The 144,179-nt window shown below is 43.9% G+C and overlaps 4 protein-coding genes and 1 long non-coding RNA gene across 11 annotated transcripts in view; 4 read left to right on the top strand and 1 right to left on the bottom strand.

Annotated features, from left to right (window-relative positions):
* Positions 1-36,088, bottom strand: part of LOC121272944 (acylphosphatase-2-like) — a 55,213-nt gene extending 19,125 nt beyond the window's left edge. The window contains exons 1-3 of one of the 4 annotated variants that reach the window (XM_041179840.1): positions 35,993-36,088; positions 16,195-16,352; positions 1,162-1,178 (exon numbers count right to left, since the gene is read on the bottom strand). In XM_041179840.1, coding sequence (XP_041035774.1) covers positions 1,162-1,178; positions 16,195-16,352; positions 35,993-36,036 — 219 coding nt within the window. In that variant the 5' untranslated portion in view covers positions 36,037-36,088. Of the gene's footprint in view, positions 1-1,161; positions 1,179-16,194; positions 16,353-20,382; positions 20,402-33,076; positions 33,107-35,992 lie in introns of those variants that run through there. The other 3 variants (XM_041179841.1, XM_041179842.1, XM_041179843.1) reach the window with 3 other exon arrangements.
* Positions 28,582-30,192, top strand: LOC121272949 (probable G-protein coupled receptor 75). The gene has a single exon (XM_041179849.1). It carries the CDS (start codon positions 28,582-28,584, stop codon positions 30,181-30,183), a length of 1,602 nt encoding a protein of 533 aa, XP_041035783.1. The 3' UTR covers positions 30,184-30,192.
* Positions 36,089-56,664: 20,576 nt separating the features above from the next.
* LOC121273019 lies at positions 56,665-69,304 on the top strand. The gene is made up of 3 exons (XR_005941939.1): positions 56,665-56,751; positions 62,795-63,171; positions 67,310-69,304. It is a non-coding gene; the product is annotated as an uncharacterized LOC121273019 (long non-coding RNA).
* A 4,771-nt stretch (positions 69,305-74,075) lies between these two features.
* Positions 74,076-93,852, top strand: rce1a (Ras converting CAAX endopeptidase 1a). Of its 4 annotated transcripts, none has more exons than XM_041179964.1 (8): positions 74,076-74,211; positions 79,108-79,210; positions 80,468-80,547; positions 81,113-81,191; positions 84,529-84,696; positions 86,513-86,584; positions 88,365-88,427; positions 90,065-93,852. In XM_041179964.1, exons 2-8 carry the CDS (start codon positions 79,174-79,176, stop codon positions 90,292-90,294), a joined length of 729 nt encoding a protein of 242 aa, XP_041035898.1. In that variant the 5' UTR covers positions 74,076-74,211; positions 79,108-79,173; the 3' UTR covers positions 90,295-93,852. The 4 variants fall into 4 exon arrangements, with proteins under 4 accessions (XP_041035898.1, XP_041035896.1, XP_041035899.1 ...); XM_041179962.1 differs by having other exon boundaries at positions 74,082-74,211; positions 80,464-80,547; XM_041179965.1 differs by lacking the exon at positions 79,108-79,210 and having other exon boundaries at positions 74,082-74,211; positions 80,464-80,547.
* A 12,816-nt stretch (positions 93,853-106,668) lies between these two features.
* LOC121273021 (tyrosine-protein kinase receptor TYRO3-like) lies at positions 106,669-140,225 on the top strand. Its single transcript, XM_041179959.1, has 14 exons — positions 106,669-106,783; positions 108,803-108,855; positions 109,334-109,988; positions 117,517-117,678; positions 120,392-120,554; positions 122,416-122,495; positions 123,921-124,016; positions 125,246-125,326; positions 126,890-126,982; positions 130,307-130,428; positions 132,475-132,584; positions 134,150-134,309; positions 135,545-135,681; positions 137,307-140,225. The coding sequence occupies exons 1-14, from the start codon at positions 106,693-106,695 to the stop codon at positions 137,632-137,634; spliced, it is 2,331 nt and encodes a 776-aa protein (XP_041035893.1). The 5' UTR covers positions 106,669-106,692; the 3' UTR covers positions 137,635-140,225.
* The last annotated feature ends 3,954 nt before the right edge of the window (positions 140,226-144,179 follow it).

Genomic DNA, 144,179 nt, shown 5'->3' with positions numbered 1-144,179 from the left:
CTTAGTACACATACATTGGAGTGTCAGCCTAGATTATGTCTGAACCATGAGAGGAGGTTTGAACTGGCAACCTCCCAGAGGCAAAATTCTCCCAAAGGATGCAAGTTGACACAGTTACTGGACTATTAATATTATTTTGGGGGAGAAGGGAAGTAACACCAATGAAATGACCATCAAGTTTGATCGGACAAATCTACACAAAATATGGTCTGATGATCTTATTTTCACGATGCCTTCAACTTTAACTATTACCTTCCAAAAGGGGAGCAAGTTGCCTTGTGAAATGAACGTGGAGATTCACAAGGATCTTTTTTAATTCTTTGAAAGGATGTGGGCATCTCTGGCTGGGCCAGCATTTATTTATTGCTCATCCATAATTGCCATTGAGAAGTTGCTCGTGAGGTGCCTTCTTGAACCGCTGCAGTCCATGTGGTGTAGGTATACCCACAGTGCTATTAGGGAGGGAGTTCTAGGGTTTTGACCAAGCGACAGTGAAGGAACAGCGATATACTTCCAAGTCAGGGTGGTGTTTGGCTTGGAGGGGAACTTGCAGGTGGTGGTGTTCCCATGCATCTGTTGCCCTTGTCGTCTAGGTGGTAGCGGTAGTGGGTTTGGAAAGTGCTGTCTAAGGAGCCTTGGTGAGTTGCTGCAGTGCATATTTCAGATATTACACACTGCTGCCACTGTGCATTGGTGGTGAAGGGATTAGATGTCTAAGGTGATGGATGGGGTGCCAATTAAATGGGCTGCTTTGTCCTGGATGATGTCAAGCTTCATAAGTGTTGTTGGAGCTGCATTCATACAGGCAAGTGGAGAGTATCCCATCACAATCCTGACTTGTGCCTTATAGATGGTGAACAGGCTTTGGACAGTCAGGAGGTGAGTTACTCTCTGCAGAATTTCCAGTCTCTGACCTGCTCTTGTAGCCACAGTATTTATATGGTTGGTCCAGTTCAGTTTCTGGTCAATGGTAACTCCTAGGATGTTGATAGTGGGGGTTGAATCTATCAGGTTGAAGCTCGTTCGGTCACTCATTCCTCTGAAAATGTAGGTATTAATTTCCCCCTTCAAGAAACCCATACTTACATTTGATACACTCTATCCAGGTAGACTTAGCTAGCTGTGGTAAGAAATGGATTGCTTTGGTTTCAGCATTCTTACCTTTCGAAAAAAGACACCTAGAAATGGAAGAGAATAAAAATAATCAATCATTCATGTTAACAAACAGAGCCCACAGTGCAATGCTTATACTTAGAAACTATTTCAAACACTAAGTAGTCCAGAGCAGTCGGAAGTTAAGGATTTGGATGCAAACAAAGATTCTGCTCAATCCCGGAGGTGAGCTGGCTCCTTGGGTGGTAAGGTCAGTACAAAGCTTTAGATACCCAGAATTTCTGGAGATTGCTGCCTCTTCTGTATCACATGAGTTGAGCACCCTGCGTGTGGAGTGGTGGGTGACTTGACCCCATTATGTTCAATAGTTTCTCAGTGTTCAGCATCACTAAAAAATGGTCGCATTCCCAAAATACTCCCTGAGATGTTTCTTTAAACATATTGCAGCGATTTTTGTTGTGTCTGTTGTATTGATTTGTTACTTCTATCATATCAATAAATAATTTCACAAATAAGTTAATTAAAAAATTCTGTCTCTGCCTCCAATTTCAATTTTATCCCCATCACGAGGCTTGCGTTGACTCATACACCAGATAGAAATCAAAGACCTTTGAAATTACACAATGCACAGTATTTGCCTACACATGTTGAACTGTCTCATGAACTTTCTTTTGTCCACCATTTTAACAGAGGTATGAACTAGTTTATTCTAGACAAATTAATACCCCTGCTAAGTTAATAGGGAATATAGGTTCAAATCCCACTGTGGCAGCCGGAGAAATTTAAATTCAATTAGTACATCTGGAATATAAAGCTAATCTCAGTAATGGTGAGATTATTACTGATGATTACATCAATGATGGTGACCATGAAACTATCATCTATTGTTGCAAAAACCTATCTGGCTCACTAATGTCCTTTAGGGAAATAAATCTGCCATCCTTACCCGGTCCGGTTTACATGTGGCTGCAGGCCGCACAACAATGTGGTTGACTCTTAAGTACCCTCTGAAATGGCTGAGCAAGCCCACTCAGTTCAAGGGCAATTAGGGATGGGCAACAAATGCTGGTCTTGCCTGTGTCGCCCACATCCCATGAAAGAGTAAAGAAAAAAAAACTTTAAATTAAACTCATGGAGTTGGAAGGGTAAACAAAATGTTACCATCTACCTGATATCTCTGCACAATGACTGCTCTTTTTAGTGGAATTAAATAGAATTTTACAGCAGAGGAAAAGGCCATTCAGTCCATCTGGTCTATGCTGGTGTTTATGCTCCAATGACCCACCTCTCAATTTGCTTAGTCTCACCTGATCAACATATCCTTCTATTCTTTTCTCCCTCATATGTTAATCCACTTTTCCCTCAAATGCATCCATATTATTTGCCTCAACCATTCCATTTGGTAATGAGTTCCACCACTCTGAGCAGAGGTTTCTCCTGAATCCCGTTATTGGGTTTATTAGTGACCATCCTGAGTTTATGACCTATAATTTTAGACTAATTTATCCACATAGTTTTGTTGCAATTACACTGGACTTAAGTTATGATGATGGTTCATCAGGAACAACACACAAAGGGGCAGCAATAGGTAACAAAGCAGCTGCTGAAGCACTAGCAAAAAGCACCAGAAATATCAGTGATGTTAAAGCACTCCAGCAGATTTTCCTGTGGCTTTGCCCAATGAAAATCAGGGTTAAAACAGATTTCCCTCGGAGTGCATCAATGATGTTGTGGGTATAGGGATGGGAATATGCAGTTTCTGGCTTTCTATATATGTCATCTGCTCCATATTTGGGCACAGAATGGTGATGACCAAATATAGATCATATGAAACCTTAATATAGCAAACCTTAATGTTAATTTGCTGTGATGCCTGGGCACAGCATCAACAAATCACAGATTTGCTCTTGACATTTAAAAATATATTGTTTATAAATATTTACCTTATCTTTAATTGACAGCACTTTTAGTGAACAGGTATTTATGTCCTACATGTTTTTTCCCTTTAATAAAACTGGAGGCACTGCTTCTGAATCTGCCACCATAATAAATTGCCCTCTTGTTCAAAAGATTTATGGAGTGTCATACTGCGTCTTTCAGAAATGTCTTAAAGTGCTGCAGATCCAGTAGCCCAGGTGTTAGTCTCCAATGAGGTGTGCGATTGAGATGATATAGAAAGAAAAGGTGGCTGGAGCTCAGTTGTGCTGGATCTTTCAGTGGTATGAATAGCACCAGTTCCCACTGGTCAAACGAATGGCTGCAGAAGCTCCTTCCAGATGTATGTTAATAGGATTGATGCTGGTTGTTGAAGCCGAAACCAAGCACAGAGCTTTTCTTTATTGACTTGTTCAGTCTCACAGCTCTCCTCCCACACAAACCAATGTCTCAACTATCCCCAATTTATACGTGCTCAAAGACAATTAATATCCATCACCTGTTTCTCTTAAACTTAACAACGTAATTGACATTAACAAACCTAACAATGTAATTTACAAAACATTAATATGCTAAAAGAATACTGAAGTTCCAAAGTGTTAATTAAGCAGGTAGTGGGTAAAGTGATCACACTGCCCAGCCGATAAAAGCTCATTGGAGGCCCAAACCATTTTTTGTGGCCAGGTCTCATATGAATAATATTGGCAAGCAGCTTGCACTGAACAGGCACCAGCTGCAGGGTGGAGAGGGAAATCTGGCAGCTCTCTCTAGAGTCGAGTAAGAGGTGGGTTGTCTAAGTGTGGGAGGCAATCCCAAGTAGGTCGTGGAGGGAGCAGCAACAGGAGAAAACATTTTTGTCAGATCAAAGGGAAGGGAAGATAAGGTAGATGAAGAAGTAGTGGCCAGGTAATGCTGACCATTCCTGCTTCCCCTTGACCCAACAAAAGTTATTGGCAAAGCTGGTTAGGAAAGTTTATTTGGGTGGCCTGCAAGCAGGGTTTCTTTAAAGGCAATTAGTTCTGCTGCTCAACACTCAGAGCCAAACGGAGTGCATTCTCTACCCAATGGGAGACCAAAATTACATAAGGGTCCTATACAGCATTTGACCCTGATTTCAATATTTAAGTGAGGTTCCTGCCCATTTCCAGTGGGAAAACTGGTTGCCTATTTCGAGGCCTGTTTAAAAATCGAGTCAGATTGGCTTCAGGTGGAAGATGGGTGATTTAAAAAAAATATATCTTTGCCTACCACCCCGTTTATACTGAAAAACACTGCAGTTAGAAAATGAAAATAGCCTCCTGTAATCTTTGATGAACTAATATGATACAGCACAATTTCAACATTTTTCTCACCTTACACTGTATTCCCTTTGAAACAAATGTAATTTTAAATCTGGGGAATTTATATTATTTTTATTTTTTTTTTATAGACTGACCTTTGCTCTCATCCCTTTGTTTTCTTATCTTTAGATTGCAATGTTTTCCCATTTATTTTACTGGAATTGAAAGTTTGCAGCAGGAACCAAAGACAAATTTATCTACTGTTAAATGGTTTGATGGCTATACTAAAATAGAGACGAAGGAAACAAATTGCAATTGTAATGCATAGTAATCTGGTTGAAACGAAGGTGTTTAGTTATGCAATTGAGCTGATTCTCCAATCAGCAGCTAGAACAAGGCAGATTAATGTTATATGCTATGAATCTGACTGCTCTGTGACTAGAATGGGAATGATTTGCTCAGATAATGGTGCTTGTTGGCTGAAGATGAGCAGCTTTTGAGGCGCTTTGTTGGCTCTGCTTGGATATACTTCATGGAGGAAGCTTTGATCTTGACTGGTAAGGGTAATATAATTGCTTACTACAGAAGACTTATAGACTTACCATAACTGGTAGCATGAAACATTGCCAGTCTCAATTCACAGGAATAATCCTGCAATTGTTATTGCAGAGGGTTAAGTTCAGTAGTGATAATTAAGAGGCCTGCTTTATATAGGTTACAGTGTTAGCAGTCTGCATTTCAGATATACAGCTTGTAGCACCATCTACAGGTTGAAACTTAAAAAGCCAGTGCATTGGATCCCAACCACAAATGGAAAACAGGAGAAAAGGCAGTTGAACAGATTGCAGAATCAGCAATATAAATCGAGTCCTTTTGTGCTGAGGCATACTGCGGCCTTTTTTCCTTTATTCCTTCATCTGAGCGGGGCGTTGCTGGGCAAGGCCAGTATTTGTTGCCCATCCCTAATTGCCCTTGAACTGAGTGGTTTGCTAGGCCATTTCAGAGGGCAGTTAAGAGTCAACCACATTGCTGTGGGTCTGGAGTCACATGTAGGCCAGAGCGGGTAAGGATGGCAGATTTTCTCCCCTAAAGGACATTAGTGAACGAGATGGGTTTTTAGGACAATTGATGGTAGCTGTCATGGTCACCATTACTGAGACTAGCTTTATATTCCATATTTATTAATTGAATTTAAATTCCACCAGCTGTCTCAGTGGTATTTGAATCCATTTCCCCAGAGTATTAGTCTGGTCCTCGGGATTACTAGTCCACTGACATTACCACTATACCACTGCCACCACCAACCCCCATGATTATTAAGAGACCTGACTAATTGAAAACAATTGAAATGAATGAGCAAATATTCTCCACAGTCAAATATGAAACTGCAGTACACAAGGCCATTCAAGCTATAACTGACCCATAGAAAACATCCCTACAACTTCCTCATCACAACGCCCAAACTGTTTGTTAAATGGTTATAAGTATTCTGCCTCCAGGATCCTAACGGAAGAACCTTGCACATTTCAACCCCATCCTGCGACGAATTTTCTGATATCCAAACAGCCTTTCCTGAATCGATCGCTTTTCAAAGTCATTAAAAAGCATTCATTTTCTTGAAATAAAAGCAAAATGTTGCAAATGCTGGAGATATGAAATTAAAGGAGAAAGCGCTGGAGAAGCTCAGCAACTGGCAGCATCTGTGTAGAGAGAAACAGAGTTAACGCTTCGAGTCCAATATGATTCTTCTTTGGAGCATTCAGTTCCGCAGAAGAGTCGTAGTGGGCTCAAAACATTAACTCTGTTTCTCTCTCTCTACAGATGCTGCCAGACCTGCTGAGTTTCTCCAGCACTTTCTCTTTTTATTTCATTTTCTTCAAACTCATTGTTACGGTTGGTTTTTGTGATCCAGTCCATTTCGGCAGTGCCCCACAGACGGAGAAACTCAGGTACAAATTCCCACTTGAGGTGACATTTCCATCTAGTCTACTCCCAAATAATAAATTCTCAATCTTGGCCGAATTATCAGGTGAAAGCACTCACTCTCGGCAAAGTGTTTTGCTGTAGGTGTAAGAGAAACATTCTGGGATGATCGCGTTTAAAATTTTGTTGAAATGTTGATTTATTTTTAATTCACTCTTGGAATGGGAGCATCACTGATAAGGCCGGCTTTTATTGTCCATTCTTAAACTTCCTTAGGAAAGTGGTGATGGGTCACCTCCTTGAACTGTTGCATGTGATGAGGTCAATGAAGTTGCAAGATTTTGATCCAGCGACAAAGAAGTGACATATGTCCTTGTCGGGAGGGGATCTTTACACTAGTGGTGTTCCCATGCACCTACTGCCCTTGTCCCTCTGTGGTGGAGGTCACAGGTTTGAAAGGTGCTGCCATGAGCTGCAGACTTGGAGCTATTGAGTGCAAGAGTGCTGAACCAGCATCAAATAAAGCCAACCATTAGTATATTATGAAGAATTTGAACTAATACCAAATGGAGGCATTCATTAACCAAGTATGCTTCAGCGATTGCGTCGATTCAAACAATGCACATTAATTCTGCTCTTTCACAATCACAAGAGTAATTACTTCTTCCAAGGCAGGTCCCAGGTTGTATCATCAACATTCATTATTTAAGTGAAATTGTCAGCAGAAAAGCACAACACAATACCATTTATTCATTCAACTGAAGGCACCAACTTTCATCAGGATAGTTTGACAGGTGACAGCAGCCTTTTGTGAACTTTCCTCTGTGATTATCTTCACAGGAGCCTAGAGTATTTGACCATAGGAAGAGTGATGTCACAGCTGAGTCTGATCCTACTATCACCTGGTAGGTGAGGAATGAAGGCTCACTTCACTATTTGCAGGGAAATTGTAAACGTGTTCTCTTTGAAAGCGTACATGATTATCCTGGTCAAACTCAATTGTAAATGATTTAGAACTGATGTGAAAAGGACAAGTACAAATCTTCTTCTTCTTGAGTTCTCTGCCTGAAGAGAGGTCTGATCCACATGACTCACCTCCACCATGGGTAAGGCAAAGAGGCAGGTCCCGAATCCACCCCAGCCCAAACTGGAATTGAACACCGCTTTGTTGGCACCAATCTGATTCAACCAGCCATTTAGCCAACTGAACCAACTGCCCTCCCCCTCCCAAGGAGTCAGAGTTGCTATAGCAACATACAACATAAAAAGAGTGCAACTGACTGAGTGAAGACTTGGAGTTTGGTGAGAGACGAGTTTTAAGTGTTAATTTTGCTCTTAGATTATCCTCTTAAATAATTAAATGAATGCAAAGCTCAAAGACTGGTGTGGGGGAAGTGGGTTCCAGTTTGTGGGGCACTGGCACAAGTATTGGGGAAAGTGGGATCTGTACTGTTGGGAAAGTCTATACCTGAACCGTGCTGGGGCTGGTGTTTTTGCAAGCGGCCTAAATAGGGAAGTAGAGAGGGTTTTAAAGTAAATAGGGCCAAGGGAACAAATTTGGGAAGCTGTAGTAAACCAGAGTAGAGACAAGACAAGAGAGACGGATATTAATATGGGAAATGATAAACAGACTGTGACAGGAAGAGATGTAGTACAAATCTAAGGGTAAATTAGCAGATAAGGCTAGATGCTATAAAAATAATAAAAAGGACAAAACTAAAGACTCTTTATCTAAACACATGTAGCATTTGAAACAAAACAGATGAACTGATAGCACAAATAGAAATAAATAATACGATCTGATAGCCAATACAGACAGATGACTACATGATGACATAGATTGGGACCTGAATATTGAAGGTACGTGACATTTAGGAAGGACAGGAAGTTAGGAAAAGGTGGAAGGGTGGCTTTGTTAATTATTGAGCATATTAGAGAGGGATGACCTAAATTCGGGAAACCAGGATGAAGAAGCGGTTTGGGTTGAGGTGAGAAATGATAAAGGCAAGAAATCACTTGTGGGAGAGGTGTACAGGCCCCCTAATTGTAACTGCATAGTAGGACAGATCATAAAAGAAGTGATAATGGGATCTTGCCAGAAAAGTACAGCAATAATCATGCAAGATTTTAATCTGCATATAGATTGGAAAAACCTGATGGGCAAAGGTCGCATTGATGAGGAGTTCATAGAATGTTTTTGGGATAGCTTCTTAGAAAAGCATGTTCTGGAGCCAACCAGTGAGCAGGCTATACCAGACCTGGTATTGAGCAACGAGATAGGATTAATTGATAACCTCCTAGTGAAGGCACCCCCAGGTAGCAGCGATCATGATATGATTGAATTTTACATTCATTTTGAGGGAGAAATGAGTGTGTCCAAGATTAGTATTTTAAACTTATAAATAAGGACAATTATGAGGGCATGAAAGCAGAGCTAGCTAAAATGAACTGGCAAATGAGGTTAAGGGATAGGTCAATAAAAGTTCAGTGGCAGACATTTAAAGGGATATTTCAGAATACACAGAATATATACATTCCAATGAGAAAGGAAAATTTCAAGGGGAGGATCCACCATCCATGGTTAACGAGAAAAGTTAACGACAGTATTAAACTTTAAGAAAAAGCATATAATTGTGCGAAGACAGGTGGCAGATCAGAAGACTGGAAAGAATATAAAGAACAGCAAGGAATTACAAAAAGATTAATAAGGAGGGGGAGAAAAAGAGTATGGGCTGAATTTTGCCGTTGGCGAGCAGGGGGTGGGGCCCGCTTGCTGACAGCAAAATGACGTGGGACGATGTCGGGCAGAACCCCCGATGTCATCCCGCCCCGTTTAAATCTTCAGGAAGGCGGGAGCACGGAAAATCAGCTGCGGGCCCGCCGACCCGTCAATGGCCAATTGAGGCCATTGACAGGATCATTAAAACAATTGAAGGACCTGCCTGTCCAACCTTAAGGTTGGTGAGCAGGCCAGGAACCCCGGCGGCAACTAGAAAAAACATGAAACCTCATCCACCGGCGGGATGAGGTTTCATGTAGGGATTTAAAAAGTTGAATAAAGTTTTAATGAAATTTATTAACCTGTCCCATCTCACGTGACATTGTCACATGAGGGGGACATGTTAAGGATTTTCTATTTTTAATGTTTATACAGCTGTCAGTGATCTCCCTGAGGCAGCACTTAGCCTCAGGGAGATGTGCGCTCTTTCGTGCGCATGTGTGAAAGAATGCACTCTCGCATTTGGGGAATCCCTCCCCTTGCCCGCATAGGAAGCGCACTGCGCTTCCCGCCGGACATCACGCTGGGCGGGCCTTAATTGGCCCGCCCACTTAAAATGGCGGCAGGGCCCGCTTCTCCGACAGGGATCAGATCCCCGCCCGCCGGAGATTGGGTTGGGCCCGCCCGCCTGCCAGGCAGAAAATTCTGCCCTATGAGAGAAAGCTAGCTAGTAACATAAAGACAGATAGTAAGAGTTTCTGTAGATATTTAAATAAGAAAAGAGTTAACAAAGTGACCATTGGTCCCATAGAGAGTGCATCTGGGGAATTGATAATGGAAAGTAGGGAGATGGCGGATGAACTAAACAGATATTTTGCTTCAATCTTCACTATCGAGGACACAAGAAACATGCTGGAAATAGCTGTAAATCAGGAAATGGAAGGGAGGGAGGAACTCAAGAAAATTACAATCACCGGGAAGTGGTGTTGAGAAAATTGTTGGGGTTGCTGGCTGACAATCCCCTGTCCAGATGGATTTCACTCTAAGGTCTTGAAAGAAGTGGCTGGTGAGATAGTTGATGCATTTTTCTAAATTTTCCAAAATTCCCTAGATTCGGGGAAGGTTTCATTCGATTGGAAAATAGCAAATGTGACTCCTTTATTCAAAAAGGGAGGGAGACAGAAAGCAGGAAACTACAGGCCAGTTAGCCTAACATCTGTCATAGGGAAAATGTTAGAAGCTATTATTAAAGATGTTATAGCAGGGCACTTAGAAAAATTCAAGGCAATCAGGTAGAGTCAACATGGTTTTGTAAAAGGGAAATCATGTTTAACCAATTTATTGGAGTTCTTTGGAGTCACATGTGTTGTGGATAAAGGGGAACCAGTAGATGTACTGTACTCAGATTTCCAGAAGGCATTTGATCAGGTGCCACATCAACGGTGTTGCAGAAAATAAAAGCTCATGGTGTAGGGGGTGACATATTGGCATGGATAGAAGATTGGCTAGCTAACAGGAAGCAGGGTAGCTAACAGGAAGCAGGGAATTGGCATAAATTAGTCTTTTTTCTGATTGGTAGAATGTGATGAATGGTGTGCTACAGGGATCAGTGCTGGGGCCTCAACTTTTTTCAATTTATATCAATGACTTGGATGAAGGGACCGAACAAATGGATGTTAAATTTGCTGATGACACAAAGATAGGTAGGAAAGTAAATTGTGAAGAGGACATCAGGAGACTATAAAGTGGCATAAACAGGTTAAGTGAGGGGGCAAAAATCTGGCAAATGGAGTATAATGTGCGCAAATGTGAAATCGTTCATTTTGGCAAGAAGAATAAAAAAGCTTCTTATCTAAATGGTGAGAGATTGCAGAGCTCTGCAATTCAGAGGGATCTGGGTGTCCTAGTTCATGAATCACAAAAGGTTAGTATGCAGGTACAGCAGGGAATTAGGAAAGTTAATAGAATGTAATCATTTATTGTGAGGGGAATTTATTACAAAAGTAGGGAGGTTATGCTTCAGTTGTACAGGGCAATGGTGACACCACATCTGGAGTATTGTGCACAGTATTGCTCTCCTAATTTAAAGAAAGAAGCAGTTCAGAGAAGGGTTACTGAACTAATACCAGGAATTGGCAGGTTGTCTTATGAGGAAAGGCTGGACAGGTTAGGTTTGTATCCACGAAGTTAGAAGAGTAAAAAGCAACTTAATTGAAACCTTTAAGATCCTGAGGGTCTTGACAGGGTGGATGTGGAGAGGATGTTTCCTCTTGTTGGGGTATCTAGAACTAGGGGTCACTGTTTAAAAATAAGGGGTCACTCATTTAAGACAGAGATGAGGAGAAATTTTTTCTCTGAGGGTTGAGTGTCTTTGGAACTCTCTTCCTCAAAAGGCAGTGGAAGCATTGTCTTTGAATATTTTTAATGCAGAGCTAGATAGATTCTTGATTAGAAAGGGTGAAAGGTTATCGGGGGTAGGCAGGAATATTTTTAAGGCAGAGCTAGATAGATTCTTGATTAACAAGGGGGTGAAAGGTTATCGGGGATAGGCAGGAATGTGGGGTTGAGGTTACACTCAGATCAACCATGATCTTACTGAATGACAGAGCTGGCTCGAGGGGCTGAGTGGCCTTCTCTTGCTCCTAATTCGTATGTTTTACATGTATGTTGTAGTCTGAAGCAACGGATAGTGATGGTAGAGATTCCAATTTCTTTTCATCACATGACTGATCAGGAATTTCTCCCACTCTTACCACTAGCCATTGGCATTTGTTAGAAGGATTGACAAGTTGATACTCAACCTGCTTGCCAACGCACCTTCCTTGGCTATCTTAGAGTGGGACTTGAATCCAGAGTTTCTGGTTCAGAGGCAAGGATGCTACCCACTGAGCCACAAGAGGGTAAGTGCTTATAACAGCTTTAACATAGAAGAATGCTCACAGGCACAAGGTGGAATCAAAAATTGTGCCCCAAATCAAAGCCGATAGCACGAGGTGTAACTGAAGCTTAGCAAAAGGTATGGGTTTGAAGGAGGCAGAGGGCTTTACGGAAGAATTCTGAGGCCTAGGAGGCAGCAGAGATAGTTATCATAAGAACACTTGGCTGAACCACTAGTGGGCCTTTTAAAGCCTTCCATTCTGTAAGATTTCCTGGGTATACAGGGAACATGGCATCCAGCACACTTACCATAGACAAAATGAAGTGGCGCGCTTCTCCGCCCCCTCATGACCATCCTAGTGAAGCTCCTGCCTGCCTAGGACACGAGTTCCCAAAACCCATTCCTGGCCTGACCATGAATTTGTATGAGGCCAAAATTAGAAAGCATGCAACAGAATTGTTGCACTAGTCGATTTCATTGAGCATACCAGCCAAGAAAACTAACCCCGATGCCACCACATACATTAACTACACTAATTTTCTCCCTTCACTCCACACTCCCACCTACCCATAATCCATAGTGGATGATTCTACCTCCCTGCTAATCCATGGATACTATGACCAATTGCAGCACCTTAATTGCTTCCCCAGCTTACATCCCTAAACTCAGCATAGACTGGATAAATATAGAACCTTCTTCTATTTGAATTTGATTCAATAAAGATCTGGAATTAAAAGTCTAATGATGACCATGCAATCATTGTTGTAAAAACCCATCCGGTTCACGAATGTCCTTTAGAGAAAGAAATCTGCCAACCTTATTTGGTCTGGCCTACACGTGACTCCAGACCCACAGCAATGTGGTTGACTCTTAAATGCCCTCTGAAATGGCCTGGCAAGCCACTCAGTTGTAACAAACCACTATAAAGTCACAAAAAAAAAAGGAATGAAACCGGACGGACGGACCATCCAGCATTGACCTAGGCACCGGCAACGACAACGGCAATCTCAGCCCTGTCGACCCTGCAAGTCCTCCTTACTAACATCTGGGGCCTAGTGCCAGAATTGGGAGAACCGTCTCACAGACTAGTCAAGCAATAGCCTAACATAGTCATCCTCACGGAATCATACCTTACAGATAATGTCCCTGACGCCACCATCACCATCCCTGGGTATGCCCTGTCCCACTGGCAGGACAGACCCAACAGAGGTGGCAGCACAGTGGTATACAATCGGAAGGGAGTTGCCTTGAGAGTCTTCAATATCGACTCTGGACCCCATGAAGTCTCATGGCATCAGGTCAAACATAGGCAAGAAAACCTCCTGCTGATTACGATGTCCTGCCCTCCCTCAGCTGATGAATCAGTGTTCATCCATGTTGAACACCACTTGGAGGAAGCACTGAGGGTGGCAAGAGCGCAGAATGTACTCTGGATGGGGAACTTCGATGTCCACCACCAAGAGTGGCTTGGTAGCACCACTACTGACCAAGCTGGCTGAGTCCTAAAGGACACAGCTGCTAGACTGGGTCTGCGGCAGGTGGTGAGGGAACCAACAAGAGGGAAAAGCATACTTGACCTCATCCTCACCAACCTACCTACCGCAGATACATCAGTCCATGAGAGTATCAGTAGGGCTGACCACCGCACAGTCATTGTGGAGACGAAGTCCCAGCTTCACATTGAAGATACCCTCAATCATGTTGTGTGGCACTACCACTGCTAAATGGGATAGATTTTGAACAGATCTAGCAACTCAAGACTGGGCATCCTTGAGGCGCTGTGGACCATCAGTAGCTGCAGAATTGTACTCGAACACAATCTGTAACCTCATGGCCCAAGATATCCCCCACTCTACTGTTACCATCAAGCCATGGATCTACCCTGGTTCAATGAAAAGTGCAAGAGGGCATGCCAGAAGCAGCACCAGGCATACGTAAAAATGAGGTGTCAACCTGATGAAGCTATAACACAGGATTACTTGTGTGCCAAACAGCATAAGCAGCAAGTGATAGACAGGGCTAAGCGATCCCACAACCAACGGATCAGATCTAAACTCTGCAGTCCTGCCACATCCAGTTGTGATTGGTGGCGGACAATTAAACAACTCACTGGAGGAGGAGGCTACACAAATATCCCCATCCTCAATGATGGAGGAGCCCAGCACATCAGTACTAAAGATAAGGCTGAAGCATTTGCTACAATCTTCAGCCAGAAGTGCCAAATGGATGATCCTTCTCGGCCTCCTCCGCAGGTCGCCAGCATCACAGATGCCAATCTTCAGCCAATTCAATTCACTCCACGTGATATCAAGACACGGCTGAAGGCATTTGATACCGCACAGGCTACGGTCTTGACAATATTTTAGCAACAGTACTGAAGACTTGTGCTCCAGAACTTGCCACGCCCCTAGCCAAGCTGTTCCAGTTCAGCTACAACACTGGCATCTACCCACCTATGTGGAAAATTGTCCAGGTATGTCCTGTACACAAAAAGCAGGACAAATCCAACCCGGCTAATTACCGCCCCATCAGTCTATTCTCCATCATCAGTAGACTAATGGAAAGGGTCATCAACAGTGCTGTTAAGCGGCACTTGCTTAGCAATAACCTGCTCACTGATGCCCAGTTTGGGTTCCGCCACTACCACTTGCCTCCTGACCTCATTACAGCCTTGGTTCGAACATGGACAAAAGAGCTGAACTGCCGAGGTGAGGTGAGAGTGACTGCCCTTGACATCAAGGCAGCATTTGACAGAGTGTCGCATCAAGGAGACCTAGCAAAACTGGAGTCAATGGGAATCAGGGGGAAAGCTCTCCACTAGTTGGAGTCATACCTAGCCTAAAGGAAGATGGTTGCGGTTGTTGGGGGTCAGTCAACTCAGCTCCAGGACACCACTGCATGAGTTTCTCAGGATAGTGTCCTTGGCCCAACCATCTTCAGCTGCTTCATCAATGACCTTCCTTCCATCATAAAGTCAGAAGTGGGGATGTTCGCTGATGATTACACAATGTTCAGCACCATTCACGACTTCTCAGATATGTCCAAATGCAGCACTGGATAATATCCAGGCTTGGGCTGAAAAGTGGCAAGTAACATTCGCACCACACAAGTGTCAGGCAATGACCATCTCCAACAAGAGAGAATCCAACCACCGCTCCTTGATATTCAATGGCATTACCATCACTGAATCCCCCACCATCAACATCCTGGGAGATACCATTGACCAGAAACTAAACTGGACTAGGCATATAAATACTGAGGCTTCATGTGCAGGTCAGAGGCTAGGAATAGTGCGATGAGTAACCCACCTCCTGATTCCCCAAAGCCTGTCCACCATCTACAAGGCACAAGTCATGAGTGTGATGGAATACTCACCACTTGCCTGGATGAGTGCAGCTTATAACACTCAAGAAACTTGACAGCATCCAGGACAAAGCAGCCCGCTTGATTGGCACCACATCCACAAACATTCACTCCCTCCACCATCAACGCACAGTAGCAGCAGTGTGTACCATCTACAAGATGCACTGCAGGAATTTACTAAGGCTCCCTCAACAGCACCTTCCAAACCCGCAATCACTAACATCTAGAAGGACAAGGACAGCAGATAGATGGGAACACCATCACCTGGAAGTTCCCCTCCAAGTCACTCACCATCCTGACTCGGAAATATATAGCCATTCCTTCACTGTCGCTTAGTCAAAATCCTGGAACTCCCTTCCTAACAGCACTGTGGGAGTACCCACACCATATGGACTGCAGCGGTTCAAGAAGGCAGCTCACCACCACCTTCTCAAGGACAACTAGGGATGGGCAATAAATGCTGGCCCAGCCAGCGAAGCCAATATCACATGAATGATTTTTTAAAAAACAGTTTAATGCTATACAGGTCCCTTTATCCACAAGGTCATCAGAGTGTCTGAGGGATCATTTCTAACCATTCAGTACAACTTATTTGGTAAAATAAATGATCAATGAGGGAACACTCCATGCAGTGAATTTAAATATTACAGCACAGCATAACAAAAAAATCTTTGAAATACAAATAACAATTGCACCTTTATTTTCACACACAAATTGTCAATCTTTAACTATAGAAGTTAGAAGTCATCAGTCACTCTCAGTGAAAAGTAAGAGATTCATAAAGCAGTTTGATTTTCTAAATTATCAGCATCTCTTTGACATTTGCTGCTTTTGACGGCAGCTGGCTTTTTGCAGATCGAGTCAGTTTTGCTGTGCTATTTTCAGCACATACAACGTCTTGGTCAAGCCAGAGAATTAAAATTAGATGAAATAAAATTGAAAAGAATTTGCAGGAAAGGAGGCCTGTCCTGCAATATACCAACCCTGCACTTCCCCGAAGATCTCATAATCCACGGATTTCAATCCTGTTGTGGAGGAACTCATTTCTAAAGCCGGCAAGCTGGAGAGTGCTGCAACCTGATAGCTGAGCCACTGCTTCTGGCTGAGATCTCTACAGGATCCCGATAGGAACAAAATCCTTCTGTCAGCAAGAGAGAGAGAAAAAGAGTAAGCAAATGACCAAACAAGAGAACAATTAAGATAGACTCAGTTCCTACCATCTTATATTGTGTGGTTTCGGCCTGCTTTACGTTGTGGTAGATGTATTTTATTACAGAAATTTGGATTGTTTATAATTCATTAGGGCTTTAATTTGCTCTTGTTTATGAGTTTGTGTAACATTTAATGCATTATTTTTAACAATTGGGGTGAAATACACAAAGGAATTTCATGCAAGTACATTGATCAGCAGGCTATCACAGGATATTGAACCTTTTTTCATGGTTTTTCATCTTCAGTTTTTAAAATTTTTTCTTAAGTGCTGAGATTTTGATATTGTAGTATTTTTAATCTTATTACATATGGATGTTCAGCCAAATTCTGCTTCACTATTCCCTGTTAGAATTAGACAGCTTTTGATCTCTTTCTCTTCTTTGCACCTACCTCCTATCTCTCACAACCTCTTTACATTTCATTTGGGAAATAAAGGTATTTAGGGATTTAATTATTTCTGAATGGTTTTGAATAATTAAAGGTTACAATCGTTAATTTTCTTTATCGAAGGTCCCATATGCAGAACAAAAATTCAGCATAAAATCAAAGCAGCATGCAAGTCAAGTAACATTTCAGACAGCAATTCCAGATTTGTAATCAAACCCTGTGGTTTAGGTAATTGTTGTAAATGACCATATGCACCCTTGATTAGAATACTGCTGTATAATTTCTTTCACATTGACAGCATTCTGCATAAGATGTTTAGCAAAGAAATAGTTAATCATTGGCAAAATTCACCCAGAAACACACCTTTTAAAGTTGTATCAATTTTTGCTTGGAGTGGGCTTTTGCCATACATCTTCCATTGCATTTGTTCAGATCATATACTTTGTATTGCAAACAATTTCTAAATATTTTTGCATATGAGCAGATGGATGCTTTTTCTGTTGAAGGGTCATGAGGACTCGAAACGTCAACTTTTTCTTCTCCACCGATGCTGCCAGACCTGCTGAGTTTTTCCAGGTAATTCTGTTTTTGTTTTGGATGCTTCTTATGCCTTTTCAGCTATCAGTTAGAAACTTTGCCAACCAGTCTGCTTCTAGCCTTCCATCAAACTCCGACCTAGACCACAATTGGGAGCTCAAGATTTTGGCAATTGCAAGCACATGTCCTACTGTTTTAAAGCTACATTAAGGGCCACTCAAAATGTACTTAAAGTTTTTTCCAAAGCTCCACACTCCAAAGAAGATCTCAGCATTTATTCCCTATATTGCCCACATCACAAACAAAACTTGTGAGAAAACCCAAATTTAGCTCTGTTGGCTAGCATGTGATTTACAATAATGCTTCCTCCTCACCCTGACCCTGAGAATGGAAAGTAATGGCATACCATCACTGACAAAAAAAACTGCCAAGAAAGACAGCTCAGGGTGAAGCATCAGCAGATAATGAGCAAGGACCTACCTTCAGGCACAGGGCTCATGCAACGGAGGAAAACCTGCTAGGCCAATGAAAATCCCAGGATAACCTTGAAGTGTACAGATCAGTGGAACTGTTGAAGACTTACCTTCTCTGTGTCAAAATTTTACCTTTGTAATAGTGAGGAGTTTGGCTAAGCTTTCCTGACCAAGTTCCAAGTGCAGTCTCAGAGTCATATGGTTGCTTCCAGCAACACAGTACTTGCATATTGCTCCATTCCCAAACATCGCATGGAATGGTGCATGGTCCTTGCATAAATAGTGCACAGATCTCAAACCTTAAGCGCGCCAGCCTTAAGTTCTACATGCTTTTGTAAGAAACAAATGCACTGCAGCACTTCAAGAAGGTGGCTCACCACCACCTTCTCAAGGGCAATTAGAGATGGGCAACAAATGCTGGTCTTGCCAGTGATGCTCACATCCCATGAAAGAATCAAAAATCCTAGAGTACACGCATAAATATGGGATTATGCAAAGCATGTAGACTCAAAACATTAATGAGCAAATAACTCATGCAGAGTCAGAGGTTGGGTTAAACATTATTTCATTTAATAAAGGGCCCCAAATGATAATCATATGTACATCTAATTGGATTTATCACATAAGTAAACTGTCTATGGACAGATTTATCAATCTGGACTGACCTACCTATAAAAACATCAGGGCAATGGCTCGGAAGCAAAACACATTTCTAATTCGTACGTACTTGCAGTTTCCATGGAAACACTCCTTAGAAACAGGAGATTGCTCCAGAGTGCTGCAGCAGATGAAACAAAAAAAGCTTGTTTAACAATGAGACTGCAATGTATGTCAGTGTATTGAGTGGATTAATTGATTTTTTTTTCTCAGGTCTGTATTTGGTTTTGCATTTTCTTTTTGGCAAGGTGGATGGGTTTCTAGCCATCATTTGATGCAACTTGGTACGTTTTTGTCGAGCCTGAGAATTTCTGATCTCCTCGGTCATCAATGTCAAAACCTGCAGTACCTAGTCTGAATGCCAAATTGCTTCTCTCATCTCACGGAGATTTAGCACACTATCCATCACAGCCAAGATGTGACCCTATGATCAAAATCAAACTGACTGGTATGTATTAAGCACTTAACTCATTCCTGAATAAATGATCATGTTGCTAAAAAGCTGTCATGTTATTGCAAAATCTAGTGAACTGCAAACATCTATTGAAGTACCGATAGTATATATTTTTCCTTAATTTACATACATCCATGCTAAAACTGTAGTGCTTCATTTTTTAAAAACCTTTGTTGTAAATGCCCTACTGAATGATTTTCCTTTAGTCCTGTTGTCACAAAAATGTTACAGGCTTACAATGCAGTACAATGTTGAATTGATCGTGGATGATGCTATTATGCCTAATTTTGTTGAAACTAAATACATGTGCTGCTGAAGCATTTAGATTAAATTTTTCCTCGTATTCATAACTGCATATATATGTATGTCAACCTGCGGTACACAACAGGAACATAGGGAGGGAAATGTACAAGGAGGATATTTAAAAACTACGGGAGATGTGTTGAGACAATGTAAACATCTTTTTGAAGCTTTTCTCTCTCCCATTTCTAGCAACATTAATAAATGTACCCTTTTAGAGCACAGCAGTATGTAAATGTTTACAGCACCTTCCCATGGAAAGGATTGAAGCGATGGTCTGGTGGGATCTTTCATACAGAATAACATCACAGAATGATATAGCTCCCTTTATTGAATGAAGACTACACTACAAGACAGGTCTTCTAACTCTTTTTCAAGTCTTACTGCATATTCAAGGTGAAACAGCTAGTCAGGACAGATATGTTGCACTATAATTTGATAGATCCAAGCACCAATATTTAGTATGGGCATAGGTGCAGCTTCCAGCAGCAGCCCTGTCGAGGTCTAAAGTGATTTTCTGTTTTAAGATTAGGTTACAAAGTAGATTCAGGTTGAAATATATTATCGTTAATCATGCTCAAAATGTTTCCTCACTCATTTGAAGGTGTGCACCTCACACTACTTTTAGCAGAAGTGAGGATTTTATGATATGGTGGACTGACAATTAATGCAGCTAATGGCAGGAGAAGGAAGAGGAACAAGAACATCAAGAGCCCAGAACTTCATATGCCAATTTGTCCATCTACAAGACCCTCAACCTCCTCCAGTCTCAGAATTTGGAGCGTTCCTTTCTCATAGGGAGCAAAAGGTTGACAGTTTGAGAATCTACTACCTATTATAAATCTCTCTCGCTGGTAATGGACCTTCTTTATCCCTGAAAAAGGGAAAAGGGCTATTAACTTGTGTCAGCAATGCACAGTTTTATCTATTTCTCAATGCGCAGATAATTATGGATGGGCTAACATATGCAAGCAGTAGGCAGCTACTTAACATGCAAGCTTTTTTTTATTGAGTTGACAGCAATTAAAGATGTGCATGAAGGAAGCCTTGCAGTGACGGCTGTGAAAATAAAAGACGTCACGTTCTAACTTGGACAACGATGGGTAGTTTAATATATTACACTCTAGAAAGGTGTGGCCAACTGCTCTTACCTTGGCTGACCCAATAAGGTTAGGAGGCTTTTTTTCCAGAATTGACAACTACTACCTTAGCCATCCATTTCCAGTGTCCCCCACGCAGCTCTCCTTGGTAAACCTGTGCCTGTTTATCTCCTGCAGAGGCCACTTCCATGGATCTATCTGACATAGGAACATAGGAATTAGGAGCAGGAGTAGGCCATTTGATAAGATCATGGCTGATCTGTTTGTGGTCTCAACTCCACTTTCTTGTCTGCCTCCCATAATCTTTGACTCCCTTGTCTATCAAAAATCAATTTGACTCAGCCTTGAATAAGTTCAATGACCCAGTCTCCACTGCTTTCTGCGGAAGAGAATTCCACACACTAATGCCCCTCAGAATTTCTTTTTCCTAATTTCCGTCTTAATCTCTTATTCTTAAATAGTGTCCCCTGCTTCTAGGCTCTCCCACAATAGGAAACATCCTCTCAGATCTACCCTATCAAATCCCCTCAGGATCTTATATGTTTCAATAAGATCACCTTTCATTCTTCTAAACTCCAGTGGGAATGGGTCCAACCTGTTTACTTTTCTTCATAGGATAAGCCCTTCATCCCCAGGATAAGTTGACCGAAGCTTCTCTGAACTACTTCTAATGCAATTACATCCTTGTTAAAATAAGGCCACCAAAACTGTACGCTGTACTTCAGATGTGGTCTCACCAAGACCCTGTGTTGCTGCAGTAAAACTTCCCTACTTTTATATTCCATTCCCTTTGCAATAAACACCATTATTCCATTTTTCCTAATAATTTGCTGTACCTGTATACTAACTTTTTGTGATTCACGTACCAGGACACAGATCCCTCCGTACCATTGAACTCTGCAATCTCTCACATTGAAATAGAGATGTCACTGCTTTTCTATGCAGTAACATCTCTGCCCTCGCAGATGTCATAAATATTCTTTGTCTAAGAACGTCCTTCGATGCTTGAAAACCAATGCTGATGATAATGCTTAGCCTTTTAACCTGTTAAAGGTCATTAAATCCTACAGTATAATGTTATTTCCTGACTCCCACTGCTAAGCTCTCAATCAGTTGCATTCCTCACACCTGGAGCTCATCTTAAATATTAAAAAGATGCTGATCCCAGAAACTGCAGTTTGGTCTGCATTTATGGCATCAAGTGGATGAGGTCTGCATTCCACCCCATTTCCAGTTGGCAAATTTGATTGGTCTGTGGACTGGCAGTGAGGGCAGTGGAGAATAGAAATCAGTGGAGAAAGATTGTTCATAGTGCGGCCAACCCTCAGAACAAGGAAGGATGGAAAACAAGACAAGACAATTGGACTAATCACAAAATTTGGCCTGACAAGGTAATACCAGGACAACTGGAAAACTGGGGAAAACAATGGTTAAACTTTCAGGGACTTTCCTGCATTTCCCTTTGTTATATACTAGCCCCCTCTGCCGCTAAATCTGATTGTTTCATTGAATACAAAATGGTTACAAGGTTGTTAATCTCCCATCCCATCCCAATTAATGGAATGGCTGTAGTTCCTTTTCCTGTCTATTCCAGTAGCCCTTCTTTCATCTCCTTCCTCATTTCACCAGTACTTTAGTCCCAACTCCCTTGCCTTTCTCCTTTATAGGGGAGTTACTCTTCAGCACTGTTCCTGGCTCCCATTTAATGCTGCTGCTGTCCCGACAGATGGTATTACACTCTCCTGATCTGGCATATCGATTGCAGTAGAATAGGCAGCATTATTTTTTTTAATTTAAAAATAATAATTGCAGTTGAATAGGCAGCATCCAAGAGCAGCAACAATGTTGAGTTGGGTAGCAGAGATCATTTTTTCTTGGGTGGTGGGAAGACATAATTTCTTACCAAGGTGGTGTGATACTAATAAATAAGATGATAAAAACAATCATTTTTTTAGTGGCTCTGGTCAAATCCTGCTTAAGATACACTTAATGGAATCCACAATCAATTCTGATTTGCCTCATCATTAAAAATGTTTAATAATAATTTCCTGCTGCAAATGAAATTTCAAAATCACCTTAAATAAGGAATTGAGCTGAAGTGCTAAGAACACACAAACATATTAATCAGGAGCAGGAGTAGGCCATTCGGCCCCAACAAGCCTGCTCTGCTATTTAATAAGATCATGGCTCATCTGATTGTAGCCTCAACTCCATGTTCCTGCCTACCCCCCGATACCCTTTGACTTCCTTGTTAGTCAACAGTTTATCTAACACTGTCTTAAAAATATTCAATCACCCTGCCTCCATCCACCCCTCTCTGCGGAAGGGAGTTCCAAAGACTCATAACCCTCTGAGAGAAAAAAATTCTCCTCATCTCTGTCTTAAGTGGGCGACCCCTGACTTCTAAACTGTGTCCCATGGTTCTAGTCTTTCCCATAAGGAAAAACATCCTTTTAGCATCCACCCTGTCAAGTCCCCTCAGGATCTTATATGTTTCAATAAGATCACCTCTCATTCTTCGAAACTCCATTGGATACAGGCCCAGCCTGTCCAACCTTTCTTCAAAGATAACCCCTCCCCCACCATCCCAGGTATCAATCGAGTGAACCTTCTTTGAACTGCCTCTAATACATTTAAATCCTTTCTTAAATAATGAGACCAAAGCTGCACACAGTACTCACGATGTGGTCTCACCAATACCCTATACAACTGTAGCAAACTATCCATACTTTTATATTCTATTCTATTCCCCTTGCAATAAATGACAAAATTCCATTTGCCCAGTCAGCACAACATAATCACATATATCTGTTTGAATACTCATGCCTAGGGCTTATTGACTCTTCAGTTGAAAGAGGAAATGCTACACTCATTTTCACTCCTTTTTAGGATATGACTCCATGGGTGGTGGGAATCTCTGGTACCTTGTTCAACTGGTCCCTATTATCCACTTGAGTCTTGAGAGAGAAGGTAGGTGAGCTACCCAGCTGGCAAGACATTAGAGTATTACTTGATTTGAGTACACTTACAGCATAGATGATAGCAATTGGGAGTGAGAATTTTAGCAGACTGTGTCTACACTAAGCCAAGGGCACTGAGACAAGGTGCAATGCCCCAAATGCTGCCCTAACTGAGATTAGTTTACTCAACCTTTAAAAATACCAAATATTGAGCCTGGATGAACTTGCTGAAATCTTACAAGAAGAGTAGGACTTTGTGGAGGACTTGTGGTGTAGGAGCAAACTGTGAGATGAGTAAAGGCCTGAATATATATTTAATGTATTTTTGTGAGGACAACATTGCTTTTGTGTAAGCAACCAAAGAAAATCTATCGTTCAGTGACTGTGGCACCACTGTGGTAACTTTGTACAGTTAAATTAATTCAGAATGAGATACTGTCCACAAGGAATACTGCTCATACTAACAGCTTTAATACTACAATTATTATTTGTTCAGCTACAAATCTTAATTTACATTAATAACTGTTCTAAAAGTTTCATTCAAGTGTAAACACATAACAGGACACTGGGGATATTCTACAGTTAGTTGCTTTACCTTATTAACCTAATGAATACTGAATGCGATGTATAGCACCAAATTAATGTAACATACATTACCTTCCTGTGCAATGAATACTTTCTCAGTAAAATGTCCTTGCCATCTAGATACCAAATTATACACTTCATATCTGCCTGAGTCCTTTCATTTCTTATTCGAGCTTTGTCACTCTTCTTGATGGTCCAGCTTTCACAGCCATACAGTGTCACCAGCCACATGGGCTTTCAGAAGACAAATTTTCATTATAATCGAGATGCTGTAGCTACTCCATACTCTTTTAAGTGAGTTCACAACGCCAATTATCAGTTAGCAAATTTACCTCTACATCTCTCCTAACAAATATATTTGACTAGCGGGCATCAATATAAGCTAAATGCAAGTTTGAGAACAGAATGCAGGAGAAATATTTTCAATAAACTTTTTAAAAAAGAGGATTGTGAAGTTGCTACCAGATTTAGTGATGAAATAAATAGGTTTGATACACACTTGTAAGAAAGGCAGGCAAAGGGATATGGGATAAAGGCAAAATACTGTGGATGCTGGAATTCTGAAAAAAAAACAAAAATGTTGGTAAAACTCAGCAGGTCTGACAGCATCTATGGAGAGAAAGAGAGAGTTAACATTTCGAGTCCATATGACTCTGAAGAAGAGTCATACGGATTTGAAATATTAACTCTGTCTTTCTCTCCACAGAAAAGGATATGGAATCTGGGTAAGCACAAAGGACAGCCATTCGTCTGGGAAACAAACATCAATGCAGTTTTTGTCTAATGGTCTGCTCCCATTTTGTATCTTCAACATGATGGAAAACAGGATATCAAGATAAAGAGAAATTACTCACTTTCGTTAGGATCTTATAGAAATGAATGTGCATCAAGTTACAGAGGAATTCCAATTTGCACTATCAATTAACAACATAGTAAATCTTTGCTCTCACCCATGCCACTTTGAGCAGAGGCTCTGGAGAGCACAGGGAAAGTAGAATGAAAAGCCAATCATCCTAGGAATGGTCATGCACAGTCAGGGATTCAGAGCAAAAATTAAAATAGATAATTCTGAAAATGCATAGCAGGTTGGCCAGCATCTTAAAATAAAGTTAACATTTCAGACATATACTTGCTGACAGGATTTTGTACACCAAAAATATTAACCCTATCTTTCTCTTTTAAAGTGATGACAGCCCTGCAATTTCCATTTTGATTTCATATCTGCAGCATTTTCAAATTTAAAATAAAACCCCCGGCAGGGACCCGAGAGCAAACTTCCACTCAATTCTTCAGTGACAAGGCTAAGGGGTGCAGGGAGCTGCTGGATGGGAACAGAAACAAAACTAATTGAAATGGTTTTTGTTAAAAAAAAATGCATAAAACTAAAGACAGGGTAACTGCCAGTATAGGTGATATGATGTGCAGCAATATCTAGAGCCATCATTTTTATTTATAGATTAGTTGTCATGGTTTTTACTGCGGGGATTGATTTTATTGGTGAGCTACGATTTTCTGTCCTCAGCACGTTGCTTGGCGATAGCGCAGTTTCTAAGGACTTATTCATGACTAGCTGCACAACATTTGGCAGTGGGTAGATGAAAAACAAAGCTGTTTTTAATTTAAAGTTATGACAATCTTCTGTTAGAACCAACAATGGAAGCTTGTATTGATAGACTGTATCTAACGTAGTAAAGTGTACCAACGCACTTCATGGAAGGGTTATCAGATAAAATTCAACACTGAACCGCATAAGGAGATATTAGGACAGGTGACCAAAAGTTTGGTCAAAAAGGTAGGCTTTAAGGTGTGTCATAAAAGAGAAAGGGGTGGAGAGCTTTAGGCATAGAATCCCAGAACTTAGGGCCTAGACAACTGAAGGATGGGTGAAGGATATCAGGGATGCACAAGAGGCCAAAGGAATAACAGACGCAGTTGCAGCCTTACCTCATCGCTGGGCCTATACCCATAGGAATTTAGAAGAATGAGAAATGATGTTATTGAAACATACAAGATCCTGAGGGGATTTGATTGGGCAGATACCAGGTGGATGTTTCTTCCACTTGTGGGAGAGACTAGAACCAGGGGACACAGTTAAGAATAAGAGATCTGCCGTTTAAGACAGAGATGAGGAGAAATGTTTTCTCTCAAAGTCAGTCTGTGGAATTCTCTTCCCCAGAAAGCAGTGGAGGCTGGAACATTGAATTTACTGAAGGCAGAGTTAGACAAATCTTTGATTTAAAAAAAAAGGGAGTCAAGAGTTATGGGGGGCAGACAGGAAAGTGGGATTGAGACCACAACCAGATCAGCCATGATCTTATTGAATGGCAGAGCAGACTTGAGGGGCTGAATGGCCTACTCCTGCTCCTAAGTTCACTGTCAAATTACATTTTGGGGTAAAAATGACAAGATGCACAAGTGTTTATTTTCTGAGCAGAAATGTATCAATGTAAAGACTTAGCACAGTCATACTAAATTCTTCTGTTTGCTCTTTTAGTGCAAATATATTAACCCCTTTACTTTAAACTGACTTGAGCAGACATCAAGAAGACTCTCACATGGGCCTGGAACAAATACCAGCACCTTATGCATTCACACAGAAACAATACTGGTCAGAAAGTATGAAGAGAGTCAGAATGTTCATCAAGAAATAAGCTAAATTAATTCCTGAAAAATTCAGTTGAACAAATGAAAATACAAACTATAAAATGCAAGATTACAATTCTTTAATTAATTAACACTGAATGAAAAATTGATTTGCAGTCCTAATTAGCATTCTAATTTTACTTTATATAGTTAGTATTGAATATGGACATAACTTTGTTCTTTGTTTCCTGATTAAATCTGTGCGTTAAAGTATTCAAAACAATAAAGGCAATTCTTCAAAATAGATTTCAAAGCTTCTACCTAAAGAGCATTTTCAATATGAAACTGACAAAATCTTCATTGCTTCCACTAATAATCAAGTGTGCCAATATGTTAACTACTACGGGTGTTCGTGGGGTTGTCTAATGAGGAAAGGTTGAGCAGGTTGGATCTAAACTCACTGGAGAACATATAAAATTCTGAGGGGCTGGACAGGGTAGTTGCTGAGAGGATCTTATGTTTTGGCTTGTGGGGGAATCGAGAACTAGGGGCATAGTTTGAAGATAAGGAGTCTCCCATTTAATACGGAGTTGACGAGGAATTTCTTCTCTCAGAGGGCCATTAGTCTGTGGAATTCTCTTCCACAGATAGCAGTGGAGGCTGGGTCATTGAATATATTCAAGACTGAGCTAGACAGATTTTTGAAGGACAAGGGAGTCAAGAGTTGAGGAGGACAGGCTGGAAAGTGGCGTTAAGGCCACCATCAGATCACCATGATCTTATTGAATGGCAGAGCAAGCTCAATGGGCCAAATGGCCCACCCCTGCTCCTATTTCTTCTGATCTTAACAACATGATGGCATAAATAGGTTAACAGATATATTTAAAAGAGAGTGGTCTGTGGGGGAGAAATGTGTTGTGAATAGGGTAACCAACATTTTATGATTGTTTCCAATGCAGCAATTTAGTTCCAACTCAGACCTGACACAGGCTTGATGGGCCGAATCATCTCCTTCCATGCTGTATCGTTCTATGATTCTATTTAGCAGTCCCACTCAGACCTAATTCAGAATGTTGGCCATGGATTAACTGCTGTGGGAAAATGTCAAAAAGCAACATAGGGACAGTGTTTAATCCCAACAGTGGGGTGCTGATTTTCTATGTGCTTCTAACGAAAATCTTGTTGACTAACTGAATGATCAGGAAGTCATGGGCAATGTGCATATGATTTCCTGATATGTGCATTTGACAGGCGGAGCTCCCCAATGACTGGAGGGATGGGTGGTGCAGTGGATAAAACACTAGTTTTTCACTTCAAGCACCCAGCCATGGAAAATCAGCCCTTAGGTGCCCAAGATTTGGAACATTCCATTGCGCACACACTACACCTTAACAGACTTGGGCTATTGCCTACGATTCACTGTGTAGTGAGTATCGTATGTTGTATGTTCAGTAGGTTTCATGAAGAGTTTCTGAGTCTTGTATGGTTGGACATTAAGTGTTTATTGATAACACATAACCAAGTACATATATATAGGGTAGATCCCAAGCTATGAGTTAACTTCATGCTTGCTTCTACATAGGATTCTGTCCAGTCCACATGCTAGTCTTGGGTCATGTGTTTCTTTACATCACAATGTGGGTGGTACTGTTTCCCAGTCCCACATTAACCCTTACTATGCCAGATAACCTTATATTAAAGTGAGCTCCTACCCCTTAAAACAGCTGAGGTGCCATAGATGTCAAGCAGGGGCATACTGCTTCTTTACAGAAAAGGATACAGGCTGCATCACCTTGTCCTGCCTTGGTTTGACACCCAGTAATTGTTCATTGAGCAGCAGTAGGAGAGCTCCCAGAACATGTTGCACTATCACCTCAGTATAAGAACAGCACATAGCATTTGGGAGAGGGGAAGTAAATTTATGCTGTAAGGTGCAAAAATATATTTATACAAAAAATGTATTTCAAGGCACTATTATTTACATCAAAATTTGTAGCTTTAAGGTATCCTCTATCCACATAATGTAAACTGCGTTATTCACCTTTCTAATTTCAGGTGCCATAATAAATCCATCAAAACACTTTCAGAAACCGTTACCATTACAAGTAAGCTATCTACATCAATGGATATCCAGCCATCTTTTGTAAAAGAAAAACTCCTCTCCAGTATGAACACAACTCCAGAATGTATTTTCCCTGTGCTCACGAACTGCTCACCAGGCAAGAACCAGACAGAAGTCCAAGCGGCAATCCACAAGGTTACGCTGGCCACCTGCATCTTGCTGCTCATGCTGGTCTTCTGTCTGGGATCCTATGGAAATCTAATTGTCTTTTCCTCCTTCTTCAATCCAGCTTTCAGGAAATTTAGGACGCATTTCGATTTCATGATCCTCAACCTGTCTTTCTGTGACCTCTTCATCTGCCTCATCGCCGCCCCCATGTTTGGTTTTGTGATGTTTTTCGATAACCAGGATAGCATGTCAGACACCTTCTGTTTCGCATTCCACCTCACCAGCACAGGGTTTGTCATAATGTCTTTGAAAACGGTAGCTGTGATTGCTGTCCATCGTCTGCGGATGGTGCTTGGGCAGCAATCGAACCACTCCTCCTCCTTTGTCTGTACACTCCTGCTCACTATCGTCCTGTGGATCATCAGCTTCACCCTGGCCACATTGTCGGCTATGACAAAGTACCACAGCTCCAAGATCTGTGTCCCGCTGCTTGGGCTCATCAATGAAGATGGCAAGGCCATTTTATATACATACGTAGTGGACTTCACCCTCTGTGTGGGCATCGTTGCAATTTCCTACGCCCTGATTGCTCAGACTCTGCACAAGAATGCACAGGTACGGCGTTGCCCCGTCATTACAGTGGTTGACCCCAAAAAGCCTAACTGCTTTGTCCCTCCAGATGGATCAGGGCCCTCTTTGTACAGAAAGCAGGAGCGCAACAAACAACCCCGTGTGCAGACACACCTATATACACACAGCGAAAGCAAAAATGCTACCTCTTCCAACAAGAAGCTGGAACAGACTGTGAACCTTTCAGCTGTGAAGGACTCCAAAGCAGTCGTGACCTGCGTTATGATACTGCTCTCGGTGGTCTGCTGCCTGCCGCTGGGTGTAGCTCTGGTGCACGATGTCTTAACCTCCGAGAGCAGTTTTATCATCTATCAGTTCGAGCTGTGTGGATTAACCTTGGTGTTCTTCAGGTCCGGCCTCAATCCATTTATCTATTCCCGCAATAACTCTGGCCTCCGCAAGAAGGTGGCTTGGTGCATGCAGCTGGTGGCCCTCCTGCTGTGCTGTAAGCAAAAAACGAGGTTGAAAGCAGTCGGGGATGGCAGCCTGGTCGTGAACAGGAACAAGTCTTCTCACCACGATACCAATTCGGCCTACATCCTCTCCCCCAAGTCACAGAAAAAACTCGTAGACCAGGCCTGCGGGCCAAGCAATTCAAAAGATATCTTCACGTCTGTTGAACATCAGCAAAAAGCACAGAGTGCCTCCACCCCAATCAACACCAGGATAGAGCCATACTACAGTATCTACAACAGCAGCATATCCCAGGAAGGGAGCACTCCTACAAGCTTGCAGCCCAGGAGATACACTTTCGGCTCTGCCCAGTCCTACACTGGAATGTACTACCACATCTCAAAAACATCAGACTTCATGCAGGACTGTGACAGCACTTCAGTAAAACATATTCCCATTCCATCTGTCTAGGCCAATCATATGAATATCGAAATGGTATAAGGCAAAACGTAGAACATGTTCACTAAAGTCAATGGTGGCAAGAATTTCTTGCTTGGAAGCAGGCATCTCTAAATATCAGTAACGTCAGGACAGTGTTAATTAGACGGCAATTTGCTGTATATTCTGTTAAAATATCAAATATAACAATGAACACTGGTTAATAGATAATGATCTGTAAAAATCTGATGCAGCATGGCTTATGTATGTGTCCCTTCGGAATCATGTATCCTGCAAATTGTATAATTGTTCACCCAGAACGTCAAATAACTTGGTATTTGAGAGCAGGGTGAGCTAAGTTGGTGGCAGAAAGATTGGTATTCATTAAACTGGAAACCAGGTACAAATCCACCTAAAAGGTTACCCCTCCCACTTAATAACTGTTCAATACTTGTTGTCAGCCTGGCTGTCACCAGGACAAGTAAAACTGGCATAGGTGGACTGTTCCCTCCACTGCTCAGTCGTATCTTCCAACAGGTCAAGCATAAAGCAGTGTCAATGATAATCACTGTTCGGATCAGTCCATGTCTCCTAACAGGGTAGAACCATGTGCACCCACTGACCATAATGAGCTGCAATGGTGCACTATACCTAGTGCTCTCCAGTTATGTCACCAAATAGGATATTATCCACAAAATTACATCTTCCAGACGGCAACTGTATGTAAAGTATAAAATAATTCAACTTACGTGACAGAGGTACCACAGGTCTTCTGTAATAATATTTAAGGAAGGAAACAACTTAGCCGACTGCGGGCTTAAAATGTAGCCCAAGTACTACAGTGTCAGGATCACTGTGTCTCAGGTGGTACATATGGGACAAGAGGCCCATGCAATTACAATTTTGTTTTCAGCACTCCTGTCACTTCATGGGCAGAGCAGAGATTGGGGTGGGGGGGTGGGGGGTTGGGTGGAGGAGAGGGGATTATTCATTTCAGCTGTTCTTGAATTTGCTACTTAAAGCCGCACTGCTGAAAATTAATCAAAAATGGATGAAGGCAGAATGGTCCCATTCAATTACAGCGGTGCTGTAGGAGGTCCTGCAGTGAAAAGGGGCTCTGTTCAAAGGAAGAGGCACCCTGCGACAAATTGCACTGCACAGCTGCATGGAGGTAACAAGAAGAATAAATGCTGTTTCAGCCATGACCTTCACATAGGAGCAGGTGAGGAGGAATTGGTGATTTGAACAAGTGTGATGATGTACACCATACTTTTAAAATATTTTACATATTTCAATTCAAAGTAAATTTGTTATTCTATCAGTGAGGAAAAATCCAGTGCACACAGTGTATCACATATATTCCAAAGCATTCCGTTGTTGAAACAGAACCTCTGTATCATGAAATCATCTCAGTTGTGTTTACACTGGGCACTATCATGTACTGAGACCAGAAGCTCCCTCAATGCTATTACGTTTACTAGGCCTGGGCACTTCCTTTTTTCTTTCATGGGTTGTGGGCGTTGCTGGCAAGGCCAGTGTCTGTTGCCCATCCCTAATTGCCTTTGAACTTAGTGGCTTGTGAGGCCACTTCAGAGGGCAGCTAAGAGTCAACCACATTGCTATGGGTCTGGTGTCACATGTAGGCCAGACGGGTAAGGATGACAGATTTCCTTCTCTAAAGGGCATTAAGTGAACCAGATGGGTTTTTACAACAATCAATAATGGTTTCATGCTCACCCTTACTGAGGCTAGCTTTATATTCCAGAATTTATGAATTGAATAAATTCCGCCAGCAGTTGTGGGATTTGAACATGTGTCCCCAGAGCATTAGCCTGGGCCTCAGGATTACTAATCCAGTAGCATTACCACTCCCACATAACTTGGTGGCACACATTATACTGCATATATATCTTTCCAACATTTGTATCTTTAACATTGCTGAAAAGAGCAACATGTGCTGAAGCTTTTCATCTTGCCCTTATCAGGACAAATACAAGAATGCAAAATTTCAAATGATCACAACAATTTATACTACAATAGAAAAGGGCGCTGATTGGTTGGCAAGCTGGCTTTGATTGGCTGAGACGTTGCCATGGAGAAAGCAACGGAAAGCTTGGCGAGCCTATAGTTCCCCCAATTTAAAAATTTTGTCAACATGTCTGCCTTTTCAGCAATATTCAAGTTCCGTACTACCAAGTGACTATATGTACCTTTCAGACGTGCTTGCAGGAGAAGACTGCAAATAACAGGAGGTAACACTTGCTGATAGGAAAACAGTTACAAAAGCTGCAATCATTACTCCTTATTGAAGGAGAGCTTTGGAGATTCTGGGCATGGAGGTACTAAAGAGTGGGAGAACAACAATTAGGGGACAATTAAGAGAACAACAATTTAAACTGGACTAGTAATCCAGAGACCCAGGCTCTGGGGACATGGGTTCAAATCCCACCATGACAGCTGGTCAATTAAATAAATCTGGAATACAAAGCTAGCCTCAGTAACGATGACCATGAAACTATCATCGATTGTCATAAAAACCCATCTGGTTCACTAATGCCCTTTAGGGAAGGCAATCTGCCATCATTACCTGGACTGCATGGCCTACATGTGACTCCAGATGCACAGCAATGTGGTTAACTGCTCTCTGAAATGGCTTAGTAAATCACTCAGTTCAAGAGCAATTAAGGATGGTAAACAAATGCTGGCCTTGTCAGTGACACTCACATCCTATGAAAGAATAAATAAATGAAGCAACAGGTTTCAACAACAACTCTTTCCCCCAACCTCTCAAAATTCATACCAGCATGTTCCATTTCTCACTTCCAGCGTTACTCATACACTCCCTCACACACTGACATACAACAGCATTCCAGCAGCAACCAAAGAAAATTAGTGTTACATGCATCTGTTTGTTAATATGTCTTACCATTTATATCAAAGATCGTCTGTTCTCCAGCTCACCACTGACCATTATCATTGTCCATTAACAAGAGAGAGACAGAGAAAGATAATTATTGAGGCAGAAACCATTTAAAAATATTTATGTAGGTGGTTAAAGAAAGGGGATAAAGTGATTTGGGAATAAGGCACAGGCACATAACATCAGGACCACTTCTGGGGAGGATTAGCTGCAACTGGACTGTTCCACATTGTAATTTGATAATTGGCAAATGAGCAACGGGGAAAATAAGATTTTTTTTTAAACACAGCAAGTTGTTGTAATCTGGAAAGCACTGCATAAAAGGGCAAACTGAAGACTATCTTTCAACAGGAAGTTGGAAAATACTTGAAAAGGAAAAATGTGTAGGGTTATAAAGAAAGGGGAGAACAGAACCAATTGGATAGCTTTCAAAGGGCCAGCATAGGCATGATGGGTCAAATGGTCTCCTTCTGTACTGTATCATTCTATAATTCTACATAACCTATAGGATGCACAAATGCATCCCTTGTGACTTTTGAGCATTTATCTCCATTCCTTTGTCACCACTGTATCAACAGCCTGACATTTCGAACCCAAAACCATTAAAGAAAGAAAGACTTGTATTTATCCAAACCATCAGACATCTCAAAGCACTTTACAGCCAATTAAGTGCTTTCTGAAATGTAGGCCCTGTCGTAATGTAGGAAATGCCACAGTCAATATGTGCACAGCAAGCTCCCACAATCAGCAATGTGATAATGACTAGGTAATGTTTTTCTAATGGTGATTCATTTTGTCAGGAAGAACGCAGATAGACAATATAAAGGGTACGATTCTAGAGGGGCTGTAGGACCAGAGGGATCTGAGTATATACATGCAGAAGTAATTGAAGGTGGCAGGACAGGTTGAGAGAGCAGTTAATAAAGCATACAGCATCCTAGGCTTTATTAATAGGAGCACAGAGAACAGAAGCAGGGAAGTTACGCTGAACTTGTATAGAACACTGGTCCAGTTCTGGGCACCACACTTTCAGAATGATGTGAAGGCATTAGAGGCAGAGCAGAAAAGATTCATGAGAATGGTTCCAGGGATGGGGCACTTCAGTTCTGTAGTTAGATTGGAGAAGTTGGGACAGTTTTCCTTGAAAAAAAGGTTAAGAGGAGGTTTGACAGAAGTATTCAAAATCATGAGGGGTCTTGGACAGACTAGATAGGGCAACGCTGAAGGATCCAGAACAAATGGACAGATTTAAGGTAATTGGTAAAAGAAGCAATGGTGACAGGAGGAAAATCTTTTTCACGCAGTGAGTGGTTGGGATCTGGAATGCGCGTCCTGAGAGTGTGGTAGAGGAAAATTCAATCGAGGCATTCAAAAGGGAATTGGATTATTGTCTGAAAAGAAAAAAATGCAGAGGGCTACAAGGCGGCAGCGGAGTGGTACTAGTTGAATTGGTTCTTCAGAGAGCCAGCACAGACACAACAGGCTGAATGGCCTCCTTATGTACTGTAACTTTCCTGTAATAAATATTGGAAAGGACCTCTGGGGTTAACTCCCCCCACTCTTCTTCCTATTGTGGCCATGGGACATTTTACATTCACCCAAGCAAGCAGAGCCTCAGTTTGACAACTCATCCAAAAGACAGCACCTCCAACAGTGCAGCACTCCCTCAGTACTGAACTGTCAGCTTTTTTTTTTTATTTTTGCACGCAAGCCCTGGAGTGGGACTTTAACCAGGAAGCTTGTGACTCAGAGACAGCATTGCTACCAACTAGGGTTGCCAACTGTGATTAAATATATTCCTGGAGGTTTCATCATGACTTGCTGCAGCCATTAGTCGGTCAACACATTCATTCCTTGTGACGTACTGCTTTCCTACGCCAACTGGAAAAGCAAAAAGACTCATTATCCAATTGGATGATGTTTGACTGTCAACCAAACAGCCTTTTGTCCCCACCATTTCAATAATTTTAGATCTAGTGAAGAGAAATGTTCAAAGAAAATGACAAAAAATGAGTGTTCAGATGAACATTTCCCCCTCAGCTAACGTCACCAGAAAAATTAACTCCTCGCTGCTGTTTGCTTAATCTGCCTGTGTACAATACAGTCGCTGTGATTGCCTGCATAACAAGGCACTAACTTACTGGAGATGATTCAGAGATGTACCATGGCAGTATATGAATGCATGATTTAGGGATAGGGTTACTGTTAGGATTAGAATATTACAGTTCTGAAGAAGTCATATTGGCCTAGAAAGGTTAACTCTGTTTCTCTCTCCACAGATGCTTCCAGGCCTGCTCAGTTTTTCCAGCGCATCCTATTTTTATTACAGCTCCTGTTGGGATGAATGTTAGGGTTAGACATCACCAGGAATGCCGGGGGAACACATATCAGGAAAGGATTCTCAAGCTCAATCCCCTTTCTTTTGAAAAAAGGCTGAGAGGTGACCTGATAGAGGTCTTTAAAATTCTGAAAGGTTCTGAAAGAGTGGATATAGAGAGAATATTTCTTCGTGTGGGGAAGAGCAGGACTAGAGGCCATCATTATAAGATGGTCACTAATAAACCCAATCAGGAATTCAGGAGAAACTTCTTTGCCGAGAGAGTGAGGGGAATGTGGAACTCACTACCACAGGGAGTGATTGAGGTGAATAATGTAACTACATTTAAGAGGAAGCTGGAAATAATCTATTCTAATGTCCTGATGACTTTTCTCCAGAGTTGCACACACAGCAATCTTCAACTCCTGGAGACTCCAGGCCAATCCTGGAGAGTTGGCAACTGAACCACAGCTAACAGGTACATTGTTTGGAGTACCGTCAAACACAGTGGGGCTTCCTAGCAGGGATGAGTCATCCAAGAATAGCCTTATCAATCATCATCCACATTCTAAGAATAAACTTCATGCTATTTTTGAAAGACTTACCTGTCTCCCCTCACCAGCCTTGCAGTTGTGTTCGTCCAGCGCATGCGCACAAAAGATGCTGGCCAAGGGGGGGGAAGTGGAGGAACAGCGCATGCGTAGAAGTTGTTATTGGCAAGGGGAAAGGCTGGAGGATCAGTGCATGCGCACGAGAAATATTGGCAAAGTGAATTGAAGAGCAGGCGCATGCGCACAAGAGATATTGGCAAGGGGGTGTGTATGTGTAGAAGACTGGCGCATGCGCATGGGAAATATTGGCAAAGGTAGAGAGCCAGCGGGAGGAAAGGCTGTGAGCCGCGCAGGCGCACTGAGCGCCTTTTGTTTTGGGCGGGAAACAGCTCGCACGCGCGAGAGTTCGTTTTTTTTTTAAAAAGGGAATTTCAGTTGAGCTCACGCGGTTTTCTTAAGAAAGAAACGTTACCCCCCCCCCCCCACTCCGACCCAACCATTAAATGAAATGGAGCCAGCAGTCCGTCAGGTAATGGAAGCAGAGTGCAAGCGTGCTCTGTTCCACTGCCAACTGAGAAAGAAAACAAAACAACACCAGAAGAAAATGCCTGAAGTTGTAGGGATAGCCATCAGATAATTTTGGATGTTTACGTATTTTGAATTACAGAAAGAAAAAAAGCTGTCAAGGGCATGAGCTGAATGCTAAATTTGCAGGCATAATATATATGGTCTTTCAAACGAAAATGAACATGCCCACAGCCTTTATATTCCCAGTCTGCTTTTTTTCTGAGTTGGGGAAATGGTGGCCACCTTACTTGCACATTTCCCCATTGTTATCAGTAAGGAGGTATATGCTAAAACTCAACAGGATATATTGGGTGCAGTTTTATTAAAGGGTTTGGACTGTTGCAACCAGCTCTTGCTGAGGCTCAGCGAGTTTATCCAATAAATGGCTGAGTCATGCTGCCAGGAAGATCCCAAGCTTGTATTCCATTTGTGCGGAGCTAGCAGAGGGGATTCGGTGTTTTATAATTGGATTTTATTTGCCTAAGGTGGGGGAGACGTGTCAAGGTTCCCGTCCATGGACTCTGTGTACTGATTCCAAGCCCAAGGAGTTTGTGTGAGGTTGTGAGGTCATTGCGGCTGAATAGCCTGGCAGTGCTTCTTGTGTAGGTTTACACACAGAAGAATAGTCCCATTGTGGAAGCACCTAAGGGAAATCACAGCCCGTGGAGTTATAATGGACTAAAACCTATTGACCCAGAAGCAAGAGTGGCACCAACTGAGCCAAGCTGAACTGGGAGTGTGGCAGAAGGGTGCAATTGTCAGCAAACAGAAGCTCGACCATGAGCTCTTCTGTGGTTTTGGTCTGTGCCAGTGGTTGTTTCAGGTTGAACAGTCTGCAGTCTGTTCAGAAGCGGATGTTTAGCCCCCTGTCAAGCCTGCTCGTTCCCCTCGAAGCATCGCACTGAAAAAAGTAGAGAAAAGGGTCTATGCCAGAACACACCCTTCCTTAAAACCATTGAGTTGGGGAAGCTGCCAGAGCGGGTTCCATTCTGCTTGACTTGACTTTTCGTGCAGTTGACAGTGAATGGTGAGGTACCTTGGAGGGAACTCCAAGCAAGATAGTATGATGCTATCTGGACCAGGCTAAAGAGAAGGAGAAATTATATCTATAATATTACTCTCTCCTGCCAGTCTTCCCCATCAGTAGTGGCATTTTAAAAAAACCGCATTGTTTGGCCAAGACTAGATAAGAATTAAAGTTACACGTATTGAACATAAAGCATTCAGCACTAGCCAGTCTTTATTATTAGTCATAATATTAAAAATGATTCATAATATCAGTTGGATACAGTAGTATGTTTTCTTTTCAGATTATAGAGTATCTTATTATTCATATTAAAAATGACAACAGAAGATTTAGAAGATCAGCTGAACTGGAAGGAGATCTGCTCGTACTGGTTAATGCAGTAAACCCAACCTTACGCTTCCACAGGGAAGGTCTCTACTGTGTTGTAACAGGTAGCTGCACAATAACACATTAACAGGCACTCAAAGTTGACAGCAACCAAAGTGAAGCTTAACATTTAATCTCATAGGTGTTATAGATCAATTTGGGTATTTTTTAATCATGATGTTAATTTTCTAATGATTCCAATTTGACCAGTTGCAGCCGCTGGACAATGGATCTCCAAGAATCAAACAGATAATTTTTACAAAGGTAAGAACTAAATCAACAAATCTTCTTTTGGCTTGTGCCAGTTTACTTGGGGTCATCACAGTGCTGATCACCCTTCACCATCTCCTCTTGTCAGTCACCCACCCCTCTTCCAAACCCATTGAATTTAAATCTCTCGCCACCGCTTCACTGCAAACAGGAAGCAGAGAGAAGGGAACATGGGTTATTTTCGGTTTGGCAAGCTGTAACCAGTGGAGTGCCACAGGAATCAGTGCTGGGGCTTCAAATATAATGACTTGGATGAAGAGACTGAATGGCTGCTAAATTTACTGACAAAGATAAATAGAAAAGTAAATTGTGAGGAAGGCACAAAGAGTTTACAAAGGGATTTAGACAGGTTAAGTGAGTGGGCAAAAAATTGGCAGATGGAGTACAATGTGTGAAGATGTGAACTAGTCCATTTTGGCAGAAATAATGGTAAAGTAATATATCGTTTAAATGGAGAAAGATAGCAAAACTCTGCAGTCCTGAGGCATCTGAGTGTCTGGCTACATGAATCACGAAACATTAGTATACAGGTACAGCAAGTAATTAGGAAGGCAAATGAAACATTGTTATTTATTGCAAGGGGAATAGAATATAAAAGAAGGAAAGTTTTGCTACAGTTGTACAAGGCATTGGTGAGATCATATCTGGAATACTATGTACAGTTTTGGTTTCCTTATTTGAGAAAGGATTAAAAGCAGTTCAGAGAAGGTTTACTCAACTGATTCTTGGGATGAAGGTGTTATCTTATGAGGACAGGTTGGGCCTATAACCATTAGAGATTAGAAGAATGAGAGATAAACTTATTGGGCAGAATTTTGCCTTCGGCGTGCGGGGGCGGACCTGACACGCCGACGCGTAAAATGACGTGTGATGACATTGGGCGTGCGTCCCGATGTCATCTCGCATCATCTTGATATTTCGTTTGGTGGGTGCACGCCAGAGACAGCTGCACACCTGCCAAAATGTCAATGGCCTACTAAGGCCATTAAGAAAGTAATTAAACTCATTGAGAACATTGCCTGTCCAACCTTAAGGTTGGCAGGCAGTCGAAAAGTCCAAGCTGCCTTCACATTTTTCAGGAAACCTCATCCATGGGCAGGATGAAGTTTCCTGAAGCTTTCATACAATAAATAAATAAGTTTTCCCAACTTAACAAACATGACCAAACTCATATGACACTGTCACATGAGGGGACATGTTTAAATAAATTTTTACATAATTTATCAAAATGTTTTATTCTTTATTCAATCTCCCCGAGGCAGCTCCGTGCCTCAGGGAGATTGCTGCGCTCTTTTGTGCACACGCAGGCCCCAACTCTCCCTCCTCCCCCCACCCACACAGGTAGTGCTACCAGCCAGGAGTTATACTAGGCAGGCCTTAATTGGCCCACCAGTGTAAAATGGTGGCTGGCAGCTGATCGCGGGCGGCAATCAGCTTCACACCTGCCCCCGCTCACTCCGGCCCACCATAGGAAAAATTCTCCCCATTGAAACATACAGGATCCTGAGGGGAATTTACAGGGTGGATGCTAAGAGGTTGTTTTCCCTTGTGGGAGAGACTAGAACTAAGGGACACAGTTTGAAAATAAGGAGTCTCCCAATTAAGACGGAGGTCAGGAGAATTTTTCTCTCTCAGAGGGTAGCCTGTGGAATTCTCTTCCCCAGAAAGCAGTGGAGGCAAGGTCTGAATATTTTTAAGGCTGCGTTTGATAGGTTCTTGATTGACAAGGGACTGAAAGGGTATGGGGGGGTAGACAGGAAAGTGGAGTTGAAACCATAAACAGCGCATCCATGATCTTATCAAATGATCCAGCAGGCTCGAGGTGCCAAATGGCCTACTCCTGCTTCTAGTTTGTATGTTCATATGGTTTCACCTGGTCTTAAGTCTTCAAAAGTAGGGAGATCATGTTGGAGTTGCATAGAACCTTGGTGAGGCCTCAGCTGGAGTACTGTTTGCAGTTCTGGTCGCCACATTATAGGAAGGATGTGATTGCACTGGAGAGGGTGCAGAGGAGATTCACCAGGATGTTGCCTGGGATGAAACATTTAAGTTATGAAGAGAGGTTGGATTCGACTTGGTTTGTTTTTGTTGGAGCAGGGAAGACTGAGGGATGACCTGATCGAGGTGTACAAGATTATGAGGGGCATGGACAGGGTGGATAGGGAGCAGCTGTTCCCCTCAGTTAAAGAGGCAGTCATGCGGGGACACAAGTTCAAGGTGAGGGGCAGGAGGTGTAGGGGGGATGGGAGGAAAAACTTTTTTACCCAGAGGGTGGTGACGGTCTGGAATGCGCTGCCTGGGAGGGTGGTGGAAGCAGGTTGCCTCACATCCTTTAAAAAGTACCTGGATGAGCACTTGGCACGTCATAACATTCAAGGCTATGGGCCAAGTACTGGTAAATGGGATGGGGAAGCTACGTCAGGTGTTTCTCACATGTTGGTGCAGACTCGATGGGCTGAAGGGCCTCTTCTGCACTCTGTGATTCTGAGAGGCGACCTTATTGAAACATATAAGAATCTGAGGGTACTTTACAGGGTGGATGCTGAGAGATTGTTTTCCCTTGTGGGAGAGACTAGAACTAGGGGACACAGTTAGAAAATAAGGAGTCTCCCAATTATTACGGAGATTAGGAGAATTTTTCTCTCTCAGAGGGTAGATAGTCTGTGGAATTCTCTTCCCCAGAAAGCAGTGGAGGCAAGGTCTGAATATTTTTAAGGCTGCGTTTGATAGGTTCTTGATTGACAATGGACTCAAAGGGTATGGGGTGGACAGGAAAGTGGAGTTGAAACCATAAACAGCGCATCCATGATCTTATCAAATGATGCAGCAGGCTCGAGGTGCCAAATGGCCTAATCCTGCTTCTAATTTGTATGTTCATATGGTTTCATCTGGTCTTAGGTTTCTTCTTCTCCTTCTTCCAAGCAGTCGCACCTCCATCACTTACCTCATCACATTCCCTCTCTCTGCAACAGATGACCATACCATTTCCATCTCTTCTCAGCTACTTTCTTTGATGCTCCCACAATCTTCACTGACCCCCTAATGTGCTGGTTCCTGATTTTGTTCTTTCTTGTTTCTCCACAAATCCATCTTAGCAGTAGCACCTCATTAATACTCAGTTGTCGTTCCTCTCTTCTCAGTGTTGCAATAGTTTCTGCACCATATAAACAACGCCGGTCTCACAACTGTCCTGTGGTTTTTTCTTTTCAGTGATAATTTTCCATTGCTTTACACTCCACTGCACTTCTTCCAATTACCCCAACCAGAGCTAATCTGTTGCCTACTTTCCATTTCTATACTTCTGTTATCTGCCACCAGGTACTTGAAATTACACATTATCTCTAGGTCTTCACCCATAAAGCAATAAATCTCATCTCTCCCAGACCTCCTTAGTTCCACAGCTGAGCACTTCGCTTTTAAAGCCCCAGGTTTCTGCCGATATGGATGCAAAACTTGCCCAAGGTGGTCCTCCAATTTTATTTCCTCTTCATAGAGAAATATTTTTCTCTTTGCAACAGATGTAGTAGAATTGTAAATAAGTTCTTTATGAAACCATTTGGTTTGCAAATTCTCTATACCTGTTACAAAAGAAAATCCTCATCCCACACCCACCCCCACCCTCAGTGTTACCTAAAACCAGGAGAGAATAGATAAGTAATTGTTTATGCGGGGGTCAAGAGAACTTACCTCTGGTCACTGTTGTTGAAGCAGAGTGACAATATTTACTCTCTTTACTATTTTTAATGAAATGACACTTTTACAATTTTGCTAGAAATAGAATACAAATTAGAAATAACAAAGGAACATCCTACTGCTTTGTGTTCAATGCAATGGACCTCAGAAATGCACCAATGTGTTTTATTTCTGACATTACCCCTGCAGTTGATTCGAAGTGAAAACCCTTCCAGGTCCTAAAACTGTTGGAGCAGAGAAAATAAAATTAAGTGCTACTGATAAAAGAGACATTTTTGTCAAAGCTTTTTCATCATGCACTCATCAGGACAATTTGCCAGAAAATGCCAATGTCAGGGAAACAACAGATTTATTCTGTAGAAGAACATAATTCTTAGCACACTGAGGTGATGCTAGGTATGTAGGCTGTACGTCCCAAAGACTGGCGTATCAAACAGCATGCCCCTTCTACTGTTCACAACCCAACCAGCCCATGCTTGCAAAACTCAAAACACAATGTCCAACATTAGATGTGATTCAGTGATTGGACAACATTTGCTAAATAATCCTCAGTGTGCTAAGAATTATGCTGACAACCAATTTAAGATTATCATCCGGATTCACAGTGTGGCATATTTCTGTGTCCTCGAAGCTATATATATTAATACACAGGGCCCTGTTTTTTGCAGACAGAATGAACATGTACCTGTACATTGTGCCCATTTCAGCTAAACAAAATAAGTGACAGCCCCTCTGCTCTGACGTGAACAACCTGTTACTCCAGGCTGTTGCTGCCATCAGGACTCTGCTGCTGTGTGGACATGTTTATCAAAATCCATCTGGTTTAAATATTGTAATGAAGTGGTTGTTGCAAATATTCACTGGTCCATTCCCTAGGGCAATGTCTTGACCAATCAGAGTTAAGCTGCCTGGTTTAAATTTCAAACAATACTTGGGAGTTAACTGTCAGTCACCATCAACTGATGCATTCTCCATGGCAATGCCTCTACCAATCAGAGTTCATTTGCCAACCAATCAGCCCTCTCTTCTCATACAGTAAATTTGTTGTTTTCCCTGACATTGGCATTTTCTTGCAACTTATCCTGATGAGCGCAAGACGAAAAGTTTCAGACAAAATATGTCTCTTTTTTCAGCAATACTCAAGTTCTGTACTACCAGACGAAAATAAAATTACTTCAATGGTACTGTTTGTTCCAATAATACGGATCTCTTTCAGCAGTAATAGAAAAGCTCTTGCTCCAGTTATCCTTAAGCGTGGTGCAAATGGACACAGAAAGTGGTGATTTAAATGAGAAGTTCATTTCTCCAGGGATCAGGCTGACATTTGAGGTATGAACAGTGCAATTGACCGCCACTAGATGCCACCAACTGTTTTTTTATTACTTGTAATGTTGTGTTTTTAGGAGGAGGAAGAGGGACAAGTGGCAAAGCAGCAAAATTTTGGTATTCTTATAAATGTGTATGGGCTGATTATAAATGGAGGTATATGTAAACTAAAGGCTGCAGATGAATGGTTTAGCTAATTAATGCAGGAATAGCTGGAACCTTCCAGAACCTGAAATAGTCACAGATTATGTCTAACAATCATGACAATCTCTTGGGGACAAACATTGGGGGTAAAAAGATCTTGATTTCAAAACCTTGATGGGAACTGAGGATGTTGTCTCTCCAACTCCTCTTTGGTATTTAGCCTTATTCTGCTGCATTGCTGAATTTTATTATTATCTGGAGATTTTTTAAAAGACATGTGTGATGAAAATAAAAACATAAATACAAATCTCAAATTTTAAAAAAAAGAATGTGCCAAGAAGGCATAGCCAACACCTGAGTGGCCAGATTAATGATTTGCAATTGGACCCTTGGTCAAAGTCTTTGCCTGCCCCTGCCACCCCCCCCTCCCCCCCGGCCTCACCCACACAATGTAAATCTATCTGTTCCCTTTTTGCATGTTGGTAGATATGTTGCATATCCTCTACTCCCACCCTTCACCCATCTTGGGGCAGCAAGCCTCAAGATATCAGACCCTTGAACGGGAACAGATTCATATTTTGCAGCCATTTAGACAGGAGTGGAAGAGGACAAAGTACCAGTGGCACAAGGGAAACGACAAATGAGTCAACCGGGAGAAATTATTGGATTGAGTAATTTAATAATAATGGAACAATAAGCTGGGAGGTAAGAAATAGCTACATGAAGAATTTTTCTATATGCGTGGTTAGTGGTTAGGATCTGGAATGTGGTGGGGGCAGGCCTCATTCGTGGCTTTCAAAAGTGAATTAGATCATTTTCTGAAGAGGAAGAATTTGCAGACCATCAGGGAAAAGACAGGGGAGTGGAACTAGGTAAGTTGATATGGCAGAGAGCTGGCATGGCAATAATGGGCCAAATGGCCTCCTGTGCAGAAACCATTCTATGATTCCATTCTAACACTCCTTTATGTTATGGGCCAACTAAGTATTTTTAGCACACTTTACATTCTGTGTTTATTTGTGACTTTGCAAAATATCAGTAACTTTTTTCACTTGGGGGTGCAAGAATATAGAGGAAAATATTGAGTGATGCATCGGAAAAGTTTAGTTTGAGATTCTGTCCACAATGGAACTAAAGTACGAATTATTAGTTAATCCCTTTATTACCATGTTTTTCCTCCCTTGAAGTCAATCTTTCTTTTCTCTGTTAATTAGATTTCTGAGAGAAGCTGCATTGTGATGACAGATTGCTTAACAATCAAGCATTTCTTACACAGGATCAGTATTGTGCATCCACAGGTATTGAATATGAAGCAACTGGGTGACCTAGGAAAATTAAAACATCAAATCATGTTCTAATTTTGTTTCTTCACACTGAGGCCAACACACTGAACCCCTAAACATGCTGTACCAGCTGGGGATCATGAAAATAGGAACAGGAATAGGCCATTCACTCCCTCAAGCCTGTTGCTCCATTCAGTGAGATCATAGCTGATCTGTATCTTGATTCCATCCACTTGTCTCGAGTCCATATACTTCATACTCTTGACCAGCAAAAACCTATCATTCTCAGATTTAAAATTACTAATTGAGCCTTCATGTAAATAAATATTTTCTAATTTATCTCCTGAATGGCCTGGCTATGAATTTACTGTTATGTTCCTTTGTTCTAGATTTATCCACCAGCAGAAAAAGTCCACCCTATTAATTATTTTCTAAATCCTAAAAGTCTCAGTTAAATTATTGCAAATAAATCATCTTCTATAGTTCAGAAAATACAATCCTATTTTATGTAATCTTTCCTCACATTATAACCCTGGTAACTTTCTAATGATTCTGCACTGCACTCCTTCCAAGACCATTAAATACTTTCTCAAGTGTGGTGCTGAAAGCTATACACAGTTACTCCTGATGTGGTCTAACCAGGACTTTGTATAGCTGTAGCAAAATCCACCCCCCTCCCCACCCCCCACTTTATATTCTGGTCCTCTAGTTATAAAGACTAACATTCCATTTGCAATTTTGATTATTTTTTTATATCTGACTACTATATTTTAATGATTCATGTTCATGGAATCCTAAAGGTCTTTGGATCTCCACTGTTCCTAGCTTTTTACCATTTCAGTAATACAGGAGTGGATTTATACAGAGTTTAGGCAGTTTAGAGGACAAAATAGAGTGGGCCATAGATTGTGGAGGGGTGGGAGAAAAACAGTTGAAGCCAATTTGAAGGCTAATCTATTATTTGTAAACCTTATGTATTTGTAATGTGATTAAAAACATAGGTACAAATAGGGAGAAGGTTGAGAGCCATAGTTGGTGTATCTCAAAAAATTTGTTTTTCACTAGAATACAGCTGTTACATTTTTGGTTAGAAGGTTTTGGGGGCAAATTGAAAACAGCATGAAGAATTTTGCATAATATGGTTGGTGAATAATGGAAAATAACAAAGCCAAGTAGAAAGAAAAAAATGCAAGAGACTAACCAATGAAAAAGAAGAAAACATATTAGTCAGTGGGGAAGATGACTGTCACAATGGACAAAAATAATTTTATTAAGAAGGCTATACTTTCAAATATGTGCAGTGCTGTTCTTTAAGTTGTATTGGTTTTGAACATTATTCTCAAGACTAAGTAAGAAAAAGCTTTCTCTTATAGGTAAAAATACAGTTTTACATCAAAGTAAATGGTAATCTATCGACTCACATCTTTGGGTAAGAATATTCACTTACTAGAGCAGTGTATGGATTATCACTATATTTTTGTTATCAGTATAAAGTAATTCTTTAGGAGTTTGTAATCTCACTTTTCCCAAACCTCTGCTAACCCCAGAACTCAATGTTTAATTATTCCCTTCTGCATTTAAGCCTAACCACCATCACTCCATTCTTGCCAGCTCCATCAGTTCCTTATGTAATGGCTGAAAGATTGACCTTACAAAGTGGAGTGGATAGGTTTCAGGGCCAATAGTAAGCTGGAGTCAGAAGAATTCAGAATGTGGACAGGGATACATGAGCAGCGGAGGAGACAATGAGTGATTTGAACGTGGGATGAGGATTTTGATGTTGATTATCTGGGACCTAGAGAGCCACAATGGCAAAGGATGATGGATGTTCAGGCCGTTATATGAAAGAGGATATGGATGATGCAGTTCTAGATTAGTAGATACTTGTGAATGGCGCAAACTGATGAGAAATCTATCCTTAATGCAATAAAAATCAAAGGATTTGAAGCAGACTGGCATGTAAATTTTTGGATGTGATGGTTGTGCAGCTCCCCCCACACTCCCCCCCACCCCTCCCAACTATCACCCACACCCACTCCCTGCGCATTTCCCCAAAATTAAGCACTCCCAAATACACAGTACACCCAGACATATAAAGTTGATACTATCAAGGAAAATAATGCTTGATCCTTCTTTTGCAGGAAGTATGGGAAGTAATTTGGTGTTCTTTAAAGAAAGGGATCATAAAGTGGAAGGAAGAGGTCCATGGTAGAATAGTCATAAAAATACTTATTTTTAGGATTAATGTGAGCTTGATGAGTCAAGTGGCCAGACTTATGAAAGTAGATATTCTGACCAGTGAATTCCACATATGAATGCCAAACATACACTTGCTACATTGCTGTATGCTTTTTTTATAGACAAGTATTTATCAGTTTATTTTAAATGGGTTAATATCTGCACAAACAGGAAAGTGATCAAACAACATTAAGCATTGTACATGGATTTTGCTGATCTAATTTCTAAACATGTTCTTGGAAAGAATGATGGATACTTGTGAGAATTTGAATGTTTAAGTGCAAAATAAGGCCTATACACGAAAAATAAACCACAGAATTATCCAAACAAACTACATAAATTGAAAATAAATGTGTATCTTGATCAGGCTTTGACTGCACAGCATTGGTACTATGTATGTACCAGATATCTCTACTGAACAGAAATGATTGGCATTTGCCGTCAAAATCAGAAACCGACTGATGTGATCATAAATGCATGATCTTGATTGAACAGTAACTAAAATGCTTTAATTTTAGGAGTGAGAAGCTGGACAAATTTTGCGTTAATGGACACACTGTACTTTCTGACAGCACTCACTATGTAATGTAAGTATCAAATAATGACTTGCCTGAAAAAACCTTTTGTTCTTGAGCTGTGCACAACACTAGCGAGGCCAGTCTCTACTACCGTTGTTCTGAGAAGTTGATGGTGGGCCAAACGATCATTTTATAAGTTAGTGGATAAAAATTAGAGGGTAACAGAGTCAAACATGCAGTGTGGACATGGAATCACATAGATCAGATCAGGTTGTGGTGGCAAGCTCCCTTCCCTGAAGGGCACTTGTGAACCAGTTGTGTTTTTTACGATGAGCTGGTAGTTTTCAGAGTAAGTTTTCTCCACAGCTTAATCAGATTTATTGAATTCAACTTCACAACTTGCCATAATGGGAACCCTTGAGTTACTGGTTCACTGTGCATATGCTAATAATTACAATGGGATCATGTATCTGTCTTGTGAGTGCAAAGCTCACTGCACTCAATCTGGAGGTCACACAATGATACAATGCTAATCTTAATGGATGAAAAATTGTGGGGCAGTATCTGGTACAACTGACCTACCAGCCCAAATTCCTGAAAATCACTTGGTTTAAACAGTGTTTTATACCAGGAATGTTCAATCACAAAATAGACCCTCATTAATATCTTTTAATTTCTTCACTCTCCATATATTTGCTTCATGAACATTGTGTACTCCTCACTTTAATGGCATTCCCACATTTTTGACACCACAGTTTTATTTTGATTAATGCAAGTTAACTTTGTATATATATATATATATATATATATAAGTAACAGTTAATTCTTTATATGATACATTTACTCTCTTTTCTTTGAGCAGAGACTTTAGATGTGCAGCTGATTCACGTTGCTGCAGACTCCATCCTATTGCTGGGAAATCTTTCCCTCTTTCTGTTCCTAACAAACTAGCAGAAGATGGAATATGTGGAGTGCTTGAGATATTATCAATAGCAGCTATTTGCCCTTGCCTTAAGAACTACCCCAACAAACCCACTAGAGTTTCCAATGTAGCTGTATCCTTCACTGAAGGGGTATACAACATGTCTGGATGTAAATAGGATAGGAGTTTCTCTGCTAAAGTGCGTGCATCTTGTGACATGCTTCCATTGCATGAGATGTCCACTATATTGTTAAGATGGCTATTGGGGTAGATATGATCAAGCATGAGCTTATGGCCTAGCACTGTGGAAGTGCAAATCAATGTCATTTTCCCTTAATCAATAACCAGAAGATTGCTTTGTTTGAACAGTTTTGATATTCTAGCACTTGAACTGTGCTTTCCTTGTGAATTTCCATGAAAATTTTAGTTTCAGCAGCTCACACTGAATTTCAAAGGCATGTGAATTGGTACCACATTAATATGAAAATCGGATAAAATGCCGTTCGTTAATGGAATGTTGGCATTACTGCCAAGCCCAATACTCTTGGCCGAACCCTAATTGTCCTTGAGAAGATGGTGGTGAGTCACCACCCTGAACCATAAACCATGTGGTGAAAGTACTCTCACAGTGCTTTTAGATAGGAAATTCCAGAATATTTACCCAGCAGTAATGAAGAAATGGGAATATATTTTCAAGTCAGGATTGTATATGACTTGGAGGGGAACTTGCAGTGGATTCTGTTCACATGCACTTGTTGCCCTTTCCTTCCAGGTGGTAAAGGTCATGGGTTTGGGTGGAAATGTTGAAGAAGCCTTGGCATCCACAATACGCCAGTGGTGGAGGGAGTGAATGTTGAATGGAGTACTGATAAACTGGGCTGCTTTGTCCTGGATGATGCCTACTCCTGCTCCTAAGTCTTAAGTTCCTATGACAAGCTCCTTGAATGTTATTGGAACTGCACTCATCCAGACATTAGAGTTTGAACATTTTGCACAGCTATGTATATTAATGACAGTTAAAGGCTGGATTTTACAGGGCACTGTTGTCTCTGGTACCCCGGCTAAAATGTTGCAGGGCGCCCACCCACAATCCTGAATATAACGCTAGGAGCAGTGTTAATTGCTTTATGGAGAGACTTCCACCCTATCTCGGGAGGAAGTTCGCCTTCGACTGCTGCCAGCCAATTCGATTGTCCAGCAGCTCCTTAGTCCCACCAGCATTGCTGAGAGCACTGACAACTGCCGGGACCACAGGCAGTCCCACCACACAGAGGTGCCCAGATAAGTCCAGAGTCAGGGGTCTCGATCAAGGGGGAGTGAGGTGGGGGCCTGGTTCAGGAGGGTAGGGGAGAGGGTTAAATGGGGGTTAGATAACCTTTGAAGGTGGTACTACAATGGGCCCAGTAGGTCCACAAAGCCCCTCCCATGCCCGACATCAGCCTGCGCAGCTAAAGCTGCCGGGCTTCCAGCATGTACAAGGGGCAGTGAGATGAGGCCCTCAAGTGGCCATTAATTGGCTTCTTAAGGGCCTCAGTAGGCCCAAGGAATGGCAGGAAGATCACCTGCTAGATTTTACATGCCCCCCTCCCCCGCCGCCCCCCGCCTTCAAACCCACTGGCAAAACAGTGTGAGATCCAGCTCCTTGTTTGTGATTTAGCTATTAGATCATGGAGTAGAAGTCGTAAAGGATTATAACCTTCAGTATATCATTTTGGCCCTAGCAAATAGTTTCTACAGGTTCGTGATACCTGCAAAAGATAAAACAACACTCCTTGACTTGACACATATATTTATATATGGACCAGCCGAGTTGCCTATATTGTTCAAGGACAGCAAATATTCCTTGTCATTCTTCATGGATCCATCCCATCTAGCAGATTGGAAGCAATTTAAGCAAAATCCAACTCAAAATCAAGACATAAAGAGAATAGAAGGAAAGTTTTTATATTTGCATTTTTGTTTATCAAAAGCTGATATCCTATAGTGGTTCAAGTATTGTTTATACGAATTCTGTGAAATTAATTTGAATCATGGTTTTCTGTCATGAAAACCTGCAAAGTGGGTATACTAATTTTTTTCCTTCTTCCTGGCTCAGCTAAAGCTGGGATATGGATATAAACACAGAAATAAAGCTACTCAGAGAACACTTTTAATAAAGAAAAGGGTAGTTTATAGGTTCATACAGTTAGTTATAAGTACTTACCAACAAAACAGCTCCCTAGTTGTTATATTTCTCCAATTTTAATTATTTTCTGTGCCCTTCTTTCCACCAATTTCTCCTCTAACCTTCTAGTTGCCTGAGGTGGTTTACCCTAGCTCTAGGGCACCCCCAATCTTTCCTAAATGGCTAGTCATCATATATAAACTTTCAGTGAATGTTGGATTATTCAAGGGCAGGACCTTTAGGTCAGCGAGCGGGGGTTTGGGGCCCACTCGCTGACACGTAAAATGACGCAGGATGACATCGGGCAGAACTCCCGATGTCACCCTGCATCATTCCCATTTTCAGGTCGGCGGGAACACAGCCGAATCAGCTGTGCACCCACTGACCTGTCAATGGCCTATTGAGGCCATTTAAAAAGTACTTAACATAATTAATGGACCTGATCGTTCAACCTTAAGGTTGGTGGGCAGGCCAGGAGCCCTGGCAGGCTTAAGAGAAAGCATGAAACCTCATCCACAGGTGGAGTGGGGTTTCATGAGGGTTTTTAAATATTTAATAAAGATTTCACTAAAAGTGTTGGACGTGTCCCAACTCATGTGACAGTGTCACATGAGGGGACATGTCAGGGAAATGTTGTTCTTGTCTCTTTAACATTTTAAAATTTGAAGCCGATCTCCCTGAGGCAGCACTTAGCCTCAGGGAGATCAGTGCGCTCTTTCGCTCGCATGCACAGAAGAGTGCACTCTCGGCTGAGGGAACCCACCCACCCCCGCCGCCCACACAGGGAGCACATAGCGCTTCCTGGCGGACATTCACACTGGGCAGGCCTTAATTGGCCCGCCCACATAAAATGGCAGTGCGCCCTCAATTGGCGGCGCTGATCGGAGACACACCTGCCCTCACCCGCTCCTGCACTTCCCCACCAACGGGGGAAAAATTCTTCCCCAAGTCCTAGAATGATCCTACATGCAATTAGTCCACATGTCATTCTCTTCCACCAGGAGGTTATTAGGGGTAGAAATATGGGAGATTTTGCTCTTTCTTTCTCCTGGAGAACTGAGGCTAATTGTAGCACCTGAATTGTTGCTCAAATTGGCTGACTACACAGACCAGGGATCAAACTTGGGATCTGCCTGGTTTGCACAGCTCAGCTATTCAACCAGCTAATAATGAGGGAGATTTTCTTAAAAGCTGTGAAGTTATAAAAAGAAGGCATACATCATGTAAAATGCATTGCACTGAGAGTTTACAGTTCCTCTGGGATGTAATTGTGAGTAAGATGTCATGATTTTCAGTGTTTCACTGAATTTTTTGCAAATACTTAAGCAGAGACAAGTAAAAATCTACTAGGAGGTGTTATGAGTATTCAACAGCAATAGTGGTCATTCAACAAGTTACAGTAATAAAACAGTCCAATCAATCTTTTTTAGCTATAATTTGCATTTGTGACTATTTTTGCTTTATGTATAAAGTCCTTGAAATACTAGCCTCATTTTGTAGAGACTGAAGTAATTTGTAGTGAAAAATACCCCAGGCTTAATTATAATTACTGTAATTAGTATTAAAGCCACTACAGCTACATACATGGCCTCATAATAGGCTATTTATTCAGCTCTATAATTAAGGACTTAAATTGCTAATTTAAAACAAAAATCACTGGTGATCCAACACAGACTAAACTTCCTGAACTATTATTTAAAAATTAAATAAACACTACAAGAAATAAAAATACCATCTACAGACTCCAAAGAAAATAACCTTTTCAAATTTAGGGGAGATGGTGGTATAGCCGTAATGTCACTAGGCTAGTAATTCTGAGGATCAGGCTAATGCTCTGGGGACGTGGGTTCAAATACCACCATAGCAGCTGGTGGAATTTAAATTCAATTATTAAAAGCTGGTCTCAGGAATAGTGACCACCAAACTGTTGTTGTTTGTTGTTAAAAGCCCATCTGGTTCACTAATGTCAATTAGGGAAGGAAATCTGCTGTCCTTACCTGGTCTGGCCTACATGTGACTCCAGACCCACAGCAATGTGGTTGACTCTTAACTGTCTGAAATGGCCGAGCAAGCCATTCAATTCAAGGACAATTAGGAATGGGCAACAAATGCTGGCCTTACCAGCAATGCCACATCTTATGAGACAATAAATAAAGTACTTTTCACCTTGAATGCACAGTGGATTAATAACTCTTAAAACAATAGGCAAGGGAGTATCAGTATGATTTTCAACCCAAAAGTGATAATATTTTAACATTTTAGACAGCCACAAACATTGTATCTCCATATGATTTTAGATTACCATCAGTGCTAATTTTTAGCTCAACATTAAGAGGAAGACTTTTTAAACCCCTAAAAAAATGGTTTTGCTAAAGCCCAAATTTGGCCACAGTGTAACACATGCTTGAAAGCTCAATACGGTATCAAGTTTGGACCCTGGTATTTTATGTTCTGCTGCAATAGCTATCCCATATTTTACACAGGGAGTCTCTTGTATTGGTGCTCATAGTTAGTCAGGGTGAGAAGAGGTTGGTAAATAGATGAAGAACAAGGTAAGGGTGGGATGGAGAAGTCTGAGAGTAGCTAAGTAGCATAATAGATGGCAGGCAGGAAAGGCTGATAAGATAGTCGAAGCCCTCTGGAGCAAGTAAGAATAACTGTTCCCATTACAGGAATTAAAGTGTAACTAATTCAAAGATATTGAAACATATACATAAACATTACCTGGGTATACACAAATCTAGTTGCAATCCAAGTCATATTGACAGATGTCAATCATGCTGTGTTATAACAGAGTGTCAGCCGAGGCTCAGTTGGCAGCCCTCTCGTCTTTGAGTCAGGTTGTGGTTTCAAGACCCACCCTAGAACTTGAACACAAAAATCGAGGTTGACACCCAGTGCAGTACTGAGGGAGCACTGCACTGTCAGAAGTAATGTTTGTCGGGTGAAACATTAAACCAAGACCCAGTCTGCTCTCTCAGATGGATGTTAAATATCCGTGGCACCTTTTTAAAGAAGAATAGGTAGTTTTCCCTGGTTTCCTGGCTGATATTTATTCTTTCAATAAATCAGATTAACTGGTTATTATCATATTGTTGTTTGTGGGAGTTTGCTGTTTACAAACTGGCTGCCATGTTTCTTACATTACAACAGTGACTACATTTCAAAAGTACTTCATTGGCTGTTAAGTGCTTTGGGATGTCCTGAGGTTGTGTAAGTCACTACATAAATGCAAGTCTTTAAATATGTATTGTAATGAAATGTTATGGTGCCTGGATCATCACATTGTATGCACTTATGCATGTTTACTTTGACTGTATGAACTGTATATATTTGTACATTGTTGCAGGTAAAGCCTGCCCCAAAAGAGTTTTCCTGATGGCCCACTGGATAACTTTAACAGATGTGTGGCGCTAAGCCACAGGATACAAGATCCAGATTCAATACCAGACCAAAAATTGCTCTCAATGCCCTTGGTCAATGGATGGGAACATTCAGGCAGTGTTTCCACTCCTAAACACAATGCAGTAGTTTATGCTGGTATGTGAGGATAGGATCCAGCTCAAGTGTGATGCACGGTATGGTTAAAATTGTGCTAACATGGACATGTCATTGGCATATTGGAGGGTTGGTGGCCCAATAAGAACTGCACCTGCTTAAAAGTAAACATCTGCCGGAGAGGAGAAAAGAAATCTGAAAACAAATTTTAAAAGCCTGTTATGCAGTGTACATATGTGTTTGTTACAGGATTAGCCTGCCCAGACATCAGTTACACTCTTCAATCAACTCTGGAAGATGACTGGTCTGAATATGGTGAAGCCCAAGAGCAGATGCTTCTTCTTTTTCTCTTTATTAAATACTGGGACGACTTTCAATTGGAGCTGGTGGATGTAATAGGTACTTTCACAAAGCCTGGTCCATGAGCTTCTTTTAGTTTCAGGTGTACTTATATCATTGCCTCATTTTTATTTATCAGGATACACAAATGGATTCATTCTGTATTGCAATTGAGAATGGATGTTCCATTAGCTGTGTGGCTGCAAATAAACATTATGCTGACTCAAATCTCTGATTGGGTGTATGCGCAGAAGTGCAAGTCCTACTTCTGGAGGGGAGGGAGGTTCAGGGATTTAATTTCTAATTGAGCCTCTGTCTCAGGGCTCAGTTATCCCTTTTTGACATGCCTTTTGAGGTCATTAGTGGGCTTATACTCTGACATTCCTTCTTATGTTTGCAGATTTGTTGATTATTTTATTTATATTGTGAACTAAAAAAAGGAGGGTTATTGATGTGAAACTCTGGCCTCAGATTTGCAATCATAATGCCAATGGCATCCTATTTGGATTGCCATAGGCATAATAATCATGAAGTCCAGGCTTCTTCAAAAGATTTCTTTGCGTTGAGAATCTTTAATGTACTTCTTTTATTGACAGGAGGACAGCAAACCATTGTTGACCATCTGGACCAGATTTTGCATTATAATAAAGATGCTGTGAGGAAATCAATTCAACCTGTGCTTCACCAAGTCCTGGATGAATACTTATGTTTCAAGAAGGTATCAGTGGCTAACTAAAGATATAGGACAAGGGATGAGGAGTTGTGGATATGATTATATCCTAACAGTGGGTTAACCTGATACGTTACAAGAAACATAGATTATAGATCTCATCCCATAGTTCCCAGTAATGCATTCTGTCAATATCACATTACAATAGAAATAATAATGGTTGAATAGGTAAACCTAAAGACCAGGAAGATTTGAGATTTAATTCTCAACCTATGCTGCGTTGGTTGATCTCAGACAGGTGAGCAATCCTTCTGGTTTAGGGAGGGAAAAGTCACCCAGAGATTCCCATTGGTAATTGTTCTGCAATGGCCTCTTTTGTAAAGTGCATTTGTGCAGATATCTGGTAAGCACATGATTAAGCTCAGCTGTGATGTCCCAAAGATTAACTTGCCTTTCAAAACTTACTATCGTGTGATAGTAAGGTTGTCGTGTGAATAACGGCCACTTGAGTAGGTACTTAAAGACAGTTTAAAATTATAGCCCAGTGTAACTCAGCATTTTTTGGAGAAAATAGAAAGAATTTGTTAAAAATACCCGATCTTTCTCTGGTGCACTCTAGAGATATACTTGCCCCTTACAGGCATTAATTCAATACACATTTGGGATATTACGGTGCCACTGAACTGAAAGGAGATTTAAATGGCTCGCCGCATCCACCAAGGGGAAAACATGCTGTGGTGGGGCCATAAAATCTTGGCCATGGTTGTCCCTGAGCTAGCACAAGAAAAATAACCTTGAAAGCTGCTGGATCGTTGTAACAAACCAACTGATTCACTAATATCCTCAAGCGAACCTATGACCCTCCATCTGATCTGGACTGCATATGATTCTAGTCCTATGTCATGTGGATTACGCATTAATGCCATCAGGTAAACTAGGAATCAGCATTAAATACAGCCTTGCCTGTGTCAACCCACTATCCCCCCCCCCAAAAACTAACAATTATGAATCAGCTGCTTGCATTTTAAAAATTCTATTTGATTTCACTGATGTGATTGAGAACAGGAAGATGTTTTGTAGTTTCTATAAGCCAGTGGTTATTTAATTTGTTTCTCTGTAGAAACAGAGAAGAATTCAGACTGCAACTGCTGTCATCTGTGATGCCATTCAGAGTATATTGTCGAGCAGTACAAATGGTGATTTTAGAACCAAGTCTGTACAGCTCCTGAAGGTATGTGTGGGAATGTTCTGTGGTTGGCAAATAAATGCATAATTTTAAATAGACAAAGGTGGTACTGAGACAAGCACAGACTGCACTGTACCAAATATGAAGACATCAAAGTATTATACAATCTTCTACAAAACATTAATACCTCAGTGGTTTGGTGAGAAAAGGCACTGCTGAGTATCGTACTAAACACATAGACAGGTTCAATCCTTGGCACAGTCCTGATAGGCCACGGGAGCTGTCTCTGTTCTGTAATCTAATATTCTGCCGTCTGTGTTGAGTAAGCTGATCTCAGTCAGGCATCAGTGAGGTGCTGCATCTATGGTAGGTCTGTTATGCTACTCCACTGCCCTACTTCTTTCCATCATTTATTTTCACTACCAACTTTGCTTAGAAAATTGAAAACCTATATGATTACAGATGTAATTTAACTTGAAAGATACTTGCCATTGACTTTCTAGGCCTCAAACAGCCAAGAAATGAAGACATCACTTCAGAATACTCTACAAAATATTATCCAGAATAGATTTCTCCAGAGCAGAGTCTGTGACACAAAGCGAGTATGTTCTTAAATAACTTTGAGAGTTGATTATGACTGAGTGATGCAGGAAACTTGATTTGTTGATTTGTTTCCTGGATGTGGTTGACTTTAATATGGTGTGGTGAATTTTGTGTATTTCATGATCTTTAATGAGCTGGTTATGCTACTCCAAAATTATATTCTTTGACAATTTATATACCATATGAATAAACTGAATGGGTAATGCATGACCTTGAGAAAGCTAACAGCCTCTGTAACAGTATCTGTATATTTTATTCAACGTTCACACTTTATATCCTTCAGGAAAAAGTGCTTTGGGCACCTATTATTCCCCATAACGTAAATGCTTGATCTTGCTTGGGTCATTAGGATTGACATTGTGACTGATGCAAATGAGTTCAGCTGCACAGGATTAATAGTGGTTGTCTTTTGACTGAAGGTTCATTCAGGAGATGGTGACCATGTGCAGTCTAACACTGATTCAGTTAGCCCAGAGACGAGCCAAGAGAATCTGTGTGACACAGACTACTTCCAGAGAATCCATACTGAGCTTGACGATTCTGAGTCAGGTACAAGGCTAAGCTAGAACAAATATTCTGATCCACTGTGTGCCCATCCCTACACCATCTTTGTGTCTCTAAATACTCTTAGGTCATAATTTTTCCCTCACTGGGGGTGGTCGGGAAGCCACCCACTGCTCGTGATTAGCTCCGCACCGCAATTTTACGCTGGCGGGTCAATTAAGGCCCCCCCAGTGTAAGATGCAACAGCGGTAACAGTGGCAACAGCGAGAAGGGGCAGGCAGGGGCGGGAGTTCAATGTCCGCTGGGTCCAATGGCAACCTGGCGTCTGATTCAAAAGCGGCCGCAGCAGCCATTTGTAGGCTGCTAGTGAAGCACTTGCACCTCGTGATGGAGATCATAGCGGGTGAACACGGCAGGTGGGAGGGCAGGTTGGTGGGGCAGTCACCTGGAGGAGGTGGCAGCACAGAGAGAGATCCTTGTCCCCGGGGACGGGAGGAGGAGGCCCCCCACCTCACCAAAAATGCCTGGGAGGAGGTGGCATCCAGGGTGAGCTCCCATGATGTGGTGAGGCGCACAGGCTGCAGTGCCATAAACGCTTCAATGATCTCCTGTGATCGGGAAGGGTGAGTACCATGTTGGCATGGGTCACTTAGTACAGCAGTTAGGAGCTGCCCACCACCCCCTGAGACCTCAGACGACTTAGACCGTGAGTGGCAAATGTCAACGAGGCAGCATCTGGGCAAGGGGGTGAGCCTTGGCTGCTTGGAATGAGTGTCTTGCAGCCCCAGGGTCATGAATCGGCTGAGCCTTGCGAGGTATTTCTCAGGTGGAATTGGCCAGGCTGCAATGGTAATGCAGGTAAAGGGTGGACTAACCAATGTTCCTCTGTCCTTTCAGGAGAAGACATCCCATAACAATGCCTAGAGGTTGCGGACTGGTGGTGGAGTGCCCCAGCTACTCATCCTAACTCGATATGAGCAGGAGACCCTGGAGCTGGAGAGGCACCATGCGCCTAGGTCAACCGGCCATGGTTTGGTTGGGGTGTCAAAGGGAGCTAAGAGTGCAGTGCACTGAGGTCAGAATGTCTGTAATTGCAACCATTCCACTGTAGTCTCTATATTGATTTGAGCCTCGAACATGGAATCCCCACTGATAATGGAAAGATGAGGGCACCCTAATCCGGGTGCCAGACATGCACAGTAACAGTGTAATGACATCAACTAATGACATGTCCTTGTTCTCCCTTTCAAGGTCACCAGCAGCCCATCAAGTTGAGGAGCCTGAAGGCCCACCACTGACCCCAGAGGACAGCAACCATCACAACGCACCTGCGTCACACCCTCTCAGCCAAGCAGCACCAGTGCAGACAACAGCACCTCGGTGGGCATTACATTGGCGGCCAGTATCTCGGTGCACATTGGTGAGGGCACTTCACACTCGCTTGAGGTGCAGGCAGAGGCAGAGAATGCCCAGGACACTGGCAGTTGGAGGACTGCTGTGGACCAGGAACATTCTCAATCGAAGGCTGATGTCCCTCTGGAGTCATCCCTGAGGCAGCAGATGCTGGAAGTCCAGCAGGGTGTGCGGGAGGATCTGGCGGAGATACATGAGGGAATGCGTAGCATACTCTCCGTTGTGGGGGAGTCCATGTGGAGCGTGAGCAATGCAATGACCTTCATGGCCAAGTGCACTGCCTCCACCATGGAGAGAGTGGCAACTCCCATGGAGTGGCTCCTTCAGGAGCTGAATCAGGGGTTCCTGGGGATGCGCTCAGACCTGCAAGTCCTCACACTGGCAATGACCTCAGGTGGTCATTGTCAGTGTGGGAAATGGATTGGGCACCCAGTATCCCAGCTAGGTGCCCGTCCATCAATGGTGAGCAGGAAGGTCCAAAACGACCTCACATTGGCGCACGAGCTGTCTGTTGTCTCTGCAGGCTCCTCTCAGGGCACTCTGGATAATGGCAGCAACTCCTCTGCCCCTCTGCCAGTGACTATGGCATCCGATGAGGCTGCTGGCACTGGGAAGATGCCAGCTGTGGCACTGGCCACTCCTTCCCAGGTGGGGCCAGCACAGGCTCCACGGGCCAGAGGACCCCCCCGCAAGGTCATTAAAGCCAACAGGACAGCAGAGTGAGCAGGCTGTTTCCAATGCCAGTGCCAGCGAGGGGGAAGCACCTAGATGTGGCACCTGCAAGTGAAAACTTAAAGCACCTTAAGCACAACATGGGCTTATCACTGGTGATATTTTTTTCCCCCACTTTTACGTTAAATGTTAATTGGTGTGATGGATAGCACCTATCAATTTCATTTGTATTATGTATGCCAGGCGTCATTAAATATGTTTCCGTTCAACAAGCCTCTGGGTGCTTAATTTTTTCTGCAGGTGCAGTGTAACCCATGATGTTATGAGTGACTTGTTTGTCATTGAACTTTATTGAAGTGGCACATAGTGCATGTTGTTCACCAAGCAAATGTTCCTGTCAGGTATTGAATATGGAGCCTGCAGCCCTGGCATGTTCTTATTTGGTAGGCTAGCTGAAGGAGCATTGGATCAAAGCATCCTGGGTAACCCTGCCTCCCTGGAGGTTGCCCAGGTCAGCGTCTATCCCCTCAGCATTCTCCTGACTGTGCTCGTCCTTGGATTCACTATTAGACTTACTGTCAGTTCCCAGAGCAGCTGCATCAACATCTTCTTTCTCCACTGTGTTTCCCCCTTTCCAATGCCAGATTGTGGAGAGCGCAGCATGCAATTACTATAATGACACACGATCTGGAGGGTATTGGAGTGCGCCCCCGAACAGTCCAGACATCAGAAGCGCATCTTGGGAAGATCTATGGCTCCCTCTACCACTGCCCTTGTGGAGGCATGACTCCTATTGTACCGCAGCTCGGCCTCGTTTCTTGGATGGCAGAGAGGCGTCATGATCCACCTTTTGAGGGAATAGCCCTTGTCACCCAGCAACCATCCTTCCAGTTGGGCTGGAGCTCTTAAGAGCCTCAGCACCTGGGAGTGTCTCAGGATGTAAGTGTCATGGGAGCTACCTGGGTACCTTGCACAGACTTGCAGAATATGCAGCCTGTGGTCATACACTATCTGCACGTTCATGAGGTGGAATTCCTTCCTGTTGATGAAGACACCCAGCTGGCGCCTTGATGGCCACATGTGTGCAGTTGATGACACCCTGGACGCGGGGGAATTGCTGCAAAGGCTCTGGCTTGCACTGCCTGGCTGGCCCCATTCGTGCGGTAATGAATGAAAGTCAATGCACACCTGAACAGAGCATCTGTCACCAGCTTGACACAACTGTGGACAGCTGATTGGGAGACTCCACAAAGATCACCCACCGACCCCTGGAAAGAGACGGAGGCATAGAAGTTGAGGGCCACTCTGACCTTGAGTGCCATTGGCATGGGGTGTCCACCCACACAGTTGGAGCTGATCTCAGGGCTGATCATCTGACAGGTGGAGGTCACTGTCTTCCTTGAGAGGCGGAGCCTCCTTCAGCATTGCACCTCAGACATATTGAGGTAGCTGCATCGCCACCTGTAAACCTTGGCAGCAGGATAGTGGCGTCTTCTGTGGCCCCTTCCGTCTTAGACTTCCTGTTGGCCCTGTGCCCATTGTGCCTGCGCCTCTCCTCCCACAGGTTGCTCTCCTGAGGCTGAATAGGAACACCTGGCCTCCTCCCTCTTCTGGCCTCAGAGGGGGTGCCTCCAGCGGAGACCACAATCCCCATTCCCAGAGTAAAGGAAGGCTATCTGATACCTGAAAGGGCCCAAGTGGTATTACTCCTCCAGAGTCCTGAACTCAAGCCTCTTATTTCCGTTAAAGCAACCCTGAAGCGAAATGAAGATGTACTGTTCACACAAGCAAACAGCAGCAACTTATAAGCTAAAGTACAAACTACTCGTATTAGCGAGCCCACTCACCCCTCATCCCAACCATGGATGAGGTTTTTGAAAATGTGGCCTGCCTGCCTGCCTGCTCATTGCGCCCATGCGGTGCCCTGAAAATCGCACGGACTATGTAAACTCCGAGACAATTGGTGTCTCAAGGGCCCTAACTGGCCTGTTAATTAATGGCGGGCGTGCCTTTATCTTCATCGCGCGCCCATCTAGCGAAATATCGTGAGGGTGCGCGGTAATGTCGGGACACATGTCTGACTCTGTTTTAGATCTTCCATCTGTCCTATGTTTCTCCATCTCTGTGTCTCTGTGTAAGCCCAGGCAACTCTTCCATTATATAGACTCAGAGCTTAAACTATACAGCCTTTCAATGCATTATCCAGATATATAATATGCCTTCATGAAAGTTTAGTTTTTCTCTCTGTATCCTGTTCCCCAACTCTCCTTCAATGGTTTCTCTTTCTAGCCCTGCGTCATGAGCTCTGGAGTCCAGTAAGAACATATCCTTGGCTTCTTCCTATTTCTTGTCTACATGTTGCCTCTTCGCGAAATCACCCAAAAGCATGTCAGGTTCTGAATGTATACTAGTGATATCTAGCCCTCTGACCTCTCCATAGCCTCTGTATTATCAGATATCCAGCCCTGGATGAACCAATATCTTTTAATTAATCATTGTATTTAGCCTCCACTACAAATTCCATCCTCTTGCCAAAGTTCCTTATCCTTCATAATAAAAACAGAAAATCCTGGAATTTTTCCAGCATTTCCTGTTTTTATTTCAGATTTCCAGCATCCAGCATTTTGCTTTTATTTCTTCTCCTTCCCAGGCCACTGTCTCAGGCAAAATCAAAAATTTTGTAACTGCCTTATTTGACCTTGAGCTGAGTTTCTGATGCCAAGACCACCTACTTCCCCCTCTGTAATGTGACCTATCTCCATCTCTGCCTCAACCCATCTGCTGCTGAAACCCTCAACCATCATTTTGTTGCTTCCAATATTGACTATTCCAAGGCTCCCTTGGCCAGCCTCCCATCTTCTAATCAACATAAATGTTGGCTCAACCAAAACTTCACATGCCAGTATTCCACATAAATAGGGTGCTGGTCTAACAGGTTAGCAAGTGACCTTCTACAGACCACAAACACCTCATTTACACTAAACAGAGACCCTTAAAATTTGCCTGTGTGGACTGTCAGAGCCAGATCATTCCTATCAACAGAGGAGGCGGGATGAAGAGACGAGAGGTGGAAATTAATAATATTCTGGAGATTTGCTTTCTCACCTTCCAGTAATTTTGACTCAGGAGATTACACAGGTGGGATGGATAAGTATAAAATGGGGACTTCAACTGATGTGACAGCATCCGTGGAGACAATGACAGAGCCAACATCTTGAGTCCATATGACTCAGAGTCTTACGGACTTGAAACGTTGTCTCTGTCTTTTTCTCCACGGTTGCTATCAGACCTGCTGAGTTTTTCCAGCAATTTTTGTTTTTATTTTAGATTTCCAGCATCTGCAGTATTTTGCTTTTTACTTTAACTGATGTGCTTTGCAATGTTTATGGGAGACTTGATAAGGCACTATTGGAAAGCAAGTTTTTAAATAATATGTAATGTTATATTTTGCAGACCCATCATTCGCAGCAGTGGATTCAGGCAGGCGTTGTTGGAGTGGTGAATCTTCACAAGTGACAGCAGAAACTGATTCCTGTTCTGGCAGCTTTCAACAAAGAATAGGCACGAGGAAAAGACAGCTGGAAGCATGCAGAATGAAACCCTGTACAAATTCCTTCAATAACCCTTTCAAAAAACCAGTGGATGGATCATACAACCACCCAAGGATGGAAAATGTTAGCACAGGCCTTGTCTCCTTGCTGAAAACAGATGATCAGGTCTCAGCATCTGCCCCTACAGGATTAACATCTGAGACAACTAGTCCCTTTGGGGTGCAATGCAGTATAATAGGCACTAAGCAAACCGTCTGTGGAAAACCACCTGAAGATCAGGTTTGTGACCGTATCCAGCATTGGTATCCTAGTTTATTTTTGTGGAAATTCTATATTTTTTGTTCAGCTAAGCATGTGGTAAACATGGAAACCCATTGCCATATTTATGCTATTAGACTAGTAACTCAGAGGTTGACTTTAAATTCCAACATGGTATGTTGTGAAATTGAATTTAATAAATCTTGTAATTTGTGGGTCAACACCAGAAAATAATGACTATGAAACTTGTCAGATTGTTATAAAAGCCCAGTTGATTCATTAATATTCTGCAGAGAAAGGAACCTGCCATCCCTACTTCATATATCATACATGTGTGGTGCTCATGGTTGTTTCTTAATGACCTCTAAAATGACCTAGTTGTAACAATACTTGCTACGAAGGCCCAATACTTTCTTGAGGCAATTAGGGATGGACAATATATGTGACTCCACCAGCGTCAACCATATTTTGAAAAAAATCAACAGACTTAGCCACCGATTCTAGGTACAAGGTTGACAACAATAGCAATTTATGTTATATAGCATCTTTAATGTAATAAAGTGCCCCAAGGTGCTTCAAAGGAGCATTATAAAACAAAGTATAACACTAAGCCACTTAAGGAGATATTAGGTCAGATGACCAAAGGCTTTCTCAAAGAGGTAGACTTTAAGTAGTGCCTTAAAGGAGGAAAGTGAGCTAGTGAAGCAGAGAGATGTAAGGAGGGGGTTCCAGAGCTTGGAGCTGAGGCAACCGAAGGCACGACCACCAATTTAAATTGGGGGTGCACAAGAGACAAGAATTAGAGCAGTAAAGATATCTCAGAGGGTTGTGGGGCTAGAGGAGATTACTGAGACAGGGAGGGACGAGGTCATGGAGGGATTTGAAAGCAAGTTGCTTGACTGGGAGCCAGTGTATGCCAGTGAGCACAGGGGGATGATAGGGGAACAGGACTTGATGTAAGTTAAAACATAGGCAGCAAGACATAGGCAGCTGAGCTTTGGGTGATGTCAAGTTTACAAAGGGTAGAATGTAGGAGACCAGCCAGGAGTGCGTTGGAATAGTCAAGTCTAGTGGTAGCAAATGCATGAATGGATGTTCCTGTATCAGCTGAGCTGAGACAGCAGTGAAGTCTTGTGAAGTTATGGAGGTGGAAGTAAGCACCGTTGGCGGTGGGATAAATATAAGGTCAGAAGCTTATCTGCAGGTCAAATGTGAAACCAAGGCTGCAAGCAGACTGTCTTAATCTTAGACTGTTGCCAGGGAGAGGGATGAAGTCGGTAGTTAGGGAGCAGAATTTGGAGCGGGGACCAAAAACAATAGCTTTGGACTTCCCAATATTTAATTGGAGGAAATTTCTGCTCATCAAGTACTGGATGCCAGATAAGCAGTCTGATAATTGAGCAACAGCAGAGGAATTGAGAGAGGTGGTAGTGAGGTGGAGCTAGGTGTCATCTGTATACATGTGCTAACTAATGCTGTGATTTTCATAGATGTCACCTAGGGGTAGCATTTAGATAAGAAATAGGAGGGGGCCAATGTTAGATCCCTGGGGGCACTAGAGATAACAGTGTGGGAGCAGGAAGAGAAGCCATTGCAAGTGATTCTCCGGCTACGATTAAGAATGGAACCAGGTGAGAACAGTCTCACCCAGCTGGACAACAGTGGAGGAGGATGGTATGATCATCCGTCCAAAGGCTGCAGATAGGTCAAGAAGGATGAGAAGGAAAAGTTTATCTTTGTCACAGTCACATAGAATGTCATTTGTGACTTTGATAAGAGCTGTTTTAGTAGTGTGTCAGGGGTGGAAACCTGATCTATGGATTCAAACATGGAGTTCCGGAAAAGATGGGAATCGATTAAGAAGTGACAACACATTCAAGGACTTTTGAGAGGAAAGGGAGCATGGAGATAAGATGGTAGTTTTCAAGGACATGGGGTCAAGAATTGTCTTTTTGAGGAGAGGGGAAATGACAGTAAATTTAAAGGAGAGAGCGACAACACCTGAAGAGAGAGAACTGTTTGCAATAGCATAGTGACTGTGAGGGAGAGTTGGGTGATCAGCAGTTTAGTGGGAGTAGGATCAAGGGAACAGGGAGTGGGTCTCGAGGACAAGATGAGCTCAGAGAGGACATGGGGGAAGATAGGAAGAAACTAGAGAAAGATGTGGGGCAAGAGCCAAGATTTAGAGACCCCATACATGAACATAGTGGAGACAGTGGCAGTGGTAATGACATTGGATTACTAATCCAGAGGCCCAGGCTAATGTCCTAGTCACAAGGATCCAAATCCCACCATAGCAGCTGGTGGAATTTAAATTCAATTGATAATCTGGAATTGAAAAGCTAGTCTCGGTAACGGTGATCATGAGTCACCATTGTTGATTGTTGTAAAAACCCAACTGGTTCACTGATGTCCTTTTAGGGAAGGAAGTCTGCTGTCCTTACCCGGTCTGACCCACAGCAATGTGGTTGACTCTTAACTGCCCTCTGAAATGGCCTAGCAAGTCACTCAGTTCAAGGGCAATTAGCGATGGGCAATGAAAGCTGGCCTTGTCAGCGACAACAACATCCAGTGAAAGAATACATTTTTAAAAAGGAGCAGGAGTAGACCATTCAGCCTGTCCATCCTGCTCCACCATTCAAACAGATCATAGCTGATCATCCGCCTCTACAACATCTTTCCTTACTATCCCCATATCCCTTAATGTCATTCATATCCAGAAATCTATTGAACATGCTCAATGATTGAGCTTCCACAGCCCTCTGAGGTAAAGAATTTCAAAGATTCACCACCCTCTGAGCAAAGAAGTTCCTCCTCATCTCAGTCTTAACTGACCTGCCCCTTATTCTGAAACTGTGTCCCCTGGTTCTAGACTCCCCAGCCAGGGGAAACATCATCCCTGCATCTACCCTGTTGAGCCCTGTAAGAATTTTGTAAGTTTCAATTAGATCATCTCTCATTCTTCGAAACTCTAGAGAATACAGGCCCAGTCTCCTCAATCTCTCCTCATAGGACAATCCCACCATCCCAGGGGTTAGCCTGGTGAACCTCCATTGCACTCCCTCTATGGCAATTATATCCTTCCTATGGAAGGAGACCATAAATGTACACAATACTCTGGATGTGTTCTCGCCAAGGTGCTATACAATTGCAGCAAGATATAATTACTCCTGTACTTAATTCCCCTTGTGATGAAGACCAAGATATCATTTGCCTTCCTAATTGCTTGCTGCACCTGCATGCTAACTTTTAGTGACTCATGAACAAGGACAACCAGGTCCCTTTGAACATGAACACTTCCCAATCTCTCATCATTTAAGAAATATTCTGTCTTTCTGTTTTTTCTACCAAAGTGGATAACTTCACATTTATCCACAATATATTCCATCTGCCATGTTCTTGCCCACTCACTCAACCTGTCCAAATCCCTTGAAGCCTCCTTGCATCTTTGTCACAACTTACATTCCCATTCAGTTTGGTGTGATCAGCAAATTTGGAGATATTACATTTGGTCCCCACATCCAAATCCTTTATATAGATTGTGAATAGCTGTGGCCCGAGCACTGATCCTTGTGGTACCCCAGTAGTCACAGCCTGCCATCCTGAGAATGACCTGTTTATTCCTACTCTGTTTTCTGTCTGTTAACCAATTCTCAGTCCATGCCAGTATATTACCCCCAATCCCATGTGCTCTATTTTGTTTACTAACCTCCTGTATGGGACCTTATCAAAAGCCTTCTGAAAATCCAAATACACCACATCCCTTGGTCCTCCTTTATCTAAGAAGTAACATTCTTCAAAAACCCCAACAGGTTTGTCAAAAATAGCTGCAGGGCTGCTGCTGAAATTTAATTGGCAAATTTGCACAGTTTACACATGTAGAATAATTACTGCTGATTGTCCAGCAAAGACCACCCTACCCATTTAGGCACTAGCTCATTAAATTATCCGGAGCCAAACATTCTGCACCACCCAGTAACAGATTTATGAAAATAATTGTAAAATAGTAGCAAGAACAGTTCCACTGGTGATATCATAGTTTGAACAACTTTATTCGATGGCATCATCAGGGAAGCAAAATATTAAATGTTTCCTATTAATCATTTGTATACTGCATGCTGGCCTCTTTGATAATATTTTTGTGTTCTGTTGTGTGCAGGAGGAATACTTGTGGCTTCAGGAAGTTTCCAATTTGTCTGATTGGACACACTGATCTTCACCAGACTGAGGGTGGGTTGAATGCATCCCTCAGGCCATCAACTCAAATAAGAGAGAAACAAGTATTAACAACAGCAGGATACAAGCCACGTACAATCGAAAATAACAAATAACTCAAAATAACTTCTACCAAGTGTATAATAAGACAAAAGGAAAAATGTATAAAATGTTTCTGTGTAACGGGAGATTTCATTTTGCTTATAGGATCTGGACTATATCCCCAGGCAGCTCAGGGTGACCTAGAGAAGATTAAGAGCCAATGCATTCAAAGCACATTGAACTAATATCGAATCTGACTGCAGCTTAGACCAAGTGCCCTAGTGGCCACCAGTCTGGATCATACAGTACAATAACAGTACCTTTTACACTGCATCATTCAGTTACAGAGGCTGCTGTCCTTTGGCACACTGCACCATCAAAAAAACCCTAGCTGAATAGGGAGCAAAAGTCAGTATGAAATCCATGTGCTGTAAAGAATAACATAGGCTTCCACTTGTTTCAAAAATACACCTTGTCTATGGAGTGAGACAGAGCTCCTCTAGCTGTGTTGCTATGTACCACGTTCCAGCTTCTTGCACATTTATTGTTGTTGTTTTCACAATCTCTCTCATCGTCTCTGATATTCAATGGGAAGCAATCCCACAATGTGTCAGTAGAGAAGTTTTGAACTCTGATGCACATCTAATCCTGGCAAACCCACCTGAAACCTGAACTCATTTTGTAGGGAAATTATGGCTGTGATTCTGCCATTTCCCAGCACATTGTGAATAAAGAATTCCTCCATGCATTAGGTGCAGTGAAATTATTTATAAATGTGTTTAATCTTGCTGCACGTCATGCGGGGAGGAATTTTTTTCTCAAGTGGGTTAACAGCCTGGCAGCGTGTTTACCCTGCATTAAGGATTTTAATTTCAAAAATCTTGCTTAGAACAATTTTGTCTAAATTCTTATGCAATGAAAGTTCATTTTTAATGCACTGCTTTCATCTCTCTTTAGAGGTGTTTTGCCTAGCAGCTTGGGAATTCCCACAACTGGGAACTTTTTCTAAACTATATTGTGCTTGACTGTGAAGGCGTGTGTTTTATTCATATTTTCACTGATATTTTGGCTATGCCAGTAAAGATGATTACAAACATGTGAAAGGAAAGCAAGACTACTGACTTATCAACTTTGCAAGCCAAACACTTGGCCCCAAGCATCACTATCTCCCAGGAGAGTCAAAAAAATGCTATAAATTCAGGAAAATTTTGCAGACTCCCGAAGGCAAACCAGCAAAGCCCCAGGAGATCTCAGTTGTGGTGAGCAACTCATGATCACAGTTAATTAGCAACTTACCCACCATAACTTGAAATTGTGAGGTTCTGATTTAAAAGACATTTGTGACTGTGTATTTACCACATGCATTGCAAACACCCTACAAGTGTGACGCTTTGAATTTTTCTAAATATACGTATGTGTGGATATTTTACATACTTTTTTCGAACCTGTGTAAAATGTCCGTGCCACTGCAAGACTTAATCAGCACATTAGTGAAATTGCCCTATATCAGTTATGCCATTGCTTTAAAAAATGAATACCTTTATTGAAATAAAATCCACTGGGGCAATTTCACCCCACGGGTTTGTCCTTTGGCTCTTTTCTGTATCAGGATAAACAACATGGTGTTGTTGCTTTTCTTGAACAATATGTTATTAAAAGTCTTATATAGTGCATGCATTTCCTGATCACAAATCTTATCTCCCTTGTTGTCACAATTTTTGGTTATGTTTTTCTGCCAATGTTTGCCAGTGTCAAGTGTTGTGTTAACATCATGTTGTTACCACCACCCCTGCCCCCAAAAACCTGTCACATAATTGTTTCAGGAGCTGGCCACTAGGTTATCCATGGAGTGAGTCTCTGGTGTCTTTATCAATTCCATCAGTACCATGTATAAATAAATAGGGATTTGTATTCATGAACTTGCTGCATACAACATCAGAGGCAATTTGTTAGTGGAGATAAATTGGCTAAACTTCTTGTATTTGGATCGGTTTTTCTTCCTTCCTTGCTCATGATATTGTAATTCCTAAAAAAACATGGTGGATCAGACACTTGTTCATCATTCTGAAACAACCTGATTAAGTCTTGCTTTTCTAGGGTGAAGGACACTCATAATAAAAGCAAATTACTGTGGACGCCGGAGATCTGAAATAAAAACAGAAAGTGCTGAAGAAACTCAGCCAACCTGGCAGCATCTGTGGAGACAGAAACTGTTAACATTTCGAGTCCAATATGACTCTGATGGGTTCTGAAGAAGGCTCAGACTGGATTTGAAACATTAACTCTGTTTCTCACTCCACAGATGCTGCCAGACCTGCTGCATTTTTCTAGCACTTTCTGTTGTTATTATGAAGTATGCGCATTTTGGATGCAAAAATCTAAAGGGGTTTATAATCTTTTCTGCGTTAAGTGATCTTGCCCCACTCCATTTGTGCGATCTTTTCAAGTCATTCATCTCTACTTTTATCCTCTGTTCACTCATCTCTTCCATCAGAGGCCAGTTATTCAGTAATTGTGATTCTGCGCTCTCCATTTTTTAATTGCACCCTTTAGAGGGCAGCAGAAAGAGGGGTCGATTTAGGCATAGTTGGATGACAGACATCACAGTGAGGTTTGCTGAAGAGTTACAGTGGATGTGTGAAGATGGTGCAAGACAGATGAGCGTGACAAACCATGACAGCAAATCGCCTTGTAGGAATAGCTATAAGCAGCAGGCAAGAAGGCATTGAATTGCCACAGTGACATAAAAAAGAACAAAAGTGCCTTCTTATTCTGCCCTCTAGGGTTTCCTCAGAACCACTTGCTGTTTTTTTTTCAAAAGTGTTGTTTTATTGGCCCTAATCACAGAATTTAAATAACTGCATGTAATACCATACAAGCCAATCACTTGATTTCTGAATTACATAATTCCACTACAGCAAACCATGCCTGCAATTTCTAAGATAAAAGCAAAAAACTGTGGATGCTGGAAATCCAAAACAAACACAAAAATACCTGGAAAAACTCAGCAGGTCTGCCAGCATCTGCAGATAGGAGCACAGTTAATGTTTCGAGTCCGAATGACCCTTCAACAGAACTAAGTAAAAATAGAAGAGAGGTGAAATATAAGCTGGTTTAAGGGGTGGGGGGGTGGTGGGTAGGACAAGAAGAGCTGGATAAAGGGCCAGTGATAAGTGGAGATAACCAAAAGACGTCACAGACAAAAGGATAAAGAGGTGTTGAAGGTAGTGATATTATCTAAAGGAATGCCTAATCAATTTCTACCCCACTCCCTCTAGTAGCCCTTCTCTTTGACTATCTTTCATCCCTTCTCCCTGCCAAAAAAACTTCTTTTTCTATGTGACCGCGATAATTAAGCATGCGACAGAGATTTATGTACAATTTTAGAGCACAGAAACAGGCCATTCATATAGCCCAACTGTTCTGTGACTGTGTTTAAGCTCCATAGGAGTCTCCTTGCACACTACTTCATTCATCTGACCCTATCAGCATATCAGCCTATTCCTTTCTCCCTCATACATTAATCTAGCTTCTGCTTAAATGCATCTATGCTATTTAAACCACTCCCTGCAGTAGCGAGTTCCAAGTTCTCACTACGGAGACATTTCTGTTACGTGAGGACCTTTATACAGCAGTGCAAGCTGCTGTTATGAAACTCACTCCTAAATTTCTCTGATATTGCTGGCTCTGCAGAAAAGCTGCTACTATTATCATTAACCACAAAGATGTTAACAGCAGGAAGTGAAATTTACAAAACCAGACAGATCACAAAGACTTCTGAACTGATCTTGAATTGGGCAGTCTGGTTTCAGAGATGGCCCCTGGTAACTCTGAGAAAGGAAAGCTGAACAAGTTGAGTTTTCTTACATTAGTTTCATAGAATGATACATAAAAGGAGGCCATTCGGCCCATCATGCCTGCGCCAGCTCTTTGCTAGAGCTATCTAATTCCACTCACTTTCACAGCCTTCTGGACACAACATTTAGTTCAACAACTTCAGACTATGATTTCTTTCCCCCTAGTGCCAATCTGTACCTTGTTTTTGCTTTCAGACTGACCTGACCTTTATTCTGCTATTAACGCCTACTCTGGACCAATGCTTTATTTCTTTACTACAACAATTACCACGAGCTTTGCCTTTTGTTCCATGACATCTTTGGTATTTAATCTTCTCCTGCTCTCTAACTTATCCCTGACCTTCCCTTTTGTTAGACCCGACCCTCTCCACTTTCTCAATAGCATAAAGCCCATCACACTCCGTCCTCTCTTCACTCCTGAAGAAGAGTCATATTGGATTTGAAACATTTAACCCTGTTTCTCTCTCCATAGATGCTAGCTTTCCCTTCGCGCACCTATGTGATTTGCCTCAACCACATCATGTGGTAGCAAGTTCCATATTCTAACCACTCTCTGAGTAAAGAAGTTTCTTAGGGAATTCTGTACTTCATTAGTGTCTATCTTGCATTTATGACCACTAGTTTTTGAATTATATTGAATTTACAGTGTAGAAAAAGCTCACATGCTGATGAACCTCCGCCAGCCCTATTAATCATGCCTTATCAATGTATCCTTTTATTCCATATTTGAATGTTAAGGATGCTAATAAGTGAAGAAAAACAGGGAGTTTTCCAGGAATCCTGGGCCAACATTTCTCTCTCCCAACGACCACCCCCAAAACAGATCAGTTGGTTCACTCATCCCACATGTAGCTGGTGTTCAAGGCTGGTAGATTGTCTGCACACAGTAGTGGTGGTGGTGTCTTACAATTCACTCATGGGATCTGCTACAGTTATTCTTTCCAGCGGATGGTTGATCAGGAATCTCTCCTGTTTTTACCGCCTGCCATTGGCATGTATTGCAAAGATTTTTCAAACCGATACTCAACCTGTTTGGCAACGTTTATGAACGCACCTCCCTTGGCCATCAAGTCCTGGAGTGGGACTCAAACTTGGAGCTTCTTCCTCAAGAGGTAGGGAGGCTACCCACTATGCACAAGACCTCCCCCTACCAAGATGACCAACTGTCCCGTAGTTTAAGGGATTGTCCCTTATTTTGTCTGTTTGTCTCGTGTCCTGTATCTCTAGGACAGCCTGTGGGAGATTGATCCTGGGAGCCTCCAAGGTGAATTTGAGTGATTCGAGTGGGACTGCAAGTGAGTGAGTCAGCTAGCAGAGATGAAAATGTTGTAACTCAATAAGATGAGTTATTTTAGTTAACACCCCTGCTCCCTTGTTATTATGTGGTCTCGAGGCCTCTCTAACCCCTCACGGCTTACCAATCCCTTTGCTCTCACGGTCCTCACTCTCATGGTCACCAGCCAATTGGAAAGCAAAAAGACTCATTACCCAATTGCATGATGTTCGACTGTTAGCCAAACAGCCTTCCCCCTGCCCCCCACCCCGCCGTTTTCAATATATTTATATTTGATAAAGAGAAATTTTCAAAGAAAATTATAAAAAAAAACAATATTTTTTAATGTTATGAAGGTTTTTATCCGGGGTTGCACACAGCAGTGTTCTGGAGATTGATCTCCAATTCTTGGTAGGGTTGCCAACACTCCAGGATTTGCCTGCAGCCTCCAGGAATTGAAGATCAGTCTTCAGGACACTGCTGTGTGCAACCCTGGAGAGAAATCATCGGGACATCAAAAAAGATTATGTATTTTTGTTCATTTTCTTTGAACATTTCTCTTTACTAGATATAGAAATATTGAAACGGCTGGGGGGGCCGGGTGGGGGAGAGGTGGACATGGGGTGGGTTGTGGGGGCGCAGAAGTGGGGAAAGCCTGTTTGGCTGACAGTCAAGCAACATCCAATTAGCTAATGAGTCTTTTCTTTCCAATTGGCCTAGGAAGGCAGTACGTCACAAGGATGGATTTGTTGGCTGACTAATGGCTAGAGCATGAGGGCAAGTCATGTGATGAAACCTCCAGGAATACACTTAATCACAGCTGGCAACCCTAATTCCTGGAGACTCCAGGCCAATCCTAGACGATTGGCAACCACATGTTAAATTTGAAGCAAAATACTGTGGATGCTGCGAATCTGAAATAAGAACAGAAAATGCTGGAAAAAAAACTCAGCAGGTCTGGCAGCATCTGTGGAAAGGGGAATAGAGTTGACATTTCAAGTCCAATATTACTCTTCTTCAGAGGAAAGAAAAACAGAGTTAATGTTTCAAGTCCAATATGACGAAGAAAAATTCCTAAGAGTAGTAGTAATATTGGACTCGAATCGTTAACTCTGTTTTTCTTTCGTTTTAAGAAGAGTCAAATTGCACTCAAAATGTTAACTCTTGCTTCTCTCTCTACAGATGCTGCCAGACCTGCTGAGTTTTTCCATCATTTTCTCTTTTTATTCCATGTTAAACCTGTGTTTTTTGCTTGTGCCTCTAAAGCCCCACTGAATTTTTTTAAAAAATCTGGGGTTGATGGGCACTTGGAGAGTTGGTGGGGTGGGTGGCAGCTCCTCACCAGTCCCAACACACTACCAGCAGTGACTGAGCTCTGCAGCACCAATTCCCGCACTGGGGGAGAACTTCTGAATGAAGTAGGGTGTAGGTGGCGGGGGGGGGGGGGGGGGGGGGGGGGGTGTTGGCGTGAGTGGGCGTGCCCATGATGACGTTATAACCCTGCGCCGCGACTCCCCGGCGTCCCAGCTGCGCCGGAAGCGCTGGCATGTCGATGATGGCGGACCACGGCGGCGGTGGCGGCCCCGTGCTTTGCTCCATCTCGGTGGTCTCCTGCCTGCTGCTGGCTTGCGGTTACGTGGGGAGCCTGTACGTGTGGAGGAGCCAGTTGCCCAGGTAACGCTGCTGCGCTGGAGGGAGCTTGTTGCCAGGGGCAACGCCGCCGCCGCTCCCGTCCCGGTGGGGGGAGGGGAACCTCCCAGTTGCAGCGCTGAGCCAGCAACATCTGGACCAAGCAACACCCCCCTCTGGGGCAGGAAGGGGAGAGGGATAGAATTAAGTTCGTGAAGCAATGCACAAGTTGCAAAGCGTTGCCACCTCTCTCCTGATTTAGAATTTTTGCCAGAAACAAGTGAGGGAAAATTGGAACAACCAAAAAAAAATTATGCAGAAGGTCTGGCAGCATCAGGAGTGACAAGTTTCCAATGAATTGTCTCGAGCTGCAATGGTTAATCTAAGTTCTGAAGAAGAGTTGTGTTTGATTTAGGATTGCCAATCCTTGGAAGTCTCCAGGAATAAAAGATGAGAAGCAGTCCATGTCTGAATGCAGCAAGACCTGGAAGATATCCAGGCTCGGGCTGACAAGTGGCAAGTAACATTCATACCATACAAGTGCCAGGCAATGATCATCTCCAACAAGAGAGAATCTAACCATCGCCCCTTGAAGTTCAATGGCATTACCATCACTGAATCCCCCACTATCAACATCCTGTGGGTTACCATTGACCAAAAACTGAACTGGACCAGCCACATAAATACAGTGGCCACAAGAGCAGGTCAGAGGCTAGGAATCCTGTGGCGAGTGACTCACCTCCTGACACCCCAAAGCCTGTCCACCATCTACAAGACACGAGTCAGGAGTGTGATGGAATACTCCCCACTTGCCTGGATGAGTGTAGCTCCCACAACACTCAAGAAGCTTGACGCCATCCAGTACAAAGCAGCCCGCTTGATTGGTACCACATCCACAAACATTTACTCCCTCCACCACTGACGTGCAGTAGCAGCAGTATGTATCATCTACAAGATGTGCTGCAGAAATTGACCAAGGCTCCTTAGACAGCACCTTCCAAACCCATGACCACTATCATCTAGAAGGACAGGGGCATCAGATAGATGGGAACACTAGAGTTCCACTAGTTAAGTTTCTTAGTTATAACTATAATTGGAGATGCGGGTGATGAGGAGAAGGCTGCTTTTCTGAGCAGGGCAGTTGGAGTTGGAAAGAGTGCAGCTTGGAACACCATCCACTTCCTTCAACGTCCATTCCCTCCACCACCGACACACAGTTGCAGCAGTGTGTACCATCTACAAGATGCACTGCAGCAACTCATCAAGGCTCCTTGGATAGCACCTTCCAAGCCCCTGACCTCTGCCACCTAGAAGGACAAGGGCAGCAGATGCATGGGAACACTACCACCTGCAAGCTCCCTTCCAAGCCACTCACCATCCTGACTTGGAAATATATCGCTGTTCCTTCACTGTCGCTGGGTTAAAATCCTGGAACTCCCTCCCTAACTGCACTGTGGGTGTACCTACACCATATGGACTGCAGTGGCTCAAGAAGATGGCTCACCACCACCTTCTCAAGGGACAATTATGGATGGGCAATAAATGCTGGCCTAGCCAGCGACACCCACATCCCATGAATGAATAAAAAAAATAGAATCCCCAAGATACTGCTGTGAGTAACCCAGGAGAAAAAAAAAACAATGGGTCTTCTGTGGTTTGTTCCACTAGTTAAGTTTCTTGGTTATAAAGACTGCTTTTCTGGGTAGGGGTTGGAGTTGGAGGGCATTGGGATGAAACCTCCAGGAATGAGTCCATCCAGAGTTGGCAACCCTAATTCGACTTGAAACATTAACTGTTTCTCTCTCTACAGATGCTGCCAGACCTGCTGAGCTTTTTTAGCACTCTCATTTATTTCAGATTTCTTTTGCTTCTATTTTTATGGTTAATCTATACTACACAACCCCACCCCACCATGGGCCTTAATTCTCAACCCTTTCAGTTGGAGCACATTGCCAGAGCTGGTAATCTGACACTGATTTTTCTCTCCTCAGAATGCCACTAGTGAGAGAGACAAATATTAATGTTGTTCCCTTTGAGATTTGGTATCCTTGCGATTCTGTCCTGATGAGCGCAGATGAAAAGCTTTGACAGCGTGTCTCTTCTTTTTCTCAGCAATAGACAAAGTTTAATAGGGCTGGTGGCAAGGCTACCCCAGCTTCCATCATTCAGCTGGAAGTGCTCCATAAGCATCTGGAGTTTCAATAGAACTAAATTTTTTTAAAAATTCTCACTTTCTTGGAAAAAAGGCTCCAGCTGCCACGTGGCATATTTGAAAAGAGGAATTTTCCATGTTTGAGTAAACAGAATCAGACTCTCATTTGATTCCTTTGTTGTGTAGTGTCTTGGAGCATTTTAGAGAGTGGCCTGTGACTTAAGGAGTTAGTGAATATCACTGGTGCATTGCATGTATTTCCAAACTCTCAGCCCTTGGGAATTGCGAGGCATTGGCTAAGCAACTGCATAGTGTGGGTGCAGAAATGGAGACTCTGAGCTGCACACAGATAAGAGCAGTCAATTAGCAGACAGATCGAAATCCATTTCGACTCCGTATTCCAGTCAAAGGGAGTTGGGAGGGACAGCTTCAGGATCAAGTTCATTAACTATTTTCTCCCTTCTGAAGGCTTTGATGCCTTCTGTGGAGTACAGTTCCATTTATGCCAGATGCCATTAATGTCCTCCACCACCTCACCCAAGTGAGTATATGTGAACCAGGCCACATGATGGTGAAGGGCATCGTAGCTGAGTGGATTCCTCATCGGGAAGTTAACAGATGTGAATGGTTGAGCCATTTCAGTTTGCCCTCCTTTACTAGCCCACTTGCAGTGACTGAGGTTTGCCAATTCAGCACTGATGAAACCTGTCAGTTTTTGCTCTGCATGGAGCAGCAATACACTGAGCCCTTCTTTAAAACAAATTCAAGCCCATTGTAAGATTTGTTTGTTGAGCTTTTGTGTCCCTTGGAATATTCTGGAATGCTGGATAGGTTCTGGAGAAATTTAAGTTTCTTGTTTGAAACTGTCCAGAGGTTCCTACCCCTGTCGCAGGAACAAAATGGCCATAACCAAGGTCACAACTGACATGCTCTGTGACTGTGGTGCATCATCCCTCCTCAAGCTCTCTTCGGCCTTTGACATGGTTGGCATACCTCCAACTCTTCCCCTCCATTGTCCAGCTCATTAGGGTTGTCCCCATCTTGAGGTTACTTATGGGATAATTGCTGCTGTTGAGGGAAGTTTGACTGTTGAATGGGAGCTTGCAGGCTGGGGATAGTGGGATGAAAGGTTAAGTTATCGCAGGTCAGAAAAATCACAAAATTACTGGCTTTCTCTCTAATAATGTTCTTAAGATGCTACTTCTTTGTTGCTGGGTTTCTCTTCAATTGTGATTTATACAAGTTTCAGCCAATTAAATTCAGGAATGATACATGTGCCATTTCAAGTGTGACAGCTTTGCATTGTTACCACAGCGACAGCAATTCACATTGGCTGTAATGCGCTGTCTGTTCAATAGCCAATCCTGGTGTAATATCAGAGGCTGACATGAAACTACAGAACACACAATGCAAGGTGATGCATTTTTGGAGGACTAACATGGCAAGGGAATACATAATGAATGGTAGGACCCTAGGAAGTACAGAGGATCAGAGAGACCTTGGTATACATATCTACAGATCCCTGAAAGCAGCAGCACAGGAAGATAAGGTGGTTAAGAAGGCATATGGGATACTTGCCTTTATTAGCTGAGGCATAGAATACAAGAGCAGGGAGGTTGTGCTGGAACTGGATAAAATACTATTTAAGCCACAGCTGGAGTGTGCGCAGTTCTGGTCACCACACTATAAGAAGGACGTGATTGCAAAGGAGATTTACCAGGATGTTGCCTGGGCTGGAGCGTTTCAGCTGTGAAGAGAGACTGGATAGTCTAGGGTTGTTTTCCTTAGAGCAGAGAAGGCTGAGGGGGGACCTGATAGAGGTATACAAAATTATGAGGGGCATAGGTAGGAAGAAACTTTTCCCCTTAGTGGAGGGGTCAATATCCTGGGGACATTGATTTAAGGTAAGGGGCACGACGTTTAGAGGGGATTTGAGGAAAAATGTTTTCACCCGGAGGGTGGTTGGAATATGGAACACACTGCTTGAGGGGGCAGTGGAGGCAGGAATGCTCATAACATTTAAGAAGTACTTAGATGAGCACTTGAAACACCATAGCATACAGGGCTTTGGGCAAGTGCTGGGAAATTAGATTAGAATAGATAGGTGCTTGATGGCCGGCATGGACACAATGGGCTGAAGGGCCTGTTTCTGTGCTGTATAACTCTATGACTCACTTGGTTCCAGTATTGACCAACCAATTGTAGCTGGACTATTTCCAGCAATGGCTTCCCTTTCTGCCTCTGCACCTCCAGAAACCACCACCACCCACCCCCGCAAAAGATCTGCGTGCTGATCCTTAACAATATCATCGACAGATGTAGGTTGAATATTCCATGTGTGCACTGACAACCCTCAATTCCGCCTCTGACCCCTTCGCTGCCTCTGTGTTGTCAGCCTGCTTGCCCAACACGCAATCTTGGATGATCTGTCATATTCTTCAGTTAATTCTGAGGAAGTGACCAACTCTTTCCTCCGATTTGGAAGAGCATGGTGGTCATCAAACTCTATAGAGAGAGAAAGAGAGAGACCGTCTGATTGGAGGCTTACAAATACCACCTTTAGTGCACTACTGTGAGGGGATGCTGCACTGTTGGAGGTGCTGTCTTTCAGATGAGATGTTGAACCACTGCCTTGCCCTATCCCTCGCTTGAGGTGGGATGCAAGAGACCATGTGCCCTCGTTGCCTAATTGCTATGTGCCGTGTCTTTGGTGCCTGCAATGTTAAGTGCTCCACATAAAGTTTCTCTGTTTTAAAGAGTTACCTTTTTTTTTTCTCTGGTGTTAACAGGGATCATCCCACTGTGATTAAACGCCGGTTCACAAGCGTCTTGATTGTCTCGATGCTATCTCCATTATGGCTCTGGACCTGGCGGCAATACACTGGTTTCAAGGTACGTAAGGACACCCGTCAACCTCCGTGGGGGACATACTGCAACAAGCGGTCACTGAGAATGATTGGAATTCTGCCTGCTGGATCAAATCCTGTTAAGATCAGTGCGGCACCTCCAATTCTGGCCTCTTGAGCAGCTCTGATTCCCATTGCTGCATTATTGGCAGCCGTCCCTTCAGCAGTCTGGGGCTTAAGCTCTGGAATCCCTTCATTAAACCTCTCCGCCTCTCTCCCCTCTGTTAAGTTGCTTCTTAAAACTCTTTGACCGAGCTCTCGATCACCTCTCCTAATGTCTCATTGAGTGGGTCCACGCCAAATTTTGCCTGTGACTTGGGACTTTTCACTGTGTTGAAAGGCGCTAAACAAACGCAAAATTTTTTTGACGCTGTAGAATTACCCATTTGAGTAAAACACCTTACAAAAAAAAAACAGACATGGTGGCTCTGAAATTGACATTAATCTGTTGAATTTGAATCACTGATTTTTAATTTGCAGTTAGTGGGTTCTTGGCAACAACGATTGGGTGTTTCAGTCATCCTGTTCTCACGAGGAACCTGAATCTGAGATTAAGAGCTACGCATTGCCAGTGTGCACCATGCTGTTTCCCACTGGGGACATAGCATCACAGAGTTTGCCTTAAATACCCCAGTTTACTGTTAAATCCAAATTATTACCAAGGAGCTAATCCCAGACTTCAAAAGTCCAGATTTTAGCAATCCAATACTTGGATTCTAAGAAGGCAAAGTTAACAGGGCGTTAATGTTCTTTAGATGTCTTAAACAGATAAACTCCACCAACCTTTGTGCTGTCACAGTAGTTTTATCCTGCCAGGTTGGAATCTCTTAGACATTTCAGTTTTGTGAGTTGGCACCAATAAAGATCCTGGAGAAAACATACTTGAATTAATCCTCTCTCTCTCTCTCTCTCTCCTTTTTAATGTTGTGCATTATCTCAGAACTGTACCCAGCTCAAAATGTTGTCCCCAGGTGTGCAAGCCAGTTTGAATGGTTGGTTTGCTTTCACTGATCAAACAATCATGCCCAGCTTGCTTTATTACAATGATAGCGCTGTTAACAGAACTGACAGGTCTGCCTCTGGACCTTGTTTCGGTGTCCTCTTGAGTGGGGCGCTGGATGGGATGATGCTGGGTTTTGAACGTCGGTTTAGTGAATAACATGGCATTAGTTGAAGCCACAGTTCTTCATACACAGCAGACAAGACCAGCGGATCTAATGTCTTGCATGTTTTGATTAGACAGGTCCATCGCTGCTGGTGCTAATGGGGGTTCATTTGGAGGGGATCTTTGCTGCTGCCTGCCTTCCACTCTTGCTGACCATGGTGAGTGCACAAACGGAGTAAGTAACTTCAGAATGGTGCTGTGGGGGGCACAGGTTGGCAGGCTTTTCTGCATAGCTAGGATCTAAAGCAATCCTTTTTATGCTCCTATGCAGTGAAGTTTACAATATGTTAAACTTGTATAGAACTTTGGTTAGACCGCACTTGAATATTGTGTACAGTTCTAATCGTCATATTACAGCAAGGATATAGAGTCACTGGAAAGTGCAACAAAGATTCACAAGAACGATAGCCAGAACTGAGAGGTTATACCTATCAAGAAAGACTGAATAGGCTGGGTACTCCTTTCTTGAGAAAAGAAGGCTGAGGGCTGACCTGGTAAGATTTATAAAGATGTTTGATAGGGTTGATGTAGAGAAGATGTTTCTACTTATGGGGGGTGTCCAAAATGAGCCACCCATGTAAGAGAGCCACTAATAAATCCAACAGGGAATTTGGAAGAAAGAGAGTGGTGAGAATGTGGAACTTGCTACTCGAGGGAGTGGATGAGATTCATGCGGAGCACAGTGTCCCCTCATAGAATTAAAAGTATTTCTGTGTCTGGCAGGTGCTGTTCTTCGGGCCATTGATTCAGCTGGTCATGGACTATCCATGGGATTTCCTCGAAGGGATGAAGATGTTTTTAGGTGAGCCTGTGCCTTTGGTGGCTGGCTAAGGCAGGATTGTAAGGAGTTTAGACCACTGTAAGAACAGTGAATCTGATTTGAGGCACAGTAGCTGGTGTTCTGTGGTCTTTCAGCTTTGAACGGTGGCTTGGGTTGCTGAATCCCTGCCTGAACCACAGGTAAAAGCAAAATGGGGCGGGGGGGAGAGTTTCTGTTTATGATATCATCCAAAGAGCGATACATCTGACAGTGCAGCCTCCCCTCCCCCCCACCTCCCCTTGTACTGTACCATCCTGTAGTGTGGCTCAAGTATAAGCCATTTTAACAACTCAAAAAAGACTCATTAACAGAAGCCCACAGTAAAGTGACCTTTCATTCCTTTGCTGAGAGCTAGTGGATTGGACATAGAAGAGGCTACAAGAGAGATAGAAGTGGAGTGGGGGGGGCGGGGGGGGGATTACAACACAGAAGGAGGGCATTCAGCCTGTCATACCCATGCCAGCCCTCTGGAAGAGCAACTCCCCTGCCTTTCCTCTGCAGCCCTGCAAATCTTTTTTTTTTTTTTGAAAACTTAATTTGTTTTTAAAAGTACCCCAGTATCATACATAGGTTTCAAAATGTATTTTTTTTTAAATCATGTAAGAGCTGTTAAAATAATTCTGTGCAATTTTCAAACTGCAGTTGTTGGAAGCATAATTCATTGTGCATCTGCATAAAAAGAAAATTAGTCCCACGTTTTTAAGTTGATGCGCAGGCTATTGAAGGGTACAGAAAGCTTTTAAGGTTTTAAGACCTTTTTTTTTAAGCTTATACAAACATATGAGTGAGTTTCTGTGCAATCAAGCATAAATCTCCAGACAATTGCATCTCTCTTCAATATGTTCAGAATCAACTTCACTATTCCAACGCATTCATGACTGGTCTCCCACATTCTATCGCATTCTATCCTCTGTAAACATGAAGTTTAATACATTTAAATTAAATATTTGAATATAGACCCCCAGCTGATTTTAATTGTTTGGACCCTGGCTTTTTGTCTGTCGGACCTGTGGTCCAATCCAGCTCAGATTGATTTGGGTGAAAGCCTCTTCTGTCAGCTGGTGAACTGGTCAACGTGCCTCCCTCCGCCAACCCCAGCAAAAGCAAAACCAACGATTCATTCATCATCTTGTTGTATTGGGGAATCTTGCAAAATGGATGCTCTTGCATGCGCCTGTGTGTATATATACAGACACACACACACACACACACATTGCCAGCTCTAATGGCACATATTCCTGGAGGTTTCATCGCATGTCGTGCCACCTGCAATATCTTGTCCCATGCTTACCTACCCATCCCCCCTCGCCTCACAACATTGGCCTTCCCTTGGCCAATGGGGAAACAAACACCCTTTGCTGTCAGATTGGATGATTCTTGACTGTCAGTCAAACAGCATTCTTTCTTCCTAATATCCAATTTTTTTTAATAATTGACAGAAGTGTTCTCAGAAAATTAAAAGATACCAGTTTTTTTTTAAATGTCCCTGTGGTTTTCTTCTGGGTTTTACTTGCAACAACATTCTGGAAGTGTTCTTCACTCCAGTGAAGAATCCTGGAGGGTTGGCAACCCTAAGAAGACTGCATGTTGAAGTAATTCATTGTGCATGAAGTTCCTTGAACACTCATGTGGATGTGATACGGTACTATGTAAATGAAGGCCCTTCTTTCACCTACCTGGCTGTTTCCAGGTTTACCTTGTCTCTTATCAACCTTAATGATGACCTGGACTGTGGACCTCAACTCTTCCCTTCACCTTGCTTTCTCAATATCGGGGAAAAAAAAGGTGTTAAATTAGTCAGGGCCAGTGATCTTTTCGTCCCAGAGTGAGGGGGTGCTGGGGTAGGCTCATTTACCTGCACAAGATGCCAGGTGAGGGAGTCAATGGGGCACTTGCAGCACCTGAACATTCCCTAAATTAAAGCAGGTATGGAGCAAAGAGCTGGGGAATGGGATTAAGCTCTAGTTGACAGCTGGCACTGCCACTATGAGCCAAATGTTCTCCATCTGTGCTGTTAAACTTCTGTGATGCCAGGGATTTCCCCTGCACTTCCCCAACATAAGTTCATTCAAGTTGTTAATCATTCAGTGAGTAAGGAGCTTATTCCAGTCCCATATTAACCTTCAGCTAGTCACATACTGTTTCCGCTTATCCTACTTCTGCAGTTTAATTCGAAGCGCCACCTTGCGACAAACACCTAAAATCTCAACCAATACCTAATACATTATCACATTGTTGTTCATGCGTTCTAGCTCTGTGTAAATTAGCTGCTGTGTTTCCTACATTGCAACAGTGCTTCATCGACTATTATCTTTTTTTGTTTATTCATTCATGGGACGTGAGCATCATTGGCTATGCCAACATTTTATTTCCCATCCCTAATTGCCCTTGAGAAAGTGGTGGTGGTGAGCTGCCTTCTTGAACTTCTGCAGTCCATGTGTTGTAGGAACACCCATAGTACTGTTAGGACTTGAAGCACTTTGGGACATCGTAAGGGAATGATACAAATGCAGGTTCTTTTTGCGTAGCTTGAGGCGATGTCCTCTCTGTCAGCTTCGTTCAAGGATGAAAAATCAAAGTTTCTTCAGTCTTTGTCCAAAGCCAGCTCTCTTCTCAAGCCAGAGCTCCTCTGTGCACTTCCTCCAGAGTACAAACGTCCCCCTGAGTCTCAGTAGCTACGAAAGTTGAGATGTGACTTTGAAGCAGGTCATCCATCTAGGACAAGGTAGCTCACCTGTTTAGGCAACCCATCCACTTAGACCTTCACTCCCTCCATACTGGCGCACAGTGGCAGCAGTGTGTGCCATTTGCAGGATGGTGTGGAGCAACTCACCAAGGCTTCCTCCGACAATGCCTCCTAAACCCGCATCTTCTACCACCTAGAAGGACAAGAGCAGCAGATGCTGCCAACACCAACACCACCCCCAAGTTCCCCTTAAAATAACACCACCTTGATTTGGGAATATATCAGACCCTCCTTCATCGTTGCTGAGTCAAAATCTCAGAACTCACTACCTAATAATACTGTGGGATACCTTCGCCAGACAGTCTGCACCCATTTAAGAAGGCAGCTCACAACCACCTTCTCAAGGGCCATTGGGAAATAAATCCTGGCTTTTCCAGTGATGCCCACATCCCAGGAATGAATATTTTAGGAAAAGCCCCCTGTGTAGTGCTTTGTGGACCTTTACCCATTCAACGAATAGTCATGTGGCAAAATCCGATAAGGGACATGTGCTCATCTGCCTCTGTCGATTCCTGTCTGATCGCGTTGTGAGAGATCAAGCTCTGGGTAACCCTGCTGTTGCCTCTTTCCCAGACCCACAGTTTTGGGCGCAGTGTCTGGCAGACATGCGTTGGATGAGGAATCAGGTGGTGGCTCCTCTGACGGAAGAACTGGTGTTCCGGGCGTGTATGCTGCCAATGCTGGTGCCCTGCACTGGCCTTAGCCGTGCCATCATAACCTGCCCGCTTTTCTTTGGAGTTGGTGAGTGGGTTTGACTGGGTGAGTGTGATGTTACGTTCGGGATTGGGAAGGTGTAAAATGCATTTGTCCGCGCTGGAAGGTTTCTGAAGTATTGTGCTTGCTAATTCTTGGCTCAAAGCTCCATTCTAAAGGCAGTATAGTTTGGCTGTTTCCCCAGTCTGCTGCTGTTTATAGCTGGAGGGAAGTAAACATTGATACATTGGAACAGCCCTGGGCCACTTTCTTCAGGTTGGGTATATCTCAACAGGTTGAAACAAATGGTTCGATTACACACAGCAATGTTGATACACAGAATACTTTGTCACAGGAAGTGGTTGAGCTAGAGACCATTATATCCCTTTAAAGGGAAAAAATTGAACAAATGTCCAAAAGAGGAAGATCAAGGTAGTGGGTTAGGAATTGGTATAATACAGTGGCCCAGAATGAATTAACCAAATGGCCTCCTGTGTGTTGTAAACACCTGTGCTTCTATCACTTTTCTTTAATTTATTTTTTCATGGAATGTGGGTGTTGCTGGCAAGGCCAGCATTTGTTGCCCCATCCCTAATTGCCCTTGAACTGAGTGGCTTGCTAGGGCATTGAAAAGTCAACCGCATGGCTGTGGGTCGGGAGTCACGTGTAGGCCAGACCGGGTAAGGACGGCAGATTTCCTTCCCTAAAAAGACACTAGTGAACCAGGTGGATTTTTACAACAATTGACTTCACGGTCACTGAGACTAGCTCTACATTCCAGATTTACTAATTGAATTTAAATTCCTCCAGCTGCCCTGGCGGGATTTGGACCCACGTCCCCAGAGCATTAGCCTGGCCTTCTGAGTTACTAATTCAGTGACATTACCACTACCCCACCATCTCCCCTGGTATTACTTGGAGCTTGCTGTGCAGGAAGTTAGATATGCAGCCTTAGATCTGCAATTCCTTTTAATTTTTCGCATAATTTGTCACTTCACTGGACAAGGAAACATTTTAGTTATTTACAATATGACAACTAAATATACAAGTATATTTCATGTAGTAAAGAATCCCACTGCACTTCACAGAAGTGTAATCAGCAAGAATTAACCAAGCCATTGAAGGCAGGTGTTTAAAGGTAGGGGCGAGTTTTAAAGGAGGGGAGGGAGGCGGGGAGATTGAGGGAGGAAATTACAGCACTTGGGACCTAGACAACTGAAGACACGGCTACCAATGATGTCCGAGGGTGTGGGGATGCACAGGAGCTAGAGGAACGTAGAGGTTTTGGAGGGTTGTAGAGCTGGAGGTGGTTAGAAAGATGGAGAATGATTTTTTAATGTGGATGATAATTTTAAAATTGGACTGGTATCTGTGGTGGTCGCTGAGCACGGGGATGAATGGGGCTTGGTGCAGGCTGGAAAGAATGTTTTTCCCTACGCCACCCCCAAATCCCCTGCTACTACCACGCAACAATAGCTCAGCCGGTTAAGACCATGAATGGTTGAGACATATAGACCGGGGAAAATCCCAGGTTCAGCCAGCAGTCTGAGTTTCCTGATCTCAGCCAGCGAAGCAGTTGGGGCCTCAGTGCCTCTGGTTCATGGGAAGAGTAAACCAGTCCTCCAGCAGGCTCCCTGCTGTTGATTACTATCCTGCAGCTTCTGCTGGAAAGGCTTTTGGTATGAACATCATCTTTCTTCTACCATCTGTCATCCGCAAAACACTCACTAAATAGACTGGCACCTGAAGAATAGCCATTTGGCTAATGTCCTGAGTAGCTCAGACAGATTCACTGTCATCAAGTGACAAGGAGAGAATTTAAAAAAAAAATTTGACATTTCTGGGTCTTTCCCCCCTCTCCAAGCTCATTTTCACCACGTGATCGAGCTCCTGAAGTTCAGACAAGGAACAGTCGTGGGGATCTTCCTCTCGGCAGGTACGAAGCATGTGGCACTATGGGTGGGAGGGAAAAGGATTTGGCTCAAAAGTTGGTGTGGGGAGTGTGGGTGCACGTTGCGTCACTTGTGTATGATGTGTCAATGTCTTATCAATTACGTTGTTAAAGTTTGTTAATGTCAATTACCTTGTTAAGGATAAGAAAAACAGGTGATGGATATTAATTGTCCTTGAGCACGAATAAATAGGGCATAGCTGGGACACTGGGTTGTATGGGAGGAGAGTTGTGAGACTGAACAATTAATAAACTCTCAATAAAGAAAAACCATGTATCTTGGTGTCAACTTCACCAACCAGCTTGGGTCCCGTTAACTTGATGGGGGTGAGTATGCAGTGGGGGTAACCTTGACATTGGTTGATACAGTAAAGTGGATGATATTGAATCAGCTGCCTGTTATAAAGCTCTCCCGCTGAGGATTTGTGATGATGAAAATTTACTGGATAAAATCTCAGTGTGTGAAAATCCATTGGGTTATTTTTTAAAGGGTCCCAGTCTATTATTTTAAGTAGATTAACATCAAGTAAATTGGGGGAAAAATGAGTTTCATGTGAATGCACAAAAATGTCTCTGGACAGTTTCAGCACCCCCACGCTTCTTCCCCCCACCCCATGGTGGAACAGGCTGTTGATATGTTACATGAAGAATGGTCCCTTGTGCAAGAGCTTGCAAGGCTACTGCAATTGTCACACCAAAACCCAGTTAGAATCGAGAGAGGGAAGAACATTGGATCATAAACTGCTTCACAGAAATGAGAATTTCCTCCATCACGCATCCTTTTGATCCAAAGCTGAAAGCACAAAGATAGGAAAGTAAGTTATGAAGAGGACATAAGGGGTCTGCAAAGTGACATAGCTGGATTAAGTGAGTGAGCAAAAATTTGGCAGATGGAGTATAATGTGAGAAAATGTGAATTTGTCCACTTTGACAAGAAGAATAGAAAAGTAGCATATTATTTAAATAGGGAGAGATTGCAGAACTCTCAGGGATCTGGGTGTCCCAGTACATGATTCACAAAAAAGGTTAGTATGCAGGTACAGCCAGTCATTAGGAAGGCAAATGGAATGTTGTACTGTATGGCAGGGGGAATGGAATATAAAAGTAGGGATGTTTTGTACAGTTGTACCAGGCATTGGTGAGACATCTGTTTGGCCTCCTTATTTAAGAAGGGACATAATTGTATTAGAAGCATTTCGGAGAAGGTTTATTAGACTGATTCCTGGGACGACCGGGTTATTTTATGAGGAAAGGTTGGACTCTATTGGAGTTTAGAAGATTGAGAGGTGATGTTATTGAAACATACAAGATCCCGAGGGGACTTGACAAGGTTGAAGCTGAAAGGATGTTTCCCCTTGTGGGAGAGACTAGAACTAGGGGGGACAGTTTAAAAGTAAGGGGTCTCCCATGTAAGATTGAGATGAGGAGAAATTTTTTTCTCTGAGGGCCATGAATCTTTGGAGCTCTCCTCCCAGAGAGCTGTGGAGGCAGAGGTTAGGTAGATTCTTGACTAACAAGGGAATCGAAAGGGTGTAGACAGGATAATGGCGTTGGAGCCACAGACAGATCAGCCATGATCTTACTGAATAGTGGAGCAGGCTTGAGGGACGAAATGGCCTCCTGGTTCGTGTGTTCGTATCCCGTTGGGACAGCTTTGATCTTGATAGATTTGCAACATCGATGAGGCAGTAACAATAAGGTGGCCTTAATGTTTGTTCTACGTGGGTTAATAATCAAAGCGTGTGTTTTTTTTTTACCTCCCCAGTTTTCCAGTTTTCCTACACTGCGGTGTTCGGAGCATACACGGCATTTATTTTCATCAGGACAGGTCAGTGTGTTTTTAACGTTAATGCCTTTCACACATCGCTGCTCCCTCCCTCCCGCCTTGCTTGCGTTTGAACCAAAGTCATTGCACCGCCTCCAACTCCAAATCATTCCTTCCCAGGCTCTCAGACCCGCGGAGCTCCTTGCTTTCTCCCAGTTTCCTCTCCCTCCTGTAATCTTCAGGCTTGACTTTTCCTTGGTATGTTTTCCACCAGCATTTTATCCCTCCATGGGATTAATGTATCTGGCTTTTTAAAAGAATGAATTAAACAACAGGATTCAGTACGAGCAGCTTCGTACAGAAGCTGTGCTTGTCGAGAAATATAACCCTGATCGCTCCTTAATTTTATTTTGTCTTTTTAACCATCCAGTACCTGATGAAAAGAGACACTTTGCATTTCTATAGCGCCTCTCATAACGTGTGACCATCCCAAAGCACCTACAGCCAACAAATTACTTTTCAAATGTGGTCACTGTTGTAATGTAGGAAAATGCAGCAACTAAGTTGCGCATGGCAAGCTCCCACAAAACAGCAATGAGGTTATTTTAATCCTGTTGATTGAGAAATAAGTATTGGTCGGGGCACCGGGGAGAACTCCCGCTCTTCTTCCAATAGTGGAGGGAGTAGGTAGAGCCTGGGTTTAAGGATTATCCAAAAGATAGCAGCACTCGCATCAGTCCTGCACTTGGCATGTCAGCCTGAATGACACGTTCAAGTCTCTGGAGTGGGGTTTGAACCCATGCTCTTTTACCTTGGCCCCTTGAGTATTCTTGTTCTGATTCAGCATGTTGCTTGAACAGTTTCAGACTTCATGTGTTGATAGATATTTTTAGTGACTTTAGGTGATTTAATGATTTTTGGGACTGAATATAAATCTGAAATAAAAGTGGAAAAGTGTACAGTAGGGTCTGTCAGCACCCGAGAAGTGCAAAAATGAGCTAACATGTCAAGTGGAGCAGTTTTGTAGCTGAAATGCAAATCCACCATTTCCCCCTTTTGCTTGTAGCCCCTTTCTACCTGCTCTAGTGACGGTTCAACCTGGGGAAATCTCCAGTTCATTTCAGCACAGCTAGGGAAGGAAGGAAGATATGAATAGAAGTCCCAGACAGGTTGCAGCGGGTGGGGAATGTCTCCAGGGTAAATCCAACCAGGACTGTCTCCTGAAATGGAGCTGGCTGTATTTAACAGGACGGCGGTTTCTTGGGGGGTGTGAGGGGCGGGTTGTCTGCAGGATGCCCCTTGGGGCATGTCAGTATTCGCATGGGATCTGCAGGAGTGCCAGTATTTACACACATAATCAGGGAGGGTCGGCATTTTCAGGGGGTCCCCAGGAGGGTCGGCATTTTCAGGGGGTCCCCAGGAGGGTCGGTGTTTTCAGGGGGTTCCTGGGAGGGTCGGTGTTTTCAGGGGGTTCCTGGGAGGGTCGGTGTTTTCAGGGGGTCCCTGGAAGGGTCGATGTTTTCAGGGGGTCCCCGGGAGGGTCGGCATTTTCAGGGGGTCCCCGGGACGTGGTAATGGTTGTAAGGACGGATGGATAGTTTGAGAGCGACTGGCTTGCTGCCTCCAGGAAGCACCTGAAGTTGAGAATCCTCGGTGAACAAGTGACCTTTCGGTATTGTGACAGGCTGTTTGTTTTCTAGGTCACCTGATTGGTCCAGTGCTGTGCCACTCGTTCTGTAACTACATGGGATTCCCGGCTATTGGAGCTGCTCTGGAGCACCCTCATAAAGTCACCATTTTCTTCTTCTATCTACTGGGTGTCATCCTCTTCTTCCTGCTGCTGTTTCCCATGACGGATCCCACGTTCTACGGGAGTCTTGCCATTTGTCACTTGACCAAGCCAGACACCAGCACTTCAGTCTGCACCTGACCCCAGCGGTGGACTTCTAGTCACATCCTCTCTCTCTAATATTCAGGGAACTCTCCATCCGGGAGCCGATGAGCGGATTGGGAAACGTCTCAGGAATTGGGAGTCTTGTTTGCGAATCTGGGATGGCACGGAGGAAAAGAAATAATCCCAATCAGGATTGGTACTTGAAACTTTCGGATACTTTAGGAATTTCCTTTCTTGGCTGTAAAGCGAAAGAACAGAAAAGGCCTCCGTTTGAAACACTTAAATCCACCCCCACCATCCCTCGTGGGACAAAGTGTTTATACAGAGGTGATGTTTTCCACACAAACCCCACCCCCCAACCAACCCAGGCTGCATCACATTTAAGAAGGCCCAGGCTTTCAGCCAGCTCTTGTTTCTAAATCATGGTTCATTTTCCATCCATTTCTCAACCTAAAAGCTCCAATGTGATGCTCAATTTGTTGCCTGCCCTTCCACCCCCCGCCACCCTGTCCCTATATCTCTACACGGCCGAGTCACTGTGTCAAGATTCTTACTTGCTCAACCCGCACACCCCCGCCCCCGTGTACATAATGTGGAGAATTCCGGAATTTGGGACAGTATTCCGGACTTTGAGACTGCTTCCTATCTGGAGTACAAACCCTGGGTTTAGACTAATTGGTTGTGATGTACGTTGCAGCCCTGTTTCTGGCACAATGTGCACTTTTTTTTTTGCAGTGTGGTTTGTGCTGGGTCTTAGCCCAGCTGCCACCTTAAGGCAGAGGGACCTGTCCACATTGGCAGGACGTTGCCTCCCTGTCTGACCCTTGAGGCTGGTGGAGTGGAGGGGGGGTAGTGGGCACGTCTCGATGGAGAGAGGAGGAGGGGGGAACCCTCTCAATGGCGAGGTTTGAAGAAAGATTGGAAATGCATTCTGATGGACTAAATCGATGGCCCACCCCCCCCACCCTCAATCGTTGAAGAGCTTGGGACATCACTCAGTGAGCCTCTCCGAATTCTGCCTGTTGTCTATGTTGTCATACACCCTTGTTCATTCTCTCCAGGCATGTATCAACCCTTGTTTTTGTCTCTGGGAGTCATGTAGGTTTGTACTCGGGAGCCTCAGGGATTGGTTGGAGGGTGTGTGGGGAGACCTCTTTAAACTTAAACCTGTGCTTCTATTAATTTTGGAGTTGATGCAAACAGATCATGTTCTGATTTAGAAATCATCCCATCAGCGAGGCAGTGGGCTGAGAATGGCCCTTTTCAATGGCCTCCAGATCAAAGGAAGCTCAAACCAGAACAAACCAGCCCACAGGAAATTAGTGCAACTAGAAACAGTGTTGGTTGGATGTCATAGGCTGGATTCTGAAGGCCATACATGACCCATGGGGCTGAGTTTTGTGCACATCTAAGCCAGTTCACACAGCAATTGCAGCCCCTCCACCTCCAACTGGCTTTGACTGCTTTGGAGAATTGAGTGTTTATTTAAAATGAAACATCACACCCGCACTTTCGTACTCAAACCGGGAACTTACAGGCCGCACAGAGTTGCTATTCAGCAGCCGAGGTCAGTGTGGGGGTGGTGGGGAACCATTGCATGAGGGTGCAGAGCAGTCAGGTGGGAGAGTGGCCCTGTGCTTCCTTCCTTGAAATCTGCATGAAGAAAGTGAGCGTCTTTCCAGTCTCAGCAAGTTTAATGAGGGACGAATTGAAAGGCAAATTAAGAGAGCTTTTTACACAACTAAATCAGTTCTGAACCAGTACAACTTACACTGGCACTGTAGGGAGCATTATTACAGTCTGATAAGCTCATTGGCCAGGCTTGTTCCTTTGGAAAGGTAGAGCTTTAACAGATGAGGCCTGGTGCATTGAAACATCACCTCAGTTGTTAGGTTTTGTTCAGTCACTTCTTGTTATTTTGCGTGTGGGGGAGAGGTGCAATTGTCTGTTACAGTTGAGTAGTTGAACGTTTCATCAACTTGGTCACAAAGGCAGCTTTGCAACGTTATGGCAAAGTATACGGATGAGAGAGGCTACTTGGCCCATCCTAATTCCGGATGACTGTGGGGAAAGCCTACATCAGCTGTTCACCCTCCTCACTGCTGTCGTTGTATTCAGCTGTTTCTTAAATAATTCCATGGTTTAAACAGATTCACTGCCTCACTAAGTTAAATTAGCCACAGCCTCTTTTTCAGCACGGGAAATGTGCCACTCCAAACCCCGTCAGATGAGGGAAGAATTGGTGGGCGTGGGGAACTGCAGCGCTGTGCAGAAGAGGTAAAGCAGCAGGCCCCGCAGCCAGGCTACAGATTGACAGCTGTGAGAAGTTGCAGCAGTCCTTTCTTAGTGGGTGTTACAGCCCTGCTCCCGCCGTTTTCCTCCAAGAATCTTTGGATGGCAAACATGAGCAGGAAGTGTATTTGCCTGCCCTTTTGATCTGAGCAGAGCTACCCATTTGTAGCACCCGCATTGATGCACCCACTCCTGCCAAGTATCTCAGCATGGGACAGGAATAAACTTTGACCTGTATAGTTCAGCCCTCACCCCACACAGGAAGGGTTGGGGGTGAGGGGGAGGAGGGGGATGGGGACTAGCACCTCACCCGGTGAACCAAGGGCAGGCTGATCTCTGGAACTTTCTCTCTATTCAAAGGGGACAAATGAATGTCACATTAATTCTCTCTCAGAAGATTGTATGGTGTGGTGGGGGAGGTGTGCAGGGGGACCAAGATGCTTATTTATATTTGCCATCTAAGCCACTAAGGTAAGTGTACCGGGAGCATTCCCTGTTTTATTATTTGCTTTAAAACAAGAGGATAGTGCGAGTGATTAACTTGTGCCTGAAATCTTTTTTAATTTGGGAGAATTCGAACAGAATCATTGACCACTGGTCATCCAACTGGGCAGAAAGTTTTACCCCACATCACCCCGAGTCCTGGCATTAGAATTACCTCCCCTCCTCTTGGGCATTTCTCAGACATCCTTTTGACTCATGCACTTGTTGCCCTGCGAATACAAAGTAAGTTGCAAAAAAAATGACTGGCCTGCCCACACCTCACTGGGTAACGTACCTGGAGTGGTGTGTCACCAGGCTCCCTGAAGCAGTGTTGCCCTCGTGTTCATGCTGATTTTTCCAGGGAAAGGCTGCGCAGCTCTATAATCTGTCTCTATAGCTGTCTTGCCTCCCATCCCCCATCTATACATCCAAAGTGTAGTGACTGGAACCTTGACGGTGCTCACTTTGTCACCAGCGAGTTAACGTTTTGAATTCTGTCGACGGCGACCTCTCTTTGACCTCACGACTACTGAAAAAAATAAGTCAATTTACTTTTGCCGAGGAGTTGGTCCTCTCAGCTATCCAGGAGTAAATATTTTTTCTAACATAAAACTACAGAAATGTTTGTAAATCAAGCAATATATATTTTCTAAAAGTAACTATTTTCCTGACGAGAGATTGTATTACAAGAAACCGAGAGAGGTTTTAAGAGTTTTACTTGAAACACAAAATGGAGCTGACAATCTTGTACTGTATTACGTAGAATATAAATTTCTGATTTTAAAGAAACGAGAAGTAAAATAAACAGAGACTGCTCATCCAAGCCAAGCCTCAGCTTTACTAAGGGAATAATAAGAATGTGTCTGGATTATATGAGTATGCACTGGTCTGTCCTAGGTCCCCTTGGAACTACGTAGGAATGGAAAGATCCCATTCAACCCCATGAGCAAGCTCTGTATTCAGTGAGTTCATGGTTGATCTATATTCTAAGTCTACCTAACTGCCTTGACTCCATATCCCTTCATACCCTTGGCTATCAAAAATTTGATCCACTTCTGATAAATGATTAATTGAGCTACTAACATCTTTCTGAACTTGCCGCACTCTGTTCTCTCAGGTCTAACCCTGACTTTGTCATCAAACCCACTGACAAGGATGGTGCTGTTGTTGTATGGCAGGCTGAGCATCAACTCGCAGACACTTCTTCCTACCTCCCCCTGGACCATGACCCCATCACTGAACATCAAGCCATTGTTTCCAGGACTATCACTGACCTCATCTCTTCTGGAGATCTTTCTTCCAGAGCTTCCAACCTGATAGTCTCCCAATCTCGGATGGCCCACTTCTATCTCCTACCCAAAATCCACAAACAGGCCTGTCCCGGCAGACCGATCATGTCAGCCTGTTCCTGCCCCACGGGACTCATTTCTTGCTTGACTCCATTCTCTCTCCCCTTGTCCAGTCTCTTCCCACCTACATCTGCGATTCCTCTCGCCCTACATCATATCAACAATTTCCAGTTCCCTAGACCCAACCACCTCCTCTTCACCAAGAACGCCCAATACCTCTACACTTCCATCCCCCACCAGGATGGTCTGAGGGCTCTCCGCTCCTTCCTCAAACAGAGGCCTGAACAATCCCCATCCACCACTATTCTCCTCCGTCTGGCTGAACTTGTTCTCATACTGAACAATTTCTCCTTAAACTCCTCTCACTTCCTCCAAATAAAAGGTGTGGCTATGGGTACCCACATGGGCCCCAGTTATGCCTGTCTCTTTATGGGGTACGTGGAACATTCCTTGTTCCAGTACTACTCAGGCCCCCTTCCACAACTCTTTCTCCAGTACATCGATGACTGCTTCGGTGCTGCTTCATGCTCTTGTCTGGAACTGGAAAATTTATTAATTTTGCTTCCAATCTCCACCCCTCCATCGTTGTCACGTGGTCCATCTCTGAAACTTCCCTTCCCTTCCTTGACCTCTCAGTCTCAATTTCTGGTGATAGACTGTCCACCAATATCCGTTACAAGCCTATGGACTCTCACAGCTACCTTGAGTACAGCTCCTCACACCCCGCTTCCTGTAAGGACTCCATCCCATTCTCTCAGTTCCTTCGCCTCTGTCGCATCTGTTCTGTGATGCCACTTTCCAAAATAGTTCCTCTGACATGTCTTCCTTCTTCTTTAACCGAGGTTTTCCACCCATGGTGGTTGACAGGGCCCTCAACCGTGTCTGGTCCATCTCCTGCGCATCCGCCCTCACACCTTCCTCTCCCTCCCAGAAACATGATAGGGTCCCCCTTGTCCTCACTTATCACCCCACCAGTCTCCATGTTCAAAGGATCATCCTCCGTCATTTCTGCCAACTCCAGCATGATGCCACCATCAAACACATCTTCCCTTCGTCCCCCCCAAGCGGCTTTCCGCAGGGATCGTTCCCTCCCGGACACCCTGGTCCACTCCTCCATCACCCCCTACAACTCAACCCCCTCTCACAGCACCTTTGCATGCAACTGCAGAAGGTGCAACACCTGCCCCTTTACTTCCCCCTCCTCTTCATCGTCCAAGGGCCCAAACACCCCTTTCAAGTGAAGCAGCAGTTCACTTGCACTTCCCTCAATTTAGGCTACTGCATTTGCTGCTCCCAATGCGGGGTCTCGTCTACATTGGAAAGACCAAACGCAGACTGGGTGACCGCTTTGCGGAACACCTTCAGTCTGTCTGCAAGCATGACCCAAACTTCTCTGTCACTTGCCATTTCAACACACCACCCTGCTCTCATGCCCACATGCCCATCCTTGGCCTACTGTAATGTTCCAATGAAGCTCAATGCAAACTGGAGGAACAGTACCTCATCTTCTGACTAGGTACTTTACAGTCTTCCGGACTTAATATTGAGTTCAACAATTTCAGATCATGAACTCTCTCCTCCATCCCCACCCACTTTCTGATCCCCTTTTCCCAATAATTTATGATTTTTTTACAACTATATTTTTTCTTTTCCATCCTATTTTTAAATTTATTTTGATCTATTGTTTCATCTCCACCTTTTAGCCCATTTCGATCCCTTCCCCCCACCCCACCACCACTAGGGCCATCTGCCACTAGCTTGCTTCCCTTAATGTCCCCATTAGCACATCCTTTAGATAATATCACCACTGTCAATACCCCTTTGTCCTTTTGTCTATGACATCTTTGGCAATCTCTTCTTGGCCTCCACCTATCGAGCTCTCCTGTCCTACCCCCTTCTACCAGCTTATATTTCATCTCTTTTCTATATGTCTTAGTTCTGATGAAGGGTCATATGGACTCAAAACGTCAACTGTATCCCTCTCCGCAGTTGCTGTCAGACCTGCTGAGTTTTTCCAGGTATTTTTGTTTTTGTTCTAGATTTCCAGCATCTGCAGTATTTTGCTTTTAACATCTACTGCTTTTTGTGGGAGAGGGTCAACATTTCTGCTACCCTTTGTGTAAAGAAGTGTTTGACAGTTTCTCTACTGCATGACCTGGCTCTGAGTTTAAGGTTATGTCCCCGTGTCCTTGACTCCCCAACCAGTGGAAGACTTTTCTCTCTCCCCTAACAATTCCTTTCAAAATCCTAAAACGTGACTCTCAAAATGCCTCTTAAGCTTGCATTCCCTGGAGTATAGAATATATCTACAGAATATAGAAAGTTAATTTACAAAATCTCTCCTGAATTTAACCTTTGAAATTCTGGTGAATTTGCACTGCATTCCTTTGTTTCTGAGATGTGTTGCTCAGAACTGTACATAGTTACTGGAGATAACCAGGCAATCGTATTGAAGATGTGCTCTCCATGCCCCTAGCCAAGCTGTTCCAGTGCAGTTACTGGAACAGTGGCATCTAGCCAATAATGTGGAAAATTGCCCAGCTATGTCCTGTCAATGAAAAACAGCACAAATCCAGTCTGACCAATTACCACCCCATTAGCCTACTCTCGATCATTAGCAAAATGGTGGACGGTGTCGTTGACAGTGCTATCAAGTGGTACATTACAGGAACACAATGGTTTCAGCACAGAGGGAGGCCATTTGACCTATCGTGTCTGCTCCGGTTCTCTGAAGGAACAATTCACCTAATGCCACTCCCCTGCATTCTTTGTTTTCAGATAATAATCCAATTCCCTCTTGAATGTTTCGATTAAACTTGTCACCACCACACACTCAAGCAGCACATTCCAGACCTTAACCACTTGCTGTGTGAAGAAGCTTCTCCTTGTGTCTCCATTGCTTCTTTTGCCGATTACCTTAAATCTGTGCCCCCTTCACCAATGGGAGATTTTCCCTATCTACTCTGTTCAGACCCCCTCATAACCTGCTCATGGATGCTTAGTTTGGGTTCTGCCAGGGCCACTCAGCTTCTTATCTCATTGCAGCCTTGCTCCAAGCATGGACAAAAGAGCTGAACTCAAGGGGAGAGGAGCGAGAGTGACTGCCCTTGACATCCAGGCAGCATTTGACTGTGTGGCATCAAGGAGGCCAGGCAAAATGGAAGTCAATGCGAATAAGGGGGAAAACTCTCTGCTGGTTGGAATCATACCTTGCACAAAGGAAGATGGTTGGACTCCAACAACTACTATCATCTCATTCCCAGACATCACTGCAGAAGTTCATCAGGGTAGTGTCCTAGGCCCAATCATCTTCAGCTGCTTCATCAATTAGCTTCCATCCATTATAAGTCAGAAGTAGGGAAGTTCACTGATGATTGCACAATGTTCAGCACCACTCGTGACTCCTCAGATACTGAAGCAGATTGTGCCCACATGCAGCAAGACCTGGCCAATATTCAGGGTTGAGCTGATGAGTGGCAAATAACATCCACTCCACAAAAGTGTCAGGCAATGAAAATCTCCAACAAGAGTCTTCGTCTCTGGGCTCAATTCTTTGGGCAGGAATCCTCTCCCCGTTCAACGGATCCTTTCACCCACCTCCAATATTCTCCCTCCACCTGGACCCCTCCCTCTGGATTCTTACCTTCTCTTGATCTTTTCATTGAGAACTGTCGGCGCGACATTAGTCGTCTCAATTTCTCTGCTCCTCTCACCCATTCTAATCTCTCTCTCTCTGAACTTATTGCACTCCATTCTCTCAGGTCCAACCCTGACATTGTCATCAAACCCGCTGACAAGGGTGGTGCAGTTGTTGTCTGGCGCACTGACCTCTACCTCGCGGAGGCTGAGCGTCAACTCGCAGACACTTCCTCCTACCAGTCCCCGGACCATGACCCCACCACTGAACATTAAGCCATTGTTTCCAGGACTGTCACTGACCTCATCTCCTCTGGGGATCTTCCTCCCACAGCTTCCAACCTGATAGTCGCCCAACCTCAGACGGCCTGCTTCTACTTCCTACCCAAAATCCACAAACAGAACTGTCCCGGTAGACCGATTGTCTCAGCTTGCTCCTCCCCACAGAACTCATTTCTCGTTATCTTGACTCCCTTCTCTCTCCCCTTGTCCAGTCCCTTCCCACCTACATCTGTGAATCCTCTGACACCTTACGTCACATCAACAATTTCCAGTTCCCTGGCCCCAACCGCTTCCTCTTCACCATGGACGTCCAATCCCTCTACACCTCCATGCCCCACCAGGATGGTCTGAGGGCCCTTAGCTTCTTCCTCGAACAGAGGCCCGAACAATCCCCATCCACCACTACTCTCCTCCATCTGGCTGAACTTGTTCTCACACTGAACAATTTCTCCTTCAACTTCTCTCACTTCCTCCAAATAAAAGGTGTGGCTATGGGTACCTGCATGGGCCCCAACTATGCCAGTCTCTTTATGGGGTATGTGGAACATTCCTTGTTTCAGTCCTACTCCGGCCCCCTTCCACAACTCTTTCTCCGGTACATCGATGATTACTTTGGTGCTGCTTCATGCTCTCGGGACTTGGAAAAATTTATTAATTTTGCTTCCAATCTCCACCCCTCCAGCATTTTCACGTAGTCCATCTCTGACACTTCCCTTCCCTTCCTTGACCTCTCTGTCTCAATCTCTGGTGATAGACTGTCCACCAATATCCATTACAACCCTACCGACTCCCACAGCTATCTCGACTACAGCTCCTCACACCCCGCTTCCTGTAAGGACTCCATCCCATTCTCTCAGTTCCTTCGCCTCCGTCGCATCTGTTCCGATGATGCTACCTTCAAAAACAGTTCCTCTGACATGTCCTCCTTCTTCCTTAGCCGAGGTTTTCCACCCACGGTCGTTGACAAGGCCCTCAACCGTGTCCGGCCCATCTCCCGCGCATCCGCCCTCACGCCTTCTCCTCCCTCCCAGAAACATGATAGGGTCCCCCTTGTCCTCACTTATCACCCCACCAGCCTCCGCATTCAAAGGATCATCCTCCGCCATTTCCGCCAACTCCAGCATGATGCCACCACCAAACACATCTTCCCTTCACCCCCTCTATCGGCATTCCGTAGGGATCGTTCCCTCTGGGACACCCTGGTCCACTCCTCCATCACCCCTTACTCCTCAACCCCCTCCTATGGCACCACCCCATGCCCACGCAAAAGATGTAACACCTGCCCCTTCACTTCCTCTCTCCTCACCATCCAAGGGCCCAAACACTCTTTTCAAGTGAAGCAGCATTTCACTTGCATTTCCCCCAACTTAGTCTACTGCATTCGTTGCTCCCAATGTGGTCTCCTCTACATTGGAGAGACCAAACGTAAACTGGGCGACCGCTTTGCAGAACACCTGTGGTCTGTCTGCAAGAATGACCTAAACCTCCCTGTCGCTTGCCATTTTAACACTCCACCCTGCTCTCTTGCCCACATATCTGTCCTTGGCTTGCTGCATTGTTCCAGTGAAGCCCAGCGCAAACTGGAGGAACAACACCTCATCTTCCGACTAGGCACTTTACAGCCTTCCGGACTGAATATTGAATTCAACAACTTTAGGTCTTGACCTCCATCCCCACCCCCTTTCTGTTTCTTCCCCCTTTTGTTTTTTCCAATAAATTATATAGATTTTTCTTTTCCTACCTATTTCCATTATTTTTAAATATTTTTAAATCTTTTATGCTCCCCCCACCCCCACTAGAGCTATACCTTGAGTGCCCTACCATCCATTCTTAATTAGCACATTCATTTAGATAATATCATCAACTTTAACACATATGTGTTTTTTTGTTCTGTTGTCTGTGACATCTTTTGATGATCTGCTTCTATCACTGCTTGTTTGTCCCTACAACCACACCAACCCCCTCCACTTCTCTCCCCCCACCAAAACCCTCCCCACCGCCGCCGCCCCTGCCACCCCCACCCCCCCCCCCCCCCCCCCCCCCCCCCACACACACACACACACACACACACACACACACACACACCTTAAACCAGCTTATATTTCACCCCTTTCTTGGATTCACTCAAGTTCTGTCGAAGGGTCATGAGGACTCGAAATGTCAACTCTTCTCTTCTCCACCAATGCTGCCAGACCTGCTGAGTTTTTCCAGGTAATTCTGTTTTTGTTTAAGAGAGAATATAATCTTCTCCCCTTGACATTAATGACATTACTGCCACTGAAACCCCACTATTAACATCCTGTGGGGGGGTTATCATTGACCAGAAACGGAACTGGACCAGTCATATAAGTACTGTGCCTATAAAAGCAGGTCAGAGATTGGAATTCTGCATTGAGTAACTCTCCTCCTGACTCCAGAAAGCATACCCACCATCTACAAGGCACAAGTCGGGAGTGTGATGGAATACTTTCCACTTGCCTGGATGAGTGCGCCTCCAACGACACTCAAGAAGCTTGACATCAGATAGGACAACTGATTGGCACACCACCGATGCACAGTGGCAGCAGTGTGTACCATCTACAAGACACACTGCAACAACTCACCAAGGCTCCTTTGACAGCACCTTCCATACCTGAGGCCTCTGCCAACTAGAAGGACAAGAGCAGCAGATGTATGGGAACACCATCACCTGGAAGTTCCCCCTCCAAGCCGCACACCATCCTAACTTGGAACGATATCTACATTCTTTCACTTTCTGGGTTAAATTCCTGGAACATCCTCCCTAACAGGACAACTTCACATGCTATCAGGAAGATGGGGGCGAATGTAATAGTGAAGTGAAAGGATTGAGTCACTGTCCTTTTGGCTCAACAAGTGCAAAATAGCAACCACGTGCAGTTGGAATCGAGATTGCAGCAATATCCTTCCTCATTCCTTAAACAGGTAAGAGGTCAGCATTACGTTGTTTTAAGCTCCCTGTCCCCTTCTCAGATTCTCCTATGCTGTCTATGCCTGTTGAAAAACAGGCTTCAGCAATTTCTTCTTTTCATTAATGACTCAAGCTGTTGAGAGTTTCTTCCACTTTTGTTCCTGTTTCGCTAGCCCTAGATGTAAGAAGTTTGGTTTACAAGCAGCCAGCAGAATTGTGATCAAACTTTGAACATACTTGGGTTCATGGCACCACAGCTGCAAATTGCCCACAGTCCTAATGCTACCATCCAGAGGCCGTGAGTAGCTCAAAGAAAGGAGCACATGAGGCTGCTTGACTGAGATCACCTAAATTGATGAGAATCAAACCTATGACCCTCTGGTCAAAGCGGCTGAGTAGCAGGAGATCCATTTCTAATCCAACACTCTCTTGACCAGCCTTTCACCTTCTATTAAGGGGAGGTAGTTGCACAGTGGTATTATCACTGGACTAGTATTCCAGAGACCCAGAGCAATGCTCTGGGGACTGGAGATCAAATCCCACCATGGCAGGTGGTGAAATTTGAACTCAACAAAAATCTGGAATTAAAAGTCTAATAATAACCATGAAACCATTGCTGATTGTGCTAAATACCCATCTGGTTCGCTAATATCTTTTTAGGGAAGGAAATCTGCTGTTCTTATCTGGTTGGGCCGACATGTGACTCCAGACTCTCAGCAATGTGGTTGACTCTTAAATGCCCTCTGACAAGGGCAATTAGGGATGGGCAATAATAAATGCTGGCCGAGCCAGCGATGCCCACATACCATGAATGAATAAAAAACGATTAACTTGAACTCATCCAAAACTCTGCTATCTGTTCCCTACTCACCAGGTCGTCATCATCCATCCATACCCCCATGTGTTTGCTGACTTGGGTTGCCAAACTGGAGGTTCCATCACATGACTTGCCCCCACGCTCCAGCCATTAGTAGGCCAACACTGCCTTCCCATACCAATTAGAAAGCAATTGGATGATGTTTGACTGTCAGCCGAACAGCCTTTTTTCTCACACTCAATATTTTTATATCTGATAAAGAGAAATGTTGAAAGAAAATTACAAAAAGCAAACAATCTTTGTTAATGTCCTGATGATTTTACTCCAGGGTTTGCAGACAGCAGTGACCTGGAGATTGATTTTCAATTCCTGGAGAATCCAGGCCACTCCTGGAGGGTTGGCAATCCTTTTGCTGACTCCCAATCCAGAAATGCCGCGATGTTTAAAACGTTTTCAAATCCCTCCATGGACTTGCAGCCGCCCACCCCACACTTTCTGCTATTGCTAATTGTATATTAATTGTAATTTAGTTTTATGCAGGTGGTGGGCATTAACTGTATCCCTGTAAAAAGGAACAGATTGAAACTATGCTTGCGAGTGAGGAGGTACGTGTTTGTAATATGTATTTCCGTAAATAAATTATTACAGAAACATGTAAAAATTGGCTCCAGTTCTATCCTTCACCATAAGATAAAAGCAAAATACTGCGGATGCTGGAAATCTGAAACTGAAACAGAAAATGCTGGAAAAACTCAGCAGGCCTAATACATCTGTGGAGAGAAAGACAGAGTTGGTGTTTCGAGTCCATATGACTCTTCAGAGCTGGTGATATTCCCATGAAGAAGAGTCATATGGACTTGAAACGTTAAATCTGTTTTTCCCTCCACAGATGCTGTCAGACCTGCTGAGTTTTTCCAGCATTTTTTGTTTCTATCCTTCACCATCTGGCTTTCTGTAGTAACCTCCCTCAGCTCTACAACCCTCTGTGTACCTTTACTTCTGGGGCCCTAAGTTCTGGAATTCCCTCCCTAAACCTCTCCACCTCTCCCTTCTCCTTTAAGACCCCGCTTAAAACCTACCTCTTCAATCTATCTTAATTTCTCCTTTGACTCAATATCAATTATTGCTTGATAATCACTCCTGTGAAGCACTTTGAGATGTTTTATCAAGTGAAAGCACTATATAAATATATATCGATGACGTTTCACCTCCTGACCATCACTGGGGGAATTGCAGGGCACTCCATGCACTTTTAGTTGATTGGTTGAACGGTGAAGTGCAGCCCCAGCTCCTGAGATAGAATTTGTTACGTTTTAATTTCAAAAGTAGGTACAACATTTATAGAAACCACATAAAGAAGTGGTACATCTGACAATCAATGCAAAGCCTTCACTCACCTCACAATTTCTAGTTCCATTTCCTGCCTGGGACAGAAAAAATAGCCCTGTGGAAAGAAGGACTTGCATTTCACAACCTCAGATTTTTTTTATTCCTTCATGTGATCTAGGCATTGCTGACCAGGCCAGCATTTATTCCCATCCCTAATTGCCCTTGAGAAGGTAGTGGTGAGCTGCCTTCTTGACCTGCTGCTGTCTGTGTGATGTAGGTGCACCCACAGTGCTGTTAGGGAGGGAGTTCCCCAGGATTTTGACCCAGCGATAGTGAAGGAACGGCCGGTATAGTTCCAAGTCAGTATGGTGAGTGGCTCGGAAGGGAACTTACAGGTGGTCATATTCCCATGCACCTGCTGCCCTTGACCTTCTAGGTGGTCGATGTTGCAAGTTTGGAAGGTGCTGTTGAAGGAGACTTGGTGAGTTGCTGCAGTGCATCCTGTAGATGGTACACACTGCTGCCACTGTGGTGAAGAGAGTGATTGTTGTCAAACATTTTGAGTGTTGTGGGAGCTGCACTCATCCAGGCAAATGGAGAATATTCCATCACACTCCTGCCGTGCCACGTAGATGGTGGACAGGCTTTGGGGAGTCAGGAGGTGAGTTACTCTCCGCAGGATTCCAAGCCTCTGACCTGGTCTGTCCCACAGCCAATGAAGTACTTATGAAGTGCAGTCATTGTTATAATGTAGGAAATTTGCACACACAAAGCTCTCAGAAACAACAATTTGATAATGACCATATAACTTATTTGTGACAGAAAATGTGAAAAATAGTGAGGTGAGAAAGTACTAGAGGGCCAAAAAGAAACAACAGAAACTTGTATTTATACAAAGGGAGAAGGTGGGAGAATGGGGTTGAGAAACTTATCAGCCATGATTGAATGGCAGAGCAGACTCGATGGGCTGAATGGCCTAATTTCTGCTCCTATGTCTTATGGTCTATTCCACCTTTAACATAGTAAAACAGCCCAAGGTGCTTCACAGTGGCATTATAAAACAAACTCTGACACCAAGCCACATGAAGAGAGATATTAGGACAGGGGACCAAAAACTTTGTAGTAAAAGCAGGTTTTAAGGAGTGTCTTCAAGGAAGAGAAAGATCTGATTATTATCAGATTGCTCGTTGCAGATGCCAATGATGGAGCGATGGAAATTGGGGGATGCTCAAGAGGCCAGAATTAGAGGAGCTGCTTGTTAATACTGGCTGAAGAAGTAAATAACATAAATGATCTTGAGCCTCAAAAACCACCTAGAGTCAGTTATCGGTCAGGAAGTTTATCATATTAAATGACAGGAAATCCTTCAATTCAGGGCAATCAGATTTCACTTCTGGCATCCACTAGAAAGTATTTAAAAACACTTTTGTTACTTATTTGTTTGGAAACAAATTGTGCACTGGCTTAAGTCCCAAGGCAGTTGCTGATTCCAGAACCACAGGGGCAGTCCCTCTATGGAGCAGCCAGTTAAGGGGTCTGAGCTATACAGAACAGCATGATCCAAGATTCCATCTCCTCTCTGGGTTGCTTCAGTGTTCATAAGATTCCTAACGGCACAGAAGGAGCCAATTCAGTCCATTGAGCCCATGCCAGCTCTCTGGGAGGAAAGGAAAAATCCATCACCTGTTGTGGTAACTGTCTCAGTTGTGGCTCCGTTGATATCACTCTTGCCCCAGAAGGTTCAAGTCTCACTCCACAGATAGTTGAGCAGCTAAACCAGGCTGACAGCCCCCAATACCGAGGGAGTGCTGCACTAACTGTCGGAGATGCTGTCTTTTAGATGAGACATTAATTCAAGGCCCTGTCCATCCTCTGCAGTTGATGCAAAAGATCCTGCAGCACTATTTCAAAGAAGAGGAGCAAGGAGTTCTCCCCAGTGTCCTGGGATCAATACCTCATTCTTGGGATCATGGGCTTGTCTTACAAAGAAAGGTTGAACTGGTTGGGCCTATGCTATTGGAGCTTAAAAGGATGAGAGGTGATCTTATTGAAAAATATAAGATCCTGAGAGGATTTGATAGGGTAGATACTGGGAGGGTGTTTCCACTTGTGGGAGAGGCTAGAACCAGGGGACAAAGTTTAAGAATAAGAGGTCTACAGCTTATTATGGAGATAGGAGAATTCTTTTGTGGTTGTTAGTTTGTGGAATTCTCTTCCCCAGGAAGAAGTGGAGGCTGGTTTATGTAGAATAAGGATATCTGACATAGTAAGGGTTAATGTGGGACTGGTAAACAGTACCACCCACAGTGTGATGTAAAGATCACATGACCTGAGACGAAGTCTGTTGTGGACTGGACAGAGACCTGTGTATAAGCATGCATGGAGTTATCTCATAGCTTGGTCTAAATCCGGTATATATGTACGTAGTTATGTGTTATCAATAAACAATTACTGTTCAACCATGCGAGACTCAGACCTCTTTGTGAAACTTACTGAACGTACAACAGGTTATTGAGTTTATTCAAGGCAGAGTTAGACAGATTGTTGAAGGACAAGGTTGCGGGGGGGGGGGGGGGGGGGGGGCGGTGGGGCAGACAGGGAAGTGGAGTTGAGACTACAGCCAGGTCAGCCACGATCTTATTGAATGGCAGAGCAGGCTCGAAGGGCTACTAAGTCCAGTGTTCCTATTGAATCCTTCAACTAAATCACTGAAAGAAAACAAGATGATCTGGTCATTGTGTTACACTCCTGTTTCAGGACCCCTTACTGAATGTAAATTGGCCGCTGTGTTTACAACAGCGAGTACACTTCAAAAGTGTCTCATTAGTTGTAAAGTGCTTTGGAGACGCCCTAAGACTGTGAGTGGTCTAGAAATGCAGGTTATTTCTTTACCTTCGTGTATGAGCCCAGGGTCTGATTATCAGCTTAACCTTGGAAAGCATTAAGACTCAGCCCAAACCTGTCCCACACAAAAATATACTTTCCATTAAAGGTCAATAGATAGCAATTCGATCTTATTTTAATTTTGAAGAGATTGTACATGAGCTGTTGGGGCTACAAAGCCAGAGGCAAGAGTGCTAGCATTGCGCCATAGGACAGGGAATAATTCAGATATTAAAATTTAAGAAAAAAACTGCTTTCCAAGTAAAAATCCAGATTTTATTAGTCAGTTTCCTTTTTTGCTGTTGTTGGCTGTTCAGGCTCCATGCCTCCAGGCACTGACTGATATCTGATCTCCGTGAGTAAAATTAGAATGTGATTCACTCTGTAACACGCACTCAGGCACAGCCTGAGAGCAGCCTCAGATACTCTTAGCCATGGCTCTGCCAGGTCCTCTCCACCTTTTCAACCTGATGTGCATTTTACAGTCTGTGAGTCTAGCAGCAGAGAAAGAGCGTCTGAATGAAGGTAAGGAGGGGACCTCGGCTGACCTCTTTCTGACCACCCCCCACCCCCAGGCTTGCGACGGACCAAAGGGGAATTTATAATAAGGTTTATAGAGGATGCAGAGGTTAATAGCTTTGCTTGTATCCACATTTAACCATTTTGGCACTGACAACTCATTGCAGCGAAGTGTCTGTTAATCTCACTCTCTTGCCTCTGGCTTAATAAGTTGTGGGTTCCAGTCCAGCTCTAGGGACTTGAGCACAATATATTAGCTGATTCCCCCAATGCAGTACTATAGGACTGCTGCATTGTTGCAGGTGTTGTCTTTCAGCTGAAACATTAAACCAAGGCTCCATTCACCCTCTTGGATTACATGGTCATTACTTTGCAAAAGATCTAAGGAGTTTGCCCCTGTGTCCTGGCTAATACTTATCCTTCAACCAACACCTTGAGGTAGATAACAAAAACAAAAATACCTGGAAAAATTCAGCAGGTCTGGCAGCATCGGCGGAGAAGAGCAAAGTTGACGTTTCGAGTCCTCATGACCCTTCAACAGAACTAAGTAGAAATAGGAAAGGGGTGAAATATAAGCTGGTTTAAGGGGGTGAAGTGGGGGGGCGGTTTGTTGGGACAAGCAAGCAGTGATAGGAGGAGATAACCAAAAGATGTCACAGACAAAAGAACAAAGAGGTGTTGAAGGTGGTGATATTATCTAAAAGAATTTGCTAATTAAGAGTGGATAGCAGGACAAGCAAGGTAGCTCTAGTGGGGGTGGGGTGAAATAAATCATGGGTGGAATACATTTAAAAATAATGGAAATAGGTAGGAAAAGAAAAATCTATATAAATTATTGGAAAAAAACAAAAGGGAGGGGGAACTTTCAAATAGGAATCACTGTGGAAAGACCAGGAGCAGGAACCTTGGCTGATTCTTCTCCCTAACCCATTGTCATAAAAACCCAACTGGTTCGCCAATGTCACTGTGGATTGTATGAGGGCGGAGTAGGTTTTTTGCCCCCATCTTATTGCCCCTCCTCTTTGAGGGGAAGCTTCTCCCCCATGTTCTGCAGCTTCCCACAATGAGATAGAGATTTGGCAGTCATTGTGTAGGGGATCCCTGAGACTGTAGATAGATTATCTGATCATACCTCAGTTGTGGGAGTTGGCTGTATGCAAATTCTAACATAACAACAGTGACTACAGTTCAAAAGTTACTGCCATAAAGCACTTAGCAACCTCCTGAAAGGTGCAAGTTCTTTTTATATTTCCATGTAGGGTCCTGTAGGGCCCCCTTCTTCCCCTGTCATCCATTCACTGTTGTTGGAAAAATGCTCTGTAGGAGGGAAGGGACCGCCATGTATCTCAGGGTTCCCCTACTTGACAGCTTGCAACCTCCACAATGACGCCAAATCTCTATCTCATTGTGGGAAGCTGCAGAACATGGGGGAGGAGCTTCCCCTCAAAGAGGAGGGGCAACAAGATGGGGGCAAAAAACCTACTCCGCCCTCATACAATCCATAGTGACATTGGCGAACCAATTGGGTTTTTATAACAATGGGATAGGGAGGAGAAGAATCAGCCAAGGTTCCTGCTCCTGGTCTTTCCACAGTGATTCCTATTTGAAAGTAAATGAGTGTGGGCATTGAATAAGGACGAGCCAGGGCGGGGCACTGAATACTCCCCCAGAGTTGAACCTCCAGCCAACAGACGACACATGGGCTTATACATGAAGCTCAGCAACCTGCAGAAGGTATCAACCAGCAGGTACCCTGTACCCCAGCTAACGTCGGGAATAGAAGGGAGAAACTTTTGTCTGTTTCAGCAAATTTATTTTGTTTCATGCCAAATTAGTTTTATCTCCTATGTGACACTTTCACATAAACATTTGTAGTTGCTATAACATATTGATAGACATGTGTAAGTATCCTCAAATACTCTCATACACAGGGACACATGTAGAGAGCCAGCAGACAAATGGCGATGGGAAAGATGATCTTTTTGTGGCTGTTGCATTTCTTATGGGATATATTTCTTTTTTCAGTGGTTGTGTATGACTCTTGGAACAGCAGCCATTTGTTGAAAGCTGGTGCCAAGGTAAGTAACGAGTAACTTCCCTTGCTCCCGTCCCTCATTTTTGCCGTCCCATGTTTTCGACAACTTTTTATCTTATTCACCATAAAAATACAACTTGCATTTGTACGTCATCCCTCATCTAGAATAATATTTGGGGATTTAACAAGGTGAGGGGAGCAGTTTGGTGGGGAGGGGGGTAAGAGATCAAACATTCCCAGGACAGGTACAGCACAGGGTTAGATACAGAGTGAAGCTATCTCCACACTGTCCCTATCAAACACTCCCAGGGCAGGTACAGCACGGGGTTAGATACAGAGTAAAGCTCCCTCTACACTGTCCCTATCAAACACTCCCAGGACAGGTACAGCACGAGGTTCGACATAGAGTAAAGCTCCCTCCCCTTGCTCACAAAATGTCTTCACTCCATTTGCAGCCATCCTGTGGTTTCTGTGATTGAGGTTATTTATTCTAATAGCTGTTCTATAATTTTTATCCACAGTGGTCAGTCAACAGTTTTGCTCTGGAGAGCAATTCACCCCACTTGGTCTATCAAAGCTGCCCAGTGGACATCGAACCTCAGAATCTGCCTGAGGTCATGTGGACCGATTCAATCCCCATCAAGGATGCTCACCATCTCTTCCTAGACATGAAGTTTGCTCTCTCCAGCTGCCTTTTCCTGGATGGTTGCAGGGAGAATTTCAGTGTGTATTTCTACCAATCCAACAGCTATGCCAGACCCAGAATCAACAAATCCATCAGGATCCCCATCAAAGGAGAGAAGCACTTTCCCAAAGAGTACCTGGAAGGGCCCATCGACTGGAATAAGCTGAAGAGCACACTCAACACGGTCAGAGGGGAGAGCCTGGGTCTTGTGCATCGGTCAGTGTTCCAGCTGGGCTTTCTTTACGTCGGTCCCTGCCTCCTCCTCAGCTCCTTCAGGGTCTATTACAAGAAATGCCCAGAGAGTCATCACAGCCTGGCTGTATTCCCTGAGGTCATGGGCAGCGGTGAGCTGGTCCCTGGCCAGTGTGTGAACAACTCAATACAAGAGGGCATCCTGCAGAGGCGTTGTGGCACAGATGGTGTATGGGGACCCTCTGTTGGTCATTGTATGTGCAGTGAGGGTCACCAAGTTGAGAGGGATGCCTGTACAGGTAAGGGCTACTTTAACTACTTATCGGTTCCCGCACTGCCAGGACCACTTACATCTATGTTTTACAACAGTCCAAGTGGCTCCTCTTCACCTTGCAACCTATTTAGTGAGAGTTGGCAGACACTTCAACCATGGGAAGTGGAAGGCACTACAATGACTCCCATATTCACACGGCCATGTTCTCCAGTAGAAACTATTGGATAGTGATCAGAGGCAGGAATATTGATTACTTTTCTCATCCATGAACCATCGAAATCCTATTAGCCCCGCCGACTGATATAATCAAACTTGTTGTGGTGGTTGAAACTGGTTTTCCTGCTCTATAATCACTCAGCTGTTCAAGGCTTTTATTGGCTGAATTTCCATAATGTGACAGTGGGAGAGAAACATTCACTCCATTTTATTCTAGCTTACACCAAGTCCAATCCTTTCTGTGTGTGTTGACCTACAACAGCTCCCGATTAAGCAATGCCTTATTTTAAGATTCAGATTCTTGTTCTCAGGGTCTTTCATGGCCTCAACCCTCCCTATCTCTAGTAACCGCCTCCAGCCCCTACAACCCTCCCTATCTCTGTAACCTCCTCCAACCCCTACAACCCTCCCTATCTCTGTAACCGCCTCCAGCCCCTACAACCCTCCCTATCTCTGTTACCACCTCCAGCCCCTACAACCATCCCTATCTCTGTAACCTCCTCCAGCCCCTACAACCTTCCCAATCTTTGTAACCTCCTCCAGCCCCTACAACACTCCCTGTACCTGTAACCTCCTCCAGCTCCTACAAGTCCCCTTATCTGTAACCTCCTCCAGCCCTTCCAACGCTCCCTGATTCTGTAACCTCCTCCAGTCCCTACAACCCTCCCTGTATCTGTAACCTCCTCCACCCCCACAACCCTCCCTATCTCTGCAACCTCCTCCAGCCCTTCCAACGCTCCCTATATCTGTAACCTCCTCCAGCCCCTACAACTTTCCCTGTATCTGTAACCTCCTCCAGTCCTTACAACCCTTTGAGATACCTGCGCTTCTCTAACTCTGGCCCCATTTCCTTCCCCTCACCACTAGCAGCTGTGCCTTTAGACACCTAGGTGCTAAACTCTGGAATTCCTTGCCTGAACCACCCCAGCACTCCTTTAAACCTATCTGAATATCTCCTTATGCAATCTCATTAGGCGATTTAGTGTCAAATATTATTTAAATACCCTTCGGTAAGGCACTTTGGGACATAAAAACATAACATAGGAAATAGAAGCAGGAGTAGACCACACGGCCTGTCGAGTTTGCTCTGCCATTCGATACGATCACGGCTGATCTTGGGCTTCAACTCCATTTTCCTGCCCTCTCCCCACATCCCTTCAATCCCTGAAAGACCAAAAATCGGTCTATCTCAATCTTAAATGTATTCAATGATGGTTGTTGAAGGGACCTTTTGCTATGTTAAGGCAGCTACTTAAACGCGAATGTTGCTCTTTTGCAAGTTTTCTTTCCTGAAGGTGCTGATCCTTGCTGGGAAACGGGCTCCATGGGTGTCGCCTATGACATACCTAAATGTCCATGTGCCATATATGAGCGCTGGCAGCGAGTGGGAGCAGGCTACTCCACCTTGATGGTGTCACAGCCTACCTTCACCCAATGAGCATGCTTCCTGCAGTACAAGGGGTCAGTATCTCGAACTCTGTTCGAGTATCTGAATGTTTTGTTCCCTCTCTTTGCCAGGGGTGCAATTCTATCCTTCCCTGAGCTGAGATCATCTGGCTCAGATTGGGAATTCAATGTGGAACCACCAACTTGGCAAATGAGCCTCGGTGCCCCAGTGTGCCTCAGTCCAACCTCGAATGAATGCTACTCACTGCAGCACTGAGTGAGGATGTCACTTTAATTCCAATGAGGTGTTTCAGCCCCAGCTCAGTGGCAGCACTCTTGCCCATGAGTTCAAGTTCTGCTCCATGCCCTGGGCACTCTGACTAGTACTGGGGGAGCGCAGTGCTGCTGGAGATGCCACCTTTCTCATAGACGAGGGCCTGGCCCTCAGGCTTCCAGTCATTAAAAGAAAAAAATCTGTGGCGCTATTTGGAGAATGTACAGGGGCGTTTTCCCTCACAATCAACATCAATAAAAACAGATTATCTGGTTGCTTATCACGTCGCTGTTTTTGGGATCTTGCTGTGCACAAGTTGGCTACCTCACATCTCTACGCCGACTACACTTTAACAGTAACCCCATTGGCTGTGAAGCGTTTTAGGATGTTCTGAAGTCCTTCTTATTGAGGTGAAGGCCCATGCCCGCCAGTAACTGGCTGCACATTGCACAGAGCTCATTGCACACCAGACCAGGCCAGTGATGCTTTTCAACAAAAGGCATCTCCTGGAAGCAGTTTTGCCGGCGAGAAATGGTTTGATTTTGAAGCACTTTGTTTTGAAATGGTTGAGTCATTGCTCCAGCTGGAAATCCAGGGATGAACAATTCCCACTCACTGAAGTGGAAAAAGGCAGTGGAGTGATAGAAGACAAAAATCCCCCTCCAACCCTGAGGTTAGCTGGGAGTTCAAATGCTGGCTAATCCAGTGACTGTGGCAACGTTAATTTAAACAATATGAGGCACTCAGTCACTGCATGAGACTTCACTGCAGAGGGTGTGGGGACACTGAATGGGGGCTGCTGTTTGTGCATGAGCTTGTAACCACAGAATAGAACAAGAAGGGTGGGGTGGGATAGAGTGGGACTGAAGGCAAAGCTCTTAGCTTCCTGTTTCAAGATGCTTCAGATTTATTCCGGTTCTGCTTGTCTGGCTCCCTGGACTTGCAGCACTAATAACCAGCTCCTATGGAAAGTTCTCACACCGATACAGCCAAGTGACAGTTCCGATGCTTTGGATATGGAAAGTTGCAGTGTCTGGTTATCTTTCACAACAGAGGCCTGGACACAACCCAAGGGAATGAAGTGAAAATCCCTTCCCATCAGCAGGCTGTTAAAGGCCAATGTTTGTAATGCAGTTTCCATTGCCTTTCTCTAACTCAGCACCAACAAACCCACAGGGGATGGGAGTTGGAAATGGAAAAATGTCATGGAGGAGGGACTTTAGCTCTGTATCTAACCCCATGCTGTACCTGTCCTGGGAGTGTTTGATGGGGACAGTGTAGAGGGAGCTTTGCTCTGTATCTAACCCCGTGCTGTACCTGTCCTGGGAGTGTTTGATGGGGAGGGTGTAGAGGGAGCTTTACTCTGTATCTAACTCCGTGCTTACCTGTCCTGGGAGTGTTTGATGGGGACAGTGTAGAGGGAGCTTTACTCCGTATCTAATCCTGTGCTGTCTCTGTCCTGGGAGTGTTTGGCATTGTCAAAAGTGCCTGAAATGGAAAAGTTTCCCATTCCAGTATTAACATTCAACACTTTGATAGAATGTTTTTTCTTAAAATGCCTCAAAGCCTGGGTGAGGGCGTGTCTTTTACACCCACTCTTGCTGCTCTAAGTCTGCTTTCTGTCTGCTTTCTCTATTAGGCACAAGGGAAGAATGCAAAATGCAGTCTTTCTGGTGCCTGCTGTTTGATTCAGTGCCGTGTCTGAACCTCTGGGGTTTTTAGGTGTAGATTGGATGGCGCGTGTCTGGAACAGTGTTGCAATAAATGACGTTCAAAAATCAAGAGGTATGCTGACAAATAGCACGCGTGGACTCTCCCTTAAATTAAGAAGTCCTTTTAATCACATTTAATTTTCTCTGTACACACCGTTCCTCCTCACCGCGCTGAGTTTACTCACACTGACTCATTAATTGCCGAGACCTAAACTGTGAAACTCCTTACCTCCTCCTCTCTCCCGCTATTTCTTAATTTCTATCATCTATCAGGTCCTCAAACCCAAGCTTGGTGTCATCATTAAAAAATTTGAGGCATAGACTTTCATCTTCATGGCTGGGACTAGGTGGATCATGGACATGTTAAAGTGTCAGCTCTGTGGGTAGCTCTCTCTTGCTTCTGAGGTTGTAGGTCCAAGTCCCATTCCAGAAACTCGAGTACATAATCTAGGCTGACCTTTTGGTGCAGCACCAAGAGAATGCTGCACTGTTAGAGGTTCCTGTTGGTTTCCAAACCCAGGCCTCCCCATCAGCTCTCTCAGGTGGATGTAAAAGATTCCACGGTCACTATTTTGAGGAAGAGTAATCCTCACATTGTCTTGGCCAGCATTTATCCCTCAAGCTGCACCTGGAACAGCTTGGTTATCTGGTCATTCATCTCATTGAGGTTTGTGGGAACTTGCTGTGTGCAAATTGGCTGCCACTTTTCTCAATGGGCAACATTTTCCCTCCGTCCCCTGTCGGGGGCGGGGGAGGGGGGATGTGCATGACTGGGCATGGGCGGGCGGGTTCCCAATCGGGGGTTCTCCACCTTTTTACATGGGCGGGCGCACCCAACGTGATGTCCACTCGGAAACGCTATGCGCTCCTTGTGTGGTTGCAGGGGGATTCCCCTGAACTGAGGCGGCACTTTGCCTCAGGGAGATCAGTGGAAGTAATAAACATTTTTTTTGAAGGGTAGAAAAAATTTTGGCTGACATGTCCCCTCATGTGAGCTGGGACATGTCAATTTCTTTTATTTAAACATTTTATTAAAAAAATTAATACAATCATGAAACCTCATCCCACCCGTGGATGAGGTTTCATGTTTTTTCTGAAGGCCGCCTGGGCTCCCAGTCCGTCCGCCAACCTTAAGGTTGTTAATTACTTTTTTAATGGCCTTAATAGGCCTTTGACAGCTCGGCGGGCACACAGCTCATTCGGCTGTGCGCCTGCTGAACTGAAAATCTAAATGATGCATCGGCAACCGGAAGATGCAGCCCTATATCGGTGACTACACTTCAAAAAATGTACTTGATTGGGTGTATAACACTTTGGGACATCCTAAGGCTATGAAAGGCACTATATAAATTCAAGTCTTTCTTCATTATTCTGTATCAACGTGGACGATTATCTAAACCATGTTGTTTCCAACCTTGGTGATGTCATTCGCTCTGGAACATATCCAACCACTGAGGTTTCTCAATGCAGTATAGAGCTTTGCTGAGACCACACCTGGAGTACTGTGTACAATTTTGGTCTCCGTACCTAAGAATGGATATACTTATCTTAGAGAGAGTGGAATGAAGGTTCACTGGACTGATGCCTGGGTTAAGCGAATTGTTCTATGTGAGGTTGAGTAGACTAGACCTATGTTCCCTAGAGTTTAGAAGAGTAAAGAGGCGGTCTAATTGAGACATGCAAAATTCTTAAGGAGATTGTCATGCTGGGAGAGTGATTTCCTGACTCGGGTGCCTAGAACTAGGGATCACAGTCTCAGAATAAGGGATCTGTCATTTAGGATGGAGATGAGGAGAAACTTCTTCCCTCAAGTGGTTGTGAACCTTTGGAATTCTCTACCACAGGGACTGTGGATGAGTTGAGTATATTCAAGTTAGAGATTGGTTGACTTTTAGCTACTGAAGGATGCAAGGGATATGGGGATAATATGGGAAGGTGTAGCTGAATAGAAATTTAACCATGGATAGTATTGAATGATGGAGCAGGCTCAAGGGGCCGAATGGCCTACTTCTTTTACTTCTTATTGTTTTATTTAAAACACATTTTACTTGGGATCTACTAGAAGGAGGTTGCTTAGTCTACCTTGAAAATAATGGGGAGATGTGTCTTTACATAGTCTCATTGCACATGTCAGTGTGGTGGGATGTGTAACATGGAGTATAGCTGTATGCACAAACCTTACCAATCTCAGTAACATACTGTAGGAGGTTGTTTTCGACATTATCAACGTAGTGAATACTATATTTCAAAACATAGTGGTTGCCAGTCTAAACAAGTTCTCATCTGGAAACTGTGACTGAGAGTAATGTGGAATGGTTATGCAATTCATGGAAAGGCATTATCAACTGGAATCTGGCTTTAAATCTTGATTTAAAAACACTCAAATATTCATACAGTTCAATTCAGTCCAAGACTTTAATCCTGAATTTAGATGTGAGGAAGGCTTTGAAACTAATTTCTCTCGCTCTTGGACAGGGTGCTAGATAGGGCTTTTCGTCTCACCTTGAACCTCTAACCTCTTCTCTCTGAGATCTTTATTGTCTTTGGTACTGTCATCCTTTCTCCTCCGAACTGTCATCTCTTATTCCCATGCTCCAAATGCCTCGTCCTGCACCTTTTCTTCCTCACTGCATTGATGCATTGTTATTTTCTATTCCGATTCGATCTTTCCCAAGAATTTAATCTTCCCCCAACCCATGGACATTTAAAACTCAATTGTGGTGTCAACTGACACCTACTTCTTAATTTACCTTGTACACCATTCAGGGAAGATTGAACAAGCTAGAAAGTAGAAGACTTGTGGTTCACGGGGGGTGGGGGTGGGGGAGGGGGGCAGGTTGGTGCCCTTATGGAAATCTTTAAGGTTATGAAAGGGGTTATGATGTTTCCACACTGGCAGGGGAGATCTGAACCAGGGGCCATAAATATAAGATAGTCACTGACAAATCCAATAAGGAATTCAGGAGATTTCCAAAGAGTGGTGGGAATGTGGAACTCGCTACCACAGGAAGTGTTCGAAGTGAATAGAATAGGTGCATTCAAGAAGGAAAGGAACAGAAGGTGATGCTGATAGGGTGGGATGAAGAGGAAGTGGAAGGAGGCTTGTGTGGAGCCTAAACACCAGCATAGGTCAGGTGGGCCAAATGCCTGTATGTTCTATGTACCTTGCCACCTTTTCACTGTTTTCAACCCTGGTAGTCTCCATGGATCTCTCTGCAGATTTTCCAACATTTATTATTTTATATTCTTCTATAGCATCACCTCTCAGTTGTATTTTTAATGATGAAAAGCCCAAGTTTTTCCAGTCTTTCCTTATAACTCATACCGTTGACACTGGGAATTAGGCTTTGTAGCTCTTCTCTTTTTGGCACTGTTTTTATGCTTCAGTGTCTCCCCTGTGTACCAGTAACCCTTTGGGTAAGAGGCTCCATCTATCTGTTCAGGTGCATGTTAAAGGGACAATGTTGTTAGCTGGTAGCACTTTGAACCAATAGGTGTGGGTTCAAGTACCACACCCAGTCGTTCCCAGTTCCAGTACTCAGGGAGTGCTGCATTACCGAGGCGCTGTCTTTTGCATGAGGTGTTAAACTGAGGCCCCTTGCTGTGCTCTCTCGGCTGGCCATAAAAGATCTCGAGGCACTATTTTGATAAAGACCAGGGGCGTTCTCCCCGGCGTCCTGGCCAATATTTACCCCTTAATCAACATTACAAAAAAAAGATTATGTGATCATTATCACATTGCTGTTTGTGAGAGTATGCTGTGTGTAAATTGGTTGCTGCGTTTCCTGCATCACAACAGTGACCACACTTCTAAAGTACTTCAAAAAGCCCCAAAGTGCTTTAGGACATCCTGAGGTCATGAAAGGAGCTATATAAATGAGAGCTTTTCTTTTTATTTTTGACAATCCTTATTTGAAGTTGGTTTAATGCTTACAGTTTATTCATTTGTTCTGTCCCTCTCGCAGCCTGTAAAATAGGATACTACAAAGACACAGTGGGGCATGGAGCCTGCATGAAATGCCCCATGAACAGTCACTCAGAAGCTGAGGCCTCCATCTCCTGCCAGTGTTTGAGTGGTTACAACAGAACTGAGACACTCTCTCCTTCGGCTCCTTGCATTGCCATTGGTAAGACGTGCTGTGCCAGGGACTGTTCATGTTGGACAGGTCCTCAGTGTGAGATATGCATACGAGATATATGTCATGAGGCACTTTCTCATGGTAAGAGTGTAAACGTGGATAAATGTTGGAAGCTGGATGTATCACAGGGGCAGGGAGAGATGGTCTGTTTATGCTTTAATAGCAATCCTGCTGCGATTGATCTAGCTGCTCCAAGTCCCTCATTTTTTTTTCGTGGCACTTATTGCTAAAGTATCTTTTCCATCCTCTGATCACCACAATCAGATGTCAGTCATGGGCTCAATGCATAGCACTCTCATCTTCTGCGTCGAAAGGTTGTGGGTTCAAGTTCCATTCCAGAAACCTGATTGCAAAATCTAGGCTGGCAATCTAGTGCAACGCTGAGGGAGTGCTACACGGCCGGGTGTGCTCTCCTTCAGAAGAGATTTCAAACTGAGGTCCTGTCTGGCCTCTCAGGTGGATGTAAAACATCCTGCAACCCTATTCAAGAAGAGCAAAGCCTTAGTGTCTTAGTCAATAGTTATGTCCCAGCCAAAACAGATGATCTAATCATTGTAATATTACAATTTGTGGGAGCTTTCTGGGTGCAATTTGGCAGTCATATTTCTTACATTTCAACAGTTATTACACTTCAACAGTACTTCATTGGCTGTAAAGCACTTGGAAACTCTTGAGATGCTTTATAAAAGCAAATCTTTTATTTTTTTTCTTCCTGTCAGTGAAGACTAGGAGAGATGGTCTGTCGCTAGGGCTTCCATGGATTGAAGTTGCACCATGCGATATTGCAAACGAATGTGTTAATGTATATGTGTCTCTCACTCCTAGTCCTTTCTGGTTTCCCTTACAGCCGAAAGATGCTTCTGCATTGTCCTGCTGTCCAATTCTGGTACAACAAACCGGGCACTGGCTCAGGTACTGTTGACACATCACCTACAGGATGCTGGGTTATGCGCTGAGCTACATGAGGCCCAAGCGACAGGATTTGCAGTTGAACGCAGCCTGGAGATTTGAGTCACTTTTTGCCAAACACTCAACATCTCCCGTACAGAAATGCAGAAAAACTACAGATTCAAAATGTCATCTACCATCCCCACCCCAAGCAAAAGATGGCATTGGGCTTACTGACTCCTTACTCTCCCCAGTAGGTGGGAACCTTGTGCGTGAGACTTTGGGCTTCTGCATCAGGATCCCACCCCATGTGTATGGAAGTTGGAGGGAATTGTTTTTCTCGCCAGTTGATACTACTTGCTGGTGTGATCAACAGAATTTGTTCTTGAGTTCTAAAACTTTCCCAAATAGATGGATTATGACCATTGTTAAAAGGCCACGTGTAAGGCTTGAACATATTCCTTTTATTTGCAGAGGATGCCTCCTTGTGTATGAATGTGTGTCAATACGTTGTACATGTTCAAGCCTTGCACGTTTTTTGAACTACCCAGGAGCTTGGGGAGCCTATAGACCCCCACTGCTTTCTTCTTGGCCAATAAGAGTCGACTTGCCAACCAATCAGCATCCTTTTCTCCTGTAGCATAAATTGTTCTGATTGTTTGAAATTCGGCGTTCTTGCAGTTGCCCTGATGATTGCAACATGTCTCTCTTTTCGGCAATATTTTACTTTCTTTGGGGATATGTGCACGGTGTAAAGCAGGCCGTTGATTCGCTATGAGACTCAACTGACATGGACCAATTTCACCTCCATTAAGTCTTGGTTTTAAGTTGCCCATCTGTCCCTCTAATTTTTCTCCCTCCTCTTCTGGAGGTGCTGCTCTTGATGGGCTACAGTCCCCCGGGCACTGGTAAATCCTGCTGTTCCCTCCTCAAGCCAGCAAAGTTCATCTGTGAGCCTGGATACTGAATCCATCAGAGTCTAGCCCAATCCTGTCCCCACCCAACACTCGCACATGGACACGTCTTTGGGTAGTGGTTAGGGCTGACTGAATTTTTTTTTCAGTTTCCCTGGGTCAGAGATGCTGGGTTCAGTCGTAACAACCATGACACTGTGTTTAGTGAGATTAACAGACTCGGCACTGTTTTGGAGGTGAACCTGGGGCTTTCCAGAAGGATGTGACTCAGCACCACAGCAGATGCATCTTTACCCACTGAGTTCTTGGGATATTACAGCACAGAAGGAGGCCATTAGCTCTGCCTTGTCTGTGTCAGCTTTTGAAGGAGCTTTCCAATTAAAATGCATCCCTCTATTCTCTCCATCGTCCTACAATTTTCTCCTCTTCCTTTATTTATCCTGTCCTCTTTTAAAAGTCACGATTGAACCTCCTTCCACTGCCCTTTAAGGCAGCGCATTCCAGAGCACAACGGCTCGCTGTGCAAACAAATTCTTCTCATCTCTACCCTTTGGTTCTTTTGCCAGTTATCTAAAACCTGTGCCTCTCTGGTTACTGACCACTGAGAGCGGTTTAGGCTTATTTAATCTATCAAAGCCCCTCAGAATTTTCAATGCCCTCCATTAAATGTGCCCTTAGCCTTCCCTGCTGTACGGAGAAGGATCTCCAATCTCCCCACATAAGAGAAGTCTCTCATTCCTTGTGGGGAGTGCAACTAACCCTTTAAAATTTTGAAAGGGCACATGGTTTGGTGGCTAGGTAATTGGAATAGGTGTAGGATATAGCCTGCGCATTACTATAAGTAGTTATGTTACTCGTCACCCACCCTCCCCTGATGTTTTGGTGTTCGTATTCAACAGAGACTGAGGGACGGTTCCTCACCACCAGAAACTTGGCACTAGTAGGAGATGACAGTGGAGCTCTACAAACCGGGGTGATATTGGCAGCCTTTGGAGGTGCACTGCTAGTGGTCGTGCTGCTCATTGGCATGCTTGTTAGCTGCAGAATGAAGACGAAGGACAAGTAAGAATTAAATCCTGTCTGGGGGGGGGGAGCAGACAGAGCAAGAACACAACGCAAACTAGAAGAGAATTGCAAGGGAGCTATCAAACTCCTCAGTGTAACACTGACATACCCACACCCCTCACTGTAACACTGATATAACCCACACCCCTCACTGTAACACTGATATACCCCACATCCATCACTGTAAAACTGATATACCCCACACCCCTCACTGTAACACTGATATACCCCACACCCCTCACTGTAACGCTCTCTGATATACTCACACCCCTCACTGTAACACTGATATACCCCATATCCCTCACTGTAACACTGATATACCCCACACCCCTCACTGTAACACTCTCGGATATACCCATACCCCTCACTGTAACACTGATATACCCCACACCCCTCACTGTAACACTGATATACCCCACATCCCTCACTGTAACACTGATATACCCTACATCCCTCACTGTAACACTGATATACCCCACACCCCTCACTGTAATACTGATATACCCACACCCCTCACTGTAACACTGATATACCCCACACCCCACACTGTAATACTGATGTACCCCACACCCCTCACTACAACACTCTGATATACCCCACACTCCTCAGTGTAACACACTCTGATTTACCCCACACCCCTCACTGTAACGGTCTCTTATATACCCCACACTCCTCACTGTATTTCTGGTATACCATACACTCCTCACATTAACACTGATATACCCTTCACCCCTCACAGTAACACTGATATACCCCACACCCCGTACTGTAACACTCTCTGATATATCCCACATCCCTCACTGAAACACTGATATACCCCACACCCCTCATAGTAACACTCTGATATACCCACACCCCTCACAGTAACACTCTCTGATATACCCCACACCCCTCACTGTAACACTCTCTGATATACCCCACACCCCTCACAGTAACACTCTCTGATATACCTTACACCCCTCACTGCACGCTCTGATATACCCCACACTTCTCACTGTAACACTCTCTGATATACCCCGCACCCCTCAATGTAACACTCTCTGATATACTCCACACCCTTCACTGTAACACTGATATACCCCACACCCCTCACTGTAACACTCACAGGTATATCCCACACTATAACACTTGGATGTATTCCACACCCTGATGAAAGGACATTGACCTGAAACTTTAACTCTGTTTCTCTCTCCACACAGGTTGTCTGGGCTGCTGAGTATTTCCAGCATGTTTGTATTATAAAACATGTGGCAATTTGAGAAGGATAGTCGTTTGGAGCGTGGTAGTTTCTCTGCAATCTTAGCTGAAGAGCTGGAGTGATGCTAAACTGAGGTCTTACAGCACCACAACTGGCGGGAGGGTGCAATTCCAGTGTGATAAATTTCTAAATCCAGACAGCCTCAACGTATTAGTCACTAATAATGGACAATTCAGGAAAAACTCCTTTACCCAAAGGATGGTGAGAATGTGAAACTCGCCACCACACAAAGCTGTTGCAGTTAGCTGCAATTAAAGTGAAGCTAGGTGAACACAAGAGGGAAAAAGGAACATTAGGAAATTATTGTAGGGTTAGATAGAGACTGGTGAGTGGAGGCAAGAAGGCTCTGTAAACAGCTGCAGTGACAAGCTGGGTTGAATTGTCTGTTTCTGTGCTTTGGATTCAATGTCATTCTCCGTAACATGCGCCATTTCTATTATACATATGGACATGGAATTTATAATGAAAAAAGTTGGCTCAAATATGTGACACCAACATGACAGCAGGAAGTATATCCTTATGGACAGGAAGTATGTGTAAATATAAGATTTTTAACATGTTATAGTTAGATCTTTCAATAAATCAGCTTTTGTTTCCCAGGTGTAATGTAGAGAACGGATTGCAGCTGGTACCACTCAATACAGGAAGGTGCTTCAAGAAAAAACTGGAGGAAGTCCGATGTAAGTTGCCTGATACACTGTCTGATTGCCATGATTTGGTCAATAATTTAAACTCTTGCTTCAGGTGAATTCTAATCCAATTTGTAAACAGACAAGTCTTTTGGATGTGTAAAGGTTTGCATTTCTCTTTTTCCTTTTCATTGTGCCTCTCGCACATTCATGTTTATATTCATCATTCTTTTTTCCCCGTCACTTGCATTTTTCTCTTTTTTTATTTGTTCGTGTCGGACTTCGGAGCAGTAGAGAGCCATTCAAGATGCGGGCCAGCATTTGTTGCCCATCCCTAACTGACCCTTGAGAAGGTGGTGGTGGGCCACCTTCTTGAACCGCTGCAGTTCATGTTGTGTAGGTACACCCACAGTGCTGTCAGGAAGAGTGTTCCAAGATTTTGACCCAGCGACAGAGAAGGAACAGCCAATACAGTTCCAAATCAGGGTAGTGTGTGGTTTGGAGGGGATCTTGCAAGTGGTGGTGTTCCCATGTGTCTGCTGCCCTTGTCCTTCAAGGTGGTAGAGGTTGTCGGTTTGGAAGGTGCTGTCGAAGGAGCCTTGGTGAGTTGCTGCAGTACATCTTGTAGATGACGCACACTGCTGCTACTGTGCGTCGGTGGTGGGGGAAGAGAATGTTTAAGGTGGTGGATGGGGTGCCAATTAAGCGGCAGCTTGTCCTGGATGGTGTCGAGCTTCTTTAGTGTTGTTGGAGCTGCACGCATCCAGGCAAGTGGAGAATATTCCACCACACTCTCAGCTTGTGACTTGTAGATTGTCAACAAGCTCTGCGGAGTCAGGACCTACTCACCATAGAAGTCCCAGCCTCTGACCTGCTCTTGTAAGCACAGTATTTATATGGCTGGTCCAGTTCAGGTTCTAGTCAATGGTAATTTCCTGGATGTTGATAGAAGAGTATTCAACGATGGTAATGCCATAGAACGTCAAGGGGAGGTGGTTAGGTTCTCTCCTGTTGGAGATGGTCATTGCCTGGCACTTGTGTGGCGCGAATGTCTCTTGCCATTTATGAGTCCCAGCCTGAATGTTGTCCAGGCCTTGCTGCATATGGGCATAGATTGCTTCAGTAACTCAGGAGTCATGAATGGTTCTGTGCAATCATCAGCAAACATCCCCACTTCTGACTTTATGATGGTAGGAAGGTCATTGAAGAAGCAGCTGAAGATGGCTGGGCCTTCTCATGTCCATTACTGTTCTGCTTCACTGTCTCACTGGCACTGATTTCTCTTGTTTCTGTCACTCTTGTTGTCTTCCTTCCCTGTAAGTACTTGTTCTTTCCTCCTTTCTCTCTCAATTGTCTCAGTCCTTCTCTGCTGCTCCTCTTCCCTCCTCCCTGTTCTCTTCCTCTCTAACATGAACATTTTTCTGTATCTTATTGAGGTTTGCTTTAACCTTTAATTGTACCTTGCTGTCCTTCTAGTGCAGCATCTGGGAATCAGTAACTCTCTGAAGCGGAACCTGAAGAAGGTGATGGTGGATCGGAATTTGCTGTCCCTGGGTCAAGTCCTTGGCGAAGGTATGTGAAATAGGAAGAAAGCCTTGAATTTATAAAGCACCTTCCGTTACCTCAAGGTATCTCAAAGTTTATTGCAACCAATGAAGTACTTATTCAACACAGTCAATGTTGTAACATTGGTAACCTGGCAGCTAACTTATGCACAGCAAGCTCCCACAAACAATGAAAGAACAATCAGACAAACTGCTTTAGTGGTGACCTGGTCAATACTTAGCCATCAACCAATACTTGGTTGATGGCTAAGTATTGACCAGGACACCAAGGAGAACTCTGCATATGCTTTTAAGAGTATTGACTGTGGACTCCTTAAAGCCACCTGATGGATCTCAATTTAAATTCCCAAAAGACAGAACCTTCAATAGTGCAGCACTCCCTCAGTATTACACTGGGAGTATCAGCGTGGATCATGCGCTCACATTTCTGAAGTGAGAATTGAACCACAATGTTTTGACCCAGAGGCAAGAATCCCACTAAGCCACAGCTGACACCTCAGGCAATGTGTGTTCGTACTGTGTTCCGATTACAAAGATTGCACTACAGGTGATAGGCAGCATGTATGTGGTGAAGGACCAAACTTTGTGTCTTTGCTGTCCATCTTCAAAAGAGCAAGAGCTCTTATAAATAGACAACTGTTTATGCAATACTGACTGGTCTCTGCTTCTCTTTTTTTTTGCTTCGTCAGCTTGATCAGTGGTTTTCTCAATAATTCAATCAATGGTTCCTTTTTCCTCCTATCCTTTCCTGATGGCACTGACTGTTGCTAGGCTATAACTCCACAGGCACCAGCACTCTCCCAGGACATGTCTATCTGAACCACCATTGATCATAGCAGTCACAACAGCAACGGTTGATCCTGTCAGTACCTGACAAGTGCATTTTGTAACTGAAGGCACTGGTAAATGATCAGTTCGAGAACTCTGGTTTCTTCCTAGCAACTCCACCAAACCCCACCACCCTCCCCCGACCCTCCCCCCACCCCAACCTTCACCTCTTCTCTCCCTATCTTGGGAACACTGCAAATGACCACATAGCCCTCAAGCACAGCCTTACCTGAGATTGAAAGACTTGGTATAGCCCATCCAGGTGTGCATGGCTCAGAACCATGCCAGGCAGAACTACTAGCAGTGGCCAACAAACTTTCACAATGGAATTCAACGGGTGGGGTATCTAATGGTTGCTGGAACAGTATTGACGGGCTGACATCTCTATCTCTTATCCCTGATAATTAGGAGAGTTTGGCTCAGTGTACCAGGGAATATTCACGCAAACCAATGGTGTTGTCCAGAATGTTGCTGTTAAGACAATGAAACGTAAGTTCAAACTCTGTGAAGTCAGATCTTGATGAACTTGAGACTGTTTTACTAAGAAATGATGCAGTGAGGTTAAGATAACAACAGATTAAAAAAACATAATTGGTGTTATAAACTTTGAACAATAGGATATTTGATCTGTTGGGATCCTATACATGGAAGTGAATCAAAAAGGATTTGATCCATTGGAATCTATAGAATATGCATGAATAGGAAGTGATTTGGATTCTACACAATGGCACTGGAAGGGAAGGATTTTCTCCATTTCTATTCATTATAATCGGAGTGAATGGGAAGGACTTTGCCCAATGGGATTCTGTACAGTGGGAGTGAATGGGAAGGAGTTACTCCAATGGAATTGTGTACAATTGGAGTGAGTGGGAAGGGGTTTGTGTCCATTGGGATTGTGTACAGTGGGAGTGAATGGGAAGGGGTTTGGGTCCATTGGGATTGTGTACAGTGGGAGTTAATGGGAAGGGATAGGCCCAATGGGATTGTGTATAGTGGGAGTGAATGGGAAGGAGTTGGTCCAATGGAATTGTGTACAACTGGAGTGAATGGGAAGGGGTTTGTGTCCAATGGGATTGTGTACAGTAGGAGTGAGTGGGAAAGAGTTTGGCCAATTGAGATTGTGTACAATGGAAAGGGGTTGGGTCCATTGGGATTGTGTACAGTGGGAGTAAATGGGAAGGGTTTGGGCCCATTGGGATTGTGTACAGAGGGAGTTAATGGGAAGGAGTTTAGTCCATTGGGATTCAATACCGTCAGAGTGAATGGGAAGGGGTTTGGCGATTGGAGCAAGTTGAGCTGAGGGTTTAAGAATATCATACAAAAAGTGGATTGCATAACATTAAATGTATTGGTTTAGATGGGACTTTTTTCTAAAAGCTTATTGTATAACACAAGGCACAGCCTTATTCCAACAATGCTGCTCCTTTTCTCATAGCACCAGCTACCTTACATGAGCACTCTGTTTGGTCGGGGAATTAATTATATGTATGTTGGAAGAATGCTGAAGGAGTTGCTTATTGATTGTGGGTTTTTTTCCCCATTTCCCTTCCCTTTGCTCCTGAAGATGCTGTGGTGTGACCTCACTGGTACATGCAGCTCTCCAGTACCTCATCTAAGTGGCCGTTCTTCCCTGGGCTGTGAGTGTTGGCAGAATATTCTGCCACAGAAGTCATTGCAACCATGTCCACGCCTCTCCTCACTCAACAATCTTTTTTTTTGAGCAAGAACTAGTGGATAGCAAACTGATTCATTCTTCCTCTCCCTGATCCAGAGGAGTCAAGGCAATTTAATGCCCCTGATGGAGATCAGCTAATTCAGCACAGACTGGGAATGGAATTAGGAGGTTCTCGGTCCTACATGCTCATAAACACAATGGGTATTACATTTCCCAATTGAGCCTATGATCCTGTTCTTGTACTAAATTCCTGATAACAATGCTCACGTACCAACTTGGTCTGACACTGGCTCAGGACCACAAATGTAATGTGAATCCCATTACTATGCATCCAACATGGCATTGCACAGGTTTGAAAGCTTCTCTTTGATTTCTAGAGGGACTTGATTCAAACCCCGAGCTGGAGTCATTCCTAAGGGAAGCAGAATTGATGCAAGGCTTCGACCATCCGAACGTCCTCAGACTTATAGGTATGAAACATGGTGTTTCCTGATTTCGTGTGCTTTCATTTGGGAAGCTGAGATAATCCAGCCTAATAATATTCCTCTGTCTAGTTTTGCTGCTGACCAAGAGGAGGAGGCAACAACCTGAACTGAGGCTCGGAGCCACATAAATCAGTGAATTTGTTCCGCTATTTTTTTTATTATTCTTTCGTTGGGATGTGAGTGTTGATGCCAAGGTCAGCATTTGTTGCCCATTTCTAATTGCCCTTGAACTGAGTGAACCTGGCTAGGCCATTTCAGAATCAACCACATTGCTGTGGGCCTGGAGTCACATGTAGGCCAAGTCGACAGAGTTACATCCTTAAAGGGCATTAGTGAACCAGATGGGTTTTTTACAACGATCAATCACCATTACTGAGAGTTTTTTTTTTAAATTCCAGATTAATTAATTGAATTTAAATTCCACCAGCTGCTGTGGTAGGATTTGAACCCATGTCCCCAGTGCATGGGGCTGGGCCTTTGGATTATTGGTCTAGCGACATTACCACTGCATCCCCAGAATCCCTAGCTAGAATATGTGTATATACAATTTCCTTTGCTTATCTGGCTGGAAGAATAACTTGTGTAGAAATTACTCCCTTTTACATTTAAAGACAAAGCGTCTTTTTTATTTATTCCTATGATATCGGCATCGCTAGCAAGGCCAGAATTTTATTGCCCATCCCTAGATGTGCTTGAAAAGATCCTTATTCTTGTACCGCTGCAGCCTGTGTGGTGAAGATACTTCCACGTTGCTGTTAGGTGGGGACATTCCAGGACTTTGAATTGTGATGACGAAAGATATGCCCAAGACGAGTTAGTGTGTGCCACTTGAAAGGGAACTTGGAAGTGATGTTGTTCCCTTGTGTCTGCTGCCCTTATCCTCCTACCTGGCTGCAGGTGTGGGAACTGCTGCTTTGCAATCCTAATTTTGCTCTCCTGTGTGTGTGGAAACGTTTTCTCTACCTCTCTCTACCCCATTTCAACAAATTGACAGAGCACAGAGGAAGGATGCGTAAGATAGGGTATTTGAAGTTTAAAAAGAATTGTTACTGATGATTAGAAAGAGAGGTTGGCAGTTAAAGATGAGATAGCATCAAATTATTAGCTCTCCCTTGTATGTTAACTGGCAAAGGTGCTCAAGAGCCTCCTAGATACAGGAGCAAGATTCAAGTCTTAGATGGAATTGGGATTTATAGAGTTCAGAATTCTTATAGAACGAGTGAGTATTTGGAGCTGCAAAAAGGGAGATTATGTTGTGATTTTAGCTGAAACATAGGAACATAGGAGCTGGATTAAGCCATTCAACTCCTTGAGCCTGCTCTGCCATTCAGCTAGATCATGGCTGATTTATCTCCCTGAAAGCCACTTTCCCTGCTATCTCTATATCCCTTGATATCATTAGCATCTAGATATTTATCAATTTCTGTGTTGAACATACTCAATAATTGAGCTTCCACAGTCCTCTGGGATAGAGAATTCCAAAGAGTCACCCTGCACCCCCCACTCCCTCTGAGTGAAGAAATTCCTCCTCATCTCAGTCCTAGACAGTTTGCCCCTTATTCTGAGACTGTGTCCCCTGGTTCTCACCGCCCCCCCCAGCCAGGGGAGACATCCTATCCGCATCGACCCTGTCGAGCATTTTAAGAATTTTGTAAGTTTCAATGAGATCACCTCTCTTTCCTCTAAACTCTAGAGAATACAGGCCCATTCTCCTCAATCTCTCATCATAAGACAGTCCTCCCAACTCAGGAATCGGCCTGGTGAACCTCTGCTGCATTCCCTCTACGGCAAGTATATATAGTACAGAAGAAGGCCATTTGGCTCAATGTGCCTATACCTGATACATGAAAGAGCTAAATATTAGCCCTACTTCCCTGACCCATCCTCATAGCCTTGCAACATTTTCCCCATAAGATCGAACCAATTCCCTTTTGAAAATTACTATAGAATCTGCTTCCACCACCATTTCAGGCAGTGAGATTCCAGATCACAACAACTTGCTGCATGGGAAAAATTCTCTTTGTCTTGAATCTGATTCTTTTGCGAAGTACTTTAAATCTGTGTCGATGGTTACTGATGCTCCTGTCAGTGGAAACAGCTTCTCCTTGTTTACTCTTAGCAAAAATTGCTCTTGATTAAATCTCTACTTAAACTTCTCCGCTCTAAGGATAACAATCCCAGCTTCCCTAGCAACTCCATATGTAATTGAAATCTATTCCCTACCAAGGACATAGACAGGTTGGCAGAATGGGCGGACAGGTGGCGAATGAAGTTCAATGCGGAGAAACGTGGGGCGATTCATTTTGGTAGGAAGAACATGGAGAGGCAGCATAAAATAAAATGTACAAATCTAATGGGGGTGCAGGAGGAGAGGGGCCTGGGTGTTAATGTACATAAGTCATTGAAGGTGGTGGGGCAGGTTGAGAGCACAATTAATAAAACATACAGTATCCTGGGCTTTATTAATTGGGGTATGGAGTACAAGATCAAGGAGGCTATGTTGAACTTGTATAAGACTCTGGCTCAGCCTCAGCTGGAGTATTACACCAGTTCTGGGCACAACCCTTTAGGAAAGATGTGAAGGCATTGGAGAGAGTGCAGAAAAAATTCATGAGAATGGTTCCAGTGATGAGGAACTTCAGTTATGAGGGTAGATTGGAGAAGTTAGGACTGTTTTCCTTGGAGAAAAGAAGGTTGAGAGGAAATTTGATAGAGGTATTCAGAATCATGAACAGTCTGGATAGAGTAGGTAGGTAGAAACTGTTCCTGCTCATGAAAGGATCGAGAACAAGAGGGCACAGATTTAAAGTAATTTGCAAAAGAAGCAGAAGTAATATAAGAAAAAACGTTTTCACACAGTGAGTGGTTAGGGTCTGGAATGCGCTGCCTGAGAGTGAGGTGGAGGCAGGTTCAACCGAGGGATTCAAAAGGGAGTTCGACTGCTAACTGAAAAGGAAGAATGTGCAGCGTTACGGGGAGAAAACAGGAGAATAGCACTTGGTGAATTGCTCATTCAGAGATCCAGTGCAGACATGATGGGCTGAAGGACCTCCTTCTGCGCTGTTACAATTCTGCGATTATGTGATATTCACCATTCTAATCAATTTCCTATAATCCCTCCCTGATTAACATTCTTCCTAGAGTGTGATGCCCAGAATTGGACACAATATTCCAGGTGGAGCCCAACCAGTCATTCCTAAAGGTTCACCATAACTTCCGTGCTTTTGTGCACACTTCTGTTTATGAAGCCAGGGATTTTCCGCTCCTGTTGGGAATACTCAGTGGTAATTTCTGTTGTTATTTCTGTAGGGGTATCGTTCGAGGTTTGCTCTGAGGAACAAGTACCAATGCCGATGGCCATCCTCCCCTTCATGCCACATGGAGACCTCCGCAGCTTCCTCCTCAACTCAAGGCACAGAGAAAACCCTGTGGTAACCAGATTTAAATCATGTTAATCCATCGGAGCTCACTGCAACAGCCCAGGAGGCCATTGGTAGTTATGACCTCATTATGTTACCCATGGCTCACAGCTCCATTTGCTTCCAGGCCTCCATTCAGGCCATGTACTATTGCGGGGTCTGAGTGAGCTGCTGTTCTCTCACTTTCTCTTGATCGAAAGCAGGTCCCTCTGCTCCTGCACCTCTTTTAGAGTTGTACCCTTTGTTTTATACTGTCTCTCCATGTTCTTCCTACCAAAATGAACCACCTCACAGTTCTCTCTATTGATCTTCATTTGCCACCCGTCCACCCATTTCACCAAACTGCCTATGTCCTTAGTATAGAATAGATTTCAATTACATGTGGAGACGCTAGGGAAGCTGGAATTGTTATCCTTAGAGCGGGAGAAGTTTAAGTAGAGATTTAAGCAAGAACAATTTTTGCTAAGAGTAAACAAGGAGAAGCTGTTTCTACTGGCAGGAGAATCAGTAACGATCAGACAAGCAAGTATTGCTAGGAAACAGGGTTATTATATAATGCTGGGCCTATTTTACAATAGAAATATTGCATTTATAATCCTTTTTCGCTTTTCCTGTGTGAAGTGCCCAGTCTTTAAAAACAACTGGCATTTATATAACACTTCTAATGTTGTAAAACTTTCCTAAGAACCATTATGAAACAAATTTTAACATCAAGGAGACATTAGGGACAGGTGATCAAAAGCTTGGTCAAAGAGGTAGGTTCTAAGGAGCGTCTTAAAGGAGGGAAGAAAGGCGGAGAGATTTTGGGAGGATATTCCAAAGCTTAGCTCCCAAGTAGCTGAAGGCACAAAGTGAAATTATTGCTATGACGAGTTCACTGATTGAGGGGATTGCAGCCATAGACCCGCATTCCACGTAGCTATTTCACTTCAAAATACCATTCGTGTGGAGCACTTTGGTTTGAACAAAGAATGTGAAAGGCACTATATAAATGCAAACTTTTCCTCTCAGTTACTCTGGCCCTGCTCTTTAGATCTGTCTTCCCAAAGCCACTCATCCCTCTTAACCCTCCTTCTTGAAGACTCTTCAAGAGCCTATTTTTTTGATGGTGCATTTAGTCCCCTCTTTTAACCTTTTACCTCTCCTGCTCACCATATGCCCTGCTCTGAGGTGTTTTTCTAAAGGACTGATGCTTCTCGAACACAAGTTAAAATGGGTTATTGACCATTGTGTAGGGGTGGGTATATAGGGGCTTAATGGAATTGGTGAACGTCTGTAAAGTCAAAGAAAAGTAAATTCTTGTATTTAGGACTGAGATGTGGAGGAATTTCTTCACTCAGAGGCTGGTGAATCTTGGAATTCTCTACCCCAGAGGGCTGTGGAGGTTCAGTCATTGAGTATGTTCAAGACAAAAATCGATAGATTTCTGGATATTAAAGATATCAAGGGATACAGGATAGTGTGGGAAAATGGGGTTGAGGTAGAAGATCAGCTATGATCTAGTTGAATGGTGGAGCAGGCTCGAGGGGCCGAATGGCCTATTCCTGCTCCTGTTTCCTATTACACAGTGCCTTTCACAATCTCTGGACACCCCAAAGAGATTTATAACCAATTACTTTGAAGTGTAGTCACTGTTGTTCTAGAGAAAACACAGCAGCCAATTTGCACACAGCAAGGTCTCACAAACAGCAATGTGATTGGTTGAGGGATAAATATTAATCAGGGCACCAGGCAGAACAACCCTGCTGTTCTTCAAATTATACCATGGGACATTTTGTATTCACCTGAGGAGACAGATGGGAGCTTGGCTTAACGTTCAACTGAAAGACAGCACCTTTGACAGTGCAGCGTTCCCTTGGTGCTGCACTGGGAATGTTGATCTGGATTATGTGCTCAGGTTTCTTGGAGTGGGACTCGAACTCAAAACCTCCTGACTCAGATGTGAGAGGGTGCAACCCACTGAGCCATGGCTAACATTAAACAATGCAAGGAGATGGCCGGTTATTGGAAGCAGTTATATGTACTTGATATTAAGGCCATATCTCTCTCCTTTCCTAGCACATTCCTCTGCAGATCTTACTGAAGTTCATGATTGACATTGCCTCTGGGATGGAGTATCTAAGTAACCAGAGCTTCCTACACAGAGACCTGGCAGCTCGGAACTGTATGTGAGTACTGTTCAACCACTGGGTAGCTTGATTTATCAGTCAGGATTTGTCATTAGCTTCCTTGGTGGCCTGGTTAATGATTGCATTGGCCAGGGTGGAACTATACAGACCATGAGGACATTTCATTCCATTCCTGGTCTGTGATGAATTAGCTGGTCACAGCAAAGGCACTGATATGACTACTAAAGTGGTCTCAACAAACCAACTGGGTCAGGGAAGGGATAAAGAAACCAAATGCTTCCTGCTCCTGATTGCTATCCAGTGAATCCTCTTGGAAAATGATTGTGTGCAGAGTTGGGTGAGTACTGGATCTGTCCAAGCCGGATACATTAAAGTTTTGTTCTCTACACTGCCACCATCAAACACTCCCAGGACAGGTACAGCACAGGGTTAGATAGAGAGTAAAGCTCCCTCTACACTGTCCCCATCAAACACTCCCAGGACAGGTACAGCACGGGGTTAGATACAGAGTAAAGCTCCCTCTACACTGTCCCCATCAAACACTCCCAGGGCAGGTACAGCACGGGGTTAGGTACAGAGTAAAGCTCCCTCTACACTGCTCCCATCAAATATTCCCAGGACCAGGGACAACACAGGGTTAGATAGAGAGTAAAGCTCCCTCTGCACTGTCCCCATCAAACACTCCCAGGATAGGTACAGCACGGGGTTAGATACAGAGTAAAGCTCCCTCTACACTGCTCCCATCAAATATTCCCAGGACCAGGGACAGCACAGGGTTAGATAGAGAGTAAAGCTCCCTCTGCACTGTCCCCATCAAACACTCCCAGGATAGGTACAGCATGGGGTTAGATACAGAGTAAAGCTCCCTCTACACTGTCCCCATCAAACACTCCCAGGACAGGTACAACACGGGGTTAGTTAGAGAGTAAAGCTCCCTCTACATTGCTCCCATCAAATATTCCCAGGACCAGGGACAGCACGGGGTTAGATAGAGAGTAAAGCTCCCTCTGCACTGTCCCCATCAAACACTGCTAGGACAGGTACAGCACGGGGTTAGGTACAGAGTAAAGCTCCCTCTGCACTGCCACCATCAAACACTCCCAGGACAGGTACAGCACGGGGTTAGATACAGAGTAAATCTCCCTCTACACTGTCCCCATCAAACACTCCCAGGACAGGTACAGCACGAGGTTAGATACAGAGTAAAGCTCCCTCTACACTGTCCCCATCAAACACTCCCACGACCAGGGACAGCATGCATTAGGTGCAGAAGAAAGTTCCTACAAAGCTGCTCAAACAGCAGCCTTAGACAACTGCTTTCTGCAACTGTCTTAATATCACATGATTTGCATATTTTCACACTAACTATTTTGTGATCTCCCCAAGTGGTATTGTTTGTTAAGTGCTGAATTAGGGCTGGTTTTCACTGCTGAGATTGTACTCAGGCGTCTCAGGACCGAGACTTATTTGGCTGAAATACTATAGAAAACAGAGAGGAGAGCTTCACCCCAGCAGCTTGGGTGGAACTGGAGCTGAGAGCTGGGAGCATTCTGACTGACTACATCAACAGACCCCTCTCTCTAACATCCATTCCTCCCATGCAGGTTGTGTGACAGTATGAGGGTGTGCGTCGCTGATTTTGGTTTGTCTAGAAAGATCTACGCCAGTAATTACTATCGGCAGACGGCAGTCTCAAAGGTGCCTGTGAAATGGATGGCAATTGAGAGCATGGCAGAGTTGATTTACACAACTAAAAGTGATGTGGTACGTCGTATTTTCATATACTTTGCAGGTGAAAGCAATAGTGAAGAGAGACCAGGAGTCACTCAGCACTTCCAGCGGTGGCAGGGAATGAGCATTGCTTCTGTCCCATTCCTGTCAGTTGTGCTGTGGGGTTGAAGTAATATTTTGCCAAGCTATGGGCAGAATTCATGCCAACAGCACCAATTCATCATTGTTAGCACAAAGTGGGGAGAAATGTGGAAGGGAAAGAGTGGAAACAGGAATTGAAGTGGATTTTCTTTGAACCCAGTGAGTGTCATACAATGGAGGGAGTCACAATGGAACCCCCTCCTCCACCACCCCTGTTCTCTCCTCACCGGGTGTCTGAGATCGCTAGAAAGTGATCAGGAATGGAAACCATGTCTGACTTGTTTTTGTTTCTTAGCCCACGAAGTCTGTGACCAATTGTGTCACCTCTAGTACCTCACTGTGAGAGAACACCAAACTCCACACATGAACCCGTCCATGATCTGTATGGTTTCATACCTCATTGAGTGGTGTGTTTCCAGTCTGAGCCATTGTCTAAGGGATTGGGTGCCAATTGTCGATGTTTTGTCGATGATCCTGAACAGTGAATGATTGCCATACAGATGACCTACGGAAAGTGGTAATGACTACTTGCATAGTATCTTCAATGTAGTAAAATATACCAAGGTGTTTCACAGGAATGTAAATCAAATCAAATAAAGATTCACTCTGAGACGCATAAGAATGTGTTAAGGCAAATGACTAAATGTTTGGTCAAAGACGTAGGTTTTAAGGAGCATCTTAAAGGAGGAAAGAGAGGTGGAGAGGCAGAAAGGTTTTGGGAAGGAATTCTGGAGCTTGGAGCTTAGATGACTGAAGGCACGGCAGACAATGGTGGGGCAAAGGAAAATGGCTTTACATAAAAGGACACAACGCGAAGGTTTCTGAGGGTTAAAGGGCCAGAAGAGAATAGAGAATTAGAGATGCACAAGAGGATTTGAACTTAATAGATGATCATTTTATATTTGACACAATGTCAGACTGCAAGCCAATGTAAGTCAATGAGCGATGGGTGAATGGGACCTGGTGCAACTTGGGATATGGGGGGAAGCAGAGATGAGGTGAAGTTTACAGAGAATGAGAGATGAGAGGATGGCCAGGAGAGCGTTGGACTAGTCAAGCCTGGAGATCATGCCAATGATTGACTGCGATGGCACTGAAATGAAACTATGCCTCCTCCCTGTTTCCAGTGGTCCTTCGGAGTGACGATGTGGGAGATTGTGACCCGGGGGAACACACCGTATCCCGGTTTACAAAACCATGAGATTTATGACTTCCTACATGAAGGGAACCGGCTGAGGCAACCATCCGATTGTCTCGACAAACTGTGAGTGCCAGGTTCTCCCCTTCCTCAACCTAATGTGATTTTATTTTGCTCTGAATCAGAAACATATCAAAGCACAAAAGCATGGATGAGGGAGTTCAATTAAACAAAGAGACTGATTGTTCACCATACTGCAGAGAAGATCAATGGGGGATTTAATCGAGGATTCAAGATTTGATGGAATAAATAAAGAGAACTGGCTTAATGGGCAGAATTTTCTGCTCATTGGGTGGGCACATGCCCATTTCAAACGAGCGTAAAATGGCACGCGATATTTCGGTCGGCAGGCAAGCGCAGGAATCAGCAGCCAACAATTAACAGGCCTATTAAGGCCATTAAAAATTTAATTGAATTAAAATTTTTGCTTACGGTTGGTGGGCAGGTGAAAAGGCCAAGCGGCCTTTGGATTTTTTGTGAAACCTCATCCCCGGGTGGGTTGAGGTTTTGATCCGTCATTAAAAAAATAAATAAAGCATTTTCAGACTAATTTCTTACACGTCCCTGCTCATGTGACAGTCACATGAGGGGACATGTTATGAACATTTTTAAATTCTTTTTTATTTTTCAAGATCTTCATCTCCCTGAGGGGAGCTCTGTGCCTCAGGGAGCTTTTCCTGCACACACCCATGTGCATGCGCGACCTTGTGCACTCGCCCCCCCTTCTCACAGGAGGCGCTGCAGCGCGGGTTTCACACTGGGTGGGCCTTAATTGGCCATCAGGCCCTGATTGTGGTCGGCTTCCCAACTGCTCCCGCCAAGCCCGCCCAACGAGGGCAAAATCCTGGCCAAATCCTGTCTCTTCCAAACGACAGCATCTCCAGAATTCCCTCAGCACTGCACTGGAAAATCGGCCTAAATCATTTGCTCAAAGCCTTAGAAGGAATGCTCAAATTGCTAAACCTCAGAGATGAGGGGCCACCCAACTGAGTCTGACTGACCCACAGGAATGTAAGAATGTACAGGTGACTGTCCATTGCAGCCAACCTCAAAATGCACGTCAGTTTGCCCAGTAGCATTACTTGCCACTCGGGACAATTCGAACCTCACTCTCCCACACAATCTAGGCTGAGGTTTGAGTGCAATACTGAGGGATCATTGCACTGTTGGAGGCGCCAGTTTCCAGATGAGACGTTAAACCTTTGAGGTGGAAGTTGAAGATCTCATGGTATTACTTGAAGACCCAAGAGGTTTTCGGGCACCATGTCCTCAACCAACAGCACAAATGGACAGATTGACCAGTGATCCATCCAAAGGCTGTTTGTGGGAGGCTGATGTCAGGAAACCATGTGCATAGGGTTGGGAGGAGGCCGTCATCTCCTCAAATCGGTTCCAACCATTCAATTAAATCATGGCTGATCAGCATCCATTTACCCCGCTTAGCTGCATATCCCTGATACCCTTATTCAACAAAAACCTATTGAAACTTTCAAATTGAACATCAGCCTCAAGAGCTTTTGTAGGAGTCAATTCCAGATTTATACCATCCTTTGTGTGAAGAAGCGCTTCATGAAATCGCCCCAATCTAATAAAAGTTACTGTATGCCAAAGGAAGTTTGATAGAAAGGACTGACTTCAGGGTGCTGGTTGCAATGAGGCCCTCTTTGCTGATTACTGTCTTCTCTTCCCAGGTACCACCTCATGTTCAGCTGCTGGTTCTTGAACCCAGAGCAGCGACCGACCTTCACTGAGCTCAGATCAATGCTCCAGGAATTCTTCTCTGCCTTGCCCATCCTCGAGGACCAGGGTGAGGTCTACTACAGTAATACTGGGGCGCAAGGAGCATACTACAGTAATACTGGGGCGCAAGGAGCAGCAGCGCAGGCGATGTACAGGGCCGAGGACTTGAGTGATGGGATAGGAAACTTCTATGTAGTGGATCTGGGTGATGACACGGACACTGCAAGCGACTGCAAAAGGACTCTCGGGACTGGGAGGGAAGGTTTGATCGTTGGATGAGAGCATGACGTTGGATTGTGAGAGGCACCCTGAATCGGCCTTGCCTCCTGTGTTCTTGAACAAATCTAAAAAGACTTGATTTAATCACATGAATCTTCAGTGCATCAACTGGACAAATCACCTGACAATTACTCCTGGTGCGACTTGTTCTCTGCAATGTTAATTTAAAGTTACGCACTAGGCATCAGGAGCACGGATGGTTGACAGTGAAGATGCATGGGGTCAGTGCCATATCTGAATGGGTGCAAACTCGCCCGGTATATTCAGCCACTCATCTGCAGGACCAGTCAGGCTGTCTGAAAATTGATGCTAGTACTCGATGCAGCAGGAAGCAGTGCCTCAGGGAGCTTGCGCTCCATAGTTTCCATCTCTATATTGCTGGCAGCTTATCTTTCCTTCTCAGCAATCCATCCAGTAACAAGGCAGTACTTTGCTGGCAAGGACATTTTAAGCTCTCTGCTGTTTCTGACTGGATTAGCCAGTTGATGCAGGAGCGTGTACATGGGCTACGGGAAGGGATTAAATGGCAGGGCAGAGTCCACGATAGGGTCAATTGTTCATGGGCTGTGGGAAGATATTAAATGGCTGGGCAGAGTCCACGATATGATCAAGCGTATATGGGTTGTGGTAGGAGGTTAAATGGGTGGGCAGAGTCCATGATAGAATAGGGTTTAAGTGCAACATCCAGACAGAAGCGGGTGACAGCAGGAGGTGACCTGGAACAAGAATGCTGGCTGAATTTACTCCTCTCCTGAGTCTGGGGTATGGTTGCCAGCACTCCAAGATTGGCCTGGAGTCTCCAGGAATTGAAGATCCATCTCCAGGACACTGCTGTGTGCAACCCTGGAGAAAAATCATCGGGACGTTAGAAAAGATTGTCTTTTTTCTTCATTTTCTTTAAACTTCTCTCTTTACAAGATATAAAAATACTGAAAATGGTGGGGGGGTGGGGTGATAAAAGGCTGTTTGGCCGACAGTCAAGCATCATCCAGTTAGACAATGAGTCCTTTTGCTTTCCAATTGGCGTGGGAAGGAAGGCCGTACGTCACAAGGCTGGATGTGTTGGCCAACTAATGGTTGGAGTGTGGGGGCAAGTCATGTAGTGAAATCTCCAGGAATATATTTAATCACAGTTGGCAACCTTAGTCTAGAGGAACTGAGGCTAATTGAGGCTCCCTTATTGTTGCTTGAGCCAAAATCCACTAATTGAACCCTGCCTGGGAGAGCTAAACTCAGCTTCCTGCTAGATGTCCCTCTCTCCCTCTAATGCCATGCAGGTTTCCCTGATGGGAAGGTACAGGCGATGAACAGGGCCGAGGACTGGAGAGATGGGATAGGAAACTTCTACGTAGTGGATCTGGGTGATGACACGGACACTGCAAGGGACTGCGAAAGGACTCTCGGGACCTGGAGGGTAGGTTTGATCGTTGGATGAGAGCATGACGTTGGATTGTGGAAGGCAGACATGAATTGGGCTCTGGCGGTGGGGGGGGGTAAAAAAGGACAAAAAGCAAAACGCTGTGAATGTTGGAAATGATAGCAGAAAATGCAAGGAACACTCAGTGGGCCAGGCAGAGTTTGTGGAAGGAAGAAGGTAAAGTGATTGTTTCGGGTTTATAGCTCGCCCGTTTGGTGATGATAATCCGTTTGTCACTGTAATACCAAATTCATGTCACTAAGTGGTGCTGTTGACATAGAAATACACGTGGCCTGATGGTTAAGAATCATACAGTACAGAAGGAAGCCAATTAGCCCCACTACCCCCAGCCACCACCACCCATCGCTCTTTCCCCATAGTCCTGCAAAATTGTCCTCTGCAAGTACACATCCAATTCCCTTTTGAAAGTTACTACTGAATCCTCTCAGGCAGTGCATTCCAGATCATCCGTGATCTGTTTGAATGGCGGGGCAAGGTTTGACAGGCTGAATGGCCTGCTTCTATGTTCCTATGATCAGAATAACTCCAGTTCACTGCGTAAAGAAAGGTTTTTTTGATCCATCACCCCCCCCCCCCCCCCACCCCCACCTCAACTCTGGTTCCTTTACCAATTGTCTTCAATCTGTGTCCCTCTGATTACCGACTCTTCTAATACTGGAAACAATATTTACTTTATTATTTATTTAGATTATTTACCCTCCCATCCTTATTTGCCCCATCCAAACCACCATGGCAGCTGGGGGATTTAAATTCAGTTAATTAAATTAATGTGTACTAGAAAACAACTATCAGTGATTGTGACAATGTAACTACCAGATTGTTGCTAAAAACCCATCTAGTCCTATAGGGAAGGAAATCTACCCTCCGTACCCGGTCTGGCCTACATGTGACTCCAGATCAATGTGATTGACTCTTAACTGCCTTCTAAAACAGCTGAGCAACCCACTCAGTTGTATCAAACCTCTATGAAAATGTCTAATAAGACTAAAACTGCATGCACTATTCCAGCATCGACTTAGGGGCTGGACACAGCAAAGGAACTAACACAGTGGGTGTACCTTCGCCACATGGACTACAGTGGTTCACCTTCCAAACCCATGACCTCTACCATCTAGAAGGCCAAGAGCAGCAAGCACACGGGAACACCACCACCTGCAAGTTCCCCTCCAAGCCACAAACCATCCTGACTTGGAAATATATCGGCTGTTCCTTCACTGTCGCTGGGTCAAAGTCCTGGAACTCCCCCCACTAACAGCACGGTAGGTGTATCTACACCACATGGACTGCAGCGGTTCAAGAAGCCAGCTCACCACCACCTTCTCAAGGGGCAATTAGGGATGGGCACAATGAATGCTGACTTTGCCAGCGATGCTCACATTCCATGAAAGAGTTGTAAAAAAAAATCACAAAGTCTCATAATTTTGATGATGGCCATCCTATTGATTTTATTCAAGCTGGTTCTGGAACCCTCAGTGTGGGTTTGAGTTTGTGTGCTCCCATCCTATGCATGCGCGTGCATGGCTATCAGAATCAGGAAAGTCGACTGCATTTTGGTTGCCCTGGCTGGTTCAATTTTCAAATGAGCCGTACTGCCCAACTCTTGACATTGTGCACCCTACTCAGCACAGTTAGCCAGATAATCATACAGGGCTAGAGAATAATGTTGGTGCCATTGGGGGACAGATAGGTATTTGCTTATTAATTATTTTGAATTAGTATTGCCAATAAAAACACATGTCGAAGCAACAGACATTCCCTGGTTCATTCCCCAGGGTAATGCCTTGGACAATCAATCAACCTGCCTGGTTTGAATTTAAACAAAGCTTGGCAGTTAACTGTCATTTATCAGTTAATTGGTGCATTTTCCAAGGCAACGCCTCCACCAATCAAAGGCCACTTGCCAACTAATCAGCACTCTCTTCTCATGCAGTATAAATTGTTGTTCCCTTTACAATTTGGTATTCTTGCAAATTGTCCTGATGAGTGCAAGATGAAAAGCTTCAACACGAGTCTTTTCTCAGCAGTACTTAAGTTCTGTACTACCAAGCAACTATTTTAAACTATTTCAAAGCAGAAAATGCTGGGAATATTTAACAGTCCAAACAGCAGCCATGGAGAGAGCAACAAAGTTAATGTTTCAGATCAATGAATCTTCATCTGGCCATAGTGGCCTTGGTTTTGTTTTACATCCACCTGATAGGGCAAGTCATTGACATCAAAAGTTTATTTTGTTTTACTCTCCAAAGATGTTGCCCGACTTGCTGAGTATTTCCAGAATTTTCTGTTTTTATTTTGAATTTCCAGCATCCACAGTATTTTGCTTTTATGTTAAATTATTTAATGCCTCTGCTGCCGGAATGTCATTCAATCTGAATAATTTAGGCTGGCACTCCCAGCGCCATTACCACGGGAGTGCTGCACTGTCGGAAGTGCTGTCTTTCGGATGAGACTGTAAATCAAGGGCCCCATCTGCCCCCTCAGGTGGATGTAAAAAAAAGCCATGTGGCACTGTTTTGAAGAGAAGGGGAATTCTCCCTGACAAACCATTTATCCCTCAATTGACATCACTGAAAGCAGATTATTTTGTCATTAACTCATTGCTGTTGTTGTGCATCCCTTGCCTGCAGTGCTTCCTATATTGTAAACCGTAATCACTCTTGAAAAGTACTTCACTGGTTGTAAAAGCACTGTGGAACATCCTGAGGTCACGCAAAGTGTTCTATAAATACAAGTCTTTCTGTCCTGAAGCAATGGTCCCCTCATATCGCCAAGAGCAATTTCTATCTTGTAATTTTATGATGCAAATTCTCAGAGAAGTATTAATAATTAACCTTGAATTTGGCCTGAATGCCTCCTTAGAACTTTATGGTTGAGCCCTGCCCATGTGGCTCCTGTGCGCCCCTGGTGGCAGGCTCAGGGATGACATTGCTGGTCAAGCTAACTTACTTATGTAAAACTAAATAAACAAAATAAATCAAAATGTCTACTGTTAGATGTGATTCCGCAATTGAGCAGCACTTGCTGAACAATCCTGACTGTGCTAATAGCTAAACTAATTATTAATTTAAGATAATCAGTTGAGCTCGTAATGTGGGTCATTTACACTTGCTAGAAACGACATACATTCATACGCAGGGACCTGTTCTCTGCAAACAAAAGGAATGTGTTCAAGCCTTGCGCCTTATTTTGAAGTACCCAGGGAGCTTGGGAAGTCTATATTTCCGTTTGCTTTCTCCATGGCAACACCTCAGCCAATCAGAGTTGACTTGCCATCCAATCAGCACCCACTTCTCATGCAGTCTAAATTTTGTGAAATTTGGCGTTCTTGCACTTGTGGCAAAATGTGTTCACCCGTGCAACTGCTTGTGATCAGAATTGCTTAACTTTTCTAGGCCTACCGCTTCTCCTAGGTGCTGCCCTGACATCCACAGCAGGGGTGGAGACATCCTGTGCAATGGTTAGCCCTGTTGCCTCTGATGACTTTGGTGTGCGTCCCCTGGCGAGCCAAGGTCTTGAGGGCTGTGACTTGCTTTGGCTGTCCTCCTGTTGGCCAGCTGCTCCGTCTGCAGTGACAGAGGACGGGGTTGAGGGGGTCACAAGCAAAAGGGACTTGGAGCCTCTGAGATTCCTGAATGGATGACCGGGGGCTGGTGAGGAGAGGAATCCAGCTGCCACTCCTTCTCCCTTTTGGTGCCCGAGGGTCCTGGCCTGACTTCTTGAGTAGAAGGAGCATCTGGAGGGACATTGAGGTGCCCTGTTTCCCCTCGTGTGGCCACTGCAGGAATTCACCCATGGCTACCGTGATGGATGAAGGCCTGCGCACATCTTCACGTTCTGCGGGACTAGGGTCTCCATGGCATCCGCCATCTTTTCCATGGAGACCTCCACGCACACACATGTGAGCACCACTTCAACAGAGAGCAGGCAGACACACTCCTCCGACTTGTGTGCCACTCTGTTGAGGGATCCCAACAGCTCTGCGCAAAGTTCCTTCGCCTTCTGCTGACTCTCCACAATGAGTTGGAAGGCCGAATCCAGAGGCTCATCATCTGACACGGAGCTCACAGATGCCTCTTCTTGAGAGTCCTCCAAGTGCCAGGGAGCTTGGCTGAACCCGCCTCCTCCTTCTACGGTCATGTGGCCGTGCGGTGACCACCAGATTGTAAACCCAAGCCTGCTCGAGATCTAGGTCCCACCGAGGTGCGTGTCGCTGCGCTGGTGGAGGGCGTGGGCAATTGCTGTGATGGGTCTTCAACAGTGCTGCACTGAGGGTCCTCATCCAAGGTGCTCTCGGTGCTAGGTTGGGATCAAGATTGCCTGAGGGTGACATGTCAGATGTGCTGAGGACAGAAAGCGGAGACTATTAGTGCTTGGCAGTCACGTTGAACACAGAACAGTGGACTCAGAGTAGTGTCGAGAGAGGGTTGATGTGGCGCAGGATCCTCACTTGGGTGTTCACTGCCAACCTCACTGCCTTCGCAGGAATGGTCCACGTCCTCTCTGGTCAGCTCCAATACGCGACTCTCGAACAGGAATGAGGACCTTGATGCCTGGCACTCCACCCCCAGTCTGGGTCCTCTCCCACTGATAGTGCGTGATCTTGTCCTGCATAAAGACAGAGGGAGAGAGTGTGGGCTGCACTCATGTCAGGCCAAATGAAAAGGAGTGCCGAGTGGAGCCATGGACAGGATGAGGAGGCTATCTCCAGAGGAGATGAGGCCAGGTGGAGATGTGAGGGTGTGTGTGAGAGAGTGAGTGGTGATGTCCTTTGAGCCGGCAGTGAGTCAGATGTCAGTGAATGTGTGACGGGCTTGTGAGTTGAGATTGATGAGATGGTTGACTTACCCGGCCAGCACAGGTGAGATCACTCATCCGTTTTCTGCACTGGATGACCAACCTCTTGTGTGCAGCATTGGCACTGACCACCTCTGCCACCACCTCACAAGCCAAAGTGGTGATACTGATGGGCCTCCTGCTGGGTGGGGGGGGGTACAGGACATCGTGGTGGAAGTTCACGGCACCCCAGATGACGTCCCAGCGAATGTGTCACCGATTCAGAGAGCTTCACTCTTCTTGGCTTTTGGGGCCATGTCTTCACTGGACCAGT

The sequence above is a fragment of the Carcharodon carcharias genome, chromosome 37, assembly GCF_017639515.1.
Source record: "Carcharodon carcharias isolate sCarCar2 chromosome 37, sCarCar2.pri, whole genome shotgun sequence".
Lineage (NCBI taxonomy): Eukaryota > Metazoa > Chordata > Chondrichthyes > Lamniformes > Lamnidae > Carcharodon > Carcharodon carcharias.
Note: the sequence above shows the minus strand (reverse complement) of the source record. Positions and strands in the feature narration are given on the sequence as shown.

Excerpts from the sequence above, each read along its gene's own strand:
- LOC121273021 (XM_041179959.1), top strand. The coding sequence starts at position 106,693 with ATGGCTCTGCCAGGTCCTCTCCACCTTTTCAACCTGATGTGCATTTTA. Across the intron at positions 106,784-108,802 it reads GAAAGAGCGTCTGAATGAAG|TGGTTGTGTATGACTCTTGG; the intron begins GTAAGGAGGGGA and ends TTCTTTTTTCAG. Across the intron at positions 122,496-123,920 it reads AAAACTGGAGGAAGTCCGAT|TGCAGCATCTGGGAATCAGT; the intron begins GTAAGTTGCCTG and ends CTGTCCTTCTAG.
- LOC121272949 (XM_041179849.1), top strand. The coding sequence starts at position 28,582 with ATGGATATCCAGCCATCTTTTGTAAAAGAAAAACTCCTCTCCAGTATG.
- rce1a (XM_041179962.1), top strand. The coding sequence starts at position 74,084 with ATGTCGATGATGGCGGACCACGGCGGCGGTGGCGGCCCCGTGCTTTGC. Across the intron at positions 79,211-80,463 it reads GGCAATACACTGGTTTCAAG|ACAGGTCCATCGCTGCTGGT; the intron begins GTACGTAAGGAC and ends TGTTTTGATTAG. Across the intron at positions 84,697-86,512 it reads CCCGCTTTTCTTTGGAGTTG|CTCATTTTCACCACGTGATC; the intron begins GTGAGTGGGTTT and ends CCCCTCTCCAAG.